The 144,179-nt window shown below is 46.2% G+C and overlaps 1 protein-coding gene across 1 annotated transcript; it reads right to left on the bottom strand.

The window, feature by feature from the left end:
• Positions 1 to 39,630: 39,630 nt before the first annotated feature.
• LOC143794043 (uncharacterized) lies at positions 39,631 to 135,616 on the bottom strand. The gene is made up of 9 exons (XM_077280942.1): positions 135,511 to 135,616; positions 127,287 to 127,484; positions 125,253 to 125,366; positions 118,649 to 118,764; positions 117,718 to 117,798; positions 110,241 to 110,363; positions 81,496 to 81,588; positions 42,844 to 42,889; positions 39,631 to 39,903 (listed from the first exon to the last, which is right to left on the bottom strand). Exons 1-9 carry the CDS (start codon positions 135,512 to 135,514, stop codon positions 39,812 to 39,814), a joined length of 867 nt encoding a protein of 288 aa, XP_077137057.1. The 5' UTR covers positions 135,515 to 135,616; the 3' UTR covers positions 39,631 to 39,811.
• Positions 135,617 to 144,179: the final 8,563 nt, after the last annotated feature.

Below are 144,179 nucleotides of genomic sequence, written 5' to 3'. Positions count from 1 at the left end.
AGGGGCGGCGCCTGAACTCTCTGGTTCTTATAGGAATCAGGTGCATCTGTCCAATCTGTTCCTGACCAATTGCCAGGAGACCTCCAGTATTTAGTTCAGCTCCACCCAGTGGTCTGGGCCAGTGCAATGTGTTAGCTCAGTTAGTCTTGCTTCTGAGTTTGCCTGGCCTTTCTCTGAGTTACTCCCTCTCTGGAGGATTCTCTGTGTTATTTCCTTGGTCTTGTTGTCCGCCCACCAGGAGGCAGTATATCCTGGTCCCAGTGTCTTTGTCCTTGTGTCTTGTTCCATTGCCTTGTCTGTACTTAGTCTTATCTCTGTCTCCTAGTCTTTGGCTTCCTTCCCTGTTGTCTTTCCTTGTATTCTCAGTCTGCTTTCACTCCGCACTCTTGCAGCTCTGCCTGCTCTGAACCTTTGTTACTTTACCTCTGCTCCTCACTTCTGCGTTTCTGCTCCTTTCTACTCAGCTTATCTTCTGCTGTTGCAGTTATCCCTTGCTGCAGCTTCTCTCCACATTCTTTGTGGCTCTGCTCAGCTTTGCTGCAGAGACCCCTCCCGCAGCACCGCTCCGCTCCTTGCGGTTCTACCTGGCTCCGCTCCTTGCGGTTCTACCTGGCTCCGCTCCTTGCGGTTCTACCTGGCTCCGCTCCTTGCGGTTCTACCTGGCTCCGCTCCTTGCGGTTCTACCTGGCTCCGCTCCTTGCGGTTCTACCTGGCTCCGCTCCTTGCGGTTCTACCTGGTTCCGCTCCTTGCGGTTCTACCTGGCTCCGCTCCTTGCGGTTCTACCTGGCTCCGCTCTTTGCAGTTCTACTTCTCCTGCACTTGGCTCCGCCGCCAGCTCTTGGCTCCGCCTCCTGCCTGTCTGCACTTGGCTCCGCCTCCAGCTCTTGGCTCCGCCTCCTGTGGTTTTGCACTTGGCTCCGCCTCCAGCTCTTGGCTCCGCCTCCTGCAGTTTTGCACTTGGCTCCGCCTCCAGCTCTTGGCTCCGCCTCCTGCATTTCTGTTCTTGGCTCTAGCTCCTGTGCTTTCGCTCTGCATCCGCTCTTGCGGTCTTTATCTACTTATTCCTAGGTCCTCGTGTCTGAACAGGTTCTTACCCGTTCTACATACCTGCCTGCAGACCGGTCCCTACCGGTTCTTCCAGTGTACCAGTCTTGTCCACCAGTCCTGCCAGAGAGCCAGCCGTGCCCGCCTGCCTGACAGTGTTCCTGTTGTACCCATCTGCCTGCCTATGTGCCAGCCGTGCCCGCTTGCTTGTCTATGTTCCGTTCCCCGGTGGGATCAGCAGCCACAACCAGACTCCACCCTGGAGTGGTACCTGGTAGCTTCCTATTGCACAAGTCTGACCTCACCATCAGAGGCTCCAGCGAACACCTAGGAAGCTACTTAGTTACGCCCCTTCCAGGGAGGTTTGGTCTGTGGTCCAGTGGGGCCACTCCCCCGCACGCCCGCGCCAACCAGTCTGGGCGCGAGCATGACAGTTCCCAGGGTCTGAAGGAGAGGAAACTCTCCTTCAGGCCCTGGGATCCATATTAATGTGTAAAAGAAAGAATTAAAATAAAAAATATTGCTATACTCACCTCACCGAGGGAACCGGCAGCATTCTTTGCTTAAAATTCGCGCATTTACTTCCTTACGTGAAGTCCCGGCTTGTGATTGGTCGCGTGCCGCCCATGTGGCCGCGACGCGACCAATCACAGCAAGCCGTGACGTAATTTCAGGTCCTTCATGATTTTAAAATTACGTTCTGGCTTGTGATTGGTCGCGTCGCGGTCACATGGGCGACGCGACCAATCACAAGCCGTGACGTCACGGGAGGCTGGACACCCGCGCATTTTAAAATGCGCGGGTGTCCAGCCTCCCGTGACGTCACGGCTTGTGATTGGTCGCGTCGCCCATGTGACCGCGACGCGACCAATCACAAGCCAGAACGTAATTTTAAAAATCCTGAAGGACCTGAAATTACGTCACGGCTTGCTGTGATTGGTCGCGTCGCGGCCACATGGGCGGCACGCGACCAATCACAAGCCGGGACTTCACGGAAGGAAGTAAACGCGCGCATTTTAAGCAAAGAACGCTGCCGGTTCCCTCCGTGAGGTCCAGGCTGCGTCGGAGAGGTGAGTATAGCAATATTTTTTATTTTAATTCTTTCTTTTACACATTATTACATTAATGTTGTTTCGATACCGATACCCGATACCACAAAAGTATCGGATCTCGGTATCGGAATTCCGATACCCGCAAGTATCGGCCGATACCCGATACTTGCGGTATCGGAATGCTCAACACTAGTTATCGGCAGTCTTAAAAAAAATAACCAGACTCAGGACAATCTAACAGTTGGAATGGCAACTTCCGTCATGTTGGTGTTACAGGGAACGGATGCACGCCTTCTGTCTGTGGCCATCACACTGCTTCTTTCTGCCTGTTGGGGTGATATGCCTCCTACCCCATGTGTGCTGCTGTCCTCGCTCTGCATGTCCTCCTGCCAGGTTGGGTCAGTCACTATGTAATCCATCACCTCGTATTCCACATCCGCACCCTGCTTTTCCTCCTGAGTTTCTGGCAATTGTGTCTCATCATCGTCCACCTCTTGTGACACTTTCCCACCACCTTTGTGTGACCGTGGCTGATCAAATTTTTGGCCATCGCTACATGCGATCTCATCTGGCCCCACTTCAAGTTGACTGGCCGAGAGTCCGGAATCTTTAAAGGAAAAACTGAACATCCCTTCGGAGTGTCCAAGTGTGGGATCAGTTGTCTCAGGGCACTCGCCATGGTGGGAGAAAGGAGGATCAGGGTGAGTAATATCCGGTCCACACTCACAGCTACTCAGACTTGACCATTTAGAAGACATGGTGGTGGTGGCTAAGTGACTGGAAGCATTATCCGCTTTCCAACCAACAACCATTTCACACTGCCCTGACTTCAATAGTGGTGTGCTGCGGTCCCCTACAAACTGGGACAGGAAGGTCGAGCGTGAAGATGTGGTTCTTTGTTGTGGCCCAATTAAATGTGATAAGTATGCCTGAAAAGCAAGTATTTGGAGACCACAGATACACCGAGCGTCTGCCGGAGATAACAGACAGTTAAAATATGTTTGTTTGTTTTTTAAAATATTTTTTCAAACAAAAAATAATGAGTAGACCAAGGCTAGCAGACAGAACTATGCAACGTATGCCTGTGAAGCGAAGAATTTTCCACCACAGAAACACCAGGTGTCTGATGGAAATAACAGACTGTTAAAATATGTTTTGGTTTTTTTTTGTTTTTTTTTTTAATTATGAGTAGACCAAGGCTTGCAGACAAAAAAATACAATGTATGCCTGCTAAGTTAATATTTGGGCACCACAGATACACCAGGCATCAGACGGAGGTAAAAGACTGTTTAATCTTTTTATTTTCTTTTTTAATTTTGGAAAACACAAAATACTGAGTAGACCAAGGCTAGCAGACAGAACAATGCAACATATGCCTGCAAAGCAAGGATTTTGACACCACAGATACACCAAGCGTCAGCCAAAGATAACAGACTTATCAAAATGTGGCCTTTATTTTTTGGGGCACACCAAAATTGTGTCAATAAGTCGGCTATGACACTGTAACAACTCTGCTGGCATCATGGCATGGCCTCTCATCTCTCACACTATCTTACCCACTGCTCCAGGTCATGATGTGGTTTCTGTTTCATGCCAGCTCCATGTTCTGTGTCTCTGCTCTCTGCATGCTTCATGGCTGTGTGTATAGGGGGGCGGCGCCTGAACTCTCTGGTTCTTATAGGAATCAGGTGCATCTGTCTAATCTGTTCCTGACCAATTACCAAAAGGCCTCCAGTATATAGTGCAGCTCCACCCAGTGGTCTGGGCCTGTGCAATGTGTTAGCTCAGTTTGTGTTTAGCTGCTGAGTTTGCCAGGTCTTGCTCTGAGTTACTCCCTCTCTGGAGGCTTTTCTCTGTGCTATTGCCTTGGTCTTGTTGTCCGCCCTCCAGGAGGCAGAATATCCTGGTCCCTGTGTCCTTGTCCTTGTTTCTTGTCTTGTTCCATTTCCTTGTCTGAACTTAGTCTTATCTTGGTCTCCTTGTCTGTAGCTTCCTTCCCTGCTGTGTCTTTCCTCGTGTTCTTAGTTTGCTTACACACTGCACTCTTGCGGCTCTGCCTGCTCTGTACCTTTGTGGCTTTACCTCTGCTCCGCACTCCTGCGGTTCTGCTCCTTTCTACTCTGCTTAGCTTCTGTAGCTGCTGTAATCCCTTGCAGCAGCTCCTCTCCACATTCCTTGAGGCTCCGCTCTGCTTAGCTTTAGTTGCTACACTTTCTCTTGCTGCTCAACCATTCCTATCTGCAGCCTTGCGGTTCTCTTCCTGTGTGAACAGGTCCCAACCTGTTCCTTCATTCTCCTTTCCTTCTGGCTTGTTTCCGTACCTACATCTCCTGTGTGAACAGGCCCCAACCTGTTCCTTCATACCTCATTCCTTTCTGCTTGTTTCCTTTCCTGCACTTCTTGTGTGAACAGGTCCCTACCTGTTCCTCCACACTACATATCCGTACCTGCACCTCCAGTGTGAACAGGTCCCTACCTGTTCCTTCATAAACCACATCAACCAGTCCTGTGTTCTCTGCTGTGCCTTCCAATCCAGTGTTCCTGCCATGCCTTCCAGTCCTGTGTTCCTGCCGTCCTAGCCAGTCCTGTGTTTCCTGCCGTTCCTGCCAGTCCTGTGTTCTTGCCAGCCCTGTGTTCTCTGCCGTGTCTCTGCCAGCCCTGTGTTCTCTGCTGTGTCTCTGCCAGCCCTGTGTTCTCTGCCGTGTCTCTGCCAGCCCTGTGTTCTCTGCCGTGTCTCTGCCAGCCCTGTGTTCTCTGCTGTGTCTCTGCCAGCCCTGTGTTCTCTGCCATGTCTCTGCCAGCCCTGTGTCTCAGCCGTGCCAGCCTACTCGTCTGAGTATCAGCCGTGCTCTTTTACCAGTCCAGCCTGATGCCCACACCAATCATGGTGTTCCTATCTCCCAAGTGGGATCAGCAGCCACAGCCAGACACCACCCTGGAGTAGCACCTGGCAGCTGCCTGCTGCACAAGCCTGACCTCACCATCAGAGGCTCCAGTGAAAACCCAGGCAGCTGTCACAGTCACGCCCCTTCCAGGGTAGTCTGGTTTGTGGCACAGTGGGGCCACAAACCCCCCCGAGCTCACGCCCACCAGTCAGGGCGTGAGCGTGACAGTTTGCACAGGCCATGTCCTACCGCTCGCAGAGCATGATGAACTTTTTTGCTGCCCGTATGAGCAACCTGAAAAATTTGTTCCACCAAGGGTGGTTCAGATTGAGGAGACTTCTGAGCCAATCATAGTGTCAAATGCTCTCTTCAAGCAACTTCTGGCCTATGAGGAAAAGCACAACCCAGCAGACCCGCCTAGGTTCTATGGGAATCTAGAAGAATGCCAAAGCTTCCTGGAACAGTGCTTGCGCTACATCCTGCAGAATGCAGATTGTTTCCCCTCTGACCGCTTTAAGGTGGGTTACATTATGTCCTACCTAGCTGGAGATGCTTTATTATGGATTTGTCCCCTCTGGGAAGCAGGGGATTCTATCGTCATGAGTCTTGGGGCCTTCCTGGTGGCCTTCCGTAAAGTCTTTGACAAGCCTCGTCCTGCTGCTTCTGTGAAGACTTCCCCATCTAGATCCGAGAGGCACTCCAGACGGGCGAAACCCGTGAAGAAACCTCCACGTCAAGCCATGACCGTCTGTGACCCTCCAGTTCCTCTACCGTTAAAGCAGCTACTCAAATAGAACCCAAAAAGACTGTCAAGAGTGGGCTGGCAAAGCACCAGTCTAAGACCAGTCGTAAGAAGGGCTTACTATGTCGCTGCTGTTGAGAGGAACACCTGCATAGCCTCTGTCCAGGGGATCTAAAGCTACAAAACCTCGGGCCAGTAGGAGAGACTGCCCTAGGTGAGAATAACTCCCTTCCGCTAAAGTCTGTGTCTGTTCCGGTGCCTTGTGGGAGCTTCGGTCCTGCAGATGTGTTCAAGCTGCAAACCAGACGGAGTCTAAGTGTGGTTTCTGTTCCACTGCTCCAGAATCCTGTGAAGGTGTTTGGTGATTGCCGAGTCCTTCTTATGAACAGTCCAGTTTCAAAGGGACAACTACAGCTCCAAATCGGAGCATTATATGTAAAGAAATTTGTTTTTCACTTGCTGACCAGTTTGCCCATCGGTCGTTCTGAGTCAGCTACTCTACTGTCCAGTCTGCTCTGAAGACCCAGCATGGTGCTGCATTTTGAACTACCCGGTCTCCAGAGGTCTCTATTTCCTATAATGCAAGGTCAGTCTACAGTGTTAACATCCTCTCCATCTGATTTGCTGGCTATTGAGTCATGGTGTGTTGACCTCACTGAAGTAAAGGAAGCAGTGGCGTCCTCTCCGCACACTTCCAGTGACAATACCAGTGACCAGTTCCCAGGAACATCCCTGTCGCTTAAAAGTTTTTCTCTGAACTATAGGCAGAAGATGCTTCCTGTAAAGATGCCTTCAGACTCCATGTGGCAGGTGGATGAAGAAGTTGAAACAGAAGCTCTTGTATCTCTGTTCTTCACCAATCCGGAGGAAGAGATGGTCCAGTTTTGTCAGAGTAACAGGCTGATGGGGCTTCCTGAATGTATGACTTCTGCTTCCAAGTGGCTACTTGATATTAAGACAGAGACTTACTTATCCTCTAATCCAGAAGAGGAGGTCCAGTTTTTTCAGGGTTCCAGGCTGAAAATGTTTCCTGTATGTATGCCTCCAGCTTCCATCTGGCTATTGGGTGAAGATTCCAAGACAAAAGTGTTCTCATCTCTGCTTTCCACCAGTCTAAAGGAGGAGGTTCAATTGTCTTGTTATGATGGGCTTAAGTTGGATCCAGTGAAGGTGTCTTCAGTTTCCAAAGAATCAGATTATGTTGTGGTCAAATCGCAAGCTTCCAAGTCCCAGCTTTCAGTTAACCAGGTGAAAGACGTCCTGTCCCTTGCATCTTCTGTGTGGGAAGCTGATCTTACTGGACTCAAAGAGACTGGGCAACCTGAGATCTCTAATGTCTCTTCTACCTCATTCTACCAGATGAATGTTGTGATGGCTCTGACTATGTGTGCTCCTATCCTTCTTCTACAAGTTATTCTGGCAGGCTTGAAGAAGAGGGGCCATAAAGTGGGGTACTGTAACAACTCTGCTGGCATCATGGCATGGCCTCTCATCTCTCACACTATCTTACCCACTCCTCCAGGTCATGATGTGGTTTCTGTTTCATGCCAGCTCCATGTTCTGTGTCTCTGCTCTCTGCATGCTTCATGGCTGTGTGTCATGGTTCTCAATGGCAAGAGACCGTAGTAAAGCATACAAAAGGACTAGCTCTTGGAAGATGGGAACTCGAGCTGACTGTGAGCTAAACCTACCGCACAACTAACAGTGGCCGGGTAGCGTGCCTACGTTTTATCCCTAGACGCCCAGCGCCAGCCGGAGAACTGACTGACGCTAGCAGAGGAAAATACAGACCTGGCTTACCTCTAGAGAAATTTTCCCCAAAAGGCAGACAGTAGCCCCCACATATAATGTCGGTGATTTTAGAGGAAATTGACATACGAAGTATGAAGATAGGTTAAGCAAATTGAGGTCCGCTTACTAGATAGTAGGAAGACAGAAAAGGGAACTACACAGTCAGCTGAAAACCCTTTCAAAACACCATCCTGAAATTACTTTAAGACTCTAATATCAACTCATGACACCAGAGTGGCAATTTCAGCTCACAAGAGCTTCCAGCCTCAGAAATATTCAAACACAGAGAACTGGAACAAAAATGCAAAACAAACTTAGGACTACAAGTCCAACTTAGCTGATAGTAGTCTAGGAGCAGGAACATGCAACAGAAAGGCTTCTGGTAACATTGTTGGCCGGCATAGAAATGACTGAGGAGCAAGGCTAAATAGACAACTCCCACATCCCGATGGAAACAGGTGAACAGAGGCGATGAAGCACACAAGTTCAGTACCACCAGTGACCACCGGGGGAGCCCATAAACCAAATTCACAACAGCTGTGTGTATAGGGGGGCACCTGAACTCTCTGGTTCTTATAGGAATCAGGTGCATCTGTCTAATCTGTTCCTGACCAATTACCAAAAGGCCTCCAGTATATAGTGCAGCTCCACCCAGTGGTCTGGGCCTGTGCAATGTGTTAGCTCAGTTTGTGTTTAGCTGCTGAGTTTGCCAGGCCTTGCTCTGAGTTACTCCCTCTCTGGAGGCTTTAATCTGTGCTATTGCCTTGGTCTTGTTGTCCGCCCTCCAGGAGGCAGAATATCCTGGTCCCTGTGTCCTTGTCCTTGTTTCTTGTCTTGTTCCATTTCCTTGTCTGAACTTAGTCTTATCTTGGTCTCCTTGTCTGTGGCTTCCTTCCCTGCTGTGTCTTTCCTCGTGTTCTCAGTTTGCTTACACTCCGCACTCTTGGGGCTCTGCCTGCTCTGTACCTTTGTGGCTTTACCTCTGCTCCGCACTCCTGCGGTTCTGCTCCTTTCTACTCTGCTTAGCTTCTGTAGCTGCCGTAATCCCTTGCAACAGCTCCTCTCCACATTCCTTGTGGCTCCGCTCTACTTTGCTGCAGAAACCTCTCGCTGCAGCTCCTCTCCGTATTCCTTGTGGTTCTGCTCTGCTTAGCTTTAGTTGCTACACTTTCTCTTGCTGCTCAACCATTCCTATCCGCAGCCTTGCGGTTCTCTTCAGGTGTGAACAGGTCCCAACCTGTTCCTTCATTCTCCTTTCCTTCTGGCTTGTTTCCGTACCTACATCTCCTGTGTGAACAGGCCCCAACCTGTTCCTTCATACCTCATTCCTTTCTGCTTGTTTCCTTTCCTGCACCTCCAGTGTGAACAGGTCCCTACCTGTTCCTTCATAAACCACATCAACCAGTTCCTGTGTTCTCTGCTGTGCCTTCCAATCCAGTGTTCCTGCCAGTCCTGCCGTTCCTGCCATGCCTTCCAGTCCTGTGTTCCTGCCGTCCTAGCCAGTCCTGTGTTTCCTGCCAGTCCTGTGTTCCTGCCAGCCCTGTGTTCTCTGCCTTTTCTCTGCCAGCCCTATGTTCTCTGCTGTGTCTCTGCCAGCCCTGTGTTCTCTGCTGTGTCTCTGCCAGCCCTGTGTTCTCTGCCATGTCTCTGCCAGCCCTGTGTTCTCTGCCGTGTCTCTGCCAGCCCTGTGTCTCAGCCGTGCCAGCCTACTCGTCTGAGTTTCAGCCGTGCTCTTCTACCAGTCCTGCCTGATGACCGCACCAATCCTGGTGTTCCTGTCTCCCAAGTGGGATCAGCAGCCACAGCCAGACACCACCCTGGAGTAGCACCTGGCAGCTGCCTGCTGCACAAGCCTGACCTCACCATCAGAGGCTCCAGTGAAAACCCAGGCAGCTGTCATAGTCACGCCCCTTCCAGGGTAGTCTGGTTTGTGGCCCAGTGTGGCCACAAACCCCCCAAGCTCACGCCCACCAGTCAGGGCGTGAGCGTGACAGACACTAAAAAAAAAATTGTAATACTAAAATTTTAAGATATTTAGCACAATGATATGCGATGTATGTGGCATACATCTCACAGTGAAAAATATAAGAACTGTAGCTAAATATTTTTTGGCCAGCTACAGATTTTTGGGGCAGCAAAATGGTGTCCAAAAATGTTGTAAGACACTGCAAAATATTAGATAGTACCAAAAAAAGGACAGATTTTTTGGCTCACTCACATCTGATGCCTGGGACCTGGTGCCTGGGACCTGGTGCCTAGGTGTTTTCCAAAAACAAGCAGCATTGGATGTTGCTGAGTTTAAACTGCAAACTGCCATTGTAATGACCAGTATGCTGTAGTGACCAGTACCTTATAATGACCAGTAGATTAGGCCCAGATCATGCTTCTGGAAACATTCACTCGTAAATTAGGTGGGCTCGCATCACTACAGAAATGTCTAACATGTGGATGCTATATATTGTTTCAGCACAATGGGCTCAAATTTCTGAGTGACATAATTCAGATGAAGCCCCCTAGGTATCCATTCACTATAATTAGGCAGCAGAGTTATTCTGGACTCTGTGCGGTAGAAGTGATTAGGTGACTTTATTCTTTGGGTCGGTGCGATTACAGCGATACCAGATTTATATCGGGTTATTATGTTTGGTTGCTGTCACACACTAAAAGACACTTTCATTGGGCATTGCCATATTTGGGCAGCTATAATTTTTCTATATTTCATCCGACAGTGTAATGTGAGGGCTTGTTTTTTGTGGGACGAGTTTATGTGTTTATTGGTACCATATTTCAGCACATGACATTTTTGATTCCTTTCTATTCCAATATTTGGGAGGCAAAATAATCAAAAACAAGTAATTCAGGAATTAATTTTTTTTGTTTTTTTGTCATTCCGTGTGTGGTGAAATTGATAAGGCAGCTTTTTTCTTCAGGTCAGTACGATTACAGCAATACCACATTTAAATAGTTTTTTATGTGTTGGCGCTTTTACACAAAAAAACTATCTTATAGAAAAAAAATAGTTTTGCATTGCTTTATTCTGAGAGCTATAACTTTTTATTTTTCCGCTGATGGTGCTGTTTGATGGCTAGATTTTGCGGGACAAGATGAAGTTTTCACCGGTACTATGCTTACCTATATTCGTCTTTTTTATTGCGTTTTATTCCACTTTTTGTTTGGCAGTATAGAAAAGCATTTTTTGGCCTTGTTTTTTATATATCTATTTTGCAGAGTTTGCTAAAGGTGTTAACTAGTGGGAAAGTTTTATACATAGGGTTATTCCGGAAACGGCGATACCAAATATGTGTACTTTTTTGTTTATATTTTTTTTTAATCAAAATATTTAGTTATCGGTACAATTAGTGTTGAGCATTCCGATACTGCAAGTATCGGGTATCGGCCGATACTTGCGGTATCGGAATTCCGATACCGAGATCCGATACTTTTGTGGTATCGGGAATCGGAATCGGAAGTTCCCAGTGTATGGTTCCCAGGGTCTGAAGGAGAGGAAACTCTCCTTCAGGCCCTGGGATCCATATCCATGTAAAAAATAAAGAATTAAAATAAAAAATAGGGATATACTCACCCTCTGACGCGCCCTGGTAGTAACCGGCAGCCAGCTTTGCTTAAAATGAGCGCGTTCAGCACCTTCCATGACGTCACGGCTTCTGATTGGTCGCGTGCCGCTCATGTGACCGCCACGCGACCAATCACAAGCCGTGACATCATTCTGAGGTCCTAAATTCCTAGAATTCGGAATTTAGGACCTGAGAATGACGTCACGGCTTGTGATTGGTCGCGTGGCGGTCACATGACCGGCACGCAGCCAATCAGAAGCTGTGACGTCATGGAAGGCCCTAAACGCGCTCATTTTAAGCAACGGAAGCTGCCGGTTAACAGCGGTAAGGTGCAGGGGCCTCCGGACAGGTGAGTATATCAATATTTTTTATTTTAATTCTTTATTTTACACATTCATATGGATCCCAGGGCCTGAAGGAGAGTTTCCTCTCCTTCAGACCCTGGGAACCATAAGGGATACCTTCCGATACTTGAGTCCCATTGACTTGTATTGGTATCGGGTATCAGTATCGGCGAGATCCGATACTTTTCGGGTATCGGCCGATACTATCCAATACTGATACTTTCAAGTATCGGACGGTATCGCTCAACACTAGGTACAATATATTTTAAATTTTGTTTCCGTAATTTTGTGATTTAAAAAAAAAAATTTTCTCAACTTTTCAACTTTCTTTCACTTTTTTTAAACTTTCTTTACTTATTTCCACTATGGGACTTTCATTTTCTGCAGTCTGATCGCACTTATAAGGTATACCAATGCAGAAGCAATACCTTGCAGCCTGTCAGCCCTGGAGACACCAGTTAGATCATGCACTGCGCATGATCTAACTGATTTCCTCTTACCTGGTGATCCAAGTGTCGTCTTGACAACATCGGGTCACCATGGCAACAATCCGGACCCCGCGATGATGTTGCGGAATCTTGGATCCAAGGGTTGAAGAGTTTGATCTCAGTATTTAGGGGCTTAAAGTGTCAGAAGCAGTGCGGGACCAGAAAAAAAGCAACAAAGATCAGCTCACCTTCTCTCAGTAACACCGTGCGGATCATGCAGTGCTGCAAGTAGTATGAAGGTGAAGCAGAATTCCAGCGTGGGTGATTTCCATAAAAAATAACTTTTATTCCATTTTCATCAAAAGCACATAAGTCCAAAACCCATCTTTATATCCAGGGACACAAAAATGGGTGATTCTTACTAGTGACAGTCACAGGCTTAAAGTGCATTTAAAATTATACGTGTTTCAACTGTCGTGCCGCCTTAGGCCGGCGTCACACTTAGCGTAGGGAAATATGGTCCATTTTTTACAGACCAAATACGCAGAAATGTTCCCTGAACAGTGATCCATATGTCTTCGGTAGGCAGGGTGTGGCTGCATATTTTGCGCATGTAAACCTCTGTATGTAATGGCATCCGTACAGTGAGATTTTCTCGCCGGCTTGCAAAATGGACATAGAATGGATCCATGGGCTCAAATATTCGTGAAAACATATATACAGTATATATATATTTATATATACATATTTAATACAGCGCTAGATAGCTTAAAAGCGTGTAATTCAATTGCCGGCTTTTCATTTCTCCTTCCCAAACCCGACATGATATGAGACATGGATTACATACAGTAAACCATTTCATATCCTTTATTTTTTACATATTCCTCACTACTAATGTTAGAAGTGTCTGTGTGCAAAATCTGGAGGCTCTAGGTGTTAAAATAAAGGGTTAAATCACGGAAAAAACTGGTGTGGGCTCCCGCGCAATTTTCTCTGCCAGCGTGGGAAAGCCAGTGACTGAGGGCAGATATTAATAGCCAGGAGAGGGTCCATGGTTATTGGCCCCCCTGGCTAAAAACATCTGCCCCCAGCCACCCCAGAAAAGGCACATCTGGAAGATGCGCCTATTCTGGCACTTGGCCTCTCTCTTCCCACTCCCCTGTAGCGGTGGGATATGGGGTAATGAAGGGTTAATGTCACCTTGCTCATACGTCCGTAAAACTCGCTAGTGTGACGCCGGGCTAACCCTTTCAATACTGCGGACCTCAAATGAGCTAACATCTCAATTGTGTTTATGGATGAAATGTTTGGATGCAGCAGAGCTCTTATGGGTGATTTTATTCACTGCATCAGACAGGTGCCTTCTGATTCTCACCTCCAGGGGGCCCCCTGTGCACCCCACATATTGCTGGTCACAAGTGGTGCAATTAATCAAATACACAACATTGGGGATATTGCAATTGATGTAGTGGTTAATTGTGTACATTTTTTTAGTGACAGATGAGTGAAATTCCTTACTGTTCACCATATATTTACAGCAGGTGCATATATTATGCCCACACTTGTATGTACCTTTTGTACTGAGCCAGTTTTCTTTCTCTTTTAACCTTTTGTCCTCACTAACAAAGAGGCTGGGGGATAAGATGTCGTTCAGACTAGGGGCTTTTTTAGCAATATGACTCACTGGTTTGGACAGGATTTGGTTCAGCTTTTTATCCTGGCTCAACAAAGGGATTATTTTTTCTGATGATATTAGTAATTTCTTTAAACTGAGAGCTGTATGTAGTGGTGAAAGTGATATGCTCCTCACTAGACCTATGTTTATTACTTGCCTTATTAAGCATAGTATCCCGATCAATATCATCAACAATGTTCTCAGCCCTCTGTAGCATCCAGCTGGAATACCCCTATGAGGCAGCCTATCCTTCACCTTCCTTTACTCCTGTCATCAGTGGCGTAACTACAAAGTTATGGGCCCCGGTGCGAACTTCCAAATGGGGCCCCCCCCCCTACCTCCGTGACGCCCCCCCACCCCCTTCCCCTAGATACGCCTCGGACTGTTGCAGGAATCTCCTGCACTGCAACATGGTGTTGGGTGCCAGCACAGCCCGCACAGTGGTATATCCAGCACAGCCCGCACAGTGGTATATCCAGCACAGCCCGCACAGTGGTATATCCAGCACAGCCCGCACAGTGGTATATCCAGCACAGCCCGCACAGTGGTATATCCAGCACAGCCCGCACAGTGGTATATACAGCACAGCCCGCACAGTGGTATGTACAGCACAGCCCGCACAGTGGTATGTACAGCACAGCCCGCACAGGGGTAAATACAGCACAGCCCGCACAGGGGTATATACAGCACAGCCCGCACAGGGGTATATACAGCACAGCCCGCACAGGGGTATATACAGCACAGCCCGCACAGGGGTATATACAGCACAGCCCGCACAGGGGTATATACAGCACAGCCCGCACAGGGGTATATCCAGCACAGCCCACACAGGGGTATATACAGCACAGCCCGCACAGGGGTATATACAGCACAGCCCGCACAGGGGTATATACAGCAGAGCCCGCACAGTGGTATATACAGCACAGCCCGCACAGTGGTATATACAGCACAGCCCGCACAGTGGTATATCCAGCACAGCCCGCACAGGGGTATATACAGCACAGCCCGCACAGGGGTATATAGAGCACAGCCCACACAGGGGTATATACAGCACAGCCCGCACAGGGGTATATCCAGCACAGCCCACACAGGGGTATATACAGCACAGCCCGCACAGGGGTATATACAGCACAGCCCGCACAGGGGTATATACAGCAGAGCCCGCACAGTGGTATATACAGCACAGCCCGCACAGGGGTATGTAGAGCACAGCCAGCACAGGGGTATATAGAGCAGAGCCCACACAGGGGTATATACAGCAGAGCCCACACAGGGGTATATACAGCAGAGCCCGCACAGGGGTATATGCAGCACAGCCAGCACAGGGGTATATAGAGAACAGCCAGCACAGGGGTATATAGAGCACAGCCAGCACAGGGGTATATAGAGCACAGCCAGCACAGGGGTATATAGAGCACAGCCCGCACAGGGGTATATAGAGCACAGCCCGCACAGGGGTATATACAGCAGAGCCCACACAGGGGTATATACAGCAGAGCCCGCACAGGGGTATATGCAGCACAGCCAGCACAGGGGTATATAGAGCACAGCCAGCACAGGGGTATATAGAGCACAGCCAGCACAGGGGTATATAGAGCACAGCCCGCATCTCATCTCCCCCCCCCCCCCCGATAATGGCCCCACAGTCCGGTGAAAAAGAAAAAAAAAAACTCTCCTCACCTTTCCTTTTGCCCGCGCTGCTCCTGGTGGCTGCAGTCTGCCCAGGACACTGCAGGTGCGCGATGATATGACATCATCGCGCACCCGCAGTGTACTGTCAGAGGCAGAGCGGGGAATGATGGGAGGGGGAGCGTCAGGTGACGCTCTCCTCCATCATTGCATTGAACTATACCGGTGTCATAGACGCCGGTATAGTTAAATGCGGCGGCGGCGGCGGCGGCGGGGGGGGGCGGGAACAGTGCAGCGGCCCACTACTGGCATCGGCTCTTCTGGCATTTGCCAGAAGTGCCCGATGTCCAGCCCGGCCCTGCCCTGACCTGCCGGCCCGGGGCCCCTGACCTGCGGGGCCCGGTCGCAATGGCGACCGCTGCGACCGCGGTCGTTACGCCCCTGCCTGTCATAGACTTCCTTGGTGGTACAATTCCTCTTAAACCTGTAGAGTTCCCCCACAGGTATGTTTTTATTACATGTCTTGAATGACATGATTTGGTGTGTAGTATGGAGTTAGTGGCGGTACTTTTCCTGAAAGGGGAGATTGTGATGAATGAATCTGAATTTAGGTCTAAAGTAACATCTAAAAAATTAATGTTTCTGCCACCAATTGTATAGGTGAATTTCAAATTCATTTCATCATCATTCATATATTTGATAAATTGAGATATCAAGTCCACGGGTCCCTCCCATGTCAGGAGCAGGTCATCCAGTGCGGGACCACTTCTGGCACTGAGTGCCAGGTGTCAGCTGTTAGAATCAGATGATATCCGGTGGCGATCGCACGAACACAGGGTCTGTGTGTGCAAAATCACCTAGACATATTCATACATCCCAGGTCAGTAAGTTCCAGCCCACATGGACATATTAATAAGTTTCAGGTCCGAATTGGGTTAACCCCTTAATCCCATATGACGTACTATCCCGTCAAGGTGACCTGGGACTTAATTCCCAGTGACGGGATAGTACGTCATAGCCGATCGGCCGCGCTCACAGGGGGAGCGCGGCTGATCGCGGCCGGGTGTCAGCTGCCTATCGCAGCTGACATCCGGCACTATGTGCCAGGAGCAGTCACGGACCGCCCCCGGCACATTAACCCCCGGCACACCGCGATCAAACATGATCGCAGTGTACCGGCGGTACAGGGAAGCATCGCGCAGGGAGAGGGCTCCCTGCGGGCTTCCCTGAGACGATCGGTACAAGGGAATGTACTCACCTTGTACCGAGCGTCTCCTCCCTGCAGGCCCTGGATCCAAAATGGCCGCGGGGCTGCATCCGGGTCCTGCAGGGAGTACTTCCGGGTCCGGAGCACGCTGCAGATGAAAGCTGCAGCCTGCAGCGATGTGAGTGAGAGCGCCGATCTGATAGAGTGCTGTGCACACTATCAGATCGGCGATCTGTGATGTCCCCCCCTGGGACAAAGTAAAAAAAGTTAAAAAAAAAATTTCCACATGTGTAAAAGAAAAAAAAAATTCCTAAATAAAGCAGAAAAAAAAAATATTATTCCCATAAATACATTTCTTTATCTAAAAAAAACAAAAAAAACAATAAAAGTACACATATTTAGTATTGCCGCGTCCGTAACGACATAACCTATAAAACTGTCCCACTAGTTAACCCCTTCAGAGAACACCGGAAGAAAAAAAAAAAAAAACGAGCCAAAAAACAACGCTTTATTATCATACCACCGAACAAAAAGTGAAATAACATGCGATCAAAGAGACGGATATAAATAACCATGGTACCGCTGAAAACATCATCTTGTCCTGCAAAAAACGAGCCACCATATAGCATCATAACCAAAAAATAAAAAAGTTATAGTCCTCAGAATAAAGCGATGCCAAAATAATTATTTTTTCTATAAAATAGTTTTTATCGTATAAAAGCGCCAAAACATAAAAAAATTATATAAATGACATATCGCTGTAATTGTACTGACCCGACGAATAAAACTGCTTTATCAATTTTACCAAACGTGGAACGGTATAAACGCCTCCCCCAAAAGAAATTCATGAATAGCTGGTTTTTGGTCATTCTGCCTCACAAAAATCAGAATAAAAAGTGATCAAAAACTGTCACATGTCCGAAAATGATACCAATAAAAACGTCAACTCGTCCCACAAAAAACAAGACCTCACATGACTCTGTGGACCAAAATATGGAAAAATTATAGGTCTCAAAATATGGAGACACAAAAACTTTTTTGCTATAAAAAGCGTCTTTTAGTGTGTGACAGCTGCCAATCATAAAAATCCGATATAAAAAACGCTATAAAAGTAAATCAAACCCCCCTTCATCACCTCTTTAGTTAGGGAAAAATAATAAAATTCAAAAAATGTATTTATTTCCATTTTCCCATTAGGGCTAGGGTTAGGGTTAGGGTTAGGGCTAGGGTTAGGGCTAGGGTTAGGGTTCGGGCTAGGGTTAGGGCTAGGGTTAGGGCTAGGGTTAGGGCTAAGGTTAGGGATAGGGTTGGGGCTAAAGTTAGGGTTGGGGATAAAGTTAGAGTTGGGGATAAAGTTAGGGTTAGGGTTTGGATTACATTTACGGTTGGGATTAGGGTTGAGATTAGAATTAGGGGTGTGTCAGGGTTAGGTGTGTGGTTAGGGTTACAGTTGGGATTAGGGCTAGGGGTGTGTTTGGATTAGTTTCAGGTAGAATTGGGGAGTTTCCACTGTTCAGACACATCAGGGGCTCTCCAAACGCGACATGGCGTCCGATCTCAATTCCAGCCAATTCTGCGTTGAAAAAGTAAAACAGTGCTCCTTCCCTTCCGAGCTCTCCCGTGCGCCCAAACAGGGGTTTACCCCAACATATGGGGCATCAGCGTACTCGGGACAAATTGGACAACTTTTGGGGTCCAAGTTCTCTTGTTATCTCTGGGAAAATAAAAATTTGGGGGGCTAAAATTCATTTTTGTTGGAAAAAAAGGCTTTTTTATTTTCACGGCACTGCGTTGTAAACTGTAGTGAAACACTTGGGGGTTCAAAGTTCTCACAACACATCTAGATAAGTTCCTTGGGAGGTCTAGTTTCCAATATGGGGTCACTTATGGGGGGTTTATACTGTTTGGGTACATCAGGGGCTCTGCAAATGCAACATGACGCCTGCAGACCATTCCATCTAAGTCTGCATTCCAAATGGCGCTCCTTCCCTTCCGAGCTCTGCCATGCGCCCAAACAGTGGTTCCCCCCCACATATTGGGTATCAGCGTACTCAGGACAAATTGGACAACAACTTTTGCTGTCCAATTTATCCTGTTACCCTTGTGAAAATATAAAACTGGGGGCTAAAAAAATAATTTTTCTGAAAAAAAAAGCATTTTTAGTTTAATGGCTCTGCGTTATAAACTGTAGTGAAACACTTGGGGGTTCAAAGCTCTCAAAACACATCTAGTTAAGTTCCTCAGGAGGCCTAGTTTCCAATATGTGGTCACTTGTGGGGGGGTTCTACTGTTTGGGTACATCAGGGGCTCTGCAAATGCAACGTGACGCCTGCAGACCAATCCATCTAAGTCTGCATTCCAAATGGCGCTCCTTCCCTTCCGAGCTCTGCCATTCGCCCAAACAGTGGTTCCCCCCCACATATGGGGTATCAGCGTACTCAGGACAAATTGGACAACAACTTTTGAGGTCCAATTTATCCTGTTACCCTTGTGAAAATATAAAACTGGGGGCTAAAAATAATTTTTCTGAAAAAAAAAAGAATTTTTAGTTTCACGGCTCTGCGTTATAAACTGTAGTGAAACACTTGGGGGTTCAAAGCTCTCAAAACACATCTAGATAAGTTCCTCAGGAGGTCTAGTTTCCAATATGGGGTCACTTGTGGGGGGTTGTACTGTTTGGGTACATCAGGGGCTCTGCAAATGCAACATGACGCCTGCAGACCAATCCATCTAAGTCTGCATTCCAAATGGCGCTCCTTCCCTTCCGAGCTCTGCCATGCGCCCAAACAGTGGTTCCCCCCCACATATGGGGTATCAGCGTACTCAGGACAAATTGGACAACAACGTTTGTAGTCCAATTTATCCTGTTACCCTTGGGGAAATACAAAACTGGGGCTAAAAATTCATTTTTCTGAAAAAAAATTGTTTTTATTTTCACGGCTCTGCGTTATAAACTGTAGTGAAACACTTGGGGGTTCGAAGCTCTCAAAACACATCAAGATAAGTTCCTTAGGGGGTCTACTTTCCAAAATGGTGTCACTTGTGGGGGGTTTTAATGTTTAGGCACATCAGGGGCTCTCCAAACGCGACATGGTGTCCCATCTCAATTCCAGTCAATTTTGCATTGAAAAGTCAAATGGCGCTCCTTCCCTTCCGAGCTCTGCTATGCGCCCAAACAGTGGTTTACCCCCACATATGGGGTATCGTTGTACTCAGGACAAATTGATCAACAACTTTTGTGGTCTAATTTCTTCTCTTACCCTTGGGAAAATAAAAAATTGGGGGCGAAAAGATCATTTTTGTGAAAAAATATGATTTTTTATTTTTACGGCTCTGCATTATAAACTTCTGTGAAGCACTTGTTGGGTCAAAGTGCTCACCACACATCTAGATAAGTTCCTTAAGGGGTCTACTTTCCAAAATGGTGTCACTTGTGGGGGGTTTCAATTTTTAGGCACTTCAGGGGCTCTCCAAACGCAACATGGCGTCTCATCTCAATTCTAGTCAATTTTGCATTGAAAAGTCAAATGGCGCTCCTTCCCTTCCGAGCTCTGCCATGCACCCAAACAATGGTTTACACCCACATATGGAGTATCAGTGTACTCAGGACAAATTGCACAACAATTTTTGGGGTCCAATTTCTTCTCTTACCCTTGGAAAAATAAAAAATTGGGGGCGAAAAGATCATTTTTGTGAAAAAATATGATTTTTTATTTTTACGGCTCTGCATTATAAACTTCTGTGAAGCACTTGGTGGGTCAAAGTGCTCACCACACATCTAGATAAGTTCCTTAAGGGGTCTACTTTCCAAAATGGTGTCACTTGTGGGGGGTTTCAATGTTTAGGCATATCAGGGGCTCTCCAAACGCAACATGGCGTCCCATCTCAATTCCAGTCAATTTTGCATTGAAAAGTCAAATGGCGCTCCTTCGCTTCCGAGCTCTGTTATGTGCCCAAAAAGTGGTTTACCCCCACATATGGGGTATCGGCGTACTCAGGACAAATTGTACAACATATTTTGGGGTCCATTTTCTCCTGTTACCCTTGGTAAAATAAAACAAATTGGAGCTGAAGTAAATTTTGTGTGAAAAAAAGTTAAATGTTAATTTTTATTTAAACATTCCAAAAATTCCTGTGAAACACCTGAAGGGTTAATAAACTTCTTGAATGTGGTTTTGAGCACCTTGAGGGGTGCAGTTTTTAGAATGGTGTCACACTTGGTTATTTTCTATCATATAGACCCCTCAAAATGACTTCAAATGAGATGTGGTCCCTAAAAAAAAATGGTGTTGTAAAAATGAGAAATTGCTGGTCAATTTTTAACCCTTATAACTCCCTAACAAAAAAAAAATTTGGTTCCAAAATTGTGCTGATGTAAAGTAGACATGTGGCAAATGTTACTTATTAAGTATTTTGCATCACATATCGCTGTGATTTAAGGGCATAAAAATTCAAAGTTGGAAAACTGTGAAATTTTCAAAATTTTTGCCAAATTTCCATTTTTTTCACAAATAAGTTATATCGAATAAATTTTACCACTAACATGAAGTACAATATATCACGAGAAAACAATGTCAGAATCGCCAAGATCCGTTGAAGCGTTCCAGAGTTATAACCTCATAAAGGGACAGTGGTCAGAATTGTAAAAATTGGCCCGGTCATTAACGTGCAAACCACCCTCGGGGCTTAAGGGGTTAAAGGGTGGAGGAGGCTGTTTTTTTCTCTTTTTAATTTCTCTTATATGTCATGCCGCTGTCGCTGCCGCCTTCCGCGCCCTGTCTTACTCACCTGTCTTCGACATTCCGGCACGCCTCCTCTCCTGCGGTGTCCTCCTCTCTGCGCTTGCTCCCAGCCGCTCCTGCCCGTCGGGCGTGCGCGCACACCAGATTCAGCAGTGCGCACCTGTGATCTTCCTGCTGGCGCTCCTTCCCGTCCTCTCAATCGTCATGGAGGACCTTCACCCGGAAGTGCTGCATTGCGCTCTATGTAAGCTGCTCTCCTCCTTCACTCTGTGCCTGTAGATCATTTGTAGTTGCAAGTGCTCTTGGCCCCTCGCTGCTTCCGTGTAGTCCTTGTTTCTCCAGATCTTGGTCCTCTTTATTTCTTCCTGTGCCATACATGTGTCTCTGCTTCCCTTGGTCTCAGCGCTCCAGTGCTCATGCTCTCTCCGTACCGCCAGTCCTGTGTCCCTGTGGGTCTCCTCCATCCAGTCCCGTAACTCAGCTATCTAGGTTGTCCCGCTCCTTTACGGTCCTGTGTCCCTGCAGTCTCTGTCTATACAGTCCTGCAGTTCTGTGTTTCTCCCGGTCCCACGTCATCTTTGGTCCTTATCTGTAGTGTTTTCCCCAGCTTCCGAGGTGATAGTCCCTCGCGGGCCTGCCCCTAACTCTCCCTGTATAGGGGGCAGTCCACCTGGTCAGCTCGTCCGTGAGGGGATCGTCGTCACGGTCCAGTGGGTCCACTTTACGTTTTTTCTTTGTGCATCATCACATTATATACAAGTCATTATACAGGAAAGATTGTTTAGTAACATTTTTCCCTGTACAATCCATTTTATCTTCGGTTTTGTTGCTTTAAGCCGGGGTCACATTTGCGTGTTCAATGTGAGAAGCTCGCATGAGTCTCTCGCATCAAGTCCAAGCACTGCCACCGGCACTCGGGACCAGAGAGTGTGGCTGCATGCATTTCTATGCAGCTGCACGCTCCATTCCTGATTGCCAGGGCTTGATGCGAGAGACTTGCGCGAGTTTCTCACATTGAACTCGCAAGTGTGACCCTGGCCTTATTGTCAGGCAGTAAAAGTTTGTTAATACTCTAACAACATGCTGTTCCCATTCCATTTGAGTGCTGTTTCCATCTATTTCAGCAATTTCCCTACCTTTCCAGCCCTCCTGTTTGGGTCTTCCGGAAAAATAATTGAGTTTCCCATTGACTTCCATTATACTCGAGTCGAGCCCATCCGAGCGTCCGACCTGCTTGATTCGAGTAGTGAACACTACAGCATTTTCATGCTCAATCATCATTAGTGACTACAAAATAATGTTTCACTTATTCCTTAATAAGATGTATGGTGGAAGGGCTGCAAAAACACTGAAGTTCAGGAAAGCTATTTGCCATCGGATAAGAGATTATCTTATTACCATTAACAGGAGTTATGTTTGGAAAAACGAAGGCATGATCTTATTGTCATATAAATAAATAATTTTTATTTATATATAACATATTCCGCAGCGCTTTACAGGTTGCACACATTATTGTCGCTGTCCCCGTTGGGGCTCACAATCTAAATTCCCTATCAGTATGTCTTTGGAATGTGGGAGGAAACCCATGCAAACACGAAGAGAACATACAAACTCTTTGCAGATGTTGTCCTTAGTGGGGCTTGAACCCAGGACTCCAGCACTGCAAGGCTGCTGTTCTAAACACTGCGCCACCATGCTGCCCCTAGACCAAAGTTATAAATTTAGGCTGCAGACAGAGAATTGTGTTCACATGTTGGGGGCAGCCTGAGAAGCTGGTGTGATCCAATCTACATTCGTCCTAGCCCAGGGAGCAGAAAGCTACTACCAGTTAGATAATTTCTGTAAGTTTCTCCTGTTTATTTTGACACTGTTTTGCATAAGTTGTATGTCTTTTTATTATCATATTTTTATACCTTTTTCTTATTGTAAGCATTGAACCTTTTGTTATTAAAGCATAAAACTTTAACAAGTTGAACCTTGAATGTTCTAAAAGAATCCATAGCCTAAGGTGTGTGAGCCTTATGAGTGATAGACATATTTTTATTAGTATTATTTCTGGGACTCATCGCCCGTGTATTCGATAAGTGGTGGCAGCGTGTATGAGCAGGTGTGTGGCCTGGGTCGGTGTGTGATTTATGCTCCCATTACAGTATAGGACAGAGGTTGAATGCTGGACTGAGAGAGGGGAGATAGATTAACCCTTGCAGGCACAACCCAAAGTCACGTGTGAGAGCAGGCATGTGACGAATAAGTGACACCACGGAGAAGGGATCCGTAACAATATATGAATGGATAGGACAGAAATATTGTTATAATCATGGAAGGCTATACTTTACTGTAAATGCAATGAGACTATGGAACTCCCTGCCCCATGAGGTTATAATTGTTGGTTCAGTACAAAAGATTTAGGAGGGCCTGGATGCCTTTCTTGAAAAACATAATATTATAAGTTATTTGTACTAAATTCTGTGATGGGATGCTAGCTTGAGTCAAGAAAATGTTTCTCAACCATCATTAAACAGACTGTCCACCAATTTACAGATGATTGGTAAGCCTAGTTAATATTGGATATTCCTGATGGTTGTGGATGATTTGCAATTTAGGGCAGTAAAGTGCCAGTTTAGTGTACCGTGGACCCATAGCAGAATTCATCAAAATGTGTTTACGCTTGTTTTATGGGATTAGACACCTTGAAAAGTCACACAAATGTTTTTTACAATGCAAATTTACACAAAAATCTTGCGACTATATTCAACCCAGTCCCAGCTAGTTCTGCAAAAGTGGGTGTAGCATGAGCGGGGCAGGTGTGGCTGCATCTGCCCGCCAAATTTATCGGAAGTTTCACCACTTTCTTGGCATAACTTATGCCAGAAATGCTACTCCAGTTTCTACTGAAGTAACATTTTTGTTTAAGTTCACGCCACTAAGAAAATGCAACAAATTTGTCAAGAGGTGTGCGCCCCTTAATGAATTCAGCACATTTTTACTGACCACAGAAATTCTAGTGCAAAATGCCACTCTTAATGAATCAGCCCCATACACTCAGTTTATATTATTGCAGACATACTGTAAGGTCTTATTAGTAATAAGTAATTAATAATGGTATGTATAACTAATGAAGGATATAAATACAATATAATACCTGAGCCCTTTATGATATTTTTTGCTCCTTAAAAAGCAGCAATGAAAATAGCCCTGATCCACTTTATATAGTTGTTTATAATAAGAAATATTATAGGTTCAAGAGAATTGTGGCACTTTGTATTTTCAACTAGTGGAATGTCTCCATCTAGTGTTGTTGGAAGGTATAACATTCTACGGTAAATGCTTTATGAATGTCCTGCTGTACCTTAGGCTTGATTCATTCACATTTTGAAGCCAGATGTGGATAGAGAAAAAAATGTGAGATTTTTTTTCTTCTCCTACGCTTAATTTTTGGTTTGTTTGTGAAAAGAATTACTCAATGATGGGTGGCGCATGCTTTGGGCCTTCTGTTTATTCACAACTTTGGAAAGGTGTCAACAATTTTATCCTGCCCATTTTTGAGGTTGTGTGTGAAATTATGTCCAATTTACCTCTTTCTCTGTTTTTTTGTGTTGTTCCAATATACACAAAGGAAATAAACATGTGTATAGCGAAATATGTGTGATTGTAATAAATTGTATGAGAGAAATACTTCATTTTATGGAACAATTTGAGTGCCAACACTCTTGGCCATGACTTTACATTATATAGGTGACACTGATACTACTACATACTGTATACATCACATAGAGTACACCAAGACTGCTGTATATACCTCCCATGGGAGACACTAAGACTGCTGTATACATCACACAGGAGACATAACAATGCTGTTTATACATCACATATTAGAGTGGTGTACATGCATTACATACACTGAGGCTGATGAACATGCATCACATAGGGGACATGGGCTGATATGTAAGTGCTTCTCACAAAATTAGAATATCATCAGAAGTTGATGTATTTCTGTTATTCAATACAAAGTGAAACTCATGAATTATATAGAGTCATTACAACCAGAGTGATCTATTTCAAGTGTTTATTTCTGTTAATGTTGATGATTATGGCTTACAGCCAATGAAAATCCCAAAGTCATTATCTTAGTAAATTAGAATACTTTATACCACCTGCTTGAAAAATGATTTTAAAATCCAAAATGTTGGCCTACTGAAATGTACGTTCAGTAAATGCATTTAATACTTGGTCGAGGCGCCTTTTGCATCAATTACGGCATCAATGCGACAAGGCATGGAGGCGATCAGCCTGTGACACTGCTGAGGTGTTATGGAAGCCCAGGTTGCTTTGAAAGCAGCCTTCAGCTCGTCTGCATTGTTGGGTCTGGTGTCTCTCATCTTCCTCTTGACAGTACTCCATAGATTCTCAATGGGGTTAAGGTCAGGTCAGTTTGCTGGCAAATCAAGCACAGTGATACTGTTGTTTTTAAACCAGGTATTGGTACTTTTGGCAGTGTGGACAGGTGCCAAGTCCTGCTGGAGAATGAAAAAAAAAAAAAAAACCGCTGCGAAAATGCATACACAACACAACCCAGGTTAAAAATAATAAAAAAAAAACGCCAGCGCTTGGAGCATCGCGAGCATCGGTAAAGCTGCGTGGGACGCAGGAAGGTGAGAATATTGCGATTTTTTTTTTAACATTATATCTTGATGCATAGGCATCATCAATAGTAAAATGAAAGAGAGAGCGAGCGAGAGAGAAGTTCCCTGATTGGAAATTCTTCCACGCATGCTCAGTTTCAAAAGGTGGAACCCGTCGCTGGATTCCTGCTTTTGAGGGTCAGCGACGGATCCTGCATCCATAGGCTTCCATTATAGCTAACGAAGGGCAGCGCAGGATCCATTACTGAGCGATTTTCCTCTGTGCATTGTCCCCGCCCGACGGACAGCAATTTTCCGATGGATCCAGTGCACAACGGATTAAACGGATGGCCATCCGTCACAATTGATCGCTAATACAAGTCTATGAGAAAAAACAGGATCTAGCAGAAAAATTTGCTGGATCCCGTTTTTTCACAAATCGGCGGATTTTGATGGGAGCTCAAAGACATAAGTGTGAAAGAGGCCTAACTCTTCATTGGTTTATGCAGTATATTTAATAAAGCAGTGGAAGATTTAATGAGACAGAGTTCCTGTGTCTATCTCTGTGTGCAGCCGATCTATCACTATATATATATATATATATATATATATATATATATATATATATATACTGTATATAAATATATATATACACTCACCGGCCACTTTATTAGGTACACCTGTCCAACTTCTTGTTAACACTTAATTTCTAATCAGCCAATCACATGGCGGCAACTCAGTGCATTTAGGCATGTAGACATGGTCAAGACAATCTCCTGCAGTTCAAACCGAGCATCAGTATGGGGAAGAAAGGTGATTTGAGTGCCTTTGAACGTGGCATGGTTGTTGGTGCCAGAAGGGCTGGTCTGAGTATTTCAGAAACTGCTGATCTACTGGGATTTTCACGCACAACCATCTCTAGGGTTTACAGAGAATGGTCCGAAAAAGAAAAAAAATCCAGTGAGCGGCAGTTCTGTGGGCGGAAATGCCTTGTTGATGCCAGAGGTCAGAGGAGAATGGGCAGACTGGTTCGAGCTGATAGAAAGGCAACAGTGACTCAAATCGCCACCCGTTACAACCAAGGTAGGCCTAAGAGCATCTCTGAACGCACAGTGCGTCGAACTTTGAGGCAGATGGGCTACAGCAGCAGAAGACCACACCGGGTACCACTCCTTTCAGCTAAGAACAGGAAACTGAGGCTACAATTTGTACAAGCTCATCGAAATTGGACAGTAGAAGATTGGAAAAACGTTGCTTGGTCTGATGAGTCTCGATTTCTGCTGCGACATTCGGATGGTAGGGTCAGAATTTGGCGTAAACAACATGAAAGCATGGATCCATCCTGCCTTGTATGGAGCATCTTTGGGATGTGCAGCCGACAAATCTGCGGCAACTGTGTGATGCCATCATGTCAATATGGACCAAAATCTCTGAGGAATGCTTCCAGCACCTTGTTGAATCTATGCCACGAAGAATTGAGGCAGTTCTGAAGGCAAAAGGGGGTCCAACCCGTTACTAGCATGGTGTACCTAATAAAGTGGCCGGTGAGTGTATATCTATATATATATATATATCTATATATATATATATATATATATATATATATATATATATATATATATATATATATATATATATATATATATATATATATATAAGCAAAGCCAGGTAGAGCAGGGTTAAATCTCAATTCTGCAGGGTTTGATTAGAAGCACCTGCATAGCTATTTATTAGAAACAAGTAGTGGGTGTGCCTGCATGTAGACTCTTTATATCAGTCCACAGCCGTCTACATAGCTTTGCTGGTTATTAATTATAGGGGGACCCTACGTCTTTTTTTTTAGAGTCCCCCATTTTAATAGCCAGTAAAGGTTAAGTATACAGTTGTGAGCTGATATTATTAGCCCGGGAACCTCCGTGGGTATTATCCCCTTCCCACGCTATAAACATCAGCCTTCAGCTGTCGGCTTTCCCTCTGCTGGTTACAAAATGTGCGCAGGAGCCCACGCCATTTTTTTTTTTAAATTAACTGTTATTAATTAAATTCATGTACAGTAAGCCACACACAGACTGTTCTATTCGTATTTGTCACAGGCAGCTGTATATCTACCTATTCTATTTGTATTTACTGTCTTCTATCCTGTCAGCTCCTGCGGTGATTTTACAGTACAGGGAAGATGAATTGACGGCTTTCCATATATATATATATATGTTCTAACTATTCTAACCTGTCAGTTAGTTACAGTAGGCCGCGCATGAATTGCCAGCTTTTCAAAGGACACTGGTGTGTAGTAAAAGTCAGACAGCACTCGCATGGTCCGAGTGCTGTGCGATTTATTTTCTCGCACCTATAGGCTGGCATTGGCTGAGTCTCGGTGACAATCGCAGCATGCTGTGATTTTACACACATTCCGAATGCGGCTGAGAAAATAAATGCTGTTGTGAGCTGTCCCATAGATTAACATAGGGCTGAGTGCTACGCAATGTTTTCTCATGGTGATCTGCTGTGAAGTCACTGAGCTTAAACTGCGGTGACCTCATCACCAGGGCTGCCACTAGGAATTTCAGGGCCCCATACTGGCAAAATTTTCAGGGCCCCCTTAAGACTCCACCCAGGCTCCACCCCTCGAACTGTCCACAGTCCCACCGCTGTCTCTTGGCAAAACTCCACTTCTCACAAATCACACATTAACAGTTCTCATCACCAGATCAAACACATAGCCAGCAGCTTTTGTTTTGGCCAAAAGGTTTTTTTTAATCTGAGACGACAACAAGGTAGACTCTTTTGGCTGGGCCCTACTCTACTCTAACCTATTAAACATTTGTTAAAATATGCAATACAATTTAGGTATATTTTTATTTATATTTCAATTTTTCAAATGACCGATAATACCACATACAAGGGACAAATACCACAACACCATGACCAGACACCATATTATCACCAAATAGTGACCTATAATACTATCTACAAGGAACAAATACCGCCACACCATGTGCAGACCACATATTACCACCACAGTGACTGAACAGTATCACATACAAGGGACAAATACCACCGCAGCATGTCCAGACCACATATTAACATCACATGGTGACCAACTACATACAAGGAACAAATACCAACACAACATGAACAGACCACATATTACCACCACACAGTGACCGAATAAAAGCACATACAAGGAACAAATACCGCTACACCATGGCTGGACAACATATTACCACCACATTGTGACTGAATAGTACAATACTGATCATTAATTTAAAAAAAATACTATCACCATAAGTGCCATTATACACAGGAGATCTGTACTTAGTATGCAGTGTGTATACAGGTAATACAGTGGTCACCGATGCCATTATACACAGGAGCTCTTTATATAGTGTCAGTGTACAGGTAATACAGGGATCACTAGTGACATTATACACAGGAGCTCTGTATATAGTGTATAGTGTACAGATAATATAGTGATCACCAGTAACATTATACACAGGAGCTCTGTATACAGTATACAGTGTATGGTGTCAGTGTACAGGTAACATACTCACCAGTGACGTCTCTAGCTAAAGTCCTTCATCTTTGCGTTTCTTTTTAATCCAGCACAGACCGCCATCACTTCTTTCAGCCAGGACTCGTCTCTGCATAAAATAACACAGTTATCTAGAGCACCGCTTCCAGAGCACATTCCCCGTTTTTTCCCTTTCTTCTACACTACACATCTGACTACAGAAGTTGACCCTCCATTAATATATAATTGGTTATTATGCAACCCACCATTCCAAATATAAATTATAATTCGCCACTGTGCCCCCACTATCTGTATATAGCCACTTTCCCCATGTAATATATAAATTAATTAGCACCTGTATTCTTTCTCCCAATTTATTACCAGTCACTTTATCCTCATCGATCCCACTATTTACCTCCCGCTCTAACCCTTACCCCAATTCATTATAGTTACATGCCCCTTCTGCCTCAATTCATTGTCATGTCTTCTCTCTCTCCCACCCTCTATTCATTATCAACTGCTCTTCCCCCACCCTCAAAATTCATTATTTGCTCTCCCCACCTTCAATACACCATTTGCTCTTCCCACTCCCACCTTCAATTCAATTGCTGTCCACTGTCCCTCACACTCACTTCATGTGCAGTCCCCATCACCCCCACTTCATCATTTAGTCCCCTATCATCATTTAGTCCCCTATCCCCCGTCACTTCATCTGCAGTCCCCCATACTTAATCATTTGCAGCCCCCTATCATTTCATCATGTGCAGAACCCCCTCAAACACACTTCATCATCTGCAGTCCCTATCACTCCCACATCATTTCCTGTCCCCATCACCCCACATCATCATTTGCAGTCCCCATCACCCCCACATCATCATTTGCAGTCCCCATCACCCCCACATCATCATTTGCAGTCCACATCACCCCCACATCATCATTTGCAGTCCACATCATCCCCACATCATCATTTGCAGTCCCCATCACCCCCACATCATCATTTGCAGTCCCCATCACCTCCACATCATTTGCAGTCCACATCACCCCCACATCATCATTTGCAGTCCCCATCACCCCCACATCATCATTTGCAGTCCCCATCACCCCCACATCATCATTTGCAGTCCACATCACCCCCACATCATTTGCAGTCCACATCACCCCCACATTAGTTGCAGTCCCCATCACCCCCACATCATCATTTGCAGTCCCCCCACATCATTTGCAGTCCCCATTACCCCCCACATCATTTGCTGTCCCCATCACCCCCACATCATTTGCAGTCCCCCCACATCATTTGCAGTCCCCATCACCCCCACATCATTTGCAGTCCCCCCATATCATTTGCAGTCCCCATCACCCCCACATCATTTGCAGTCCCCCATATCATTTGCAGTCCCCATCACCCTCACATCATTTGCAGTCCCCCATATCATTTGCAGTCCCCATCACCCTCACATTATTTGCAGTCCCCCCATATCATTTGCAGTCCCCATCACCCCAACATCATTTGCAGTTCCCATCACCCCCACATCATCATTTGCAGTCCCCTATCCCCCCTTCACTTCATCTGCAGTCCCCCTTAATCATTTGCAGCCCCCTATCATTTCATGTGCAGTACCCCCTCAAATACAATTCATCATTTGCAGCCCCCTATTATTTCATCATGTGCAGTACTCCCTAAAACACAATTCATCATCTGCAGTCTCACTCCCCCCCACCTCACCTATTTAAAAAAACAAAAATGTTTTTTATACTTACCTCAGTCGTTCCGGGGTGTCTAGTGTTTCCAGCAGTGAAGCAGCAGCTGGAATGTATGGGCTGCTGAGAGGACCTGACAGGAGCTCATACATTCTAGCACACTCACTACTGAGACTGCTAGAATGGAGGGGCTGTAGTCAGGACCTGCAGGGAGCCCATACACTCTAGCTACAGCCGAGCAGGAGCTGCGCAGCCGACTAGGTGAGACGGCCGTGCACAGCTCCAAGAAGGCTCCCGGGCCCCAGCGCCGACGTGTGCGCCGCAGTGCACAGTATTTTAGTGCACGATGGGGCCCGATCAGTAGAAGCACAACAGTGGGGCCCCGGATCTGCGGGCCCCTCTGTGTACTGCTGCTGACCGGGCCCCATTCAGCAGTAACGGCTGTAATGCCCTGATGGCGGCCCTGCTCATCACTGACTTATTCCCATGGTGCTGAGGTCACGGCAGTTCAGCCCTGGTGGGAACGCAGCCTCATTGATCAGAGGTAACCTCCATGATGCTATCATTAGCTCACTGGACGAAGCTTTCCTGAGCGAAACGTGCGTCGGGTGTTGTTGGTCCCTGGCTGGTGATCTATACTGGGTAAATATGTTCCCTTTACTTGCTTTTTTCTAATGTTGTTATTATATCCTCTGATGCTTCGGCTTACAATGATTCTGAACCCTTAAAAATGTTACCATTTGTTGATACTTATACTTGTATTTAAACTATTATTTTATCATATATATGCACTGGCTTTGGGTTCATTGTCATTGACGGCTGTGGTATCAGGTGTATTATTAATGTTTTATATATAAGTCCTTTGAATATGAGATTACTTTCCTGTCATTATGATGATGCTGATATTGTGAAGATTACTCCATATTGACTGTTACCACTTTTTCCAGCCATACCTTGTGGTTTTTCTGTATTTTTGGGTTCCCCTTGGTTATATATGGTATTTATTTGATTGATTTTATTGGTGTTATAATAAAATGTATATATTTTATTACTTTTTCGCTTAGTGCTTTTTCTTTGGTGTATTTATAGCTCACTGACGCTGCACTCGCAGCAACTCATTTACCAGTGGTTCTCAGCTTGAACGGTCGCATATTGACACCATCCAGGTTCAAAACTATTAATCCCCCAGACACGGATTACAGCATGGGACAGAACAACCGATAGGTGAGAGATATCGTTGTTTTTTTAATTTTAGTTTTATTACAGGAGAATGAGGGCTTTGGTGGAATTAGTTGTTAGGTGAGTATAACTGTGTTTGTTATTTTTAAATAAAGTGGAAAAGTGTGTTTTATTTCTAATAAAGGACTTTATTCTGGCTGTGTCTTTATTTTTCCATGTAACTATATATAGGATTAGTAATGGAGAGGTGTCTTTGTGGTGCCCCAGGGTCCTGGTCGTCACAGTAACATTGCTTTCCTCATGGGGAGAGTGAGGTTACGCTTGGAAGCAAGGAAAGATAACTGTCACCAGGTAAACACAAGCATGCAACATGTTCACACTCCAGGACACTAGGGGGAGCTTTTGATCCTATTTACTAGGTGACTCCCCACATATATGGTAGTTTTGTTGGGAAAGTTAGTTAGTTAGTGCCAGACAGCAGACTGGAACAGTCTGAGGCAGGAAGAACGCATGAGGAGGCGTGCAGCTACAACAGAGTGCTGCAGCTCCTGGATAGAGACAACATCGGAAGCCGAATATATTGCAATGATCGTGTAGGAGAGAGGAGCGCAGGCGAGGACACCAGGGGGAGGACAGCGGTGAGCAGACTGTCTCCCTGGCAAAGCGCAGATACTGGTAGCCGGACCACCGAGGTTGTAAGGGACTTTAAGATTTACATCAGAAACCGGCAGGACACCTGAACTGCAAGTTACCTGTCCGCCACACACACCTGAGACACAGTAACACATAGAGTCCGGGGCGTGCTAGAGTCCCTGTAAAAAGGCTCGAGTTACCTGTCATGCAGGTATTGTCCTATCCTATATCGGGGACAGAGAAGATCTGTGAGGACCTTATCTGAAGCCATAGGCAGTAAGGGACTACAACATCACCGCACTAGAGGGAAGGCTCTTAATCTCCACCTGGAAAAGGGGACTCCCAACTGGCCTCCAAGCCGGCCGGACTCTGCCAATCCTGTGATCTGGTACCCTGGACTGTGGCTGCCTGAAGTCTTCAGTAAACAAGGTAAAAAGACTGCAAACCTGTGTCCTCATTCCTTACTGCACCCTTCACCACCATCTTCCATCTACACACCGGGAGCCCGGGGATACACTTCACCTGTGGGAAGTTATACCACCTAGCTGCCATAACATCACCCCAGAGGACCCCTTAACGCAGCGTCGGTCCCCACTGACCAAATGCCACAGGTGGCGTCACGAACATAAACTCTATTTACTAAACCCCTTTAAAGACATTCCCCTTTTACATGGGTGCCCAGGACAACGGACCGGGTCGCCATTGTGACATCCCCCTGTGAACACCGGACCCGGTACCGGGTACCCCATGGCCCTGGCGGGTGACTCATCTTATAGACACCTCTCCATTACTAAGCCATGGGATTGATGTCACCTGACATTACAAAGGTGACATCAACCGCACAAATATGAACCCCACTTTCCACAGCTACAGGGCAAGTGGGAAGAGCCGGGCAAAGCGCCAGAATTGGCACATCTAATAGATGTTCCTTTTCTGGGTAGCTGCAGGCTGCTCTTTAGGCTGGGGGGGCAATATCCATGGCCCCTTTCCAGCCTGAGAACACCAGCCCCCAGCTGTGAGCTTTGGCAAGGCTGTTTGTCAAAAATGGGGGGGATCTCATGCCATTTTTTTAAAATTATGTATTTAAATAATTAAAAATGCAGCGTGGGGACAACTCTATTCCTGATAACCAGCCTTGCTGAAGATGACAGCTGAGGGTTTTGCCTGGCTGGTTATCAAAAATACAGGGGAACCCACACAGGTTTTCTTTTTTAATTATTTATTTACAGAGCAGGAGCGGCTGATGAATACTCCCATCTGCCACTCCTCTCACTGTTATTAGCAGCAGCAGGTGTCAGTTGATGGGAGCTGTAATCCCATCAGCTGACACCAGTGACCGGAGGTAAACTTTATACCTCTGATCACAGCTGAGTGTTCATGCTGTCTTCTCACAGCGTGGGAACCGTGGCTCTCTGACCAGCGGGGATGATATCACAGCCGATCAGAAGCACTACGCCAGTGTTTTCCAATCTGTCACACAGCGTGGGAAACACCAGTTTTTGTGCTGTGTATGTTCAGCTATATTCGGCAATTAAATCATCAATTTGAAGAATATTGAAAATTCTGCCATCGTGAACCGAACTGAATATTGAAATATTCGCTTTTCTCTACTCATAAGAAGTGTCCCAAGGCCACATCTAAGGGGAGCACAAAAACCCAGGAGGGGTCAGAGTTGGGTTCAAGGGGTACACCTTATCACACTGTCTGTTGGACGTGTCATGCCATGGGTTATATATCAGCTAGTGATGAGTGAATTTAATCGTTACTCGAGATTTCCCGAGCACGCTCGGGTGTCCTCTGAGTATTTTTTAGTGCTCGGAAATTTAGTTTTTATTGCCGCAGCTGAATGATTTACATCTGTTAGCCAGCATGAGTACATGTGGGGGTTGCCTGGTTGCTAGGGAATCCCCACATGTACTTATGCTGGCTAACAGATGTAAATCATTCAGCTGCGGCAATAAAAACTAAATCTCTGAGCACTACAAAATATTCGGAGGACACCCTAGCGTGCTCGGGAAATCTCAAGTAATGAGTATATTCGCTCATCACTAAAAACAGCCCCTTGATCCTTGACCTCAGGACTGCAGCATGGGTTGGTGCTTCTCCTACTCTGCCTACACTGTATGTGAGGGGCTTCCAGTGTGCCAAGTGAATTTAAATGGCTTGCAAGTGACTGGACTTTTGGACTCAGGGAGTTTAGTGACCCTCATAGGGGGCACTTGTGCCAGTCCATGGGAAGATAGACAGGCATCAGCTGTATTTACAGAGATGCCAAAAATGCTTCTGTGGCCCAGGTCGACATTGACACAGGCTGTGGTTCTATGACCCACAAAGTGGAAGTGCTCAAAAACTTGTCACATCCTAAAATTGTCGGTCATGATTTTCCTCTGTTTTAGGATTGGGGGGGAAAGCCAAACTACATGGTAGCTCAGTTGACAGCCAAGTTACAGTGATGAAAACCTTGTCACATATCAAGGTCAGCGAGTTGCCATTGTGCGTATACACTCACCGGCCACTTTATTAGGTACACCATGCTAGTAACGGGTTGGACCCCCTTTTGCCTTCAGAACTGCCTCAATTCTTCGTGGCATAGATTCAACAAGGTGCTGGAAGCATTCCTCAGAGATTTTGGTCCATATTGACATGATGGCATCACACAGTTGCCGCAGATTTGTCGGCTGCACATCCCAAAGATGCTCCATACAAGGCAGGATGGATCCATGCTTTCATGTTGTTTACGCCAAATTCTGACCCTACCATCCGAATGTCGCAGCAGAAATCGAGACTCATCAGACCAAGCAACGTTTTTCCAATCTTCTACTGTCCAATTTCGATGAGCTTGTACAAATTGTAGCCTCAGTTTCCTGTTCTTAGCTGAAAGGAGTGGTACCCGGTGTGGTCTTCTGCTGCTGTAGCCCATCTGCCTCAAAGTTCGACGCACTGTGCATTCAGAGATGCTCTTAGGCCTACCTTGGTTGTAACGGGTGGCGATTTGAGTCACTGTTGCCTTTCTATCAGCTCGAACCAGTCTGCCCATTCTCCTCTGACCTCTGGCATCAACAAGGCATTTCCGCCCACAGAACTGCCGCTCACTGGATTTTTTTTCTTTTTCGGACCATTCTCTGTAAACCCTAGAGATGGTTGTGCGTGAAAATCCCAGTAGATCAGCAGTTTCTGAAATACTCAGACCAGCCCTTCTGGCACCAACAACCATGCCACGTTCAAAGGCACTCAAATCACCTTTCTTCCCCATACTGATGCTCGGTTTGAACTGCAGGAGATTGTCTTGACCATGTCTACATGCCTAAATGCACTGAGTTGCCGCCATGTGATTGGCTGATTAGAAATTAAGTGTTAACAAGAAGTTGGACAGGTGTACCTAATAAAGTGGCCAGTGAGTGTATATATGTGTGTATATATATATATATATATATATATATATATATATATAATAGTAAAAAAGGAACAGCACACTGGTATAACTTATCTCAGGGTGCAGAGCCTCCAGGCAACCCGTCCACTGGTCGTCCACATTCAGTATAGATCAAAAGAAGAGGCAGCACTCCATTTTCAAAAAAAGGTGCAGGATTTATTCAAACCCACATGTCTGTGCGACGTTTCAGCTCTACTGAGCTTTTCTCAAGCAGTGGATAAAGGTTCCTTATTACATATATATAGTGTCCCAACAATCCTAATTACAGCCATTTGTGTTAAATTACATGTTGATACATTCATTAAAGTGCATCTGTGCATTTGTGCATTTAAATAAGTAGATGCTAACAGCCATGTCGTTCTTACCGCTGCTGGAGACAGCTAATCATGGAGGACGCCATTGTCTCTGTCGGCGTGCATAGGTCTCAATTGCGCATGTCTGCTAATTAGCAAAACCTGGTTGAACTGCAGGGCAGGTAAACGGACTCCGCGCATGCGCAATAGCGCTAAATGTCGCCATATTTTTGTAGTTATACTCACTAGAGCTCCAAGTGTGTAACCAACTTAGCGCATGCGCAGTAGCGCTAAAAATCGCCATTTTCTTATGGTCATACTTTTTGGAACTCCTAGCATATAGTGACCAATCGAAGAAACATATAAATCTATTAAGAAGATATAAGTGAGCATATTCATTTATAGTGCCAACACTCATCATAATATTCGATATCTTATTTATTTTATATCGCTATTTACGTCCAATACAGGACTGACTCTATACACCACCCCAATACTGCGAGTGTAGTCTTAACAGGCCACACCTCGCAAATCAGGTAGCCCTCAGCATGGGCAAGTCAAACCTAAGCGGTCTGGCTGCCCATATCCAAGTTGCTACATAGTGGTGGAAATAAAGAAACATAGCAGGTGCCATAGACTTATTCAAGCTCACTTTATTAACCTAGCCCCAGTTCAACAAAATATATATAAATTTGCAGAAAATATATAGAAAAAATATATGTGTCCTCCATATTCATTCTGTCTCCCACAGCAGCAACCCGGCACGGCTGACTCGCCATCTGTACAAAAGATGAAATAAATAAAGTGCATTAGTACCTATATTTAAGAACTATATTAAAAACAACTGGTAATAACTCGGGACCCTATAACCATACAATAGACCTAAGCAATCGTATGCATCTTAAAATCAACATTAAGACCCCCAGGTTTCAAGGTATTGAGCTCGTATATCCACATAAGTTCTCTCTTTTTAAGAATTGATTCCCTGTCACCCCCTCTTCTTTGTAAAGGGACAGTATCAATAATTTTAAATCGTAAATCCTTTTCTGTGTGTTTTTGTTCAGTGAAATGTTTGGGGACCGGAAGATCAGTTCTCTTTTTCCTTATGGTGTATCTATGTTGATTCATTCTGACCTTAAACTCACAGGTCGTTTCCCCAATATACCACAAATTGCAAGGACATATCAGACATATCTACAATAGATTTATTGATCAAAAAATTTCTGGATAGGGGGTACCCTAAGAGGCTATTGGAGCAGACAAAAATTACCATTATGAAAAATGACAGGTTGCAACTTATTAATAAAAACTCAAGTAAGAAAAAAATATCTAAAAGAGTTCCTTTTGTCTCTACATATACGGAGGAAAGTGACAAAATTGCTAGCATTATCAAAAAGCACTGGACAATGTTGGGAAAATGTCTCCCTAATATCCAGGAGTTTAAGATGCCTCCGTTATACTCATATAAAAGAAGTAGGAATATCAAGGATATACTCATTAGGTCGGATATTGGCCCTATGAGGAGGAGTATTCAAATGTCCTTGACTGGATCTGGTAGAAATGGATGCTTCCCATGCTTAAATTGTATAAATTGCAACTTTATGTTAAAAGGTTCTACATTTAAACACCCAGTGATAGATAAAACCTATAAAATCAAGCATTTTTTGACTTGCAGTTCGGAGTTTGTCATCTATGCGCTGATATGTCCTTGCAATTTGTGGTATATTGGGGAAACGACCTGTGAGTTTAAGGTCAGAATGAATCAACATAGATACACCATAAGGAAAAAGAGAACTGATCTTCCGGTCCCCAAACATTTCACTGAACAAAAACACACAGAAAAGGATTTACGATTTAAAATTATTGATACTGTCCCTTTACAGAGAAGAGGGGGTGACAGGGAATCAATTCTTAAAAAGAGAGAACTTATGTGGATATACGAGCTCAATACCTTGAAACCTGGGGGTCTTAATGTTGATTTTAAGATGCATACGATTGCTTAGGTCTATTGTATGGTTATAGGGTCCCGAGTTATTACCAGTTGTTTTTAATATAGTTCTTAAATATAGGTACTAATGCACTTTATTTATTTCATCTTTTGTACAGATGGCGAGTCAGCCGTGCCGGGTTGCTGCTGTGGGAGACAGAATGAATATGGAGGACACATATATTTTTTCTATATATTTTCTGCAAATTTATATATATTTTGTTGAACTGGGGCTAGGTTAATAAAGTGAGCTTGAATAAGTCTATGGCACCTGCTATGTTTCTTTATTTCCACCACTATGTAGCAACTTGGATATGGGCAGCCAGACCGCTTAGGTTTGACTTGCCCATGCTGAGGGCTACCTGATTTGCGAGGTGTGGCCTGTTAAGACTACACTCGCAGTATTGGGGTGGTGTATAGAGTCAGTCCTGTATTGGACGTAAATAGCGATATAAAATAAATAAGATATCGAATATTATGATGAGTGTTGGCACTATAAATGAATATGCTCACTTATATCTTCTTAATAGATTTATATGTTTCTTCGATTGGTCACTATATGCTAGGAGTTCCAAAAAGTATGACCATAAGAAAATGGCGATTTTTAGCGCTACTGCGCATGCGCTAAGTTGGTTACACACTTGGAGCTCTAGTGAGTATAACTACAAAAATATGGCGGCATTTAGCGCTATTGCGCATGCGCGGAGTCCGTTTACCTGCCCTGCAGTTCAACCAGGTTTTGCTAATTAGCAGACATGCGCAATTGAGACCTATGCACGCCGACAGAGACAATGGCGTCCTCCATGATTAGCTGTCTCCAGCAGCGGTAAGAACGACATGGCTGTTAGCATCTACTTATTTAAATGCACAAATGCACAGATGCACTTTAATGAATGTATCAACATGTAATTTAACACAAATGGCTGTAATTAGGATTGTTGGGACACTATATATATGTAATAAGGAACCTTTATCCACTGCTTGAGAAAAGCTCAGTAGAGCTGAAACGTCGCACAGACATGTGGGTTTGAATAAATCCTGCACCTTTTTTTGAAAATGGAGTGCTGCCTCTTCTTTTGATCTATATATATATATATATATATATATATATATATATATATATATATATATATATATATATCTGATGATGCTCATAACATTAAAATATTAAAAATGCCAGCTATCATGGCTGAGATCACTATATCACTATTAAGAAACCTTTCAACTACCAATCCATCTCTTAACTAGGGTCTATCTGTGGCTTGTGTGCATGCAATATCACCTTGCATGTAATGAAGAAAAGCTAAGTGTGCGAGAAAGCTGCAATATTTTTAGCATTTTTAATTTATATATGATACTGCTTCCATTTCATTTGCTTTGTCCATTCTTGCAGCTGAAAAGTGTCTCCAATTGTCCCCTTTGCACAGCGGACCTGTGGAATAAAATAACAAATGTTACATGCCTAGATATATATTTAATATACATCTCACTCATCATACTGGATGGGAAAAGGGATATGGGATAAAAATACCTTAAATAAAATTCTACCTTCTTTAAGCACGTTCAGTTGTTTACTCTTATATAATTGAAGCTTGATTATTGTATAGTGAGAATACAACCAACAATCAAGTATACTTTATGTTAAGGGGGTTTTACAGGCTTAATATATTGATGACCTTAGGATAGATCATGAATATCAGGTCGGTTGAGGTCTAACAGCCGCCACCTCCACCGGTCAGCTGTTTACAGTTTTACTAGCTGCTGAACAACTCAGCTCCATACACCGTGTAGTGGTCATTCCTGGGTACTGCAGCTAAGCTCCTATTCTCCTCAATAAGAGCTCAGCTGTAGTACCTGAAAATGGCCAAGAGCTGTGCTGTTCGGCTCCAGGCACTCTTTACTGCCTGAGCTGAAATAAACTAAATTTGATATTAATAACTTATCATAGGGATAGATCATCAATATTTTAAGCCTGTAGCATCTCTTTAAAGGGGTTGTCCAGTCTAAAGCTACTAGTCTGCAGTCGCTCCATGGGACTGCAGACTTGTGGACCCTCACGTAGCGTGAACTGTGTGTGCTGTGAGGGTTCTCTGATGCATCCTCCTGGCCACATTCTGCTTAGATTTTCACAGCTTTGCCTAATATGTATAAAATGTATTAAACGAAGCCGGAAATACTCTAGTTGGAATGTGGCCTGAGAGTATGCATATTGTATACTTGCAGTTACTTGACCACTGCTCCAGGCTCCTAGGAGTTCTCACAATGCACAGTGGATGTGATGTGGGATTCACAAAGCTGCAGTCACATAGACTGGCTGTAGACTTGTAGCTTTAGGCCAGACAACCCTTTAAGGTCTCTTACAAATTTCAAGATATGCTTACATTCAGTGGCTAACTGGCCCATTTGAGGTTGTATGGCTTACATGGTTGTTAGGCAGGTACACTGTACATTCCTGCAATATACTGATCTAGGCATTGCTTTGCTAAACATAGGATAAAGCATGGGAGCAGCATCAATTTTTGCTTAGGATCCAAGCTTACAGGTTTAGGTTACAGGTGTTATGGATCCTCCTGTTCTCTCTACGTGGCCTTTTACCGTATATACTCAAATATAAGCTGACCCAAGTATAAGCCGAGAGCCCTAATTTTTCCAAAAAAACTGGGAAAACTTAATGACTCGAGTATAAGCCTAGGGTGGGAAATGCAGCAGCTACTGGTAAATTTCAAAAATAAAAATAGATACCAATAAAAGTAAAATTAATTGAGACATCAGTAGGTTAAGTGTTTTTGAATATCCATATTGAATCAGGAGCCCCATATAATGCTCCATATAGTTCATAATGGGCCCCATAAGAGGCTCCATATTAAAATATGCCCCATATAATGCTGCACAAAAGTTAATAATGGCCCCATAAAATGCTCCATAGAAACATTTGCCCCATACAATGCTGTATAAATGTTGATTATGGCCCCATAAGCTGCTCCATCGATTATGCCCCATAAGATGCTCCATAGGTTATGCCCCATAAGATGCTCCATAGGTTATGCCCCATAAGATGCTCCATCGATTATGCCCCATAAGATGCTCTATAGGTTATGCCCCATAAGATGCTCCATAGGTTATGCCCCATAAGATGCTCCATCGATTATGCCCCATAAGATGCTCCATAGATTATGCCCCATAAGATGCTCCATAGGTTATGCCCCATAAGATGCTCCATAGGTTATGCCCCATAAGATGCTCCATAGGTTATGCCCCATAAGATGCTCCATAGGTTATGCCCCATAAGATGCTCCATCGATTATGCCCCATAAGATGCTCCATAGATTATGCCCCATAAGATGCTCCATAGGTTATGCCCCATAAGATGCTCCATAGGTTATGCCCCATAAGATGCTCCATAGGTTATGCCCCATAAGATGCTCCATAGGTTATACCCCATAAAATGCTCCATAGATTATGCCCCATAAGATGCTCCATCGATTATGCCCCATAAGATGCTCCATCGATTATGCCCCATAAGATGCTGCATCGATTATGCCTCATATGTTGTGATTAAAAAAAAAAATCACATACTCACCTCTAGTCGCTCAAGCCCCTGTCACTTGCGATATTCACCTTCCCCGTTCAACAGCTGTGCACCGCTCTGTCTTCTGTCTCTGACTGTTCAGGCAGAGGGCACACACTAAACACGTTATCGCGACCTCTGACCTGAACAGGCAGGACGCAGAAGATGGAGCGGTGCCCGGCGGTGGAATGGGGACAGGTGAATGCACACCCTCCCCCGTTATACTCAACTACTCCCGGTGCGGTCCCTGGCAGCTTCTCACTGTCAGATGGTTTCCGGGAGCCGGCAGCTTCTTCCTATGTTCAGCGGTCACGTACCGCTCATTAAAGTAATGAATATGTGTACATATTCATTACTTTAATGAGCGGTACCACGTGACCGCTGAACACAGGAAGCGCTGCCCAGAGACCATCGGACATGCAGGGACCGCGCCAGGAGCAGGGGAGTATGTGACATCCACCGCTCCCCCTCCCCTACTGATACCCCGCCGACAATGATTTGAATATAAGCCAAGAGGGGCACTTTCAGCCTAAAAAATGGGCTGAAAATCTCAGCTTATACTCGAGTATATATGGTATATTTTATCTGACATTTCTCCTTGAATATACTATAGTTTTTATTCTGCCTCTCAATGTCTAAGAAGCACTTGAGGAGTGCACTTGTAGAGTAGAAACAACTCAACTAAGAAACAAATATACAATACTCATAAATGGTAAATTTTACAGAATATGATAAAAAATAACCTAATAAAATAGATTTTGTAATGCCATGAAAAGTAAATTATTAGTAAGTAATGCTACTTACACTTGACAGGCTCCAATTCCATGTTTTCCTCTTCTGGAGCTCTACACTGTAAAGATTAATGATTAACAGTCATTAGTTACTACTTTTAAATGATACAAATATATTAAAGGGGTTGTCCACTGTAACTTTATGTTAACAGATATGCTGGGGACATGATTTTGTGGCACCTATTAATATATAAGGCTAGGTTCACATTGCGTTAGGGCAATCCGTTTAGCGCTAGCGGATTGCGCTAACACAATGGATTTGTAGGGGCGCGATTAGGGGTCGCGCTAACGTCCCCGCTCTCGCAGATCCCCGATCTGCGAGAGCGGGGAACAAACCTCGGGCGCGCCGCGGACGCTGCAAGCAGCGTCCGAGGCGCACCACAAAAGAACGGCACATCGCTAGCGCGAGCCGAAAAAGGCACGCGCTAGCGATGCGCTTCAGGCAGGAACAACATTGCTGTCAATGGGTGCGCTAACGGACCCGTTGCACGGCGTTAATTGCGACATTTTCGCCGTGCAACGCTGTCCGTTAGCGATCACCCAATAACGCAATGTGAACCTAGCCTAAGAGTTACAGGTTCTCCCACTTCATAGATTGCACGGCTCTCCAGTTAGGCTGTTTTTCAGTTAGAGGAAGTTGAAAGTGAGATCTGGTCACATGGGAATACAAGGACTGCTAAATTAATAAAACTTAATTAAATGTTAAATAGAAACCAATTAATACCATATATGAATACAGTATTTGTATTTCTTCAATTTTCTTACTATTGCACCAACAGTTGTCTCCTTCTCATCCAGTGTCTTATGGTTATGTAGCCCATTCCAGCTTTGTGCAGGTCTATGATCTTGTCCCTGACATCTTTATAAAGCTCTTTGGTCTTGCCTATGTTGTAGAGGTTAGAGTCTGACTGATTAAATGAGTCTATGGACAGGAGTCTTTTATAAAGGTGACTATGTTAAACAGCTGTCTTAAAGGCAGGTAACGAGTTGATTAAGAGCGTTTAACTTTTCTGTAGGAGCCAGAACTTTTAATGGTTGGCAGGGGATCAAATACTTATTTCTCACTGCAAAATGCAAATAAATTTATATAATTTATACAATGTGACTTTCTGGATTTTATATTTGATATTCTTTCTCTCAACGTTAAAATGAACCTACCCTTAAAATTATAGACTGTTCATGTCTTTGTCAGTGGGCAAACGTGCAATTCAGCAAAGGATCAAATACTTATTTCCCCCACTGTAAATACTCAACAACCGGTGGGATAAATTAGGCCACAGTGCTTTATTAGGGATAAAATTCCAACAGTAAAATAAATATAACTTACAAAAAAATAACAGCGTTACCGACTCAGTCCTTACTTGACGCGAGTCAGTCAATAAAGTCCATTATAAATCTATCTATATAAAGCTGAGTGTATGTATGTGTGTGTGTGTGTGTCTGTCTGTCTGTATGAAGCCATGCCTAGCCAATCCCTTCATTAGTACTTCCAGCCCCCAGGCGCACACACTTACCTCACATTTCCTGTACCTCTAGCATGATACAAAACCATTCTCTCCTATACGATATCAGAGCTTGCATCTGCAGCGCCCCAGAGTCCTGGTCATTGCAGTAATGTCGCGCTGCCACTAAGGGGAGTGATGTTACGTCTGACTGCACCAAAGGAGTTCACCTGACCAGGTAACACTCACACCACACTTCACACTCCGGCCACCAGGGGGGGTGGTTCTATCTAATAGGCCACTCCTCACACTCTGGTAAAACTGGGGGGTTGGACAGGAAGACAGGGAGAAGTAACTGGGAAGAGCTAGTGAGAGGACCTGTCAGGGATGGGATCCTGGCAGATTCCTAAGAATAGCACGAACCAGTGAGCAACGGGGATACAGCAAAGAAGTGATAGAACCAGAAGGAGTCGTGCTGTAAGATCGAGGCAACATCCTTCTGAGGGGCAACAGTCGGTGGCCGGAACGCCGAGCAAGTAAGAGACTACAAGCATTACTTCAAACCACGGCCGGACAGCCAATTATAGGTTGGCTGTCTCACTAAAACACCTAAGCAGACAACGGAGGCAGCTGTGGGAGAGGGGCGACTCTAGAGTCCCAGAATAACTCCAGGCCTACCCCGTCATACGGGTGCGTCCCAGCCATATCATCTGGGGGATGGAGAGAACGAGCATCAGACACAGACAGAAGCAGTTGTGAGGACTATCCCGGGGTGCTCAGCAGGGAAGGACTACAACACATAAGCGCTAGAAGGTAGACGCTGATTCCCACCTGTGAAGGGGACTCCTGATGTGCCTTCGGACCGGCCGGTCTCAGACAGCCCGGTTAACAGTGCCCTGGATTGGACACCTGAAGCCTTCAGTAAAGAGGTAAAGAGACTGCAACCTGGTGTCCTCGTTATTAACTGCGACCGGCACTACACCGCACCATCCACATCTATCATTGTGCGCCCCTCAGCAGGGTCACGGACCGGGTCTAGCCACCGTGACAACCCCAGAGCAGAGACTCAGAGGCCCGGTACCGGGTACTCCTCGGCCCTGCGGCAGTGGGGGTGCTGCAAAACTTGGCGTCACGAACAGGATCTACTTAAGCCTGAAGAATCAGGTCATGTGTGCCTGGGAACTGTGATTTACTGTGCTTGGACTGTACTTTATTGCAAAGACTGTGTGTTGCCAATTGCCGCCAAGAGTTCCCGGCACGATTCGCATTGCCGTGCACGGAGGGAGGAGCCTTAGCTTCGTGGGCGGAACCGGCCAAAAGAAGCGCGGAGCGAGAAAGCGCGGTAACGTGCCAATCCCGGAAGAGGAAGTCCGAACTCCAGCAGGTTAGTGGAGGAGGGGCCAGTCATGTCCGAGTCGGGAGGAGCGGAGGAGGAGGCCGCAGCCGGGGACGCAGGGGCACCTCCGGGCCCCGCTGCGGGCGAAGCCGCGGCCCTAATACAACCACCAGTTGCCGCAGAACCCGCTGCCCCCCTCAGCCAGTCGGACGCTGCCGCTAACACAAAAGCCATAATGCCCTTCTCTATGCCGTACCTGCCCGGAGCGGCCTGGCTCCCACGATATTCTGGAGAGTCACATACATTCACTGACTTTAAAGAAGGAATCTGCAGCCTGATCGAGTTCTATCCCCTGACAGAGCCTCAGAAGGTTCATATGATAACCGGCCAACTCTTTGGAGCGGCTCTGAGAGAAATGAAGTCCTGGCCCGCCACGGATAAGGAAACGGCACAACAGGTTTTTGCAAAGTTTAAAGCCACCTTTGATACCCGCACTGCTACAGAGATTAAATTGACTTTCTATGGATGCAAACAGAGACCGCAGGATAGCTTACGGGACTATGCCCTTAATCTCCAGGAGGCGCTGCGGGCCATTAAGCAGAGTGACCCCGACAGCGTGCAAGATGAGGATAAACTCCTGAAAGAACGGTTCATTGAAGGGCTCCTGTGCAGCCATCAAAGGGGTCAACTGCACTTCCTGGCCATGCAAAATCCAGACTTGACTTTTGCGCAATTCAAGGATAAAGCTATCCAGGCATGGCAGGAGCGACAGCCTAGCCGTGCAGCACCTCCCAGGCGTCCCGCTCTCACATACCACCAGGAGGTGGCGTCGGATGCCCCAGTCACCGCCGAGGCCGACGGCCAGAGCCTAGAGGACGACTCCCCTGCAGGACTCCGCCTCCAGATGCAGGAGCTAACCAAGAGCGTTGCTGCCCTGGCCCGGACAGTGCAGTCCCTACAGGAGGCCCCCAAGGAGAGGATCCAGCTGGCCTCCAGACCGGAGGATGTTCCTTGTACGCGACAGAGGAGGACCCCGCCAACCAGAGGCCGGTCCGACGATCGCTTCCATGAGGATGGACGACCCATCTGCTGCCGCTGTCATCAGGTGGGCCACTTTGCAAGGTACTGTCCTTTAAACGAGCAACCCCTGGGGCAAAGGGCCAACCCCCAGGAGTAGGACGGTCAGGCCCACAGCATTGGAGAGCCAAATACATTGGAGGGCGACCAGTTCTTCCTGTGGTGGTTGACGGCATCCCCCTGAATGCTTTGCTGGACACCGGTTCTCAGGTGACGACTATGCCTTATGTACTCTATAAACGGTATTAGGAGGACACCGATATTACTCGTGGCCCCGATGACGATTTCACTATAATAGCCAGTAATGGTCAGCCATTGCCACAAGTGGGGTATAAAGAGGCCACTATCAAAGTGGGGCAGGTGGAATTGAAAGCCCAAGGGATTGTGATTGTTGATATTGATCGCCGAGAATGTAATCCCATGATGACTCTTGGTACTAATGTTATAGAAAATTGTCTTGCAGAAGTTATTGTTTTGTTGCAACAGGTGGCAGAAACTGCTGGCCACAGTGAACAACGTGCCCTGCAAAAAGAAATCAGAGCTCTGATGCAGAGACAGCAGGTAGAGCTGACTGGTGGTGAGATTGGTCGTGTCACTGTGAGAGATTCAAACCCCAACGCGATACCCCCCAGGAGTGAAATGTTAATATGGTGTCGGGCAGCCATATGTTGTGAATTAGACTTTTTGGCTCCCTCTTGTGGTTACTAGTGATATTACTCTGGGAGTTTCTTCCCTCAGTTTGCACCCACCTGGGCCGTTAGTCCAGGGGTGTTGCTATATAAACTTCCTGGATCCTTAGTCCAGTGCCTGGCATCGTTGTAATCAGATCCTTTCTGTTTGCTCCTATCTGCTGGTCCCGGTTCGTGCTAAATTAAGCTAAGTCCTGCTTCTTTGTTTTTTGGGTTATTTGCTTGCTCTCATTTTTGTCCAGCTTGTACTAAATGTGATTCCTGACCTTGCTGGAAGCTCTAGGGGGCTGGTGTTCTCCCCCCGGGCCGTTAGACGGTTCGGGGGTTCTTGTATTTCCAGCGTGGATATTTTTGATAGGGTTTTTGCTGACCATATAAGTTATCTTACTATATTCTGCTATTAGCTAGTGGGCCTCTCTTTGCTAAATACCTCGCTCATTCTTACGTTTGTCTTTTCCTCTTACCTCACCGTTATTATTTGTTGGGGGCTTGTATCCAACTTTTGGGGTCTTTTCTCTGGAGGCAAGAAAGGTCTTTCTTTTCCCTTCTAGGGTTAGTTAGTTCTCCGGCTGGCGCGAGACGTCTAGAATCAACGTAGGCACGCTCCCCGGCTGCTGTTACTTGTGGTGCTAGGATTAGATATATGGTCAGCCCAGTTACCACTGCCCTATGAGCTGTTTTTTGTGTTTGCAGACTTAGTAAATATTTCTGAGACCCTCTGCCATTGGGGTCATTACAGTATGCCAGGCCAACATTGAATGTTTATGCATTGCAGAAGTGGGATAATAAGAAAGGGAATTCTGAGTTGTTGTTTTTTTTGTTTGTTTTTTTTCCTCTCTTTCTCCCCTTTACCTTTGAGTGGCTTGTGCTTGCTGCAGACATGAATGTCCAGACCTTGATTACAAGTGTAGACCAGCTTGCTGCTCGTGTGCAGGGCATACAAGATTTTGTTACCAGAAGACACAAAAGAGCACAGCGAGGTCAAAAATACTCTGTTGTAAAAAAAATCACAGTAATCAGCAAGTGCTAGTCAAAAGATGTAAAGAAAACAGGGTATTTAGTTGATACGTTTTTTTGCAAAAAAATGTATACTAAGCTGCTCCACCAAATCGTCAAGGTATACCCTTATAGAGCAGTCCTAACTAATGTATAAAATCCCTATCTGATATATTTAAAACCTGATCATCTGTATAGTACCTGTATAAGCAGGGTTCAGAGAAGGACTATCCATGTGGACATGCAGGATGGAACAGCTTAAATGCAAATGACCCACAGAGGAGTGGTGGACTCCCCAGTCTTGTAGAAACAAGAGAACAATTAGAGAACCAGAAACACATGGGCCACTTGCACATAGAACAAGTCTGTAGGAACCTGTTCACACCACCAAAAAACTTGAAGACACAAAAGAGCACAGCGAGGTCAAAAATACTCTGTTGTAAAAAAAAATCACAGTAATCAGCAAGTGCTAGTCAAAAGATGTAAAGAAAACAGGGTATTTAGTTGATACGTATCAACTAAATACCCTGTTTTCTTTACATCTTTTGACTAGCACTTGCTGATTACTGTGATTTTTTTTACAACAGAGTATTTTTGACCTCGCTGTGCTCTTTTGTGTCTTCAAGTTTTTTGGTGGTGTGAACAGGTTCCTACAGACTTGTTCTATGTGCAAGTGGCCCATGTGTTTCTGGTTCTCTAAGATTTTGTTACCAGTAGTCCTATGTCTGAACCTAAAATACCTATTCCTGAACTGTTTTCTGGAGACCGATTTAGGTTTAGGAATTTCAAGAATAATTGTAAATTGTTTCTTTCTCTGAGACCCCGTTCATCTGGAGATTCAGCTCAGCAAGTTAAAATTGTTATTTCTTTTTTACGGGGCGACCCTCAGGATTGGGCTTTCTCGCTAGCGCCAGGAGATCCGGCATTGGCAAATATTGATGCGTTTTTTCTGGCGCTCGGATTGCTTTACGAGGAACCCAATCTTGAAGTTCAGGCAGAAAAAGCCTTGCTGGCTATTTCTCAGGGCCAGGATGAAGCTGAAGTGTATTGCCAAAAATTTCGGAAATGGTCCGTGCTTACTCAGTGGAATGAGTGTGCTCTGGCCGCAAATTTCAGAAATAGCCTTTCTGAAGCCATTAAGAATGTGATGGTGGGTTTCCCCATTCCTACAAGTCTGAATGATTCCATGGCGCTGGCTATTCAAATTGACCGGCGTTTGCGGGAGCGCAAAACCGCTAATCCTCTGGTGGTGTTGTCTGAACAAACACCTGATTTAATGCAATGTGATAGAATTCAGACTAGAAATGAGCGGAAAAATCATAGACGTCAGAATGGGTTGTGTTTTTACTGTGGTGATTCTACACATGTTATATCAGCATGCTCTAAACGCCTAACAATGGTTGTTAGTCCTGTCGCCATTGGTAATTTGCAACCTAAATTTATTTTGTCTGTGACTTTAATTTGCTCATTGTCTTCTTACCCTGTTATGGCGTTTGTGGATTCAGGTGCTGCCCTGAGTCTTATGGATCTGTCATTTGCCAAGCGCTGTGGTTTTGTTCTTGAACCGTTGGTAAATCCTATTCCTCTTAGAGGTATTGATGCTACGCCATTGGCGGAAAATAAACCGCAGTTTTGGACGCAGGTAACCATGTGCATGACTCCTGAACATCGGGAGGTGATTCGTTTTCTTGTTCTGCATAAAATGCATGATTTGGTCGTTTTGGGGCTGCCATGGTTACAGACCCACAATCCAGTCTTGGATTGGAAGGCAATGTCTGTGTCAAGTTGGGGCTGTCAGGGAATTCATGCTGATTCCCCGCCGGTGTCTATTGCTTCCTCTACTCCTTTGGAAGTTCCTGAGTATTTGTCTGATTATCAGGATATGTTCAGCGAGTCCAGATCCGGTGCTCTGCCTCCTCATAGGGACTATGACTGCGCCATAGATTTGATTCCAGGTAGTAAATTTCCTAAGGGAAGATTATTTAATCTGTCTGTACCTGAGCATGCCGCAATGCGTTCGTATATCAAGGAGTCTCTGGAGAAGGGGCATATCCGTCCATCCTCTTCCCCTCTTGGTGCGGGATTCTTTTTTGTGGCCAAGAAGGACGGATCTTTGAGACCTTGTATTGACTATCGGCTTCTGAATAAAATCACTGTTAAATTTCAGTATCCTTTGCCTCTGTTGTCGGACTTGTTTGCCCGGATTAAAGGTGCCAAGTGGTTCACCAAGATAGATCTTCGTGGTGCGTACAACCTTGTACGCATTAAGCAAGATGAATGGAAGACTGCATTTAATACGCCCGAAGGTCATTTTGAGTACTTGGTGATGCCTTTTGGGCTCTCTAATGCTCCCTCAGTGTTTCAGTCCTTTATGCATGATATTTTCCGGAAGTATCTGGATAAATTTATGATTGTTTATCTGGATGATATTCTTGTTTTCTCTGAAGATTGGGACTCACATGTGGAGCAGGTCAGGATGGTGTTTCAGGTTTTGCGTGAGAATGCTTTGTTTGTTAAGGGCTCAAAGTGTCTCTTTGGAGTACAGAAGGTTCCCTTTTTGGGGTTTATTTTTTCCCCTTCTGCTGTGGAGATGGACCCAGTCAAGGTCCGAGCTATTCATGAGTGGACTCAACCCACGTCAGTTAAGAGTCTTCAGAAGTTCTTGGGTTTTGCTAACTTCTACCGTCGTTTTATCGCTAATTTTTCTAGCGTTGTTAAACCTTTGACGGATATGACCAAGAAAGGTTCTGATGTTGCTAACTGGGCTCCTGCAGCCGTGGAGGCGTTCCAGGAGTTGAAACGCCGGTTTACTTCAGCGCCTGTTTTGTGCCAGCCTGATGTCTCACTTCCCTTTCAGGTCGAAGTGGATGCTTCTGAGATTGGGGCAGGGGCCGTTTTGTCACAGAGAGGCCCTGGTTGCTCGGTAATGAGACCATGTGCTTTCTTCTCTAGGAAGTTTTCGCCTGCTGAGCGGAATTATGATGTTGGCAATCGGGAGTTGCTGGCCATGAAGTGGGCATTTGAGGAGTGGCGTCATTGGCTCGAGGGTGCTAAGCATCGTGTGGTGGTCTTGACTGATCACAAAAATTTGATGTATCTCGAGTCTGCTAAACGCCTGAATCCTAGACAGGCCCGCTGGTCATTGTTTTTCTCACGTTTTGACTTTGTGGTCTCGTATTTACCAGGTTCAAAGAATGTGAAGGCTGATGCTCTTTCAAGGAGCTTTGTGCCTGACTCTCCTGGAGTCGCAGAACCAGTTGGTATTCTTAAAGAGGGAGTTATTTTGTCAGCCATTTCTCCTGATTTGCGACGCGTGTTGCAGAGATTTCAGGCTGGTAGACCTGACTCTTGTCCACCTGACAGACTGTTTGTTCCTGATAAGTGGACCAGCAGAGTCATTTCCGAGGGTCATTCCTCGGTGTTGGCAGGTCATCCGGGAATTTTTGGCACCAGAGATCTGGTGGCTAGGTCCTTTTGGTGGCCTTCCTTGTCACGGGATATGCGGTCATTTGTGCAGTCCTGTGAGACTTGTGCTCGAGCTAAGCCTTGCTGTTCTCGTGCCAGCGGGTTGATCTTGCCCTTGCCTGTCCCGAAGAGGCCTTGGACACACATTTCCATGGATTTCATTTCTGATCTCCCGGTGTCTCAGGGTATGTCTGTCATCTGGGTGGTATGTGATCGCTTTTCGAAAATGGTCCATTTGGTGCCTTTGCCTAAGCTGCCTTCCTCTTCCGATCTGGTTCCTGTGTTCTTTCAGAATGTGGTTCGCTTACACGGCATTCCTGAGAATATTGTGTCTGACAGAGGATCCCAGTTTGTTTCCAGGTTCTGGCGATCCTTTTGTGCTAGGATGGGCATTGATTTGTCGTTCTCGTCTGCCTTTCATCCTCAGACTAATGGACAAACGGAGCGAACTAATCAGACTCTGGAGGCTTATTTGAGGTGTTTTGTTTCAGCAGATCAGGATGATTGGGTGACCTTCTTGCCGTTGGCTGAGTTTGCCCTTAATAATCGGGCTAGTTCCGCTACTTTGGTTTCGCCATTTTTCTGCAACTCTGGTTTCCATCCTCGTTTTTCCTCGAGACATGTGGAGCCTTCTGACTGTCCTGGGGTAGATTCTGTGGTGGATAGGTTGCAGCAGATCTGGAATCATGTGGTGGACAACTTAAAATTGTCACAGGAGAAGGCTCAGCGTTTTGCCAACCGCTGCCGCGGTGTGGGTCCCCGACTTCGTATTGGGGATTTGGTGTGGCTGTCTTCTCGATTTGTTCCTATGAAGGTCTCCTCTCCTAAATTTAAGCCTCGCTTCATCGGTCCTTACAAGATATTGGAAATCCTTAATCCAGTGTCATTTCGCTTGGATCTTCCGGTGTCGTTTGCCATTCACAACGTGTTCCATAGGTCCTTGTTGCGACGCTACGTTGTGCCTGTGGTTCCTTCTGCTGAGCCTCCTGCTCCGGTGTTGGTTGAGGGCGAGTTGGAGTACGTGGTGGAAAAGATCTTGGATTCTCGTCTCTCCAGACGGAGACTTCAGTATCTGGTCAAGTGGAAGGGCTATGGTCAGGAGGATAATTCCTGGGTGGTTGCCTCTGACGTGCATGCGGCCGATTTAGTTCGTGCCTTTCACGCTGCTCATCCTGATCGCCCTGGTGGTCTTGGTGAGGGTTCGGTGACCCCTCCTTAAGGGGGGGGTACTGTTGTGAATTAGACTTTTTGGCTCCCTCTTGTGGTTACTAGTGATATTACTCTGGGAGTTTCTTCCCTCAGTTTGCACCCACCTGGGCCGTTAGTCCAGGGGTGTTGCTATATAAACTTCCTGGATCCTTAGTCCAGTGCCTGGCATCGTTGTAATCAGATCCTTTCTGTTTGCTCCTATCTGCTGGTCCCGGTTCGTGCTAAATTAAGCTAAGTCCTGCTTCTTTGTTTTTTGGGTTATTTGCTTGCTCTCATTTTTGTCCAGCTTGTACTAAATGTGATTCCTGACCTTGCTGGAAGCTCTAGGGGGCTGGTGTTCTCCCCCCGGGCCGTTAGACGGTTCGGGGGTTCTTGTATTTCCAGCGTGGATATTTTTGATAGGGTTTTTGCTGACCATATAAGTTATCTTACTATATTCTGCTATTAGCTAGTGGGCCTCTCTTTGCTAAATACCTCGCTCATTCTTACGTTTGTCTTTTCCTCTTACCTCACCGTTATTATTTGTTGGGGGCTTGTATCCAACTTTTGGGGTCTTTTCTCTGGAGGCAAGAAAGGTCTTTCTTTTCCCTTCTAGGGTTAGTTAGTTCTCCGGCTGGCGCGAGACGTCTAGAATCAACGTAGGCACGTTCCCCGGCTGCTGTTATTTGTGGTGCTAGGATTAGATATATGGTCAGCCCAGTTACCACTGCCCTATGAGCTGGTTTTTGTGTTTGCAGACTTAGTAAATATTTCTGAGACCCTCTGCCATTGGGGTCATAACAGCCATAGGCCTCAGGGGAAAGGATTACCAGGCCTTGGTAGAACCCATATATTCAGACAATAGGCCTACTATTCTGATGGCCTGGGGGGTGGTCGACGTCCGCCAGGGGAGGGTGCCCGTCCGTGTCCTCAATTGCGGGGAGGAAGAGGTTCATCTCATCAAGTATGCCACGCTCGCCAAACTGTTTACTGTCAATAATAGTGTGATACAGACACCTGAACCCTTGGTCCCGTCAGACGTGGCGGAGGGCAACGGTTCTGCAGGGCACTCGAAAGATTGGTGTCGGGAATTGCATGTGGGCACTGACTCCACCCCATCCCATCAGAAACAGGGGGCCTACAGGGTGGTTCACGAGTACGAGCGGGTATTTAGCAAACACCCCCTAGATTTTGGACAAGTGAAAGGGATCCAACATCACATCCCCACGGGAGATCACCGGCCCATAAAAGAGAGATACCGCCCTGTACCCCCAGCTCATTACCAGTGTGCCAAGGACATGTTGCGAGAAATGAAGGAGGCTGGGGTGGTGAGAGACAGTTGTAGCCCCTGGGCAGCTCCGTTAGTCCTTGTTAAATGAAAGATGGCACCATGAGGATGTGCGTTGATTACAGGCAGTTGAACCGCATTACACATAAAGATGCATACCCACTGCCCAGGATAGAGGAGTCTCTGGCTGCTTTAAAATCCGCTAACTACTTCTCTACCTTAGACCTCACCAGTGGGTACTGGCAGGTTCCCGTGGCGGAGGCGGACAAAGAGAAGACAGCCTTCACGACGCAGATGGGACTCTGCGAATTCAACTACATGCCCTTCGGATTGTGCAATGCCCCGGGGACGTTCCAGAGGATGATGGAGTGCTGTCTGGGGCACAAGAACTTTGAAACCGTACTGCTGTATTTGGATGATGTCATCGTCTTCTCTAAGACCTACGAAGACCATCTGAAGCACCTGGCTGAGGTGTTTGAAGCCCTGTCCAACTTTGGCTTAAAGGTGAAACCGTCCAAATGTCATCTGCTGAAACCCAAAGTGCAGTACCTGGGCCATGTGGTGAGTGCTGAAGGAGTGGCCCCCGACCCCGACAAGGTCATGGTAATCCAAGACTGGCCGAAGCCCAGCAACCTCCACGAAGTCCGGCAGTTCCTCGGGCTGGTAGGCTATTATCGAAGATTCATCAAGGACTTCACCAAGAAGGCCGCACCCTTGCAAGACCTGTTGGTGGGCCAATCAAAGAAGGCCAAGGGGAAGAACGCCCCATTTGACTGGAACGAGGGGCTGAAAGGATCCTTTGCTTGTTTGAAATCAGCACTGACGGGAGACGAGGTACTGGCCTACCCCGAATACGACCAACCGTTTGTGCTGTACACAGATGCCAGCAATGTGGGGTTGGGAGCCGTGCTCTCCCAGGTCCAGAAAGGCAAAGAGAGGGTGATCGCTTACGCCAGCAGGAAACTCCATCCCACGGAAAGAAACCCTGACAACTACAGTTCCTTTAAGCTGGAATTCCTTGCCATCGTATGGGCAGTGACAGAGAGGTTCAAACACTACCTGGCCTCCGCGAAATTCACCGTCTTCACGGATAACAATCCGCTAACGCATCTGGATACTGCCAAACTTGGGGCCTTGGAACAGCGGTGCATGGCCCGGCTGTCCAACTACGATTTCACCATCAAGTACCGGGCAGGACACAAGAATGCCAATGCCGATGCTTTGTCCCGAATGCCTAATTTGCCAGAAACGGGAGAAGACCCAGAGGCACTTGAAGAGGTGGAGCTGCCTGCCTTCCATCGCCCCAAAGCCACTCAGAACTCTCATCATGTGAAGAACAGGCACAAGAACCAACTGGATGCCACGCTGAATCCCCTGCCTCATCATGGATGGGCGGAAACTCAGGATGGTGACCCCGCGGTCCGTCGGGTGAAAGAGCTCTTGACGCAGGCAGGGTTGCACCCCGGCCCAGATGATCCCCAGGAGACCCAACAGCTGTGGAAGGGGAGAAGCAAACTGTTTATCCATGATGGCAAGCTGTGCCGGAGGAGCATCGACCCACGTACTCATGAATTGGTGTGGCAGATAGTGGTGCCAAGGCGAGATGCGCCCATGGTTCTGGGAGCCTACCACGATGGAGCCGGACACTTCGGATGGAGGAAGCTAGAGAGGCCACTCCGAGGGAGGTTCTATTGGATTGGCATGAAGAGAGCCATTGAGAAGTGGTGTCGGGAGTGTGGTCCATGTAGCCTGCGCAGGAAGGACCGTGGTAGTCAACGGGCTCCCCTGCGGCCTATCATCACCAAACGGCCGCTCAAACTGGTCGCACTGGATCATGTGAAGCTGACACCTAGCCGGTCAGGCTATATCTACGCTCTTACCATCGTAGATCACTACTCCAGATTTTTGGTGGTCGTACCTGTCAAGGACCTCACGGCCAGGACTGCCGCCAAAGCCTTCCAGCAGTACTTTTGTAGGCCCCATGGCTACCCGGAGAAGGTACTGACCGATCAGGGACCGGCATTCGAAGCAGAAGTGTTTCAAGAGTTCTGCCAACTGTACGGGTGTAAGAAGATCAGAACCACACCGTACCACCCTCAAACCAATGGGATGTGCGAGAAGATGAACCAAGTGGTAATCGACTTATTGAAGACCTTACCTGTAGAGGAACGGAACATGTGGCCGACCAAGTTGCCTGACTTGGTGGATATGTACAACCACATCCCAGTAAATTCCACCAACTGCAGTCCAGCATACCTGATGCGAGGAAGGCCTAGCCAGTTACCTGTTGATCTGGACATGGGGGTCCTAGTCCCCGAATATACCTCATCAGATGCAGATTGGGATGCAGAAAGGCAGCGAAGGTACCGCGAAGTACAGGAGTGCGTAGAGAGAAGTCTCGCCCAGGCTAGGCAAAAACAAGAAAGGGACTACAACCAGCATGCTCCTGCGATTCCCCTGTTACCTGGTGAGCAAGTACTCAAACGAAAGAGAAGACTACACAAACTCGATGACCAATGGGAAGCAGAACCATATACCATCCTACCATCTGATTTCGACAACAAGAAGGTCTGTCTCGTCAGCAAGGACGGAGGGGAGACCTCAACAGCGATATCCAGGGATCACCTTAAGATCTGCCCTGATAAGTTGAGAGAGAGGGAAGTGGCTCCAGGAATCTCCCCGCCGGTGGAAAAGGAGAAGATGATCCACACTGTCCTTGGTGATTTTCCCCAGTCCTGGACTCAGATAAATCAGGCCATCGTGGTACCTGTTCTAACGTTCTACCAGCCAGACCCACCAGAAACAATGGTGGTACCAGATCATCCGGCCCCGCAACCTCAACAAGCCCTACCTGAAGATGCTGTGCCGATCGTTGAACTGGCAGATCCTCCCTCTGCTATAGGCGAGCCTGCCGTACCCACTGTTGCTAGTAGCAGCCCTGAGAGCTCTAGCCTGCCCGTGCTACCCAGACTCACTAGAAGTGTAGCTAGGAGGCAGTACACTACACCAGCGGTAGCAAGCATAGTGGGCCCGGTTAGGCCAGTAGCAACCCCTGCGCTGTGAAGGTCCACGCGCAGCACTCAGAATCAAACTCCCCTCTGCTACAAAACTTGGAGGTATTAATATGGGCTGCTACGCAGTTGAAAATGTTGGTGTACATATCTTTTGTTACAGGTTGTAAAATGGACAATAGAGTAATGGACGGTGAATTGCTCAAAAACTTTCGAAAGGGGGACCCCTTTGTTTACCCGGGGTCCCCGCTGTTTCAACTACTGAACTGAGAGTCGTAAACTGTGCATGACCTAACTTTCGCAACGTTCAAGAAGTCCTCACCTCCCATAAAGGGAAGCACTGTTATGTTTAATTGTTAATTGTTTATGATACTTCAAATTGTTGTGTGTTTCCTGTTAACATGTATTGTTGTTCTTGTTTTCCCAGTCCGGGAGTACTGGATTTAACCGGGGGGAGTGCAGCGCCCCAGAGTCCTGGTCGTTGCAGTAATGTCGCTCTGCCACTAAGGGGAGTGATGTTACGTCTGACTGCACCAAAGGAGTTCACCTGACCAGGTAACACTCACACCACACTTCACAGTCCGGCCACCAGGGGGGGTGGTTCTATCTAATAGGCCACTCCTCACACTCTGGTAAAGCTGGGGGGTTGGACAGGAAGACAGGGAGAAGTAACTGGGAAGAGCTAGTGAGAGGACCTGTCAGGGATGGGATCCTGGCAGACTCCTAAGAATAGCACGAACCAGTGAGCAACGGGGATACAGCAAAGAAGTGATAGAACCAGAAGGAGTCGTGCTGTAAGATCGAGGCAACATCCTTCTGAGGGGCAACAGTCGGTGGCCGGAACGCCGAGCAAGTAAGAGACTACAAGCATTACTTCAAACCACGGCCGGACAGCCAATTATAGGTTGGCTGTCTCACTAAAACACCTAAGCAGACAACGGAGGCAGCTGTGGGAGAGGGGCGACTCTAGAGTCCCAGAATAACTCCAGTCCTACCCCGTCATACGGGTGCGTCCCAGCCATATCATCTGGGGGACGGAGAGAACGAGCATCAGACACAGACAGAAGCAGTTGTGAGGACTATCCCGGGGTGCTCAGCAGGGAAGGACTACAACACATAAGCGCTAGAAGGTAGACGCTGATTCCCACCTGTGAAGGGGACTCCTGATGTGCCTTCGGACCGGCCGGTCTCAGACAGCCCGGTTAACAGTGCCCTGGATTGGACACCTGAAGCCTTCAGTAAAGAGGTAAAGAGACTGCAACCTGGTGTCCTCGTTATTAACTGCGACCGGCACTACACCGCACCATCCACATCTATCATTGTGCGCCCCTCAGCAGGGTCACGGACCGGGTCTAGCCACCGTGACAACCCCAGAGCAGAGACTCAGAGGCCCGGTATTGGGTACCCCTCGGCCCTGCGGCAGTGGGGGCGCTGCACACCCTTATCGTGACACAGACAGACGTTGGATCCTTACCCTAAGGGCTCATTTCCACATGCGAGGCACACGTCCGTATCTCGCATGTGGAAACCAAGCTCTGGCGCCGGCACTTTGGAGCGGAGCTGTGCAGCTCCATGTGTTCCTATGCGGCCGCTCGCTCCGCTCTGGAGTGCCGGCTCCACAGCTTGGTTTCCACGTGTGAGATACGGACGTGTGCCTCGCATGTGGAAATGAGCCCTAAGGGTATGTGCCCACATTGCGGATTCTGCTGTGGATTTTTCCGCAGCGGATTTGGAAAATCCGCAGTGCAAAACCACTGCAGTTTTCACTGCGGATTTTCTCGCGGTTTCTTCTGCGGATTCCTCTGCGGGTTTTCAACTGCACTTTCCTATTGGTGCTGGTTGAAAACCGCTGCTGAATCCGCACAAAGAATTGACATGCTGCGGAAAATAATCCGCTGCGTTTCCGCGTGGATTTTTCCGCAGCATGTGCACAGCGTTTTTTTTTTCCATAGGTTTACATGGTACTGTAAACTTTGGGAAAACTGCTGCGGATCCGCAGCGTCAAATCCGCTGCGGATCCGCAGCAGAATCCGCAGCGTGTGCACATACCCTAACACTTGACCAGCACTCCCCACCCTCTGTCACGATATATTGCACCGTGCAGCAGGTGAGGCAATTGCCATGGCGCCTGGTGATCACAGCCTGCGCTGCTGCTGCATGGAGGTTGTCAGAGCTGTCCTGTCCTGCCAGTGTCACCTTCTTCTCCTCCACACATAGGCTGAACCGTTACCATGAGCGGATTCCCTGGGAGCCGAGCACCGGGTCCGGCCTGGCTCATCATGACACAGGTGCTCGCCATGTCTGCTGCTCCTGACTACATTAGGGAGATGACAGGCTGCATGTGTTCTCCGCTGGCACTGCGCTCACTGCTCACCTTACAGGCCAGCAGGTGGAGAGCTGGGCCGCTGAGGGAGAGAGCGGGACCGCCAGTGAGGACAGAGGCTGCTGAGAGAGAGGAGTGAGAGCGGGGCTGTGGAGGGAGACAGCAGGGCTGCGGAGCGAAAGCGGCGCTGCTGAGGGAGAGAGCGGGATAGCCAGTGGACACAGGGGCTGCGGAGGGAGACAGTGGGACGGTGGATGTAGAGCAGGGCTGCTGAGGGAGAATGCGGGATGGCAGGTGGAGAGCTGGGCTTCGGAGGGAGAGAGCAGGGCGGCAGTTAGTTACTATGCCCGGGCAACGCCGGGCTCTTCAGCTAGTAATTAATAAAGATAACACCACCGGATGGCTTAGTGTTACCTTCCTTCAATAAAGCAATGCAACAAGATGACTAACAAAAAAACAAAGTGGTGGGTGGGCGAGGAAAAATCTTCTGGATCCTCGTCAGAATGCCAGCACAGGCATCCTGTCAGCCTTAAATGTTGGTCAGAAAATCACTTCTCTCTGGTGTCCCTCATACAATTGGTCCACATTTTTGGCAGGATAAGAAGTATCCAGGTCTTGGAATTCTGCCCAGTAAGGCTACTTTCACACTAGCGTTAACTGCAAACCGTCTCAAAACGTCTTTTTTGCTGAAAAAACGGATGCGTCAAAAAAGTGAAAAACGGTGACAAACGTATGCCACGCATACAGCATTTCGACGGATACGTCGCAAATCCGCTAAACGTTTCCGTCGAAAATACTGGATGCGTTGCATACGTTGTATCCGTTTTTACCATCCGTTGCATCCGTTTTTACGACGGATCCGTTTTTAAAATGGGAGGCTCCCAAATATTCAATATCAGCAATGACATTTAAAAAAAGCAGTGGAATGTCCGCAAAGAAAACCAAAATTACATGCTGCAGAAAATAGTGCGCAGTATGCCAGCGCAGTATTGTCTGCAGCATGTAATATAACATTAAAAATGACCAATGACAGGAAAAAAAAGAGGCTTACCGCAGGGTCACCATCAGCCGCTCCGCCGGTGTGATGGCAAGCCTCATCCTTGTGTCCTGTCTTTGGATGACATCCTCCAGTTTTTGAAGCAAAAAGTCGAAATTTTCCATCCTCATCTGCACGTAGTTGTAGAATTTGTGTGGATTGTGCCGCAACTCCAGGTACAGAGTGGACTGGACACCCCGGGTCATCCGTACTTCATTAATCGGATGTATCCAGAGTCGCCTCCGTCTCCGTTGCTGCAGAAGCATCCTACGTTTTTCCGCTGCCGCCTCCTTCTCCCGCACTATGATATCCAGGCGATTCGTCTCAAAGATAACGTCGGTAACTAAACTCGCAATCCTCCCAAGAACACCTTCCATCGCTGCCACAAAACTAAAGCCCATCTTTGAGGGTTTTAGTTTTGTGGCAGCGATGGAAGGTGTTCTTGGGAGGATTGCGAGTTTGGTTACCGACGTTATCTTTGAGACGAATCGCCTGGATATCATAGTGCGGGAGAAGGAGGCGGCAGCGGAAAAATGTAGGATGCTTCTGCAGCAACGGAGACGGAGGCGACTCTGGATACATCCGATTAATGAAGTACGGATGACTCGGGGTGTCCAGTCCACTCTGTACCTGGAGTTGCGGCACAATCCACACAAATTCTACAACTACGTGCAGATGAGGATGGAAAATTTCGACTTTTTGCTTCAAAAACTGGAGGATGTCATCCGAAGACAGGACACAAGGATGATGCTTGCCATCACACCGGCGGAGCGGCTGATGGTGACCCTGCGGTAAGCCTCTTTTTTTTCCTGTCATTGGTCATTTTTAATGTTATATTACATGCTGCAGACAATACTGCGCTGACATACTGCGCACTATTTTCTGCAGCATGTAATTTTGGTTTTCTTTGCGGACATTCCACTGCTTTTTTTAAATGTCATTGCTGATATTGAATGTTATATAACAGACTGCAGAAAACACTGCGCTGAAAAATTGCGTTGCATTTTCTGCATTTTTTTTTTTTTTTCTGGGTTTGATGACATGCAACTGCTTTTTTTTCTGTCATTGGTCATTTTTAATGTTATATTACATGCTGCAGACAATACTGCGCTGGCATACTGCGCACTATTTTCTGCAGCATGTAATTTTGGTTTTCTTTGCGGACATTCCACTTTTTTTTTACACCGGTTTCATGCTGGTTTGATTGTGTGTCCCGTCCTTAAAAAAAAATTAACAGTGAAATTAACAGTGCCATATTGAAACTTGTTGGTCTGTGCAATTTTTTCTAACATTTTTTTTTTTTTTTTTTTAAAGTTTCCTAGCTACGGGTGAATCTATGACTTCGCTTCATTACCAATTCAGGCTGGGCATTTCCACTATTTCAGGAATAGTGAAGGACACATGTCGGGCTATTTTGACCACTTTGCAACCAGAGTATATCCCCCAACCATCCATGGAAATCTGGTTGCGAAGTGCAGAAGAGTTTCAGCAAATTTGCAATTTCCCTAATTGTGTGGGTGCAGTTGACGGGAAACACATACGGATTGTGAAACCGGCAGGAACAGGATCGGAGTACTATAATTATAAGAAGTATTTCTCCATCGTCTTTATGGCTATTGCAGATGCCAACTGCAGGTTCCTTGCCGTGGACATAGGAGCGTATGGACGGTCCAACGATTCACAAGTTTTTAAAAACTCACCAATGGGTCGTTGCCTTTATGGAGAGAGCTACGATTTCCCGTCAGCCAGACCACTGCCAGGAACAAGTGAACCAGCCATGGAATATGTCTGTGTAGGTGATGAAGCCTTTCAACTGTCGCCGCACCTACTGAAACCGTATAGTAGCCGGAACTTAACCCATACCAAGCGGGTCATTAATTACCGGCTTACTAGAGCACGAAGAGTAGTGGAGTGTTCTTTTGGCATATTGACGGCGAAGTGGCGAGTTCTGCTGATGGCTATCAAACTGAAAAACACAACTATAGACGAGGTAGTTAAAGCCTGTGTGGTGCTCCACAACTTTGTCCTTTCAAAGGAGCCCGTTTCCTTGGATGACGAAGAGTTGGAGACCACCTTGTGGGACTACCGCAGCAGCTCGGTTCGCTCTACAGGTTCTGTTACAAGGATGAGGGACCAGTTTGCCGATTATTTTGTGTCACCTGTCGGGCGGATCCCATGGCAAGACATGATTGTTTAACCTGTTTTCCATGTGTTTGTTTATGTAAAAAATGTGTTTCTTCAGAAAAAAAAGAAAGGAAAAAAAAAAAAAACAAATTACAAAAGAGTGGTTTTCTTGCTAGTAAAACCAATATTTTATACCTGTGACACGTCTGGTGTTTATTTTTATTTTACCTTTGTTATTAGTTACCATATGACCTTAATAAATCCACACACACACAGAGTAGAATTTTAATCAAACTTAATTTTATTGGAACTCTTTTTTCAAAACTTTATTTTATTTCCAAAAACCATATATATATTTTTTTTCTGTTCAAACTTTCATAAAAAATAGTTTTTACATTTTTGGGTAGAAAATAACTTTAACAAACAGCCATTTATAGGTCTTGAAAGTGTGGGGTGGAGATACGAGGGGAGGAGGGGCTGGAAGGTTGGACCACGTCGATAGGTGGGGAAACCCTACTTGTTTGGGGTGCAGTGGAAGGGGGGGTAAAACCAGGAGGCTGACCAGAGGGGGGTGGTGTTGGGGTAGGGGGAATACTTATTGGGGAAGGGAAGCTGGGCAAGGAAGAAAACAGTGGAGAAGGAATTTGGTTTTGGGGCCGGGATGGGTATGGGGACTGGGTTGGGTATTGTGACTGGGTTGGGTAGTGGGACTGGGTTTGGTAATGGGGCTGGCGTGGGGTTTGTGGCTGGGTTTGGTAATGGTGCTGATGTGGGGATTGGGGCTGGGTTTGGTAATGGGGCTGGTGTGGGTATTGGGGCTGGGTTTGGTAATGGGGGGTATGGTGTGTAAATGGGGCCTGGGGTTGGGCATGGTGTGGAAATGGGGCCTGGGGTGGGGCCTGGGGTGGAAATGGGACCTGGGGTGGAATTGTAGTGGATGTGTGGGGAGGTGTGTGGGTTGATTGGGGCTCGTTAATGGCCTGCAGTAGAGCATTATGGCAGGTATTCATTACCCGCATCTGTTGCTCAAAAGAAAGCTTCTCCATGCTCCTGAGCATGGATTGGAAAAAAATATTGGCCGGATCTGGACTTACAGCTGAATGCAGCCTATCCAAGCGACTGCTGGTTTCCTGGCTTGTTTCACTGATGCGTGACTGCACCATGTTGAAACCAGCAGTCACTTGCTCTCCCAAAATTTTGAAAGAGCCTTGGAAGGATGCAATCAGGTGTAAGAACTCAGGAGCATAGCTCCTTTCCTGACCCCTCTGTCGCTGCCACCAAGAACCTAATGGTGGTCTAGAGGTGGCAGGATCAGAGGGGTGGGGTAAAGGGAACGCTAACTGTTCAGCATCAGATGCGAACAATGAAGGCTGCAATAATGCTCCACTGCTTGGGGCGGATTAAGTGGAGGGGTCAGAGGAGGGGACAGAGGGGTCAGAGGAGGGGTCAGTGGTGTGGGGCCTACCGACGTGGCCCTCAGTGGCGGACTCAGGAGGGATCGCTCCAGAGGGCGCAGAGGAAGATGCAGGCGCCCGGTGGCTGGAGAAGGTGCTGTGAAAGAAAATACAAAATAAATTAATACATTGATATGAAAAAGCCCTGACTGAAAGCAAACTAAGTAGACAGGTTAACATGGTTATTAGTGGACTGTAGAATACTTACACTCTGCTCAGCATGGTTCGCCTCAGGAAGGAGAGGGCCGGGCCATGTTTATATTTGCTCTTCCTTCCTGCAGAGCCACTCCGGGCCTGCATCTCCGTGTTGAATTCCCTCTTAAAGCGATCCCTCAGTGACCGCCACCGCTTCCTAACCTTTCCACCTGTGAAGACAAGAATAATAAGAAAAAAAAAATGGTAAATGCAATACATTACAGTCAGCTCAAAACATCACTGGAAAGTGAATACTTACCTAGTTTGCTCAGCTGCTGAGGATGAAGGCTCTCCCACCTTGGAAAGAGGTTGTGACACACTTCGTCCCAGAGCCGACGGGTGACACCGGTATCGGAATGCTTGCGGTCAGCCATGTTCCACAGCGGCTCCCGCTCGCGAACCTCCTCGATAAGACTATCTATGTCGATGTCGTCATCATCGTACTCTACGGCGGGAGCACGCTGTGAAGCCTGTGCCCAAAAAGAAGAAAAAGAAAAACAAACAAATTATTACACTGAAACACTAAAGTACCAATAGAATCACCCTCCCAACGAAAAAAAAAACTCACTGATGGCCGACCGCGGCGACGAGTCCGCCGACTCTGGGAGTGTCTGGGAGAACCTTCAGCGGCAGCAGCAGGAGCAGCAGCAGCAGCAGCAGGAGACTGAAATAAAGGAAACAAATTCTCAGTAATGTAGGCATATATTTTCTGTGTTTAGTTATGTATGAAAATCTGTTTTGTGTATGGTGCAGTGTGATGTGCGAAGCAACTGTTTCACCACTACTTACACTTGGTTCCTCCTCCACTTGCATCTCTCCACCCGTCTCGCCCCCTTCTGACAGCTCCTCATCTGATTCAGCTTCCTGTTGAAACATAATTTATGCATGTAGTTATCCATAAAAATGTAATTTAAAAAAACTAAAAAAAAAAACATTTTTTGTGTTAACTTACCGATACACGCTGTTGCTGTTGAGGAGGGCTGTCAGAAGAGGACATTGTTGCTGTGTCTTGCAGCGGCTGTGGTCCTGGTGGGCAAGGCAGTCAGCGGCTGTGGTCCTGGTGGGCAAGGCAGTCAGCAGCTGTGGTCCTGGTGGGCAAGGCTGGCAGCGGCTGTGGTCCTGGTGGGCAAGGCTGGCAGCGGCTGTGGTCCTGGTGGGCAAGGCTGGCAGCGGCTGTGGTCCTGGTGTTTCTGTAAGTTAAAAAGATACTTGCAATCTGCTCTACACATTGAAGTAGCAGATTGAGGGTCTTCAAAACTTACTTTAAAACAATTGTTGGTCCTGGTCCTGGTGGGCAAGGCAGTCAGCGGCTGTGGTCCTGGTGGGCAAGGCTGGCAGCGGCTGTGGTCCTGGTGTTTCTGTAAGTTAAAAAGATACTTGCAATCTGCTCTACACATTGAAGTAGCAGATTGGGGGTCTTCAAAACTTACTTTAAAACAATTGTTGGTCCTGGTGTGCAAGGCAGGCAGCGGCTGTGGTCCTGGTGGGCAAGGCTGGCAGCGGCTGTGGTCCTGGTGTTTCTGTAAGTTAAAAAGATACTTGCAATCTGCTCTACACATTGAAGTAGCAGATTGGGGGTCTTCAAAACTTACTTTAAAACAATTGTTGGTCCTGGTGTGCAAGGCAGGCAGCGGCTGTGGTCCTGATGGGCAAGGCAGTCAGCGGCTGTGGTCCTGGTGGGCAAGGCTGGCAGCGGCTGTGGTCCTGGTGTTTCTGTAAGTTAAAAAGACACTTGCAATCTGCTCTACACATTGAAGTAGCAGATTGGGGGTCTTCAAAACTTACTTTGAAAGATGTGTGGGTGTGGTCCTGGTGGGCTGGTCAGTGGCTGCGGTCCTGGTGTATCTGTAATATGTATAATGGATTTATAGTTAGACCACCCCCTGAACTAGGTAATGTTTAACGATAAACACCCTGCTAAAATGATGTCAGAAATATTCATTACAGGTGAACACCAAAACCCCCCCAAAAAAAGTTGCACGTTATAGCAGTCATTTCCATGTCCCAAAAAATAAAATTTTGAAATGTGAACCCACCATGCAAAAATATGTTTGTCACATTTTATTTTAAAAAATCACCTCCCCCCAAAAAAAAACCTTTACAGTATAACCTTTATTTAAAAATAAGCACTCAACCAACTCTGTATTGCATGTGTAACCATTGGTACATACACCAGTTTTAAATTTACCTTTATGAAATGATACTACGGACATTTTTTTAATAAACATTTTATTTTTAGGGGGTTTTTTTTACTTTTTTTTTTTTTTTTTAATCACAATTAGGAGCAGAAAAGCTCTTTATTTTAAATACAAGTACATCTACTGCAAATGGTTTCAACAGTAAAATAAAATCAACACTTTTAAATAGAAAAAAAAACCACACTCACACATTCAAACCACAAGCTGCAGACCGCTAGACTTTTAAAAAATACATCAGATTAAAAAAAAAACAAAAAAACAAAACATTTAAACCACATGCTGCACAGACCACTATACAGTAAATACATCAGATAAAGGCAATTAACCAATTAAAGCATGGACAAATGCACATGCAATCAACAAGACGCACACAAACATGCATGGTATGTGTCCACATTCCGGATCGCATCAGGATTTGGTCAGGATTTTTCCATCAGTATTTGTAAGCCAAAACCAGGAGTGTAACAATTATTAGAGGGAAAGTATAATAGGAAAACAGGCACACTTTTGCTTTTATCACCCACTCCTGGTTTTGGCTTACAAATACTGATGGAAAATCCTGACCAAATCCTGATGCAATTCTGAACGTGGACACATACCCTCCCACATGAACAGGCATAAGATTGGAAAAGGCATAATAAGGTGCAGGCACATGAAGACATACTTACAAAAGCACACAGCCGTACAAAAATACACACATACACATGCACGCACATAGCTTTATGCAATAACACATATGTACAACAAAGGCAGAAAGGAGAACCCAATCAGAAGACGCATACACACACACACATTACACACACACATACAAAAGGCTGACAATCCTTTGGCTGGAGCTGCATGTCTTCACAGTGGCTGGCATCAGGGTGGATCTGGACTCTAGCATGGCACTGGCTGTTGCAGGACGATGGCAGGCCTCTGGTTCTCTTCAGGTTTTAAGCTCTTGCTGTAGTCAGTACCTCATACACACACAAATGCACAGGCACACAGATGCACACAAAAATTGCAATACTCACACTGGCTCTATGGTGGCTGGAGTCTTGTGGCTGACTCCTGTGGCTGGCTCCTGTGGCAGGCTGGGGTCTTGTGGCTGGGGTCTTATGGCTGGGGTCCTGTGGCTGGCTGGGGTCTTGGGGCTGGCTGGGGTCTTGCTGGCAGTCTTTTCCTCTCTGGGTCTTGCAGGCATATGTGGGGTTGAAGGCCCAGGCCAGGTTTATATAGATTTGGGGGTGTCTGGCCAATTGGCAACAAAATCCTGCTTCTGAGCATGCTCAGTGTAAAAAAAAACGTATTGCAGCGCTGTATTGCGTCGTACGACGTGTCCCGACGCATCCGTCGCTCATAGGCTTCCATTGCAGCCAACGACGTATGCCGCAGGATACGTCGCAACACGTTTTTTAGGCGGAGACAAAAAAGTTACAATCAACGTTTTTTGCCGACGACGTGTCGCCAAATTTCGACGCATACTTCGTAAAACGTACACGACGTATGCCAATCCGTCGCAATACGTCGCCAATACAAGTCTATGGGGAAAAAACGCATCCAGCCAAAACTTTTGCTGGATGCGTTTTTTCTGAAAAAAGACGTTTTGAGACGGTTTGCAGTTAACGCTAGTGTGAAAGTAGCCTAACCTGCCCAGATAATTCCTGCTGTTTTTATTAACCTTTGCACATCTCAAACAAAAGAAACAGAAGTTAGCATTAATGGTATGGATTGTTTAGACATCTTAAATCCTCTAATCCTATGAGCCCCCTTTATCTTACAAATCATGGGCTGACATGCTCCTCCACCAGCAGCCATTTTGTAAACAGTAGATCTGCTGTCTGTGAGAAAGGAAAGCATGCAGAAGGAGAACCTGTAATATATTAGGAAGTGCCACAAAATTTTGTCACAAACACATCTGTTAAAATAATGATATAGACCCCAATTTATCAAAGCTTTTACACCAGAACATTGGTTTGAAAAGGAGCAAAGTTTTTGCACAAAGAGAGGCTGCACAAAATGTTGCGTTTTTGCTTTCCTATTTTTGCACAGCTCAGACATAGTGGTTGGAGCTAGGTTGGATCATGGGCTTAGTGAGTTCTGCTGGTCAAACTTATGATGAGCGGTGGTGCACTTTAGGCCACAAATCTTACTCCTGTCCCTGGTAGCAAGAATCACAGACTGGCTACATGCTCACAGTCAGGCATTTTTTATTCTGAAATGTTATGGCCAGTTATGTTCTACAATTGCATGATTGTGTGATTGCAGCTGTTTCAGAGAAATCATAGTTTTTATAGCTAGCCAGGGACAACAGGGAGAGATCTAGCATGTCTTAAAAAATTACATACCGTAGTTTGAAAAAAAGCTTATCAAGTTCAACCTTTCTCAAATAAATTATACATTTTCTCACTAAACTATCTAAATGTTATATCAACTGAGGAAGTCATTCAGCCCTTTTTTTTAAAAATTGTTATAGTGTCTGCCATTACTACCTCTTGTGGTAGGGCATTGCACAGTCTGACTGCTCTAACTGTAAAGAACCCTTTCCTATTTAGCTGCCGGAATCGCTTTTCTTCCACCTGTAATGAGTAGTGTTGAGCGATACCTTCCGATATCGGAAAGTATCGGTATCGGATTGGATCGGCCGATATTCAAAAAATATCGGATATCGCCGATACCGATACCCGATACCAATGCAAGTCAATGGGACCAAAATATTGGAATTAAAATAAACCCTTTCTTTCCTTGTAGGTTCATTCTACATGAAGGAAAACAACTAAGAATAATGTTGGATGTATTGGGGGAGGTGGCGGAGACAATAAAGGCATAGAGGTTTAGCCCAATCAAATAGAATATAGAATAGCAGGAATTTTAATTTTTTTTTTAAGACGTTCGGAGTTACAAAGATATTGACTATGTTAAGATTTTTTTTATTTTGTCAGATATTGATGTTTCACTACTTCCATGCCCTTCACCTTCTTTTTTACTTCTCCGACACTTTCTTCTTCATCATCCTCAGCAGCAGCATCTTTGAAATCAACTTCTTCTTCACCTTATTCATCTTCTTCTTCATCTTCTACCTATTATTTTTTTTTGTTACATTCTTCATATTCTTTTTATTAAACTATTCTTCTTCTTCATATTCTACTTCTTCATCATATTCTTATTTGTGACAGGCATTCCTGTAGTTGTTATCTATAACAGTTTGAAGATTACACCTTCTGTTCTGCCTGTCACAAAAGAGTTACAACAGGATTTGCCCGCGTTCAGTTAGGCCTGCAGCAGCAGGCTTTTTCCAGGGGCACCACGAGGAGGAACGGACTCACCCCCATACACTGCTTAGTCTTCTTCTGCTTATAATTTAGGCAACGTTCACATTAGCGTTGTGCGATGCAGCGTCGGGCGCCGCTGCGTCGCCGCATGCGTCATGCACCCCTATATTTAACATGGGGGCGCATGGACATGCGTTGCATTTGCGTTTTGTGACGCATGCGGCGCTGCGGCGCACGCGTCAGGGCACACAGGACGCAGCAAGTTGCATTTTTTGTGCGTCCAAAATCAAGCAAAAAAAGGACGCATGCGTCTCAAAACGCTGCGTTGTGCATGAGTTCACATTTGCGTTGTGCGTTGCGTCGCCGACGCTGCGGCGCACAACGCAAATGTGAACATAGCCTTAGATAATATCTTTTGCTCTGATGGTGAGTCTTATGCTTAATGTTCTTCTGGTCTTTGTTCTGCAGCCTCTTGTTCTTCTGCTTCTCGGTCTTCCGTGTCGTCGTCTTTAGGGTCTTGAACTTGGAAATGTAGCAGAAGGTACAAGAAGGCTGAGAAAATGCCAAGAACCAGCTGATGGAACTGGAACTCGGATGGCTACCTGAAGGTCCAAGAGCCAATGGAACTACCGAGGACCAGCTGACGTTACTGGAACACGGTTACTAAGCAGGAGGTACCCGTGCCAGAAAGCACTACCAAGGACCACCTGACATTGCTGGAACTCGGATACCCAGAAGGAGGCACCTAAGCCAAAGGCTCTGCCCGGAACCAGCTGACGGTACTGGAACCAGGATGGGGAGCAGAAGGTACAAGAGCAAAAGACACTGCCGAGAACCAGCTGACGGTACTGGAACCCGGATGGGTAGCTGAAGGTACAAGAGCCAATCGAACAACCGAGGACCAGCTGACGTTACTGGAACCCGGTTACTAAGCAAGAGGTATTTGTGCCAGAAAGCACTACCAAGGACCACCTGACGTTGGTGGAACTCGGATACCCAGAAGGAGGCACCTAAGCCAAAGGCTCTGCCCGGAACCAGCTGACGGTACTGGAACCAGGATGGGGAGCAGACGGTACAAGAGCAAAAGACACTGCCGAGAACCAGCTGATGGTACTGGAACCCGGATGGGTAGCCAAAGGTACAAGAGCCAATGGAACTACCGAGGACCAGCTGACGTTACTGGAACCCAGTTACTAAGCAGGAGGTACCCATGCCAGAAAGCACTACCAAGGACCACCTGACGTTGGTGGAACTCGGATACCCAGAAGGAGGCACCTAAGCCAAAGGCTCTGCCCGGAACCAGATGACGGTACTGGAACCAGGGGGACCTATTCAAGATTGTCTTCCTAGAGCCCCAACTAGCGGTGTTGGAGCCAAGGGTCAGCAGGGGGAGCAGAGTGTAGGCTGAAGCCTGCACTGGAGGCAGCTTAGTGTCTGTTGTGTCTGCGTTGCGTTTGCAGGACACGTTGCCGGCTACACAGCAGGGGAACAGCTGACATTACTGAACCCCACTGACACAGTGGTGAGTGTTTTTCTCTGTGCAGCCAGCACTTCTGGGCACCAACTGGCGGTGTTAGACCCCAGGAACAGCAGGAGGAGCAGAGTGTAGGCCGAAGCCTGCACTGGAGGCAGCTTAGTGTCTGTTGTGTCTGCGTGGCGTTTGCAGGACATGTTGCCGGCTACACAGCAAGGGAACAGCTGATGTTACTGAACCCCACTGACACAGTGGCGAGTGTTTTTCTCTGTGCAGCCAGCACTTCCGGGCACCAACTGGCGGTGTTAGAGCCCAGGGACAGCAGGAGGAGCAGAGTGTAGGCCGAAGCCTGCACTGGAGGCAGCTTAGTGTCTGTTGTGTCTGCGTGGCGTTTGCAGGACACGTTGCTGGCTACACAGCAGGGGAACAGCTGGCGTTACTGAACCCCACTGATACAGTGGCGAGTGTTTTTCTCTGTGCAGCCAGCACTTCCGGGCACCAACTGGCGGTGTTAGAGCCCAGGGACAGCAGGAGGAGCAGAGTGTAGGCCGAAGCCTGCACTGGAGGCAGCTTATTGTCTGTTGTGTCTGCGTGGCATTTGCAGGACACGTTGCCGGCTATACAGCAGGGGAACAGCTGATGTTACTGAACCCCACTGACACAGTGGCGAGTGTTTTTCTCTGTGCAGCCAGCACTTCCGGGTACCAACTGGCGGTGTTAGAGGCCAGGGAATCAAGGAGGAACAGAGTGTAGGCCGAAGCCTGGTTGGAGGAAGTTGAAAGGGAACCTTTAGCCCCCCCCCCCAAGGCGTTTGTAGCTGAAAGAGCCATTTTGTGCAGCACTAAGAATGCAAAAGGAAAAGGTGGCTCTTTTAATTATGCTCCTTGCAAACGCAGAACTAGACACTTATAAAATGTGTCCCCTGATACTGTGAAACCATCCCGGAGGTGGGACTTTCCTTCAAAATGGGACGCAACACAGCCGTCATTCCTACCCCCTTGGTGCCGTGCGCCGCCTTCTCAGCGTTGCTTGAATCTGTCGCTTAGCCTGCGCTGTTATGTTATCCCTTGGCCATGCTCAGTTAGCGCTGCCCGTCTTCTGACATCATTTGTTGTCAGGCTGGCTGCGCCTGTGCGGACGCGCTGCCCGAGATCGCACCTCACAGTGTCGTCTAATGTAATCACACTGTGGGCCTGGGATCCATTGGCATGTGGAGTGCATATCTTTGCCTCTCACTCCCCTCCTTCTGGCTTCTTCAGACTGTGCGGTGTCACGGTAGTGGCATGCTATTAGGGATCAGCTGACGGCGCACAGTCTGAAGAAGGTGGAGGGAGAAGAGGGAGAGCCTGAGGTGAAGATATGCACTGCGCATGCCCATGGATCCCAGGCCCGCAGTGTGATTAAATCAGAAGAGACTGCGAGGCGGGATCTCGGGCAGCGCGGCCGCACAGGCGCAGGCAGCCTGACAACAAATGATATCAGAAGACGGGCAGCGCTAAGTGCGCATGGCCAAGGGATAACACAACAGCGCAGGCTACGAGACAGATTCAAACAACGCTGAGGAGGCGGCGCACGGCACCAAGGGGGTTGGAATGACGGCTGTGCTGCATCCCATTATGAAGGAAAGTCCCACCTCCGGGACGGTCTCACGGTAAGTGTTAAGTTCTGAGTGTGCAAGGAGCTAAACTAAAAGAGCTACCTTTTCCTTGTGCAGCATTACTGCTGCACAAGGTGGCTCTTTCAGTAACAAACGCCTGGGGTGGGGGGACAGGTTCCCTTAAATTTCAGTAGTTGTGCCAGCGTGGCGGTCGCAGGACACATTGCCGGCTACACAGCTAGGGATCAGCTGACGTTACTGAAACCCAATAACACTGGGTCATGTGTTTTGACTGTGCAGACGGCACTTCTGAGCATCAACTGGTGGTGTTGGAGCCCAGGGATTACAGTTCAGGTGGTAGAAACATGAACGCAACAGGAGACCTGGATACTGTAGCCAACCAATTATTTAATCTGGAAGAGGAGTGGCAAATTCCTGCGAGATCCAGGCCTTGTTCATTTTCAGAAAAGTAAGCTGGTCAACGTTATCGGAGGATAGTCGCATGCGACGGTCTGTTAGTACACCACCTGCGGCACTAAAGACGCGTTCCGATAATACACTAGCAGCAGGGCAAGCCAGCACCTCCAATGCATACTGGCTTAGCTCTGGCCATGTATCCAGCTTAGAGACCCAAAATTTGAAGGGGGAAGAGCCGTCTGGAAGTACACTAAGAGGGCAAGACATGTAGTCTGTCACTATCTGACGGAAACGTTGCCTCCTGCTGACTGGAGCCGTCTGTGATGGTGTAGACATGTGTGGCGGGCACACAAAACTGTGCCACAGTTGGGCCATACCGGTTTGCTGTGCTGAGGCATTGCTTCTGCTCCCTCTTTGTGCAGAGCTTCCTCCACTGCCTCGACGCACTGAGCTGCTTTGTAAAGCACTAGCAGCACTGCTGTTGGTTGGAATGGAGAACATGATGGCATGCACCAGTGTGTCTTGGTACTCCCGCATTTTACTCTCCCGGTTCAACGGTGTTATGAGGCTTTGTAAGTAGTCCCGGTAGCGAGGATCTAGGAGGGTGTACACCCAATAATCAGCCGTGTTGAGAATGTGGGCGATGGGGCGGTCGTTTCTCAGGCACTGCAGCATGTAATCAGCCATGTGCTGCAGACTGCCAAATGGCCAAGAAACACTGTCCCCTGCTTGAGGCGTGATCTTTGCCTGCTCTGCATCACCCCACCTTCGCTCTACACACTGACTACTGGAGAATTGTGTAACTCCCTCTTCTGGACCGATGTCTTCCTCATCCATTGACTCCTCCTCATCCTCCTCACAAAGTGTCCCCTGCCTAGGCCTCTGTGAGGAACCATGTAGCGCTGACTATCCAGAAGCTGATGGAATTGGAGACTCCTCATCCTCCACCTCTTCCACAACATCATCCCTTAGCGCTTGCAGTGTTTGTTGAAGCAGGCAGATAAGGGGGACAGTCATGCTGACTAGTGCATCATCTGCACTCGCCATCCGCGTGGAATCATCGAAGGAATGCAAAACCTGGCAGACGTCCTTCATAGTGGCCCACTCAGTGGTTGTGAAGTCTGAACGGCGCGGAGTGCGATTTCTTTGCGCTTGATGCAGCTGGTACTTCATTACTGCTGGCTGCTGCTCACACAACCGATCCAACAAATGTAACGTGGAATTCCACCTGGTGGGTAGGTCACATATGATGCAATGTTCCGGAAGGAGGAATCGGCGCTGCAGAGCTGCAATGCGCGATCTTGTCATGCTGGAACGCTGCAAGTGAGCACACTCTAGGCGGACCTTGTGCAGCAGTGCATCAAGATCCGGATAGTCCCTCAAAAAACTCTGCACGACCAAGTTGAGCACATGTGCCAGACATGGGATGTGAGTGAGGTTGCCTAGGGCAAGAGCTGCCACCAGATTTTGGCCATTGTCACACACTACCATGCCAGGCTGGAGATTCGATGGCACAAACCACACGTCGCTCTCCTGCTTGATGGCATTCCAGAGCTACTGCGCTGTGTGGCTTCGATTCCCCAAAGAAATTAATTTCAAGATGGCCTGCTGACGTTTGGCCACAGCTGTGCTCATGTCGGTCGTAACAGGTAAACGTTCATGGGTCCATGTGGAGGTGGACTGTGAAGGCTCCTGCAGCAATGATTCTGAGGAACTTGTGTATGAGGAGGAGTCAATGCATACAGACTGAATTCCTGCAATCCTTGGAGTTGGCAGAACACGTCTGGCATGATCTGTACCCGGCTCAACAACATTAACCCAATGGGCAGTGAGGGAAAGGTATTGCTCCTGTCCATGGTGACTGGTCCACGCATCGGTGGTGAGGTGGACCTTGCTACTGATGGCGTTCAGTAGCGCGTGTTTTATGTGTCCCTCCACATGCTTGTGCAGGGCAGGGACGGCTTGCCTGCTGAAATAAAAGCGGCTGGGCACATTGTATTGTGGGACTGCCAATGCCATCAAGTTACGGAAGCTGTCAGTCTCCACCAGCCTGAATGACAGCATCTCAAGGGACAGTAGTTTTGCAATGCCAGCATTCAGAGCCTGTGCTCGGGGGTGGTTTGCCGAGAAAGGCCGCCTTTTCTCCCATGCCTGTGCTACCGATGGCTGTAGACTGGGCTGGGAGTGTGAGAATGACTGGGAATGTGGTGCTGTGGGTGGAATTACAGTGAGTCTCTGGACAACAGTGCCAGAGGTTCTTCCATGGCGATCCTGGGAGGAAGCCAAACCAGCTGTGTGTGAGCTGGAGGAAGAGGCAACACGAGCTGAAGAGGTGGTAGCTGCCGCTGTTGGTTGACCTAGGTCTTCAGTGTGTTTTTGTAACTCCACCGCGTGCTTGGTCCGCACATGTTTCCACATATTTGTGGTATTGAGGTTGCTGACATTTTTCCCTCTTTTGACTTTCTGATGACACACTTTGCATTTGACAAAGCAAATGTCATCTGCAACTGTGTCAAAAAAGGACCAGGCACTGCAAGTCTTGGGAGCGCCCGTTTGGCTTTTGGAAGAGGCATGCTCCTAACGGGTGCCGAAGTGGAGGCTACAGGAACCACAGTCTTCCCCCTCCCTCTCCCTCTTTGGCCCGTTCGGGGAATCTCTTCCTCAGAACTGCTCCCACCCTCTTCCTGTACTTCACGCCACGATGGGTCAAGGACCTCATCATCTACACTACCCTCTGCCACCAACTGCTTCTCCTGGGTAGTTTTGGCAGCACAGTACGCACCAGAAAGTGGCACCTTTGTCTCATCATCAGATGCGTACTGCGGTGTGGTGACCGGAGGCACTGGCCCACCGGTCTCTTCAGAGTCAGAGAGACAAAGCTGTTGGGCATCACTGCATACTGTCTCTTCTTCCATTTCTCTAATGCTGCTTGGCTGGCCCCCTGTTTCCAAGCCAAGAGATTCAGAGAACAGAAGTAGAGATGGCTCCTGTCCTGGGCTCTCTGACTGCCTGGGTAATTTGGCAGGTGGTGAAGAGACAGATGGGTGCTCTCCAGTGCTCTGTGCCTGAGAGGATGTGGCACTAATTGAAGTCGATGCGTTAGCTGCCATCCATCCAACAACGGCTTCAATTTGTTCTTCACGCATAAGTGGTGTATGGCAATCTCCTACAAAGCTGCGCATGAAGGACTGTTCCCTGCTGAAACTGGGTGATGATGAGTCACCGGTGCCCGCAGCAGGCACAGAATCCCCACATCCTCTCCCTGCTCCGCGCCCACGCCGACTCCCACGTGCCTTACTCCCTACCTTCTTCATCTTGGTTGACTGATAAAGATAAGCAGAAAAGTACTAAGGGCTTAGTGTGCTTATTCCTGAAGAGCTGCTAACAGGTATAAGAAACACTAATTTTCTAAAGTGTGGACTAGACTTTAATATGAGCTAATGTGGCCTACACAACTGTAAAGTGGTGTGTTTGGTGAACTTTATTAATTTATTTAATTTTTTTTGCAGAACTGACTACAGAGTGAGCTGCACTCACACACAGACCGTGCAGACAGCCGTGAACAGCACTGCAAGGCCAAAAGAAGCTCCTCTATGTAATCCTATTTAGTGTTTTTCCACAATCTAGCAGGATACGGAGGGAAAGCTACTAATAGGATAAATTTAAAAAAATGTGCAGCAGGCTGCACTAATTGAGAACCAGACAATGGAACAGTATGAGGCAGTCACGCACTCTGAGCTGACTACAACCGGCTGTGGCTGCGGACAGACTACAGAGCGATGTGCACTCACACAGAAACCGTGCAGACAGCCGTAAACGGTGCTGCAAGGCCAAAAAAAAGCTGCTCTATGTAATCCTATGTAGTGTTTTTCCACAATTTAGCTGGATATGGATGGAAAGCCACTAATATGAAATATATCAAAAAATGTGCAGCAGGCTGCACTAATTGCAAAAAAGGACAATGGATTGAACAGTATGAGGCAGTCACGCACGCTGAGCTGAATACAACCGGCTGTGGCTGTGGACAGACTACAGAGCGATGTGCTCTCACACAGAGACCGTGCAGACAGCCGTAAACAGCGCTGCAAGGCCAAAAAAAGCTGCTCTATGTAATCCTATGTAGTGTTTTTCCACAATTTAGCTGGATACAGATGGAAAGCCACTAATAGGAAATATTTGAAAAAATGTGCAGCAGGCTGCACTAATTGCAAAAAAGGACAATGGATTGAACGGTATGAGGCAGTCACGCACCCTGAGCTGACTGCAACCGGCTGTGGCTGCGGACAGACTACAGAGCGATGTGCACTCACACAGAGACCGTGCAGACAGCCGTAAACAGCGCTGCAAGGCCAAAAAAAGCTGCTCTATGTAATCTTATGTAGTGTTTTTCCACAATTTTGCTGGATGCGGATGGAAAGCCACTAATAGGAAATATTTGAAAAAATGTGCAGCAGGCTGCACTAATTGCAAAAAAGGACAATGGATAGAACAGTATGAGGCAGTGACGCACTCTGAGCTGACTACAACCGGCTGTGGCTGCAGACAGACTACAGAGCGATGTGCACTCACACAAACAGAGACCTTGCAGACAGCTGTGAACAAAAGCAAGGATCTCACACAGCGGTTGCTAAATTAGCCTGGGTAAAGCACAATGAAGCAAATCGCTATCTCTAAACTGGCCCTCAGTCAGAACACAGCGTCCTGTCCCTAACTGAATTCACAGCAGAGTGAGCCCTAAATGGCGGCAGCGACTTTTATAGTGCATCATGACATCATTTCAGCAGCCAATCACAGCCATGCCAGTACTTCCATACCCACCATGCAGAACAGGATGTGCCCACACTTCTAATCATTCCTCATTGGCTGAATTCGGGCACTTTGAATTGTGGGAACTTCCGATTCCGGTATATACTGAAAATATCGGAACTCGGTATCGGAATTCTGATACCGCAAATATCGGCCGATACCCGATACTTGCGTTATCGGAATGCTCATCACTAGTAATGAGTGCCCCCTGGTCCTTAGTATGGTCTTTGGAATGAATAAGTAAAGTGCATTTCCTTTGTTCTGACCATACATGTAAATGAGATCTCAGGCGTCTTTTATCTAAACTAAACAAGCCCAACTTTTCTAACCTCTCATCATATGAGAGGCTTTCCAGCCCTTGTAATAATCTAGTTGCCTGCCTTTGAACTGACTCTAATTTCTGAATGTATTTTTTAAAATGTGGAGACCAAAACTGGATCCCATTTTCTAGATGTGGCCTCACCAGTGATTTATAAAGGGGTAACAATATGATGGGATCACAGGATTTTATTTCTCTTTTTATACATCCTAAAATCTTGTATGCTTTTGCAGCTGCTGCTTGACATTGAGTACTACTGCTCAGCTTACTTGTAACTAGACCCAAGTCCTTCTACTGTTCTGTAGTCCCGAGTATACATTTAATGTACAGCTCTGGCAAAAATTAAGAGACCACTGCAAAATGTTCAGTTTGTCTGATTTTTCGCTGTAAGGTATATTTTTGAGTAAAATGTAAATTGATATTTTATTCTATAAACTTCTGACAACATGTCTTTGAATTTCCAAGCAGCAATTTTTGTATTTTTTTCCTGACAAAGAAAAATGATCAAAATTGAACAACAAAAAACAAAACAGGGCTTTCAGCCTTCAAACAATGCAAGAAAACAAGTTCATAATCATTTAGAAACAACAATACTAATGTTTTAACTCAGGAAGAGTTCATAAATCAATATTTTGTGGAATAATCACAGCTTTCATGCATCTTGGCATGCTTTCCACCAGTCTTTCACACTGCGTCTGGCTCCAAAATTTAAGCAGTTCTTCTTTGCTTGATGGCTTGTGACTATCCATCATCCTCTTGATTACATTCCAGAGGTTTTCATTGGGGTTCAGGTCTGGAGATTGGGCTGCCCATGACAGGGTTTTGATGTGGTGGTCTCTTAATTTTTGCCAGAGCTGTATATGCAGTTATAGGATTACTCCGTCCTAGGTGCTTTACTCTACATTTATCCACAAGCCTCATTTGCCAAGCATTTGCCCTTTCAGACTTATTATCCAGATTATTTTACAACATTTTAATGTCAAGGTCCGATTTTAGTATCCTGTTTGGTCTCGTCAGCAAAGACTGACACTTTACTCTCAATCCCATCAACAAGGTTATTAATAAAGAGGTTAAAATGAATTGTTTAATTAGATTATTTTATTACTTCAAAAACTAGCTTGAAATGACATAGAATTAAGGTACCTTCACACTAAATGATATCGCTAGCGATCCGTGACATTGCAGCGTCCTGGCTAGCGATATCGTTGTGTTTGACACGCAGCAGCGATCTGGATCCTGCTGTGATATCGCTGGTCGTTGGTTAAAGTTCAGAACTTTATTTGGTCGTCAGATCGCCGTGTATCGTTGTGTTTGACAGCAAAAGCAACGATGCCAGCGATGTTTTACAATGGTAACCAGGGTAAATATCGGGTTACTAAGCGCAGGGCCGCGCTTAGTAACCCGATGTTTACCCTGGTTTCCAGTGTAAAATGTAAAAAAACAAACAGTACATACTCACCTTCGCGTCCCCCGGCGTCCGCTTCCTGCACTGACTGAGCGCCGGCCGTAAAGTGAAAGCACAGCACAGCGGTGACGTCACCGCTCTGCTGTTAGGGCCGGCACTCACAGTCAGTGCAGGAAGCGGACGCCGGAGGACGCAAAGGTGAGTATGTACTGTTTGTTTTTTTACATTTTACACTGGTAACCAGGGTAAACATCGGGTTACTAAGCGCGGCCCTGCGCTTAGCAACCCGATGTTTACCCTGGTTACCCGGGGACCTCGGCATCGTTGGTCGCTGGAGAGCGGTCTGTGTGACAGCTCTCCAGCGACCAAACAGCAACGCTGCAGCGATCGGCATCGTTGTCTGTATCGCTGCAGCGTCGCTTAGTGTGAAGGTACCTTTACTGTATGTAAAAGATGACTCAGAGGGGATCTCATTTACATGTATAAATATATGTGCGGTCAGAACAAAGTACTGGCATATGATTAATTCCTTCCAAAGACCATACTACGGACCAGGGGGCACTCATTTCAGGTGAAATAAAGGTGATTCCAACAGATAAATAAGAAAAGGTTCTTTACAGTTAGAGCAGTCAGAATGTGGAATGCCCTACCACAAGAGGTAATAGTGGCAGACCCTATAACGGCTTGTAAAAAAGGGCTGGATGATTTCCTCAATACACATAACATTGTGGGTTATAGTTAATTTAGTGACAAAATGCACAATTGGTGGAGAAAGGTTGAAGTTGATGGACGTAGGTCGTTTTTTTAACCTATGTAACTATGCAATATATAGATGTAGATAGATAGAAATATGTCAGTGAGAAATATATTTAGTGTAGTATGTGTAGCTTAGTGTACATGTATTTAGCTATTAAGAAATCAAATAAAAAAATGGCATGGGGTCACCTTTAATTTTTTTTATTCAGCCAAGGGAAAGCCAGTTGAGACCCCACGTCTTCTTTTTTGGGGGGGTCACCCCTTGTTAATAACCAGTAAAGGGTAAATAGACAGCTGTTTGCTGATTTTAATAACCTGGGAACCTCCATGCTTATTGCCCACAGACTATAAACACTAGCCCCTAAATGTTGGCTTTCCCTCAGCTTGTTAAGAATAATATGGAGGACTCCACGCAATTTTTTTTCTTTTTTTATATCCATATATCTCTTCTATTGTATTCTGACAGTTCACACTGTGAATTTACTGTACTTGGCTGATGAAATGTCGGGTTTCCTATGAGATCGATGCTTAAAAATTGCACAGCACACACATGGTCCGTGTGCCCTTCAATTTTTTTCCGCACCCTTCGACTTTCATTGATGAGTCTCGTCTATTTCACACGGCCATATGCAGCATGCTGTGAATTTTTCCTCACCCCAATTTCAGGTGAGGAAAAACTCAATGAATAACATTATAGCGAGTACAATGCATGGTCTTTTCACATTGCACAAGTGAAGTTTAAAAGCAGATGTGAGCCCACCCTAATACTGAACATTTGTTTCATAATAATATATAGCTGAAAAATGAAAAATTACCTTCTTATATTCTAGTCTTTCCTTCAGTTCTTGTATTTCGAGAACAAGAGACATTTTCTCCTGTTTCCACTCTTCTTTTTCTATTTCCAAACTCTAAAATTTAAATAGTAACTATGCTTTTCATATTTTTTTCATACATCAACAATACAATTTTATTATAAGAAACTTTGTAAAATATCTTATTAACCCCTTGATGATCAGCCATAAGCATTTATATGGCGTCCATTAAGGGACCATTATTCCCTCATTTCCTGTCATGATTCTGTTGCCAGGTGTCTCGGGACCAGAAGCTCCTTCCCTGTCCCTAATGCTAGGGGCACCCTAGCTCACCCTGTTCCTGTCAAGACCAGCTCCCCAATGGGCACTCACCAGTGGCTGTGCAGGGGGTTAGCCTGGACGTCTGGTGCTGAGGACAGCCTTGTGACACCGGGGAGCCGTGACAGCAGTACCAGTGGCGCTTGTAGGAGCTGGCCGCTTTCCAGAAAAGGCAAACAGGACCTGTGTTCATGTGACTGTGAGTCAGAGGGGTTGGCGGAGCTTAGCATTGCTGTAGAAGCCTACAGCGTGGGGCTGCAGCGGCTCAGGGGAAAAGTGCAAAAGGTAGAGGAGACCCCAGTGATGTAAAAAGGGTCGACAGGAAAACATGTAGTCACACAAGCCAAAATCAAACACAGAGAGGTCGGCGCAGTACACAGGAGAAGTCAGAAGAATAATCAGGAAGTAGCAAGAGATCAGTAAACCAGACAGGCAATAGCCTCCCAGGACCCAAAAAGAGGCCATCCGAGTTAACCCTGCAACTACCGAACCTGAGAACCCAGTAAACCATGACAGTTCCCTGGATTACTTCTGAAGATAAAGACCCCGGGGCCAAGTACCTTGCCTTAGCTTCTGAATCTGCCATCAGCCTGTACCCTTCCCCATCCAGGGGAGAGGAGAGTAGTAGTGTACTGTAATGCACCAACAGACTAACAAACAGGAATAAAGGAAATTGCCAAGCATACAAATATACTCACACAAACAACAGAGGTAAACACCTGGGAGTGGCCAACAGTGGCCAGGGCCCAGAATATAGAGGAGAGTGGAGTGGCCAACAGTGAACAGCTGAGAGCCTAAATACAGGAAAGCTTCCAAGAGCTCTCAATCGAGCAGATTAACCCCTGCACTGCTAAAAGAAACCTGCACTATTTAATTTGAAGTTGAAATGTTTCTAAACAGTGCAGGAGTAGAAGAAATCAGACGCTGCAATCTTCTTGTTTCTCTGTCGAGGTAAACCTGTGACAGTACCCCCCTTTCAGTGAGGAACCTCTGGAACCTCAGATATGGGTTTATCAGGATGTGCCATGTGAAAAGACTGGATCAACCTGGCTGCATAGAACTCAGATGCTGGTACCCACATTTTCTCTTCAGGACCGTATCCCTTTCAGTGTACCAGATACTGAAGCGACTGACAAACTAAGCGAGAATCAATGATGTTAGCTATTTGAAATTCCAAATTTTCATCCACAATGACTGGAGATTCCAGTAGCGGTGATGGTACAGAAGATGAATCCTATATTTGGGCGGCAAAGCAAGGCGGAATGCTATAGGATTGACAACGGTCACAATCTATTAAGGACCAGTGAACCTGGCACTCATTTTCCAAGAGGGAACCTTTACCTTAATTTTCTTTGAGGATAACCACACCAAGTCACCAACACACAGGTCTAGACCCACCATACATCTTCGATCAGACACACTCTTGTTTTTGGACCCAATCTTTCTCAAGTTATCCTGAACCCGTTGCCACACAGACTTAATCGATGATTAAAACCATTCTTCATCAGGTATTCCTGAGGAATGATTCCTATGAAAGGAGCTGAACTGAGGATGACACCTATATACCCAGAAGAATTGGGACTTACCAGTTGACTCATGACAATGATTATTTAGATAACCCAATCCTCTTGATTCTCAGACACAAAACACCTAAGGAAATTATCAAGATTCTGGTTAACACGTTTAGTTTGCTCATTAGACTGCAAGTGAAATGCTGAAGAGAACGACAAATGGATCCCCAAAGAGTGCAAAGCGCCCTCCAAAATTTGGAAATAAACTGTACCTGCCAATCAGAAACAATATCGGTAGGCATCCCATGTAATTTTACAATCTCTCTGATGAAAATTTGGCTAAGGTCTTAGCGTTAGGTAAAGCAGGTAGCACAATGAAATGTGACATTTTACTGATTCTGTCCACCACCACCAAAATTACACTATTACCTGCCAACACGGGTAGATCAGTGATACAATCGACCGATAAATTAGTCCAAGGTCTACTGTAAATCGTCAATGGTTGGAGAAACCCAGACGGACGAGAATAAGAGGTTTTAGAATATGCACAACCACTGCGGGCGGCTACATACTCCCGAACATCGTGATTTACCCCTGACCACCAAAAATCTCTGGTGGCTTTATTACCAAGCTGTCTGGCCAAGACCGAACCATGATGTTCACTAAGAGCTCAGACAGCAAGGGCATCTCCCTGGGCCTCAACAATTTCTTTCTCAAGATCGTAGCATACAGATGCAATTACCACCTCCTTTTGTAGCATAGGAACCAGTTCACAAAAAACACCACCCCCAGGAAAACAAAGAGATAAGGCATCCACTTTAATGTTCTTTGTTCCATGGCCAATATGTAACAACGAAGTTAATCCTGGTGAAGAACAATGGCCATATTGCTAGTCTAGACATTTCTCAGACTCTAAATATACAAGATTCTTATAATCCATGATTACCATAACCGGATGAACTGCCCATTCCAGAAAATGACGCCACTCTTCAAAGGTCTACTGGATTGCTAAGAGTTCCTTATTACCAATGTCATAATTTTTCTCCGCAGAAATGTTCGAACATTTTTTAGAAAAGTATGCACATGGATGCCATTTACCAGGAAACACCCCCTGCAACAATACAGCCCCCATCCCAACTTCAGAAGCATCAACTTCTACAATAAATGGAGTGATGTCAGGCTGTATGAGAATCAGCGCAGATGCAAAATACTCCTTCAAGGTATTCCCTCGCCTCCCTGGCTGGACTGGACCATTTGGAAAAGTCTGTTCCTTTCCTGGTCATATCCGTCAGAGGTTTGTCCACTAACGAAAAGTTTTTGATGAACTTACATTAGTAGTTGGAAAAAACCTTTGTAACGCCTTCAAATCCTCAGGATGATCCCAATCCAGTATCGCCCGCACTTTCGCCGGATCCATGTGAAAACCGGTGAATGATAAAACAAAGCCTAGACAAAGAATCTCCTCAACTGAGAACATACATTTCTCCGATTTGACAAATAATTTATGGTCTCTGAGTATTTGAAAGACCTGCCTGACATGTACCTGATGTTACTCAAGGTCAGGTGAATAAATTAATATGTCATCAAGATAGATCACAACAAATCTATCAGGTGACTAAAATTGTCATTTACCAAGTGCTGAAAGACAGCGGAAGCATTAGTCAACCCAATGGCATCACAAGGTTCTCATAATGTCCCTCAGGCGTATTGAAAGTTGTTTTCCAATCATCCTCCTCTTTAATACGAACGAGATTATATGCCCCCCTAGGATCCAGTTTAGAAAACCAATTTGCTCCTATGATCTAACTAAAGAGGTCCAGGATGAGGGAGCAGATATGGATCCCAGATCGTGATCTGATTGGGTTTGTGGAAATCTAGGCAGGGGCGTAACCTCCCCATTCCTCTTCTTTACAAAGAAAAGCCTTGCAGCAATGGGGGATTATGATGGTCTGATATGACCCTTTGACAAACTTTCCGCGATCTAGTCCTTCATGGCCTGCCTGTCTACACCAGACATATTATATATTCTGCTCTTGGGCAGCTTAACCACAGTGACAAGATTAACGGCGCGGTCATAAGGATGATGGGGAGGAATTTCTTGGCACCCCTGCTCTGAAAACACATCCCCAAAGTCATAAAGGTATTTAGGCACAGACTGGAAATCCACCCTTGCTAGCTGGGTACCCAAACAGTGTCCTTGACAATAATTGATCAACTTTACCACCTCCTGAGTCTCCCAATCTACCACAGGGTTGTGCCAAATGATCCAAGATAGTCCAAGAACCACAGGAGAGGGCAGATCCTCTTACACATAACAGTCAATACATTATGAGTGCATACCCCCTACCTGTAAATGTAACCCTTGGATGATTTGAGTAAAATGCTCTTGTCTCTAAAGTGCAGAATCAATGGCTATTTTGGGTATAGGTCTTGACAGTGTATGTGTTTTGAGGCCCTGGACCTGGACGAACCTAGCGGCTATCAAATTAAACCTCACCCCACTGTCCAGAAAGGCAGGAATAACTACCTTATTTTTAGCCACATGGATTTCAGCAGGTAGAAAAAAAATGATGTCCTACTAACGGAGGAGATATGTACACCCGGGTTGCTAATCTCCCCACAGCCCTTTCTCAAACAGTAAAAATACATTCCCTCTTTACGCTGAACTACAGTTTGACTTCCAGATCGAGTAGGACCACCAAACTGCATGGGTTTTTCAGATGACTCAGACCAATCCCTGGACCTCCCACACATTAGGGTTTTTTATGTCTATCATGAAGACAACAATCCATTTGGATAGCCAGAGACATGGCTGCTTCAAGGGAAACTGGAGTCTCCTACAAGGCTAAGCCATCCTTCACATTTACCGATAGCCCATGACAGAACTGGCTATGTACTGCGGCGTCATTCCACTTAGTCAGTGGACCACCTCCAAAACTAGGAGCAATACTCCTCTGCCGGCTGGTCTGCCTGCTGAAGCTGACATACCATGGACTCAGCCACCAAGACTTGGTAGGGATTGACGTCTCTATGGCCCAGCGCTAGAAAAAATGTTTCCATCATCTGGGAGTCCAATGTAAGAGAATGCCCATGCTTGGTGGTCACCCTGAAGGAGATAGATTATTATCCCCACCCGTTGCTCCTCGGTTCCTGAGGAAAAAGGATGTAACCTAAAGTATAGCTTACAGGCCTCCCTGAAAACAACAAACTTGTCATGCCCCCAGAGAAACTGTGAGGCAAAACGATCTTGGGCTCCACTAAGGGTTGCCTGGGAGTCACGGTCCCCAAATGTGAAGTGTTTGGGTCCTGCAAAATGACAGTGCATAGATTTGCCAACTCCAGGTTGAATTGCTGCAGTTGCCCTGTTTAAGCAGTGATAGGATCCATAATGGATCAAAAAACGGTTTCGGCCAGAGCTATTGTCATGGTTCTGTTGTTGGTTGTATCGGGACCAGGGGCTCCTTCCCTGTCCCTAACACTAGGGGCGCCCTAGCTCACACTGTTCCCCAAATTACTTCTGATGGTGAAGATGCCAGGGCCACGAACCCTGCCTTAGCTGCTGAATCCACCCCAGGGGAGAGGGGAGTAGTAGCGTACCATAACATACCAACCAGAATAATAAGGTAATACAAACAGGGAAATATGTGGGGGAAATCTATTGTTTGGGCACACAGTAGGGCTTGGAAGGGAAGGAACACCATTTCACTTTTTGAATGTAAAATTTGCTGGCATAATTAGCGGACCCCTTGTCAAGATTGGAGAGTTTCTGATGTGCCTAAACAGTGAAAACCCCCAACAAGTGACACCATTTTGGAAACTAGACCCCTTAAGGAACTTATCTAGATGTGCATTGAGCACTTTGAACTCACAGGTGCTTCACAGAAGTTTATAACATTAAGCCGTGAAAATAGAAAAAAACATTTTTTGCAGATAAATCTTTTTTAGCTACAAATTTTGCATTTTCATAAGGGTAACAAGAGAAATTTCTCCATACAATTTGTTGTGCAATTTCTCCTGAGTGCGTATATACCCAATATGTAGAGAAAAAGCAACTGTTTGGGTGCATGACAGGGCTTGGAAGGAAAGGAGTGCTATTTGACTTTTTGAATGTAAAATATGCTGGAAAATTTAGCGGTTGCCATGTCGCATTTGGAGAGCCCCTGATGTGCCTAAACAGTGGAAACCCCCCACAAGTGACACCATTTTCGAAAATTATACCCCTTATGGAACTTATCTAGATGTGTATTGAGCACCTTGAGCCCACAGGTACTTCACATAAGTTTATAACATAAAGCCGTCAAAAATAAAATCTGATTTTTCCCAAATAAATCTTTTTTAGCTCCATATTTTGCATTTTCCTAATGGTAACAGGAGAAACTGCTCAATTCAATTTGTTAAGAAATTTCTTCTGCGTACACCGATACCTGATATGTGGGAGAAAACTACTTTTTGTGCATACGACAGGGCTTGAAAGGGAAGGAGCGCCGTTTGACTTTCTGAATGCAAAATTTGATGGAATAATTAGCGGACATAAGGTCTGATTTGAAGAGCCACTGATGTGCCTAAACAGTGGAAACTCCAAACTCCCCACACATGACACCAATTTGGAAACAAGACCCCTTTGGGATCTTATCTAGATGTGTACTGAGCATCCTGAACCCCCAGGTGCTTCACAGAAGTTTATAATATTAAACCGTGAAAATAAAAAATAAAAAATCACATTTCTCCCACAAAAATCTTTTTTAGTTACAAATTTTGTATTTTCACAAGGGTAACAGGAAAAAATGGACCCCAAAGTTTGTTGTGCAATTCTTCCTGACTTCACCAAAACCCCATATGTGATCGAAAACTACTCTTGAGGCACAGTGCAAAGTTCAAAATGGAAGTAGCGCCATATTACAGTGCAGATTTTGCTGCACTTGGTTGACATTGGAAGAGCCCCTGAGGTGCCAGAACAGCAGAACCCCCAATAAGGGACCCCATTTTGGAAATTATAACCCTTTGGGAATTTTTCTACAGATATTGTGACAATTTTGACTCCATGGGTGTTTTCCAGAAACAGGCAGCAGTGGTTGTTGCGGAGTGAAAATTGCAAACTGCCATTGTAGTGACCAGTACCCTGCAGTGACCAGTACGTTTCAGTCACCAGTACATTATGCCCAGCTCCTGCTTCTGGAAGCACATATCTGTAAATTAGGTGGGCTGTCATCACTATAGAAATGCCAAACATGTGGGCGCTAATTGTTGTTTAGGCACACTGGGTCTCAAAAGGGAGGAAGGGGGGGAATTTGGATTTGGGAGTGGATAATTTGCTGAATTTCTTTCTGGGAGCGAAGAGCCATCTCGCTTTTCCAGAGCTTTTGTACCACAAGTTACGCAGATACCTATATTTCCATTAACAGATGACAGATCTGAGTGGGGACTTGCTTTTTTGTGGATTGAGTTGAAGCTTTATTGGGAATCTTTTACATAACGTTTGGGATCACATTTATCTGGAGCTGTACGCTGAGCACTTTGGGGTTTTCATCTAAATCTCAGAGTGTCATGGCAGATGAAACCCTTGAGGGATCTATTCACTATAATGAGGTAGCAGAGTTACTCTGGACTCCATCTGGTCTCTGTTCAGTGGCATCCTTTTCCGAGGTGCACAAAACTGTGGCCGAAGGCACTTTTATGCAAACCTAAAAAGGCTGACACCGCCAGATCACAGGTCCTATAGCGTAGACAGTGCCTCCATCTGCCTCATTATAGGTAATTATCCACTGGGGGTTCTGTGTGAATCAGAGATTTACACGGAAACCCCAGTGTAAGGACTCGACGCAGACCGCAGGATAAATGTGCGCCAAGCCTTACTTAGATCTTTGGGAGGCAGAATGAAAAAATCAACAGCATGTAAAAAATTGGTTTTATTTATTTTTTACATCATTCCTCATGCGATATAAGTTATTAGGCGACTTTATTCTTCAGGTCGGTGCGATTACAGCTATACCAGATTTATATCAGGTTTTTATGTTTGGCTGCTGTCACATACTAAAATACACTTTTTATTGCGAAAACTAGTTTTTGCATCACCATATTTTGAAAGCTATAATTTTTTTTATATTTTGGCTGACAGAGTCATGTGATGGCTTGATTTTTGCGGGAAGAGCTGTTGTTTTCATTGATACCATTTTCGGGCACATGACATTTTTTGATTGCTTGCTATTCTGATTTTTGGGAGACAGAATGAACAAAAAACAGCAAATCAGGAATTGATTTTTTGTTTGTTGTTTTATACCGTTCCGCGTGTGGTAAAATTGGTAAGACCGCTTTATTATTAGGGTCAGTGCTATGTAAGATTGCTCTCACTGAGTGTATTGGGGGACACTCGCTTGGCACGGGATTAATGTAGTCAGGCACGATTTTTCACACAAAACAGTCAATACGATTTATTAAAGTGTCATAAACCGGGTTTGCATAGTTCATATTATATATTTCATGAAACACAACAGGCACGGGGTTCACCAACTTGCCTGGCCGGCACACAATAGTCAGTCCAGAGCCACCGAAGGACGATAGCTTCCCCAACACAGACCATCCAGAATCATAGTCTTACTGTGTGCTATTCAGAACGTCCATCCCACATGGGACCGTCCAACACACTGGCATGTGCTCTTCAGGATTCCTACTCCCAGGAAATCCAACACAGGGTGTGCTCTTCAGGAAGCCTATTCCCAGGTCTTCCAACACAGGTTGCCCAGTGTGCTATTCAGGACGTCCATTCCACATTGGACCGTCCAACACACTGGCATCTGCTCCTCAGAACTCCTACTCCCAGGAAATCCAACACAGGTACCACACAAGAACCGCACCTGTGACCTGTCCGGGTGCTATTCAGGACCTCGTCCAACAGCCCAGGCATATGACCTGTCCAGGTGCTATTCAGGACCTTGGTCCAACACCCAGGCATGTGGCCTGTCTGAAGCCCCACCATGTTCTCTTCAGGACTCCTACTCCCAGGAAATCCAACACAGGCTTCCACGCAGACTCCCTCTGTGACACATATCGGCCACTCACAATTCTGCCAATCACTGTTTCACCACCATTATAACAACAAATACTCCTCCATGCATATCCCAAGGAGCACACACAGCGCCCCCTAGCTGCCACAGGGGTCACTGCATCACATTCCCCCCCCTCTGTTCAAACTTGTGGGGTTGAACACCTGTCCTACACCTGGGGTCTCTAGACAGGTCATGCAGGTTACCTTGCCCTACCAGTCGAGAGAACCGTCTCAGTCAGTTTTGAGCATCACACATAATCATACCCTTGTTGGGTTTACCCTGCCCCCAGCGGTCAACATGTAGGCCCTGAGCTTTGGCCCTTAAGTCACAGTCTGTCTGTGTCACTCCCAGGAAATCCAACACAGGCTTCCACGCAGACTCCCTCTGCGACACATATCGGCCACTCACAATTCTGCCAATCACTGTTTCACCACCATTATAACAACAAATACGCCTCCATGCATATCCCAAGGAGCACACACAGCGCCCCCTAGCTGCCACAGGGGTCACTGCATCACATTCCCCCCCTTTGTTCAAACTTGTGGGGTTGAACACCTGTCCTACACCTGGGGTCTCTAGACAGGTCACGCAGGTTACCTTGCCCTACCAGTCGAGAGAACCGTCTCAGTCAGTTTTGAGCATCACACATAATCATACCCTTGTTGGGTTTACCCTGCCCCCAGCGGTCAACATGTAGGCCCTGAGCTTTGGCCCTTAAGTCACAGTCTGTCTGTGTCACCAAACCTTTAGTCACCACACTTTCCAAGTGCGCCCCATTACCCGTTCTTTCTCTCCATGGCTGCCACCCACGGTTGGTGCGGTCATGAGTCCACCATCCAGTCGAGGCTACTGTCGCGTCAGAGTTTGTCACCATTTTTGCTACAAGGTCTCCCACCTATTTCACTCAGTCCTGAGTTAGCTGAGGCGACACTACTTCTTTCATCCGACTGGATACTCCCACCCCTTTGTTTGTCCACATTTCGGGTTGAAAGTGGCCGCCATCTTCCATCAATTGGGCGTAGCAGTCCTGTAAGGCACCGTCCTTCAACCCTTAACTCTAAGGCACCCACACGGCCCTCAGCAGCCTGTCTCTGAAGCTCCTCTTGCTTCAACTGGGTATCCACTTCAGGCCCCACTCCTTTGGTGGCCTCCTCTTTACTGTACTCCCTTACTTCCTCAGAGTCACAGTCACCCTCATAGTCTGTGTCATACCCCACAGTATGTTAAACCCCCAAGTCACACTCTTTGTGGGCGTCAGCTCCACATGTTTTATCTACCACATCACTAACAGTCACATTGTAGCACACATCAGGTGACGTCATGTCCATAAGTTGGGGCCGTACACCATTTTCCTTGGTCACTCCTAACTTAGGACTGCCAACTCTAGGGGACACATTCTCAACACTACTACCTCCCACACACTTTATTTCCACAAACACTTCACCCTTTTTCCACCAGTCCCACAGTGCTTCCAAATCTTGTCCTATTACCATAGGACACGGCAAGTTTGGGACTACAGCCACCTCATGGTACGTGGAAACCTCAGCTGCGACAATGCAGCACCCCAGAGTCCTGGTCATTGCAGTACTGATGCTCCGCCGCTAAGTGGAGTGATGGTACAGCTGATGGCACTGAAGGAGTTCACCTGACCAGGTATCACAGACACCAATACACTTCATAGTCTGGCCTCCAGGGGGAGCTAAGGGTGCTATGTATTAGGCCACTCCTCACAATCTGGTAAAACTGGGGGTTAGATAGAAAGTAAGAAGCTGACTGGGTTGGAACCAGGCAACATCCTGTGGCAGAGGGTGTTGCAGGGGAATATTCAGGGGGGTCCCTGTCAGGGGTGGGATCCTGACAGAGGCCTAGCGAACAGGAAAGAACGTTAAGGAACCGCGCCTGCACTACAGCGCGGGATCTCAAGAAAGGACATGAAGCGAGGTTTATTGTGGAGAGTGAGAAACGAGATCAAAGCAGAAAGGAGATAACACCAATAGGAGTCGTGCTGTAAGATCGAGGCAACATCCTATTGAGGCGCGTAGCCGGTGGCCGGAACGCCGAGGACGTATTGGGCTCCAAGCATTACTTCAAACCAACGGCAGGACAGTTAATTATAGGTTGGCTGTCTCACCTAAATCACCTAAGCAGACATAGGGGGCAACTGTGGGAGAGGGGCGTCACTAGGGTCCCGGAAGAACTCCAGGCCTACCCATCATACGGGTGCGTCCTATCCATATCATCTGGGGGACGGAGAAGAACATCAGAAGAGACATAAGTTGTGGGAAAGAACATCAGAAACAGACACAACCGTTGTGAGGACTATCCTGTGGTGCTCAGCAGGGAAGTACTACAACACGCAGGCGCGCTAGAAGGTAGGCACAGATTTCCACCTACAAAGGGAACTCTGGAGGTGCCATCGGACCGGCTGGTCTCAGCCAGCCCTGTTAACCGTACTCTGGATTGAGGACCTTGAAGCCTTCAGTAAAGAGGTAAAGAGACTGCAACCCTGTGTCCTCGTTATTCATTGCGACCTGCACCTCGCACCACCACCTACACCTTTCATTGGACGCCCCTTAGCAGGGTCACGGACCGGGTCTAGCCACGGTGACAACCCCAGAACTGAGACAGAGCAGCCCGGTACCGAGTACCCTGCGGCCCTGCGTCTGGGGCGCTCCAAACTTGGCGTCACGAACAGGATCTACTTAAGCCTGAAGAAGCAGGTCATGTGTGCCTTGGAACTGTGATTGAACTGTGCTTGAACTGTGACTTATTGCAAAGACTGTGTATTGCCACTTGCCGCCAAAAGTTCCCGCCAAAACCGCCGCCATTGCAGTGCCACGGGGAGCGCAGAAGAAGAAGAAGGGCGTGCCATGGGAGGAGACTACCAAAGCGGCACCAAAAGTGGCGACCGCTGTTATGATCCTAGTGGCTGAGGATCACAAAACGGACTAGCTAAGTTTATGAACATAGACACGAGCTCTAGGGAGGTGGAAACTGGACTGACCGCAAACCTGATCCTAACCAAAACACTAAAGGTAGCCGGTGAACGTGCCTAAAATCTTGGACGTCTCGACGCAGCCTGAGAAACTATCTACTCCTGGAGGGAAAGTAAGACCTCACTTGCCTCAAGAGAAATCACCCCAAAGATATAGGAAGCCCCCAACAACTAATAACGGTGAGGTAAGGGGAAAACACAAACGTAGAAATGAAAACAGATTCAGCAAATGAGGCCTGCTAATACTAGATAGCAGAAGACAGATAGGGAACTGTGCGGTCAGTAAAAAACCCTATGCAAACTACCACGCTGAGAATACAAGACCCCCCACACCAACTAACGGTGTGAGGGGAGAAACTCAGCCCCCTAGAGCTACCAGCAAGCAAGGAAATCACATATTAGCAAGCTGGGCAAGAAACAAAAATAAACCAAGAAACATATGACCACTGATGGTCAAAAAATGAACCAAGCAAAACTTAGCTTCTCTTGAAGAGACTGATAATGAAGGACTGCAGGAGAGCTCCAAAATAGCACTGAAGACATTGACAGCAGGCAACAACTGAGAGTCCAGGTGAACTAAATAGGAAACCAGCTAACAGATAACGAGACAGCTGATCAGCCTCAGACCTGCAGAATGACACAAAGAACCACCAGAGGGAGCCCAAAGACAGCACTCACACAGTACCAGTTGTGACCACAAGAGGGAGCCCAAAAACAGAGTTCACAACAGACCGCCCCCTCCGACTACTGCTGCGAGATGACGACCTGCCCAGAAGCAGAGGAGAACCGCCCCCTGATTTGCAACGGCAGGGACGAGCAACGTGCATGTGCCAGCGAAGATCCCGGAGCAGGGATGGAGACCAGCGAGTCCCAGAGCGACGGCGAAGTGATCCCGGCCTGTCCTCGCCCACTGGAGACGGACCCGAACTCACCGCAGCTGGAGGATTCGGACCTCTCAGAGCCACAGGCGGCGGAGCCGATCCAACCTATCCTGAATATGGAGCCAGCCAATGCGAAGCAATGGGGGTCGGAGCCATGCCCGGAGGCCGCCCTGGAAGAAGCGCGGCCCGGGCTGCAGCCGATTCCAGTGTCCTTGTCAACGGAACAGATCGACATCGGTGGAATCACATCAGATGCAGGTATGGAAAGCGTCCCTGCTACCCCGACCGATCCTGCTCCCGTGACTGCTCCCCAGCCCGACAATAACCGAGTTTTCACCGCTGAGCTAGTAATACTGACCCCAGGCACCATGGAGAAGCTGGTGCCCCCATTACCAACCACGATGGGGAAGCCGCTGGATGTGAGCGTGGAGGGGGTGACCTTCCAGTGGGATACCCCGCGGATCGGGCTGGATGGGGCCAGGCAGGAGGGCCTCAGCATTGCTGCGCTCACCTGGGAACAGTATAAGCAATGCTTAATTCGACAATGGCAAAACCAAAAAGAGACAGAACCAAATGACCCACCGAGAGTACAGAGACCAAAGACTGAACACAATAGGAGGAACTCGGTCAAGCAGGGGAATATACTGGCCTTCCACCCGAAGCGGGGTTGGGGCTCTATACAAGAACCGGGACTGCCGACTGAAATCTTCTTTACTAGCTACAATGTGAAAGCCCTGTCCCGCAATCGATATGACAATCAGCTACCATGTAAAGGGGACCAAGTGACCTACACTCGCCACCGGAGTGCGCAGGGGTGGTGCGCTCAAGACGTCCAACGATGCGAGCCGGCTGTAGCGCCACCTGCTGTCCTGACTACGACTAACCCGGATTTGACCAATGCCACTACTTTTGCCATGGTGTGTATCATCGCCGCTACTGAACTTGCAACCACAGCTGACATTCGAATCCAGATGCCGGGTGACCTGACCGCGTCTGGGAGACCAACCAATCATACTGATTCTGCATCCGCCAAGGACAGAGAACTACAGCCTTCCCGGCCGGCGAGTGTCCGTCACCAATTGATGCAGTGTAACCTTCTGTGAGGATAAACCTCGGAACCACGAGAATGTATATAGTTAACTGTTCGTCTTTTTGTGTTTTTCTGCTGTTATAACCCGAACAGGGTTATCTCTTAAAGGGATCCCTTAGTTGACCCAGGATCCCTACTTTGCCTTTTTGTTTTGGTTACCACTGTTTTAAAGACTACCGAATAGTGTTGAGCATTCCGATACCGTAAGTATCGGGTATCGGCCGATACTTGCGGGTATCGGAATTCCGATACCGAGATCCGATACTTTTGTGGTATCGGGTATCGGTATCGAAACAACATTAATGTATAAAAGAAAGAATTAAAATAAAAAATATTGCTATACTCACCTCTCCGACGCAGCCTGGACCTCACCGAGGGAACCGGCAGCGTTCTTTGCTTAAAATGCGCGCGTTTACTTCCTTTCGTGACGTCACGGCTTGTGATTGGTCGTGTGCCGCCCATGTGGCCGCGACGCGACCAATCACAGCAAGCCGTGACGTAATTTTCAGGTCCTGAATGCCTAATTCTAGGCATTCAGGATTTTAAAATTACGTTCCGGCTTGTGATTGGTCGCGTCGCGGTCACATGGGCGACGCGACCAATCACAAGCCGTGACGTCACGGGAGGCAGAAAACGCGCGCATTTTAAAATTACGTCACGGCTTGTGATTGGTTGCGTGCCGCCCATGTGACCGCGACGCGACCAATCACAGCAAGCCGTGACGTAATTTTCAGGTCCTGAATGCAGAATTAGGCATTCAGGACCTGAAATTACGTCACGGCTTGCTGTGATTGGTCGCGTCGCGGCTACATGGGCGGCACGCAACCACTCACAAGCCGTGACGTAATTTTAAAATGCGTGCGTTTCCTGCCTCCCGTGACGTCACGGCTTGTGATTGGTTGCGTCGCCCATGTGACCGCGACGCGACCAATCACAAGCCGGAACGTAATTTTAAAATCCTGAATGCCTAGAATTAGGCATTCAGGACCTGAAAATTACGTCACGGCTTGCTGTGATTGGTCGCGTCGCGGCCGCATGGGCGGCACGCGACCAGTCACAAGCTGTGACGTCACGCAAGGAAGTAAACGCGTGCATTTTATGCAAAGAAGGCTCCCGGTTCCCTCGGTAAGGTCCAGGCTGCGTCGGAGAGGTGAGTATAGCAATATTTTTTATTTTAATTCTTTCTTTTACACATTAATATGGATCCCAGGGCCTGAAGGAGAGTTTCCTCTCCTTCAGACCCTGGGAACCATCAGGGATACCATCCGATACTTGAGTCCCATTGACTTGCATTGGTATCGGGCATCGGTATCGGATTAGATCCGATACTTTGCCGGTATCGGCCGATACTTTCCGATACCGATACTTTCAAGTATCGGACAGTATCGCTCAACACTACTACCGAATCATGGACGATGAATGGTTCACAAACTGATCTGTAAATAGTTCGCACCCTCTTAACCCCTTAACGACCGCCGATACGCCTTTTAACGGCGGCCGCTAAGGGTACTTAAACCACAGCGCCGTTAATTAACGACGCTGTGGAAAAAGTGAATAGCGCCCCCCAGAGTCGGATTTTCTCTGGGGTCTCGGTTGCCGAGGGTAGCCGAGACCCCAGAGAACATGATTCGGGGGTTTTTTACTGACCCCCGAGTTGCGATCGCCGGTAATTAACCATTTACCGGCGGTCGCAACAACAACAAAAAAATGGGATTTGCCATTTAATTTCTCTGTCCTCCGATGTGATCGCACATCGGAGGACAGAAAAATAGGGTCCCTGATGGCCCCCGATAGCCCCCCAATACTCACCTATCTCCCCCGGTGGTCCTCGTGGCTCCCGATGGGCGCCGCCATCTTTTTCCGGGGAAAAAATGGCGGGCGCATGCGCAGTGCGCCCGCCGCCCGGCCCCCGGAAGATCTTTGGGGTCTCGGCTGCCGGGGGTAGACCCCAAAGAACATGATTGGGGTCGGTTTTTACCGACCCCTGTTTTGCGATCGCCGGTAATTAACTGTTTACCGGCGACCGCAAAAAAAAAAAAAAAAAGCGATCTGTAATTCCCTGTCCTCTGATGTGATCTCACATCAGAGGACAGAGAAATAGAGGGATTCGGGGACCCTATCATACTTACCGGTGTCCCTGGGTCCTCCTGCGTCTCCTCCTGCCGGCCGGCTTCTTCCTCGGGAAAGAAATTGGCGGGCGCATGCGCAGTGCGCCCGCCATCTGCTGCCATCTGCCGGCCGGCAGGAGAGACGAGTTGGGGCTAAAATTAGGGTTAGGGCTAGGGCTAGGGTTAGGGTTAGGGTTGGGGCTAAATTTAGGGTTAGGGCTAGGGTTAGGGCTAGGGTTAGGCTACTTTCACACTAGCATTTTTTGGCTTCTGTCGCAATGCGCCGTTTTGGAGAAAAAACGCATCCTGCAAAAGTGCTTGCAGGATGCGTTTTTTCTCCATTGACTTGCATTAGCGACACATTGCGAAGGATTGCCACACGTCGCATCCGTCGTGCGACGGATGCGTCGTGCTTTGGTGGACCGTCGGCACAAAAAACGCTACATGTAACTTTTTTTGTGTGACGTGTCCGCCATTTCCGACCGCGCATGCGCGGCCAAAACGCCACCCCCGCCTCCCCGCACCTCACAATGGGGCAGCGGATGCATTGAAAAACAGCATCCGCTGCACCCGTTGTGCGGCGCTTACAACGCTAGCGTCGGTACGTCGGCCCGACACACTGCGACGGGCCGAGTACGACGCTAGTGTGAAAGTAGCCTTAGGCTTCTTTCACACTTGCGTCGCTACGGGGCGGTCGCAATGCGTCGGCCCGACGTACCGACGCACGTTGTGAAAATTGTGCACAACGTGGGCAGCGGATGCAGTTTTTCAACGCATCCGCTGCCCAGTCTATGTCCTGGGGAGGAGGGGGCAGAGTTACGGCCACGCATGCGCGGAAATGGCGGACGCGACGTACACAAAAAAGGTTACATTGAACTTCTTTTGTGATGACGGTCCGCCAAAACACAACGGATCCAGTGCACGATGGGCGCGACGTGTGGCCATCCGTCGGCAATACAAGTCTATGGGCAAAAAAGGCATCCTGTGGGCACATTTGCTGGATCCGTTTTTTGTCCAAAACAACGGATTGTGACGGATGCCACATGACGCAAGTGTGAAAGTAGCCTTAGGGCTAGGGTTAGGGTTGGAGCTAAAGTTAGGGCTAGGGTTAAATTTAGGGTTAGGGTTGGGGCTAAATTTAGGGTTAGGGTTGGGGCTAAATTTAGGGTTAGGGTTGGGGCTAAAGTTAGGGTTAGGGTTGGGGCTAAAGTTAGGGTTAGAGTTGGGATTAGGGTTAGGGTTTGGATTAGGGTTGGTATTATGGTTACGTTTGGGATTAGGGTTGGGATTAGGGTTAGGGTTGGGATTAGGGTTAAGGTTAGGGTTGGGATTAGGGTTAGGGGTGTATTGGGATTAGGGTTAGGTTTGAGGTTAGGGTTGAGATTAGGATTAGGGGTGTGTTAGATTTAGGGTTTTGATTAGGGTTATGGTTAGGGTTGAGATTAGGGATGTTTTGGGGTTAGGGTTGTGATTATTGTTAGGGTTGTGATTAGGATTATGGATCGGGTTGAGATTAGGGTTAGGGGTGTGTTGGGGTTAGGGTTGGAGTTAGAATTGGGGGGTTTCCACTGTTTAGGTACATCAGGGGGGTCTCCAAACATGACAGCCAATTTTGCGCTAAAAAAGTCAAATGGTGCTCCCTCTCTTCTGAGCTCTACCGTGCGCCCAAACAGTGGTTTACCCCCACATATGGGGCATCAGCGTACTCGGGATAAATTGGACAACAACTTATGGGGTCCAATTTCTCCTGTTACCCTTGTGAAAATAAAAACTTGGGGGCTAAAAATCTTGTGGAAAAAAAAAATATTTTTTATTTTCACTACTCTGCATTATAAACTTCTGTGAAGCACTTGAGTATTCAAAGTTCTTACCACATATCTAGATAAGTTCCTTAGGGGGTCTAGTTTCCAAAATGTGGTCACTTGTGGGGGGTTTCTACTGTTTAGGTACACCAGGGGCTCTGCAAACGCAACATAACACCCACAGACAATTCTATCAAAGTCTGCATTCCAAAATGGCGCTCCTTCTTTTCCGAGCTCTGCTGTGTGCCCAAACAGTGGTTTACCCCCACATATGGGGTACCAGCATACTCAGGACAGGACGAATTGGAGAACAAATATTGGCATCCAATTTCTCTTGTTACCCTTGTGAAAATAAAAACTTGGGGGCTAAAAAATCTTTTTTGTGGAAAAAAAAATATTTTTTATTTTCACGACTCTGCATTATAAACTTCTGTGAAGCACTTGGGCATTCAAAGTTCTCGCCACACATCTAGATAAGTTCCATGGGGGGTCTAGTTTCCAAAATGGGGTCACTTGTGGGGGGGTTTCTACTGTTTAGGCACATCAGGGGCTCTCCAAACGCGACATGGCGTCCGATCTCAATTCCAGTCAATTTTGCATTGAAAAGTCAAATGGCGCTCCTTTGCTTCTGAGCTCAGCCATGCGCCCAAACAGTGGTTTACCCCCACATATGGGGTGTCAGCGTACTCAGGACAAATTGTACAACAACTTCTGGGGTCCATTTTCTCCTGTTAACCTTGGTAAAATAAAAATTTGGGGGCAAAAAATAATTTTTGTGTAAACAAATGCGATTTTTTATTTTCACGGCTCTACGTTATAAACTTCTGTGAAGCACTTGGGCATTCAAAGTTCTCGCCACACATCTAGATAAGTTCCATGGGGGGTCTAGTTTCCAAAATGGGGTCACTTGTGGGGGGTTTCTACTGTTTAGGCACATCAGGGGCTCTCCAAACGCGACATGGCGTCCGATCTCAATTCCAGTCAATTTTGCATTGAAAAGTCAAATGGCGCTCCTTTGCTTCTGAGCTCAGCCATGCGCCCAAACAGTGGTTTACCCCCACATATGGGGTGTCAGCGTACTCAGGACAAATTGTACAACAACTTCTGGGGTCCATTTTCTCCTGTTAACCTTGGTAAAATAAAAATTTGGGGGCAAAAAATCATTTTTGTGTAAACAAATGCGATTTTTTATTTTCACGGCTCTACGTTATAAACTTCTGTGAAGCACTTGGGGGTTCAAAGTGCTCACCACACATCTAGATAAGTTCCTTAAGGAGTCTAGTTTCCAAAATGGTGTCACTTGTGGGGGGTTTCCACTGTTTAGGCACATCAGGGGCTCTCCAAACGCAACATGGTGTCCGATCTCAATTCCAGCCAATTCTGCATTGAAAAAGTCAAACGGTGCTCCTTCACTTCCAAGCTCTGCGGTGCGCCCAAACAGTGGTTTACCTCCACATATGGGGTATCGGCGTACTCAGGAGAAATTGCACAACAAAATTTGTGGTTAAATTTCTGTTTTTACACTTGTGAAAATTAAAAAAAATGGTTCTGAAGTAAAATGTTTGCAAAAAAAGTTAAATGTTCATTTTTTTTCCCACATTGTTTCAGTTCCTGTGAAGCACGTAAAGGGTTAATAAACTTCTTGAATGTGGTTTTGAGCAGCTTGAGGGGTGCAGTTTTTAGAATGGTGTCACACTTGGTTATTTTATATCATATAGACCCCTCAAAATGACTTCAAATGTGATGTGGTCCCTAAAAAAAAGATGGTGTTGTAAAAATGAGAAATTGCTGGTCAACTTTTAACCCTTATAACTCCCTAACAAAAAAAATTTTGTTTCCAAAATTGTGCTGATGTAAAGTAGACATGTGGGAAATGTTATTTATAAACTTTTTTTCGTGACATATCTCTCTGATTTAAGGGCATAAAAATACAAAGTTTGAAAATTGCAAAATTTTAAAAATTTTCGCCATATTTCAATTTTTTTCATAAATAATCGCAAGTAATATCGAAGAAATGTTACCAATAACTTGAAGTACAATATGTCACGAAAAAACAGTCTCAGAATCAGCGGGATCCGATAAAGCGTTCCAGAGTTATAACCTCTTAAAGTGACAGTGGTCAGAATTGTAAAAATTGGCCTGGTCATTAAGTACCAAATTGGCTCTGTCACTAAGGGGTTAAGGGTGCCCTCTACTGGTTTTACAAGAAAGAGAACTCTTTGCGAAGAAACTGGTCCTGGAAACAGCATCGGAGTTCCTGCCTTACACGGACTTGCAACACGAGTAGTTGCACTACCTTAAAGAGACTTGATTCCCTCTTAAAGGGAATGTTAACAGTTGCATTTAATATGTAATGTTGCCTTAAGAAGAGTAAATAGAAATAATGTTTTACATAGAAAAAAGTTATATGTAGTCAGTTAGTTAATTATAGGAAATGTCTAATAATGTGCTAGAATATGAGGACAGGAAAGTGAACCCGTAGGGGTTAGTGGTTGAGTCCTCTTAGGAGCCATAGAGAGATGGCTCGGTGATCCTGTACTAAGAAAAAGGCAGTAGGCCTGGGCAGATAGACAGGCGGTCCTGCATAAGACAAATTATAGAATAAACCAACGGCAGGACAGTTAATTATAGGTTGGCTGTCTCACCTAAATCACCTAAGCAGACATAGGGGGCAACTGTGGGAGAGGGGCGTCACTAGGGTCCCAGAAGAACTCCAGGCCTACCCGTCATACGGGTGCATCCTATCCATATCATCTGGGGGACGGAGAAGAACATCAGAACAGACATAAGTTGTGGGAAAGAACATCAGAAACAGACACAACAGTTGTGAGGACTATCCCGTGATGCTCAGCAGGGAAGTACTACAACACACAGGCGCTAGAAGGTAGGCACAGATTTCCACCTGCAAAGGGAACTCTGGAGGTGCCATCGGACCGACCGGTCTCAGCCAGCCCTGTTAACCGTACTCTGGATTGAGAACCTTGAAGCCTTCAGTAAAGAGACTGCAACCCTGTGTCCTCGTTATTCATCGCGACCTGCACCTCGCACCACCACCTACACCTTTCATTGGACACCCCTTAGCAGGGTCACGGACCGGGTCTAGCCACCGTGACAACCCCAGAACTGAGACAGAGCAGCCCGGTACCGAATACCCCGTGGCCCTGCCTCTGGGGGCGCTCCAACAATATAGAGAGTGGCTACCTGAAGACCTTTAGTGTCTCCACCTATGCCACTTACTTTCACCTTTGTCCCAGGTGACACAGAACTTTCAGGAAAGGTCCTCAGAAAAGACACTTCCCTCTCCGGGTCTAACAACCCCTGCACACACTCTCCATCCAGCCAAAAAGGACACAGTCATGCCTCCTCACTGATTGCTGCCCCTTTTTTAGGCTCTGCCCCCTTTTGGGCCTCCATCCCCGTTTGGGTCACCGCCCCTTTTGGGGAGACCACCCCTTCCCTGGAGTACACCCCATGGACTCCCCCACGGCACTCAGGCCCTAGTTCGCACAGTACACCACTATGTCTCTGGGCTTGTACTGGCCCTTTAAGAGTCTGCACGATCTGAGGAAAAGAAAATATTTTTTTTTCTTTTTATATCTCACTTCACCACCTCCTGCTGGTACCGCCACAGCTCCCGCTGCAGTCACACACAACCGGCACCTCCGGCTGCTGACCACAAGCCGCTGCTGCTGCCACTGCAGCTCTGGCTGCTGCAGAACCTCTTGCTGCAACTGCAGCTACGGTCCACAAGGCTCTACCGCAGACTTCGTGGACCCGCCGATCCACAGCAAGATGCTTGTCACCTTCGTGGACCCGCCGATCCACAGCAAGACGCTTGTCACCTTAGTGGACTCGCCGATCCACAGCAAGACATTTGTCACCTTCGTAACTCCGCCAAGTTACAGGCATTAACTCCACACGTGCGTCCTGGATCGTTGCCCGCTTCGAGCACCATATGTAAGATTGCTCTCACTGAGTGTATTGGGGGACACTCGCTTGGCACGGGATTAACGTAGTCTGGCACGATTTTTCACACAAAACAGTCAATATGGTTTATTAAAGTGTCATAAACCGGGTTTGCATAGTTCATATTATACATTTGATGAAACACAACAGGCACCAATTGGTGATATTAACTTGCAGCTTTATCTTAAACACTTCATATACGGCTTTGACTCACGGACACTAAACATGCTGGACCTCTCACTTCGCCCAGTTACCATGGGTGTCCGTACGCCGTACAGTTCACCAAGGTCCCCAGTCACATACAGCGCATATGACACTGGGTCGTGGTCTCTAAACATGCCGAACCTCACTCCGTTCAGTTGCCGTGGGAGACCACACAGTTCATAGACTCTCACAAGAACCAACAGTCAATGGTACCTTAAGGGAGCTCCTGCTCCACCTGCTGACTCCTTGTCAGTCCTCTCTCCTGGTGAAACTGCCTTTACGGGGTTCACCAACTTGCCTGGCCGGCACACAACAGTCAGTCCAGAGCCACCGAAGGACGACAGCTTCCCCAACACAGACCATCCAGAATCATAGTCTTAGGCCTGTCCCACACGTCGAGATAATTCCGGTACCGGAAAAATCGGTACCGGAGTTATCCGTGTCCGTGTGTCTGTCAGCTCACGTGGCACATCAGTGTGGCACACGTGCAGCAGCCGTGTGCCGCCCGTGTGCCGACTGGGTACCACACGGACCGTGCAGGAGACAGCGCTACAGTAAGCGCTGTCCCCTGCTTTGGGTGCTGAAGCCGCCATTCATTTCTTCTCTCCAGCAGCGTTCGCTGGAGAGAAGAAATGAAAAATCATTGTTTTTTTTTTTTTTGCGGTTGAAATAAAGATCTTTGTCACCACCCCCCTCCCACCCCCTGTGCGCCCTCCCGCTGGAAATAATATACTCACCCAGCTCCCTCGATGCGTCCTCTCAGCGCCGCAGCTTCTCCTGTATGAGCGGTCACGTGGTGCCGCTCATTACAGTGATGAATATGCTGCTCCACCTCCCATAGGTTTTACACGGACCCATTGACTTTAATGGGTCCATGTGTTCCGTGCGCTCCCATGAACACTGACATGTCTCCATGTTTTTCAAATGGACACACGGTCCATGAAAACACACTGACATGTGCAGAGACACATTGATTTTAATGTGTCTACGTGAGTCAGTGTCTCCGGTATGTGAGAAAACTCTCACCACATGTACCGGAGCCACTGACGTGTGAAACCGGCCTCACTATGTGCTATTCAGGACGTCCATCCCACATGGGACCATCCAACACAGGCATGTGCTCTTCAGGATTCCTACTCCCAGGAAATCCAACACAGGTTGTGCTCTTCAGGAAGCCTACTCCCAGGTCTTCCAACACAGGTTGCCCAGTGTGCTATTCAGGACGTCCATCCCACATGGGACCATCCAACACACTGGCATCTGCTCCTCAGGACTCCTACTCCCAGGAAATCCAACACAGGTACCACACAAGAACTGCACCTGTGACCTGTCCGGGTGCTATTCAGGACCTCGTCCAACACCCCAGGCATATAAACTGTCCAGGTGCTATTCAGGACCTCGTCCAACACCCCAGGCATATGACCTGTCCAGGTGCTATTCAGGACCTCTTCCAACACCCCAGGCATATGACCTGTCCAGGTGCTATTCAGGACCTCGGTCCAGCACCCCAGGCATGTAACCTGTTTGAAGCCCCACCATGTGCTCTTCAGGACTCCTACTCCCAGGAAATCCAACACAGACTTCCAGGACCTTCACCACTCAGGTCCAAACACTGGAACCACACAGGAACATGTGACCCAAACCCTGGTCACATTATACACCCTTAACCACTCCCCTGGGTGGGAGTGTGGATGTGTGGCTAGTTTGTCCCGCCCAACTCACATAACTAGCCTAGTAAGTCTCCCTTACAACTACACCATACATATACACACTCTTGAGGGACTACAGGTCCCAGAACAACAACATTGCATCAGACTTACCACGCAGACTCCCTCTGCGACACATATCGGCCACTCACAATTCTGCCAATCACTGTTTCACCACCATTATAACAACAAATACGCCTCCATGCATATCCCAAGGAGCACACACAGCGCCCCCTAGCTGCCACAGGGGTCACTGCATCACTGCTATTACAGTGGCACCTGATTTATATCTTTTTTATGTTTCAGCGTTTTTACACAATAAAAACTATTTTATAGAAAAATAATTATTTTTGCATTGCTTTATTCTGAGCACTCTAACTTTTTTTTATTTTTCTGATGGAGCTGTGTGGCAGCTTGTTTTTGCGGGAGAAGATGATGTTTCCATTGGTACCATTTTAATTTACATCCGTCTTTTTTCTCGCTTTTTCATGCACTTTTTGTTAGGCAGTACGATGACTAAGCTTTGTTTTTGCCTTGTTTTTTATTTTTTTACTTTTTATATGTATTTATTGGAAAAATATGTGTTTATTTTTCATTATTTAGGGATTTAAAAAAAATATATTTTTACATTTTGTAAAAATTTTTTTATAACTTTTTCACATTGTCCCAGGATGGGACATTACTATATTAGATCAGATCACATTTCTGACACTCTGTACTGCAGAGTATCAGATCGGCGATCTGACAGGCAGGGAAGGAGGCATGGTGGCGCCTGCTCCATGCAACCTTCCCTGCAGGACCTGGAAGGACTCTGCGGCCATCTTGAGGCCAGGGGTCTCCATGGAGACCGTAAGGACAATGCCGCACTACTGACAGCGGCATCAGAGGAGTTAAATGTCCTTGGTCGGTGCTAGCACTGATCGTGCATGTTTCTGCAGGGTGTCAGCTGTCACATACAGCTGACACCCACATGCGATAGGTGCGGCGTTCAGCGTGAAGCCACACGATCATGCCACCGTACTAGTACTGCGGATTGCGGGAACGCAGAGCAGTACTAGTAAGGTGCATGTCAGGAAGGGGTTAAAAAATAACTAAATTTTGGTTTGTGTTTATTCTGCATCTGAACAATCTGAATAAACAGTGATCAAAAACATTATGTACCCCAAAGTGATACCAAATAAACTTGTCACGCAAAAAAAATAAGCCCTCATACAGCTTTGTTCGACAAAAAATAAAAAAGTTACAGTTCTCAGAATATGGCAACAAAATGACAATTTTTTATAAAAAAAAGTATATCTAGTGTGTGATAGAAGAAAAACAAAACAAAAAACTATATAAACCTGTAATCGCGCCGACCTGAAGAATAAAGCTGTCTAATCACTTATACTGGACTATGAACTGTGGAAAATTAAAAATTAGAGCTATTCTTGTACTGTTTTTATTAAAATTATGCCTCCCAAAAATCATAACAAGGCTTGGCTCACATTTATCCTGGACACTCCGCTGAGTGCTTAGATGGGGGTTTCCATGTAAATCCCCAAAACTGCGATTCAGACAAAACCCCCAACGGAGCCACTCACGAAGACGATGGAGTCACTTTGTGACTCTGGTGTCTGTTCCGACGGTGTCCCATAATCTAAATCGTCTTTTTAGTGCACAGGTGTGGTCAACCACCATTCTGTGACCACCTAAAAAGATAGATTTCACCGTAAAAGAAGCCAAACTGAGTCCAAGGTGTCTCCTTATGCCACATTGTAATGAGTGGTTCCATCCGGGTTTTCAACTAAATTTCAGTTTTGTGGAATTTACACGGAAACCTCAACTTAAGTGCTCAGTGTAGAACACAAGAATGTGATCCCAACTTATACTGAAAGGAATCAAAAAATGTTACATACCCCAAAATGTTACCAATAAAAAGCCTAACTACCCAGACAAATCCAGCCCCCACTCAGGTCTGTCATTTGTTACTGGAAACATAGGGGATCCCATGTTACTAGTAATACAAAGGCTCAAGAAAAGTGACACACCCCCTCAAATAGAATTCAGTGTAATCTGCACTCCCAAATCCAAATGTCCCCCTCTTTCTGAGCCCCACTGTGGCTAAACCCCAGTAAGCCGCCACATGTTAGGCATTCTTGTAGTTTGGAGAGCCCAATTAACAATTTACAGGGTGCATTTTTCCAGTGGCACAAGCTGGGCACAATGTATTGAGGTGTTACAATATTTGGGAGCTCTACACTGTATGAGGACACAATGTATGGGCACTAAATTGGCATATTTGCAATACTCCAGAAAAACAGCCTTGCGTGGATGTTTCAAAATAGACACTGTGCAGCCATAGATTAATTAATTGAGAGGTACAATTTCTACAGTGGGGTCACTTTTGATCTTTTTCTGCTGTTCTGGCACCTTAGAGGCTCTGCAAATGTTGTTCGCAAACTATTCTAGGGCTTCAAAAGCCAAATAGAGCTCCTTCCATCTCAGCCCTAACATGTGGCCAAACAGTAGTTTCTGACGACATTGCATCGTTTGAGAGGAATTGCACAATAAATTATGGAGTTTATTTTCACCTATTAACCTTGTGCAAGTGAATGTAATAAAATTCTCTGAGGCACCTGTGCATTCAAAATACTCAACCACAAAACAAATTCCTAGGTTTATTGCGAACAGCTGCTACTGAGCAGGTGATGGCGGCGCCATCTTGGAGGAGGACATTTTTTTCTTCTCCAGCAAGATGGTGCTGCCGGCACCAGCACAACAGTAGCTATCAGAACTCTATACAAACCGATAGCTGCTACTGCACAGGCACCCAGGGCTCCATTTTCAAAATTACTTTTTTTTTTCCTTGCTCAAGTAAATCTGCAAAAGAGATTATTAAGAGCACAGTAACCATGAGATTACGCTGCAGCGCTGGTGCCACGGCTGGCACCTGCCTGCAGAAGCATTTTTTTCTTTATTCAGTATGTACAGATATTCATTCTGCAAACTAGGGGGGCAGCTCAGTGTGGGATCAGTGACCTGTCAGAAGTCTCCATTAGCACAAAACTGAAAATAAAGATTAAGAAACAGCCACAAGACGAATTTCGTCAAACAAGGTATCATTTTATTCAGTATAACGGCGCCAACCTGACACTGTGTGTAGGTTACTATGCAAAATCCTTTAAACTACAACACGCAGCCTAATAAGGGACACATCCCCAGAATCATGGTCTTTCCCCCTACATTGTGCTGTTCTCAGGTTAAATAGCAAAAACCTGCTAACAGATTTTTCTTTAAACCTTTTAAAAACTACTCAAATCTATTTTCAGCTATGTCTTCACTAAAGTATCAGATTAAGGCCAGTCTATGGAAAGTGTTGGAAGAAATGCTGGAGGGAGCAGAATTCACAAGAAGAAGTTGCTGCAACTTTTAGTGGCTAAAGCCTGTAGAAGGGAACACGCTAAGTAATGTACTTAATATGGACAAAACAGAATTCATCATCTTTCCCCCATCTCACTTGACCCCCCCACCATTGGACCTATCCATTAAAGTAAATGGCTGCTCACTCTCCCCAGTCCCACAAGCTCTGCTACCTCGGGGTAATCCTTGACACTGATATCTCCTTCAAACTTCATATCCAAGCCCTTTCCACATTCTGCTGACTTCAACTCAAAAATTTTCTCGGATCCGTACATTCCTCAACCAAGAATCTGCAAAAAGCCTAGTCCATGCCCTCATCATCTCCCGCCTTGACTACTGCAACCTCCTGCTCTGTGGCCTCCCTTCTAACACTCTCGCACCCCTCCAATCTATTCTAAACTCTACTTCTCGAGTAATCCACGTGTTCCCCCGCTATTCCCTTGCCTCTCCCCTCTGTCAATCCCTACACTGACTCCTCATTACCCAAAGACTCCAGTTCAAAACCCTAACCATGGCATACAAAGCCATCCACAACCTGTTTCCTCCATACATCTGTGACCTCGTCTTCCAGTACTTACCTGCATACAACCTCCTGATCCTCACAAGATCTTCTTCTCTACTCTCCTCTTATCTCCTCTTCCCAAAATCACATCCTGCTCATCACCCCTACTCTGGAACTCTCTACCACAACATATCAGACTCTCGCCTACTGTGGAAAACTTCAAAAAGAACCTGAAGACCTTCATCTTCTGACAAGCCTAAAACCTGCAGTAACCACCGATCCACCAAACCACTGAACGACCAGCTCTGCCCTCGCCTATGGTATCTTCACCCATCCCTTGTAGATTGTGAGCCCTCGCGGGCAGGGTCCTCTCTCCTCCTGTTCCAGTAGTGACTTGTAATGTTTAAGAATACTGTACTTGTTTTTATTATGCATACCCCTCCTCACATGTAAAGCGCCATGGAATAAATGACATGCAGGTCATATAAAGTTGAATAAAATGATACATTGATATTGGAGATCCGTTGACTTATTCCTGAGAAATAGTTAACACTATTTTTAAAAAAAAATAGAAGAATGTTTCCAGGGTAGGTGGTCCATCACAATATACTATGACCAATACTTGAGTGATAATCAAGTTTAAAAGCTACTTCCCATATTTCATATCGTTCCTAGTATGAGAAATTGCTGATAATAATAACTGGCCACTATAAATGGACCTTGACAAGTTTGCACAGATGCCTTATCAGGGTATGTGCACACGCTGAGGATTTTGCTGTGGAACAGCAGCGTTTCCGCAGCTGCGGGTCCGCAGCGGTTTCCCATGAGTTTACAGTACAATGTATTGTATGTAACCTATGGGAAATGAAATCCGCAGTGCACATGCTGCGGAAAAAAACGCGTGGAAACGCAGCGGTTTATATTCCGCAGCATGTCAATTCTTTGTGTGGATTCCGCTGCGGGTTTACACCTGCTCCAATAGAAAACTGCAGGTGTAAACCCGCAGCGGAAACTGCAATAAAAACCGCGATAAATCCGCAGTAACTAAAAACCGCAGCGGTTTTGCACTGCGGATTTATCAAATCCGCTGCGGAAAATTCCGCAATGGAATCCGCAGCATGTGCACATGTTCTCAGCAGTCAAAATAGTGTGTGACATACAAAATAAAAAAATATTACAAGAAACTCCAGACCATAGAATAAGGATGGCATATAGCAGCTCACCTTAATTTTATCTTGAAAGTGTTGTGATTTTTTGTCCATTACATCATGATAAGCTTCTATTCTTGTTTTCACGATTTTCATTTTGTCATGGTAATGATTTCTAAGGCTGTGGGAGACCTGTTCCTAAAATTAAATTTCATGTTGTTTTAACTGCTTGTACGCAGTGCATGTTGCAGATATCTTCATGTGGAAAAATTAAATAATGAAAATTGAAAATGAATAATTTAGTCAATGAACACAATATACAACTCTGGGAAAAATTAAGAGACCATTGCAAAATGTTCAGTTTGTCTGATTTTTCTTTTTATAGATATATTTTTTAGTTAAATGTAAATTTTTCATTTATTCGATAAACTATTGACAATATGTCTCCGAATTTCCAAGCAATAAATTTTGTATTTTTTTCTGAAAAGGAGAAATGGTGAAAATTACAAAAAAACAAAACAAAACAGTGCTTTCAGACCTCAAATAATGCAAAGAAAACAAGTCCATAATCATTTAGAAACAACAATACTAATGTTTTAACTCAGGAAGAGTTCAGAAATCAATATTCTGTGGAATAACCATGATTTTTAATCACAGCTTTCATGCGTCTTGGCATGTTTCCACCAGTCTTTCACACTGCTTCTGGCGCAAAAATGTAAGCAGTTATTTGTTTGATTTCTTGTGACTATCCATCATCCTCTTGATTACATTCCAGAGGTTTTCAATGGGGTTCAGGTCTGGAGATTGGGCTGGCCATGACAGGGTTTTGACGTGGTGATCTCTTAATTTTTACAAGAGCTGTAGTTTGCTATTTGAAAAGAATCACTGTGATTGCCATCTGATCCTTGCAAGTTTGATTTTAGAGACCCCCAGCCAATACTATATACCTGCTGTTCAGATGAATGGATGTCGCTTTACAGTTCTTTTTCATTGCTGATATTTGGGGGAGTGACCACTTCAGTGTGGAGGCAAGGAGCTGTTAGTGACTGAAAGGGTCACTAACAAGGACACAGGGTGGGAGCCACATGCCAGCTGCAGCCTTCCCTATGAACAGTGAATAAGTCTCATTGTGGTCTAGATACCTCTTACAATACCTTATGTACATTCCATTACTTTTGAAAGATACAAAGGCCAAGTCTACCTCAATACATCTGTTTTCCTAGCAATTGATAACAAAGGATAGTCCACTATGGGTGTGAAGAGTTTAATTTAGGCCTCTTTCACACGTCAGTGTCTCCGGTACGTGTAGTGACAGTTTTCTCACATACCAGAGACACTGACACACGTAGACCCATTCAAATGAATGGGTCTATGCATATGTCTCCGTGTTTTCACGGACCGTGTGTCTGTGTGCAAAACACGGAGACATGTCCGTGTTTCTCCGGCAGCACGTACAGCAATACGTCCTGCACACGTGCACACGGAGAACAGTGTGCACTCCTCCGTGTGCACGTACCGCCCACCAGAGAGACAGCGCTACAGTAAGCGCTGTCCCCCCGCGTGTGGTGCTGAAGGCGGCATTCATCTCTTCTCCCCCGCAGGAGAGAAGAGATGAAAGATCAAGTTTTTGTTATTTTTTGTGAAAAATAAAGTTTGCATGTGACCCCTGCCTCCCATCCCCAGTGCACCGCTCGGCCCCTTGCAGAAGAAATACTCACCCAGCTCCCGCGATGTCTCCTCTCAGCGCTGGCAGCCTGTCCTGTGTGAGCGGTCACGTGGGACCGCTCATTACAGTGAGGAATATGCGCATATTCCTCACTGTAATGAGCGGTCCCACGTGACCGCTCACACAGGACAGGCTGCCAGCGCTGAGAGGAGAGAGGAGACATCGCGGGAGCTGGGTGAGTATTTCTTCTGCAAGGGGCCGGGCGGCGCACTGGGGATGGGAGGCGGGAGGTCCCGGCAACTTTATTTTTAACAAAAAAGAAAAAAAACTTGATCTTTCATCTCTTCTCTCCTGCGGGGAGAAGAGATGAATGCCGCCTTCAGCACCACAGTGGGGGGACAGCACTTACTGTAGCGCTGTCTCTCCTGCACGGTCCATGTGGTCCTCAGGCGGCACACGGGCGGCACACAGATGCCGCGCGTGTGCCACACTGATGTGCCACGTGAGCACACGGACACACGGATAACTCCGGTACCGATTTCTCCGGTACCGGAATTATCTGGACGTGTGAAATTCCATTCTGCTGGCCAATCAAGACCACTTTTAACAGATTTCCATAGGGCAATCTGAGAGCCCAGGACCTACATACGATAAAACTACCATAAGATTGTCTTTCTGACGAAGACTCGTGCCTGAGTTGTAACAATGGAAACCATTCTCTTTTGCACAAGATATTAAAAAAAAATGTGAAGCTAGAAAAATTTACACCATCACCATAAATTTACTCTTTATATTCAGTACAATCTAATTTAAGCTTGCTGATAGATAAGACAAAAGTACATACTAAAGGGTGTCTCAATGTTTCATATATACATATAAATACATAGGGAAATCATTATACTACTATTGAAATAATATAATTTACACTAAATACATTCCTCCCAACTTTTGAAAAATAGAAAGGCCACATGCACACAAGTATTTGGTGAGTTTTTTAGATCCGTGTTTGTAAGCATGTTTTGTAGGCGTGTTTTTGCTGTGTCATAAATGTAGTGTCTTACAGTTCTAGCAAAGTAGTTGGGATTTATAGAAATCTCATGCCCACTGTGCTTCTTTTTAACACTGTGTAAACTGACAGACGATGTGTTTTATAAATCTGCAGCGTATGTATGCTAAGTTTTTTCTATGCGGAATTTCCCCATAGACTTATGTTAAATGCGGAAAACCTGCAGCAAAAAGACGTAAAATCGCACATGCGTTTTTAGTACACCGTTGAAAAAGAAAAACGTAATTCGCACCTAAGTATAGCAAGAAAGCTTTGTCAAATCAAAAAAACAAGCAGTGTCAAAAACAAGGTAGCTTTATTTAAAGCATTACCCACCAAACAGACAGACAAAAAAATGCAGTGTCCAAAACGTGATAGAATTGCATGTTAAAAAAAAGAATAGAAAACACAATTAAAAAAGGCAAGTAAACTCATTTAAATAATATGTGATGTAAGGTTTCTCTTACTGAGAGTGTTGGGGGACACTCACTTGGCCGCGATATTCAAGCACACGGGCACGGGTTTATAAAACAAAGCAGTCCATGCGGTTTATTAAGCCTCATAAACCGGGGTACGCACAGTTCATAACATGAAACACAACAGGCACCAACTGGTGATATTTACTTGCAGCTTCTAACACTTCAGTGTACGGCTTTGCCTTACGGCCACTAACACGCTGGTCCTCCCTTAACCAGTTCCCAAGGGAGACCACACAGTTCATAGAACTTCACAAGCACTACCGGCCTGTACGATACCTGACGGGAGCTCCGGCTCCACCTGCTGACTCCTTGCCAGTCCGCACCTCCGGGTAAGCTGCCTTACAGGGATCACCAACTTGCCTGGCCGGCACGCACTAGTCAGTCCAGACCTCACCGAAGGACTCCAGCTTCCCCAGACTCCATTAACACTCTTCTGGGTAAGCTGCCTAACAGGGATCCCCAACTTGCCTGTCCGGCATACAGTAGTCAGTCCAGACCTCACCGAAGGACTCCAGCTTCCCCAGTTCCACTGTGCACTGCTCCGGGATCCGGTCCTCCTACTAGGACCTCCCACACCAGCAGGTGCTTTCCAGGAAGCCTCCTCTCAGGCTTCCAACACAGGAACACACCGAGCCCTCAGGAACTCCCTCAGGAATTTTGCACTTGGACCCTCCAGGTCCAACACTGGAACCACACAGGAACATGTGACCCACACCCTGGTCACGTTATGTACCTGTAACCACACCCACAGTAATGGATCACATGGGCTGGTCACGTGATCCTGACATCACTGCAGGTCAACTCCGTGCACATCCCGGGGAGACCATGCAGCACCCCCTACCTGTTACAGGGGTCACTGCATCACATATATCACATATCCCCCCCCTCTGTTCACACCTGCAGGGTTGAACACCTGTCATACACGTGGGAACACGGGATATGTCATGCACGTTGCCTTGCCCTACCTGTCGAGAGAACCGTCTCAGTCTGTTTTGAGCATCACACAGACCCATCCAGTTGTTGAGTTTACCCCGCCCCCAGCGGTCAACACGTAGGCCTTGAGCTTTGGCCCTTAAGTTACAGTCTGTCCGTGACACCAAACCTTTAGTCAAGTTTGTCTCTTTACTCGACCTTTCTCTCCAGGGTCGCCACCCACGGTTGTTACGGACATTAGTCCCACTTACAGTCGAGACTAGCAACTGATCAGAGTCTGACCCTCCATCACTACGTCTACTACTGTACATGTCCTTTTTGTTTCCTTTTCCTTGGGAAGAAGGCGGCCGCCACCTTATGTTCTGCAGCTGTTTATTGACCTGCCGTCTGTACAGTCTTAGCTGCTCTATTTCTCTCAAGTAGGCCACGCGATACCTCAGGAGCATCCGGATATTCGCTAGACTCTCCTTGGACCCGACAACCAGGAATGACACCATTCCATCTTCACCCACCTGGGCCTCATCTTCAGCCGGAATCCTCAGTCTCTTCACACCTGACACATCCACCATCTCCTGCATCGCTTTTCCAAATCGGCCAATGAGCTTCGCTACCAGAGCTCTGGGCACTCGGACTGTGTCCTCTACCAAGCCTAGACGACTTTGAGCTTTCCTGGCTTGCTCCAAACAACGAGTGGCCTCACCATTCTCCCACAGGACCCTCTGCTTCGTGCGGAGGCACCGTAGGTGCATGTCCTTCAGGACAGCCACCCTCTTCACTGTGACTTCCTTAGTAGACAGTACCACCAACTGTTTAGTCTCCAGTGCCCAGTGCACACTAGACGCTTCCACTGCCTTTTTAAAGGCCTCATGCATACCCTCGCGGGTACATGCATCTTGCGCCTCTACGGGTACATCTATCACGCACTTGAAGAGCGGAGTCTCACTTCCTTCAAGAACAGATGGCCCCTGCCTTGCCATGGACCTTTCCATCAAGACCTCTGTCACAACCGGGTGACCATCTTGTTCTGCTTTTAGCGCCAACTCCTCTTCAGCTTTACTCTCATTACCACTCTGGTACTGGCACGAGAAGTCTGCGACCACCACCTCTTTTCCTTGTAGAGGGACTTTTAGTGCTTCTCTAAGCACTACAATGTCTTCCTTTAGGGTCTGATACACACTTTGCCATCTGAATAGGTGGCCTCTGAGCTCAGAGACTTCCTTCTCTAGCTCATCCACTCTGCGCTCAGCCGCTTGTCTCAGGACCCTTTCTCGTTCGACATGGTCGTTCACCGTCTCTACAACAAATTCCATCTCGCTTCTCCCATCCTCCGGATTTGTTACCACAGGTCCTGGACCCCGTCCTCCACCTGTCAGCATAGGTCCTGGACCCCGTCCTCCACCCATCAGCACAGGTCCTGGACCCCGTCCTCCACCTATCACCATAGGTCCTGGACCCCGTCCTCCACCCGTCACCACAGGTCCTGGACCCCGTCCTCCACCTATCACCATAGGTCCTGGACCCCGTCCTCCACCAATTGTAAGGTTTCTCTTACTGAGAGTGTTGGGGGACACTCACTTGGCCGCGATATTCAAGCATACGGGCACGGGTTTATAAAACAAAGCAGTCCATGCGGTTTATTAAGCCTCATAAACCGGGGTACGCACAGTTCATAACATGAAACACAACAGGCACCAACTGGTGATATTTACTTGCAGCTTCTAACACTTCAGTGTACGGCTTTGCCTTACGGCCACTAACACGCTGGTCCTCCCTTAACCAGTTCCCAAGGGAGACCACACAGTTCATAGAACTTCACAAGCACTACCGGCCTGTACGATACCTGACGGGAGCTCCGGCTCCACCTGCTGACTCCTTGCCAGTCCGCACCTCCGGGTAAGCTGCCTTACAGGGATCACCAACTTGCCTGGCCGGCACGCACTAGTCAGTCCAGACCTCACCGAAGGACTCCAGCTTCCCCAGACTCCATTAACACTCTTCTGGGTAAGCTGCCTAACAGGGATCCCCAACTTGCCTGTCCGGCATACAGTAGTCAGTCCAGACCTCACCGAAGGACTCCAGCTTCCCCAGTTCCACTGTGCACTGCTCCGGGATCCGGTCCTCCTACTAGGACCTCCCACGCCAGCAGGTGCTTTCCAGGAAGCCTCCTCTCAGGCTTCCAACACAGGAACACACCGAGCCCTCAGGAACTCCCTCAGGGATTTTGCACTTGGACCCTCCAGGTCCAACACTGGAACCACACAGGAACATGTGACCCACACCCTGGTCACGTTATGTACCTGTAACCACACCCACAGTAATGGATCACATGGGCTGGTCACGTGATCCTGACATCACTGCAGGTCAACTCCGTGCACATCCCGGGGAGACCATGCAGCGCCCCCTACCTGTTACAGGGGTCACTGCATCACATATATCACAGTGAAGAAATTCTGCAACATCGAAAATGCACCAAAAGGTCATCATGCAAAAGTAGCCTCTTTGCTTATTTGGGATCTTATTTTTTTTTTAAAGTGCATTAAAAATAACATTATTCTAATAGTTTTTCATTATTATTTATCAATTTTATACAAAGAAAAAAAATATCTTTTATTCTCCCTCTAGAACACAGGTACATAGAAGTACACTATTATATACAGATTTATCTCTATGTATTAGTAGACTCGGCCAGTAGATTCAGAGCCTGCAATGTAGCTTCAAGTATACAAAATCCTCCCCTACCTGTCAGTGAAGCCTGTTAGCTGGTCCATCCCTGCCCCATAAATTGTAGGCTTTTTTGCCCAGCAGAAGAGACATATCAGGATAGGGACCCAATTCTCGAAGGACACCTTGACATGACAGTTGGGGTCACATATATTGGCCAATCTATGCGCTAAGTGCCTTCTTTCTTACTGTGTTTTTCATAGCAATTTTTGCCAATGAATATTTCATATATACATTATATAGCACTGTTTTTTCCTTTTTTTCCATTTTCTATGGCAGTAATGCAGCTTCAATGTTCTAGAGTAATCAGTCTTGGTAAATCATGGTGCAACCTTTACTGCTTTTCATCTTATACGCTTTTTTTGGTTGGCGCTTGTTCACTAGCTTGAATGTGCTGGTGTTTTCTCTATTTGTATCTTAGCTTTAGCTATTGCCTGCAAAGGTAAAGATTGTGGGTTCAATCACTAGAGAAGAAGAGAATTGTTATTTAATCTATTGTAAGTGTGAGATGCCAGCCCTGCCCTTGAAGGGGAGGAACAGAGAAAAGAGAGTGAGAGGAAGTCAGGACAAAGCCCTGACCTGCTGAGACAGGGGGACTGACCCCTCAAATCATGACAGTCCCGCTGAATCAGGGACGGTTGGGAGCTATGTTTATATGTACAGTACTGTGTATATAAATATTATACTCTAAGGGTGATTAAATTTTACCTGTTGCTTCTTTCCATTGTAATCCATTTTTTTTAGAATATCCATGTATTTTAATTTCATTTTCTGCATATCATCTGCTATCTGAAATAAAAGTGAACTTACTACATACTGATATGCAGCTTAAGGAAACACTTTAAATATACAAGACAATCATAGCCAAGATTCTGACCAAGTGTCTTATGTGTAACATCAGAATTAATCCAGAAATGAGCAAGCAAGGAAAGGACATAGCTACTGGATGCAGTCGCAGCAGTTTAACAAGGCAAGCTAACGAGATGAACTTCAAGAAATTGTACTTCAGACATCTTCACTGACATCTTCTGACATATCACTGATACTTATGGGTGTAAGAGATCAAAGAGATCCATTGCTCTCTAGCAATCAGATGTATCTCCAGTCCACCAGTAACCTTTTTCCATATACAACACTATGTCTGTCAATCACTTTCCATGGCTGCCATTATCAAGTATATTTTGGTCTTGCACAAGTTAATAATTGGGGGCAGAGCAGACTTTTGTTTTAACAATACCCATGGCAAGAAACACTTTCTGCTCCACTAATTTTTATTGACACCAAGCAGTAGGTCTGTACAGCTGATAATCTCAGACAAACAATGTCATTGTGTTGATCAAATAATTTTGAGTCAGTTCCACTAATAAATCTGTGCTTGGAAACACAACACCTGACCAATATGTCAACTCAAAATCTAAAAATGCATGTATGGCTAAAGTTAAACCCAAATGTCCTACTTCCCATCATATAGCTTTCCATATCTTTGCCATTTCGCAGGCCACAGTGAGGGGTAGATGAAATAATGTGGAGATAGCTGATCAGTAGTGTAAACTAATGGCACCTAAGCTGTCAAATTTTGGGTGGTGTTAGGTATTAAATACTTAGGCTTCATTTTAGTTTTTCATTCTTTAATATTTACCTTGGTGATATACATTTTTGCAAATTCATATGGAATATATGCTTGCCCTTCATTATTCTGACACTTAGACAGTTCATGGCCTTCATTCAAACAAGAATTTGTAAAATTGTGAATATCTGCAAAAAGAGCAAAAATATATAAACATTAAGATATTGTTATGGCAAATTGGAATAATGAAGCAGAATTGTTTTACTGTTGTAATTTTAACTTCTTGCAGACTGTCCAATGTCTTAACACATTGGAGTGTTCAGCATTAGTGTTGAGCGATACCGTCCGATACTTGAAAGTATCGGTATCGGTTAGTATCGGCCGATACCCGAAAAGTATCGGATATCGCCGATACCGATACCCGATACCAATACAAGTCAATGGGACACCAAGTATCGGAAGGTATCCTGATGGTTCCCAGGGTCTGAAGGAGAGGAAACTCCCCTTCAGGCCCTGGGATCCATATTAATGTGTAAAATAAAGAATAAAAATAAAAAATATTGATATACTCACCCTCTGACGCGCCCTGGTTGTAACCGCCAGCCTCCGTTCATAAGAATGAGCGCTTGAAAGTCCTTAGATGACGTCGCGGCCTGTGATTGGTCGCGGAGCGGTCACGTGACCGCAACGCGACCAATCACAAGCCGCGACGTCATCTAAGGTCTTTCAAGCGCTTGAAAGACCTTAGATGACGTCACGGCTTGTGATTGGTCGCGTTGCGGTCACGTGACCGCTCCGCGACCAATCACAGGCCGCGACGTCATCTAAGGACTTTCAAGCGCTCATTCTTATGAACGGAGGCTGGCGGTTACATCGGTAAGGGCCAGGCTGCGTCGGAGAGGTGAGTATATCAATATTTTTTATTTTTATTCTTTATTTTACACATTAATATCGATCCCGATACTGATTCCCGATACCACAAAAGTATCGGATCTCGGTATTGGAATTCCGATACAGCAAATATCGGCCGATACCCGATACTTGCGGTATAGGAATGCTCAACGCTAATCAGCATATGAAAATGCAATGACATTTTGGAAAGTCAGAGAATGCAGAGATGGTTTATTAGAGCATGGCAGCTCAGTGGTTATTACTGTAGCCTTGCAGCACTTGGGCCCTGGGTTCATAATCTCACCAATGACAACATCTGCAAGAAGTTTGTATGTTCTCCCTGTGCATGTGTGAGTTTCCTCCCACACTTCAAAAACATGCTGATAGGTAATCTAGATGGTCAGCCCCATTCGGGATAGTGATGATGATGTCTGTAAAGTGCAGTGGAATTAATGACGCTATAAAGCGAATAAACTAAATAAATTACAGTTTTGCCTTCCTATTGTCTGTATATACAATGCTGGAAGAGCGCTATATAGAGAGTTTATGTGAAGAATATTGGAGATATAATTTCATGCCAATCATTTGTGTCCTATTTGGCCTGGGATTATAAAACCCCTTTTCCTTTGTCCCTCAGGGAGACTCAGCAGGAAGTCCAACATCCTCAAAGCCTCAAGGAGAAAGCTGGTATCTAGCTCAGCAGGAGGGACAAGTATCCAAAGGCTGTGAGTGAAAGCAAAGAGCAGGAGAATGGTTTGCTTGCATTCAAACAGGCAACACTCGCTTTTAAATCTGCTCTCACCCCTGCTAAACAAGCCTACTTCACAACCCTTGTATCTTCCCTATCCTACAACCCCAAACAGCTATTCAAAACCTTTAACTCCCTCCTCCGCCCCCCACTGCCCCCTCCAATCTCCCTCATCTCTGCTGAGGACTTAGCCACACACTTTAAAAATAAGATCGACCAATCAAGGCAAGTCTTCATTGTTCAACCACCACAACCCCTTTGTATACCTGACCAATGCCCAAACCCCATAATCTCCCTCTCCAAGATCACTGAAGTGGGGCTTAATTGTCTTCTCTCCAAATCGAACCTCATCACCTGTGCACTTGACCCCATCCCATCCCACCTCCTCCCCAACCTCACCACCACTCTTATCCCATCCCTAACCCACCTCTTCAACCTATCACTAACTTCTAGCACCATCCCTTCTGCTTTCAAAAATGCCACAATCACGCCTATCCTTAAAAAGAAAACCCTCGACCCAACAATTATGTCCAGCTATCGCCTAATATCGCTGCTCCCATTCGTTTCCAAACTCCTGGAGCATCACGTCCACGCTGAACTTTCCTCTCACCTCTCATCTAACTTACTCTACTACAATCTGGTTTCCGCCCCATCACTCAACTGAGACAGCCCTGACCAAGATCACTAATGACCTACTTACAGCCAAAGCTAATGGACAATACTCTGTAATCCTCCTTCTAGACCTGTCCTCTGCTTTTGACACAGTTGACCACTGCCTCCTACTACAGATCCTCTCCTCCTTTGGCATCAAAGACCTTGCCCTAACATGGATCTCCTCATACCTTTCCAACCACACATTCAGCGTCTCCCACTCCCACACTACCTCCTCATCCCACCCTCTCTCTGTTGGTCCCCCAAGGCTCTGTTCTAGGACCACTACTCTTCTCAAACCACACACTTGGCCTGGGACAACTCATAAAGTCCCATGAATTCCAGTATCACCTTTATGCTGATGACACTCAGATCTACCTTTCTGGCCCTGACGTCACCTCTCTGCTGTCCAGAATCCCGGAGTGTCAATCAGCCATATCCTCCCTTTTCTCCTCTCGCTTCCTCAAACTCAATGTGGACAAATTTGAACTCATCATCTTTCCTCCATCTCATAAATCTTCCATACTTGACCTATCTATCACAATTAGCGACATCACGCTTTCCCCAATACTGGAAGTCTGCTGCCTCGGAGTAACCCTTGACTCTGCCCTGTCCTTCAAACCGCATATCCAAGCTCTTTCCACCTCCTGACGCCTCCAGCTCAAAAATATCTCCAGAATCCGTCCTTTCCTCAACGTCAATCTACTAAAATGCTTGTGCATGCCCTCATCACCTCCCGCCTTGACTACTGCAACATCCTTTTCTGTGGCCTCCCTGCTAACACCCTTGCACCTCTCCAGTCCATCCTTAACTCTGCTGCCCGACTAATTCATCTCTCTCACTACTCCTCCGCTTACCCTCTGCAAATCTCTTCACTGGCTCCCATTCGCTCAGCGGATCCAGTTCAAATTACTAATACTGACCTACAAAGCCATCCATAATCTGTCTCCTCCATATATCTCTGAACTAATATCCTGATATCTTCCCTCACGTAATCTCCGGTCCTCCCAAGACCTCCTTCTCTCCTCCAAACTTATCCGCTCCTCACCCGCCTCCAAGACTTCTCCAGAATATCCCCATCCTCTGGAATTCTTTGCCCCAAAACTATCATCCACATTCTGATCCTTTAGACAGAACCTGAAAACCAACCTCTTCACGAAAGCATACAGCCTGCACTGACCCCGCTGCCTCCTCACCACTACTGTAGCTACCGCCTCACCAAAAGCGGAGGTCCTACAACCCTCAACCTATTGTCTCCATCCCCACCATCCTGTAGAATGTAAGCCCACAAGGGCAGGGTCGTCACCCCTCTGTATCAGTCTGTAATTGTTAGTTTGCATACTGTAAGTGATATCTGTAATTTGTATGTAACCCATTCTCATGTACACCACCAAGGAATCAATGGTGCTATATAAATAATAATAATAATAATAATAATAATATAGAGTCATGCTGAAGATGCCAAAGAACATGCTAGAAACATAATTCCAGAATGAGATATGGACATATTAGCGTATATATATATAGCGTATATATATGTCCTAGCAGTACATCGTGTATATTTCTAAGATCTCCAGAACATGGCGATCGACTTCCAGGGCCTCAATCCATTCTAGCACCCAAGGGGAGATACGTAGAATGGCTAGTAGAAACCAGATAGCAAAGATGTGTTTAGTCTCAACACGTAGTAGGGGCTGGATCTAATGGTGCCAAATCCGCATCCCTAAGACCATCCATTTAAGAGTTATGACTCATCTTAATTTTTGAGTTTTTAGCTGCTAGAAACAAGGGTTTAGGTTCAGCCAAGAGGGCAGGAGGGGACTGAACCATAGGGGATAAATGCTAGTGTAAGGCCATGTGGTCTCTCTCTCTGCTATGCTTGCGGTTTACTTCGAAAGCGGGGGCCAAGTTGAGTAATGTCTTGTGAAGGACCTAGGACCCAGCTGGCAGGCCATGCCTCCTGTGGCCCAGCATACACATGGTCGAACATCAACCCGGTAGTTGATATGATCCATCTGTTTATATCTTTTGTCCTACCACTATTGTATTTGCATATCTGCCCATTGTGTATGTATTACCATCGTGTATATAGTGTATTGGTAGTGTGCCCTTACGGCAACTAAATATTTACACTGCTCCAAAAAATAAAGCGAACACTAAAATGTGACATCCTAGATATCACTGAATGAAATATTCCACTTGCAAATATTAATTTATTACATAGTGGAATATGTTGGGAACAATAAAACATAAAAATGATCGATGTAAATCAAAATTAATACCTATAGAAGTCTGGATTTGGAATGATACTCAAAATCAAAGTGGAAAATCAATTTCCAGGCTGATCCAACTTCAGTGGAATTGCCTCAAGACAAGGAAATGATGCTCAGTAGTGCATGTGACCTCCACCTGGCTGTATGACCTCCCTACATCACCTTGGAATGCTTCTCATGAGGCTGTTCTCCTGTTCTGTTGTTCTCCTGAGGGATCTCATTCCAGACCTGAATTAAAGCATCAGCCAACAGCGGACAGTCTGTGGTGCAACGTGGCATTAGTTAATGAAATTAGATATGATGTCCCAGATGTGCTCCATTTGATTCAGGTCTGAGGAACGGGCAGGCCAGTCCATAGCATCAGTGCCTTCATCATGCAGGAACTGCTGACACACTTCAGCCACAAAAGGCCTACCACTATCATGCCTCAGAAGTAGTGTTGAGCGATACCGTCCGATACTTGAAAGTATCGGTATCGGATAGTATCGGCCGATACCCGAAAAGTATCGGATATCGCCGATAACATACCCGATACCAATACAAGTCAATGGGACACCAAGTATCGGAAGGTATCCTGATGGTTCCCAGGGTCTGAAGGAGAGGAAACTCCCCTTCAGGCCCTGGGATCCATATTAATGTGTAAAATAAAGAATAAAAATAAAAAATATTGATATACTCACCCTCTGACGCGCCCTGGTTGTAACCGCCAGCCTCCGTTCATAAGAATGAGCGCTTGAAAGTCCTTAGATGACGTCACGGCCTGTGATTGGTCGCGGAGCGGTCACGTGACCGCAACGCGACCAATCACAAGCCGTGACATCATCTAAGGTCTTTCAAGCGCTTGAAAGTCCTTAGATGACGTCGCGGCCTATTATGATTATGTCATAATAGATTGCAAAGGTGACAGTTATATCATAATGGTTGCCATAGTGGCGATGATGTCATAATAAGTTGCAATGGTGACGGTTATGTCATAATGGTTGCCATGGTGACGATGATGTCATGATAGGTTGCCATGGCAAAAATGATGTCAGAATGGGTATAAGGGCACAGAACTATGGGATGGCGGATGTGTGATGGGTATATGGGCACGGGACTATGGGATGGAGGATATGTATGATGGGAATATGGGCATGGAACTATGGGATGGAGGACATGTATGATGGGAAAATGAGAAAAAGACTATGGGATGGAGGATGTGTGATGGGTATATGGGCACAGGACTATGGGATGGAGGATATGTATGATGGGTATATGGGCACAGGACTATGGTATGAAGGATGTGTATGATGGGTATATGGGCACGGGACTATGGGATTTAGGATGTGTATGATGGGTAAATGGGCACGACTATGGGATGGAGGATAATTATTATAATTTGTTATAATAACTAACCACAGTTAGTTACTATGCCCGGGCAATGCCAGGCTCTTTAGCTAGTGTCTATATAATAATAAACTGGGTAGTTTGGTTAATGAATGATGGGATGCTGTTTATTTCTGTACAGAGTGAATCAAGTGAATTATGCCAAGTAGTGCCCATACAGTGGGATTGGGAGCCCAGATCTACACAGGGGCCCACTGGTGGATTTTCTTGTCACCCTATGGGCCAGCCCAAGCCTTCTTGTGGACCTCAGACCACCTTCATGGAGTCTGTTTCTGTTGCTGATCGTGTGCAGATACCCAGATTCTGCCATCCTTTACAGGACCATTTACAGTGTTCTATGCTAGAGAATGGTAATGTATCCGTAAAAATCAGACAGCATATGGGTGGTCACTGTGCTGTTCATTTTTTTTTCTTGCACTCATTGACTTTCATTGGTGAGTCTCATCCAATATACGGGGACACTCGCAGAATGCTGCAATTTTTCCTCATCCAGATTCTAGCTGAGAAAAAAAATTGTGGATGAGCACTAAATCAGTGAATAACATTAGTCAGAGTGCAATCCGATTTTTTTAATCAGATTTCACTTGTCTTATGTATACGCAGATGGATATGAGCCCTAATTTTGAGAGTTATCGAGCTATGACCGTGCAATCATTACAAAAATGTGAATATCATTTGACATATATTGTGTTTCTAATCTCAATCTTTTGTTTTCAGGAAATATAACCTTTGTCAAGTTGCCTTGTTTCTTCTTTCATGCCTTTCCAGCAATTCAAAGAGGTTAGCTTACTTGTGTAAATTCCAATCTTGTTGAACAAAGATTCATCTTGTTTCCCTGGACCTATAATTACATTCACAGTTAGCTCATAGAAGCAAATAAAACTGGAAAGATACCCTTTATGTGAAGTCTACTTTAAAGTCAGAGATCATGAGTAGAATGTAGCATTTAGCAAAAATATATAAGTAAAAGTGTCTCTAGGATACGTCATCATCACTTTATAATCCATAGGATTCTGATCACTGTGAACCTCATCTATCCAGAAAAGGAAGGCGCAGCAGTATTAGCTAAAGAAATTATCCGTGACTTTGGCTATTTTTTCATATTGGGCTAAGAATTTACAGGCAGGTAATTGTTAGCTACACCTCTCAGTGTCATTGGGGGCAGCATGATTTGGTGACTCTGATGAGCCATGAAGTTACTGACATCACCACTGTTCAGAGGCACCTGATTTTGCGGGAGCCGGCAGCTTGAATTCTGTACTGCAACCTGTGGAGTGATTCATATGTCACTCTCGGTCATGTCTCATGAGCGATGACGTTACTGAATTACTGACATCATTGCTTGTGCGACATGACCGGGAGAGGTCTATGAAGTGTCGTTTTCAGAGTGTCGCTCCATGGGTTGCTGTACAGAATCGGTGGAAGTCGTGGGAACGTCATGGATTACGTTGGAGCTGTGTGGATTATTTTTTAATAATACATTGGTGAATGAGGGACTGTTTCTTGTTTTTATTTGTTTACTTCTCTCTTTTTATGTCTTTCATGTCTTGTTTTCAATAAACTGGACTAGAGTCGGGGGGGTGGGGCTCTATAAACTTACTGGGTTAGTAATGGAGGGGTATCTGATAGACGCCTCTTCATTACTAGCACCAAAGCTTGATGCCAGCTGACATTACACAGCGGACTTCAACCCACGAACCATTTCTCCGATTGCCACCGCACCAGGGCAATCGGGAAGAGTCAGGGGAAGTGCCAGAATTGGCGTATCTAATGTGATGTGCCAATTCTAGGGTGGCTGCGGGCTTGTATTTTCAGTCTGGGAAGGGTCCAATAATCAGGACCTTTCCCAGCCTTTTAATATAAGCCCACAGCTGTCTGCTTTATCTTTGCTGGTTATCCAAAATAGGGGGGACCCCCACATTATGTTTTATATTTATTTATCAGGTTAAATAAGGCTAAACACCCTTTAGTGCCACAAGAAAGGCACTAAAGGGTGCTAGTCTTTTATGTGTAGAGGGCTTGTGAAATTAAATATCAATAGAACATCTATCCTATCTATTCTATTTATCTGTTCTATTCTGACAGGTCATGCTGTGAATTTACTGTACTTGGCTGATGAAATGGTTTCCTTTGAGATGTGTGTGTAAAAATCCGGCGTCACATCCATGGTCCGTATGCCATCTGATTTTTTTGACTTGCATTGTTGAGTGTAATCCGATTCTCACATCAAATCACAGCAAGCTGCTATTTATTCCTCAGTTTGATTAGAGCTGAGAAATAACTCCCAGATGAGCACTGACTGATTTTCTAACATTGGTCAGAGGGCAATGATGTTTTCCTACATTGCACTTCTCCGTATTATATGCTAATGTGAGCGAGCCCTTATACTTTTCCTCTGACTGTTCCACTCCTGGTTTTAGCTTACAATACAATGAGGTGAAGAAATCCCCAAATAGTCTATGTGTCTGTTCACCACTCTGAGCATTGTACACTTCAGAGAAGTGGTGTAACTGATTTGTGGATGTCTTGGAACCCCACCCAGACTGCTACATATCATAAAATATTACATGCAAAAAACATTAAGTGACTTCTTAGCAGTCATCTCATTATCTGTTGTCCATGTGGCTTCTGTAAACTTATCTAAACTTCGCAAAATAAAAGCTCAGGCCAGACAGCTGCCCAAATTATGTACAGAAAAGAGAATACAAAAATATTCTATCATAAAACAGAAATAGAGAAAAGTTTTATACAAGACACTTACTTTCAACTGAATCGTTATCTATAGTAATACTCTTGATTATATACGGTGGGTGAGTTTTCAGATCATTGAATAGATTGGTAGCACTCCCAGGCAGATCAGAATGTGACATTACTGTGGATAAACAGGGTTCACTGTCACTTCTGTATGAGATTCCAGATGTCTGTGAAGTAGATGGTATTGCATCCTTTCCCCAGGTTTCTGTTAAAGACATTAAAATTCTAATACACACAGTGCCTTGCGAAAGTATTTGGCTCCCTGGAACTTTTCAACCTTTTCCCACATATCATGCTTCAAACATGAAAGATACCAAATGTAAATTTTTGGTGAAGAATCAACAACAAGCGGAACACAATTGTGAAGATGAATGAGATTTATTGCTTATTTTAAATTTTTGTGGAAATTCAGTGCATTCAGCGCATAGCTCCCAACTGTCCCTCATTGTGCGGGACTGTCCCGGTTTTGATGCTTTGCCCCGCTTTCCAGCATTGGACGCTCTGATCCCGCAGACAGCAGGAGAAGCAACCGACACGCCCCCTTGTGTTAAGCCATGCCCCCTGCAGTCTGTTTATCTTCCAGTGTGCATGGTACAGCTCAGAGGGAGAGAGAGGAGACATGTTTGAAGTATGTGTCACGCCCCCTTGTGTTAGGCCACGCCCCCTGCAGTCTGTTTATCTTTCAGTGTGCGTGGTACAGCTCAGAGGGAGAGAGAGGAGACATGTTTGAGGTACGTGTCACGCCCCCTTGTGTTAGGCCACACCCCTTCCCCTTCGTGTATGTTCCTGAGTGAGTCTCCAGTGTGCGTGCGGTACAGAACTTCAGAGAGCGAGACACTGAGAGGGGACACTTCTGTTCTTTGAGGTACATAACTTACAACACAGTCAGTCACCACCTCCAGGGCTTATCTGCCGAACACAGCCCTGGGCGCCGCAATAAGCAGCAGACCAGTGGACTGCTGAGCTAATCATGCCTGGCTAGTAAAGTAATCGTGCGTAGAATGAGTGGGGCTGAGCAGGGTGGGATGGACACTGACAGCCTCCTCTGTTACTGGCCTCTGCTGCTGTGATTGTAGATCGACGTATCAGGTATGGAGAAGTCTGCAGTTAGCCATGTGTGTATGAGGTGTACGGAGCGGAGCCGTGTGTGTATGAGGTGTATGGAGCGGAGCCATGTGTGTATGAGGTGTACGGAGCAGAGCCGTGTGTGTATGAGGTGTATGGAGTGGAGCCGTGTGTGTATGAGGTGTATGGAGTGGAGCCGTGTGTGTACGAGGTGTATGGAGCGGAGCTGAATGTGTACGAGGTGTACGGAGCGGAGCCGTGTGTGTATGAGGTGTATGGAGCGGAGCCATGTGTGTATGAAGTGTATGGAGTGGAGCAAAATGTGTACGAGGTGTATGGAGCGGAGCTGAATGTGTACAAGGTGTATGGAGCGGAGCCGTGTGTGTATAAGGTGTATGGAGCAGAGCCGTGTGTGTATGAGGTGTACGGAGCGGAGCCGTGTGTGTACGAGGTGTACGGAGCGGAGCCATGTGTGTATGAGGTGTATGGAGCGGAGCCATGTGTATGAGGTGTACGGAGCGGAGCCGTGTGTGTATGAGGTGTATGGAGTGGAGCCGTGTGTGTATGAGGTGTATGGAGTGGAGCCGTGTGTGTACGAGGTGTATGGAGCGGAGCTGAATGTGTATGAGGTGTATGGAGCGGAGCCGTGTGTGTATGAAGTGTATGGAGTGGAGCTGAATGTGTACAAGGTGTATGGAGCGGAGCCGTGTGTGTATAAGGTGTACGGAGCAGAGCCGTGTGTGTACGAGGTGTACGGAGCGGAGCCGTGTGTGTATGAGGTGTATGGAGTGGAGCTGGAGGTGTACGGAGCGGAGCCATGTGTGTACGAGGTGTACGGAGCGGAGCCGTGTGTGTACGAGGTGTACGGAGCAGAGCCGTGTGTGTACGAGGTTTACGGAGCGGAGCCGTGTGTGTACGAGGTTTACGGAGCGGAGCCGTGTGTGTACGAGGTGTACGGAGCGGAGCCGCGTGTGTACGAGGTGTACGGAGTGGAGCCGTGTGTGTATGAGGTGTATGGAGTGGAGCCATGTGTGTATGAGGTGTATGGAGCGGAGCTGGAGGTGTACGGAGTGGAGCCATGTGTGTACGAGGTGCACAGAGCAGAGCCATGTGTGTACGAAGTGTACGCAGCGGAGCCGTGTGTGTATGAGGTGTACGGAGCAGAGCTGTGTGTGTACGAGGTTTACGGAGCGGAGCCGTGTGTGTACGAGGTGTATGGAGCGGAGCCGTGTGTGTACGAGGTGTACGGAGTGGAGCCGTGTGTGTATGAGGTGTATGGAGCGGAGCCGTGTGTGTATGAGGTGTATGGAGCGGAGCTGGAGGTGTACGGAGCGGAGCCGTGTGTGTACAAGGTGTACGGAGCAGAGCTGAATGTGTACGAGGTGGACAGAGCGGAGCCGTGTCTGTACGAGGTGTACGGAGCGGAGCCGTGTGTGTACGAGGTGTATGGAGCGGAGCCGTACGTGTATGAGGTGTACAGAGCGGAGCCGTGTGTGTATAAGGTGTACGGAGCGGAGCCATGTGTGTATGAGGTGTATGGAGCGGAGCCTTGTGTGTATGAGGTGTACGGAGCGGAGCTAAATGTGTACAAGGTGTACGGAGCGGAGCCGCATGTGTATGAGGTGTATGGAGCGGAGCGCGTGTGTACAGAGCGCAGCCACTTGTGTAGGAGTAGCTATATGTGGCCATTATATGGTACGAAGTATCATGTGCGGCCAATATACAGTATGGAGCATCATGTGTGGTCATTATACGATATGGAGCATCATGTGCGGCCAATATACAGTATGGAGCATCATGTGTGGTCATTATACGATATGGAGCATCATGTGCGGCCAATATACAGTATGGAGCATCATGTGCGGCCAATATACAGTATGGAGCATCATGTGTGGTCATTATACGATATGGAGCATCATGTGCGGTCATTATACAGTATGGAGCATCATGCGCGGTCATTATACAGTATGGAGCATCATGTGTGGCCATTATACAGTATGGAGCATCATGTGCGGTCATTATACAATATGGAGCATCATGTGCGGTCGTTATACAGTGTGGAGCACTGTGTGGCCATATTTTTTTGTTTATAATTATTGTATATAAAACAGTGTGATCAGCAGTGCAAAATGGGTGTGGTTGGGACGTGGATATGGGTGTGACTAATTTTGAATGGGTGTGGTCAGAGGCGTGGCCTAATATTTGCTGCGGCGCGCATTGCGCACCACAAACTTTGTCCCTCTTTCCCATCTTCAAAAGTTGGGAGGTATGTGGGGTGTGCAATATTATTCAGCCCCTTTAACTTAAAGAAGTCGTCCACTACTACAACTTTTGCCACTGAAAACATCCACTGTGTTTATTTTAGCAATATTACCTTTTATCTAGCTGTAGCAGCACGTCTTCAGTGCTGGATCCAGCTCTCATGGGGTTAATCGACAACTTCCTTTGATGCATTGCACTGGCCTCTATGCCCGAACCTAGCACACCCACTCCAAAACACACCCAAACCCCTCCCTCTAGCTTCCACAAGATTTGTGATGTCATTTCTGTCCAACCTCCTCTTTTACATTTGTCCAACCCACACTCCATGACAGACAGACAGACAGACAGACAGACAGACAGACAGATAGATAGATAGATAGATAGATAGATAGATAGATAGATAGATAGATAGATAGAGATATGGGATAGATAGATAGATTGATATGATATGGGCTGGAGAGAAAGATAGATATTGGATAGATAGATATGGGATAGATAGATAGATAGATAGATAGATAGATAGATAGATAGATAGATAGATAGATAGATAGATAGATTGGTTTTACCATGTCGTGTGACAGAAAATGTAAAAAAATTCAAAGTGCGAAATGAAATTGTAAAAAAGTGCAATCCCACACTTGTTTTTTGCTTGGCTTTTTTGCTAGGTTCCCTAAATGCTAAGGCTGTGTGCACACGTTGCGGATTTGATTGCAGATCCACAGCGTTTTTTGCCACACGGAATTGCATCAAATCCGCAGTGCAGTGCACAACCATTGTAAGTCTATGTGAGCCGCAGACTTGTTGTGCACATGCTGCGGAAAAGGCCACACCAAAACGCAGCTTTTTTTTCCTGCAGCATGTCACTTCATTTGTGCGCAACTGGAGCGTTTCTGCACCCATAGACTTGCATTGAGTCGGGCACATCCGCAGCAAAACCGCAGATGTAAAAAAGATCTGCAGTTTTGCTGCAGATGTGGGTCCAAGAAACGCTGCAGTTCGGGAGGAGTGAAGATTGTGGTTGGAGTATGGGCAGTGACTGTGTGCGGACGGGGTCTGCGGACTATTTAGATGTGTGCGGCGCTGTGTGGGACTGTTCGGGTGTGTGCGGGGCTGTGCGGGTGTGTGCAGGGCTGTGCGGGGGGTCTTTTGAGTTTGTGTGTGTGCAGGCATCATCCGATGGGACTACAAGCACGCAGCATCCAATCTGCAGCTAATCCGGACAGTGGGCATACAGCCTACACTATCCATACATCTATTAATAGATATATCTATCCATAGATATATCTGTCCATATAAATTTATAGATAGATATATGAATAAATAGATGTATGCATCTATAGATCTATCTTTATGTAGATCTATCTATCCATCTCATCTATCATCTATCTGTTTATCTGTGTGTGTGTGTAATGGAGTGTGGGTTGGACAAATGTAAAAGAGGAGGCTGGACAATAATGAGATCACAAATCTTTTTTTTTTTTTGTTCAATAATACATCTTTATTTAGCTTTCAAAAACAACGCATACAAAACCGCACCAAAAACTGCATCAAAACTAGTTTGCATCAAAAACGCATCAAAACTGCACCAAAAACTGCATCAAAACCGCCAAAAAAACGCACCAAAAACTGCATCAAAAACGCATCAGAACGGCACCAAAAACTGCATCAAAACCAGTTTGCATCAAAAACCAGTTTGAATCAAAACTGCACCAAAAACTGTATTAAAACCTCGCAAAAACCGCACCAAAAACTGCATCAAAACCGTGTAAAGACGCACAAAAACTGCATCAAAACCGCACAAAAAACGGACAAAAACTGCACAAAAATGCATCAAAACTGCACCAAAAACTGAATCAAAACCGCGCAAAAAAAGCACCAAAAATGTTTCAAAGCTGGGCAAAAAAGCGGACAAAAAACTGCATCAAAACCAGTTTGCCTCAAAAACCAGTTTGCATCAAAAACTGAATCAAAACCGCGCAAAAAAAAATCAAAACCATGCAAAAAAATGCATTAAAAACTGCATAAAAACGCATCAAAACCGCACAAAAATGCAGCTGCATTTTCTGCCAAGAGATGCAGATTTTGTGCAGAAAATTCTACACCCAAATCTGCAATATGTGCACACAGCCTAAAACTGACCTGCCATTATGATTCTCCAGGTCATTACGAGTTCATAGACACCAAACATGTCTAGGTTATTTTTTATCTATGTGGTGAAATAAAATTCCAAACTTTGCTAAAACAAAATAATAATTGCGCCATTTTCCGATACCCGTAGCAGCTATATTTTCTGAGATATCGGGTTGGGTGAGGGCTAATTTTTTGAGTGGTGAGCTGACGTTTTTATTGATACCACATTTGTGCAGATACGTTCTTTTGATCCCCCGTTATTGCATTTTAATGCAATGTTGCGGCGACCAAAAAAACCATAATTTTTGCTTTTGATTTTTTTTCTCGCTACACCGTTTAGCAATCATGTAAATTTTTTTTATTTTTTTTAATGAAAACTGCTGACATGTTGTGACGTTGAAGTGGGCTCACCGCCAAAGCCCACCTCAAGGAGGGGGATACTGCCAGCTGACGTACTATTCCGTCAGCTGGCAGAAAGGTGTTAATGAACAATGTTTCAGTTAAAAAAAGTGAAAAAAAAAAGGCGTGGGCTCCGGCACAATTTTCTGCACCAGAAGGGGAAAGCCGACGGCCGGGAGACAATATTTGTAGCCTGGGAAGGGGTTAATACCCATGGCCCTTCCCAGGCTATGAATATCAGCCCGCAGCTGTCTGCGTAGCCTTTACTGGCTATTAAAATAGGGGGAACCACCAAAAAAAGTCCCCCTATATTTTATAGCCAGAAATGCTGCACAGATAGTGCGGGCTGATATTCCTAGCCTAGAGAGGGGACATGAAAATAGCCCCCCCGGCTACAAATACAAGCCCACAGCCGCCCCAGAAATGGCTCATCTGTAACATGCACCAATTCCGGCACTTAGTCCCTTTCTTCCCACTCCCGTGTAGCGGTGGGATATGGGGTAATAAGGGGTTAATGTCACCTTGCTATCGTAAGGTGACATTAAGCCCGGTTAATAATGGAGAGGCGTCAATAAGACACCTATCCATTATTAATCCTATAGTAGTGAAAGGGTTAAAAAAAATTAAAGACACAGCCAGAAAAAGTACCGTATTTTTCCGACTAAAAGACGCACTTTTCCCCCCCAAAAAAAGGGGGGAAAATGGGGGATGCGTCTTATAGTTGGAATACAGGCTAACCGGCAGTGGTGTGGCGGCGGCAGAGGTGCGGGGATGGAGGCAGCGCAGTGAGCGGTAAGGTGTGAACGGGGTCCCTTTCACAGGTGAGGTGATGAAGCAGCCCGGTAAGCAGCAGAGTCGGGTGAATCATGTTATCGGTGGTGGTGGCCATCTTCCTGAGGCCGTGCGTGTGCAGATGGAGTGCTCTGCTTCCCGGGGCTTCAGGAAAATGGCCGCAGGAGGCCGCGCTTGCGCAGATGGAGATCGCGGTGGCCATTTTCCTGAAGCCGAGTTCGCAGATTCTCGATTGGATTGAGGTCTGGACTTTGACTTGGCCATTCTAAAGGCCCCGTCTCACATAGCGAGATCACTAGCGAGATCGCTGCTGAGTCACAAGTTTTGTGACGCAACAGCGACCTCCATAGCGATCTCGCTATGTGTGACACGTACCAGCGATCAGGCCCCTGCTGCGAGATCGCTGGTCGTGTCGGAATGGCCTGGACCTTTTTTTGGTCGTTGAGGCCCTGCTGACATCGCTGAATCGGTGTGTGTGACACCGATCCAGCGATGTCTTCACTGGTAACCAGGGTAAACATCGGGTTACTAAGCGCAGGGCCGCGCTTAGTAACCCGATGTTTACCCTGGTTACCAAAAAAAACAAACAGTACATACTCGCCTTTCGGTGTCCAGGTCCCTTGCCGTCTGCTTCCTGCTCTCACTGACTGCCGGCCGTACAGTGAGAAGTGAGAGCACAGCAGTGACGTCACCGCTGCGCTCTGCTCTCGCTGTACGGCCGGATCTCAGTCAGAGCAGGAAGCAGACGGCAAGGGACCTGGACACCGAAAGGCGAGTATGTAGTGTTTGTTTTTTTTGGTAACCAGGGTAAACATCGGGTTACTAAGCGCGGCCCTGCGCTTAGTAACCCGATGTTTACCCTGGTTACCCGGGTGCTGCAGGGGGACTTCGGCATCGTTGAAGACAGTTTCAACGATGCCGAAGTCGTTCCCCTGATCGTTGGTCGCTGGAGAGAGCGGTCTGTGTGACAGCTCCCCAGCGACCACACAGCGACTTACCAACGATCACGGCCAGGTCATATCGCTGGTCGTGATCGTTGGTAAATCGCTTAGTGAGACGGGGCCTTAACACCTGGATACGTTTATTTGTGAACCATTCCATTGTAGATTTTGCTTTATGTTTGGGATCATTGTCTTGTTGGAAGACAAATCTCCGTCCCAGTCTGAGGTCTTTTGCAGACTCCAGCAGGTTTTCTTCAAGAATGGTCCTGTATTTGGCTCCATCCATCTTCCCATCTTCCCTGTCCCTGCTGAAGAAAAGCACCCCTCACCCCCTGGTGAGTATAATAAGTTATTTTTCTTCACTTACAAGTCTGGTTGGGGGCAGATATACAGCATTATAGAATGCTGTATATCAGCCCTGAAAGGTAATGGCCGTATCTTATATTGGCCAAACCTGGTGACAGGTTCACTTTAACACTTTTAGTTCTGAAAGCATTCTTACTTTGCAGTATTTTTTGCACAACTGGCAAACCTTTGCACAGCACTGTATATATTTATGCACACTGTATAAATGTATGTATCCTCACAGGGGTGTGCCCAAGCGATATTTGCCTTATTATTTACATATATAGATTGTCTCACCCATTGCAATTAGACTATTTGATGCAGGAAACACTTCATTCTTCTTTTTCTTCCACAAAGATGATTTAGATGAAGTCTGGTTAGTTTCATATGATGGTAATAAATAAGGAGCCAAATGAAATATAAATGTACTGTAAATAGAAATAAGTCTACAGCTTTATATATATACTAGCTGTACTACCCGGCTTCGCCCGGGTTAATGACTGCTGTTAGCAAAATAGAATGTGTTAACAAAAATTTATTCTGCACACAAAAACCACAAAACAAATAGATAGAAATGTAATTATTAAAAGGCAAAAACTAAGCAAATAGAAGCATTTCACAACATATATTAGCTTTGTTATACTGAGAATGTCTTTGTTGCCTATATTAACCAATCAGAGCTCAGGTTAATTAACTGTAGCAAAATAGAAGCTGAGCTGTGATTGGTTGCTATTGGCAGCCTGATAAATCCCCAGCCAACAGGAAGCCCTCCCCCCTGGCAGTATATATTAGCTCACACATACACATAATAGACAGGTCATGTGACTGACAGCTGCCGTATTTCCTATATGGTACATTTGTTGCTCTTGTAGTTTGCTTATTAATCAGATTTTTATTTTTGAAGGACAATACCAGACTTGTGTGTGTTTTAGGGCGAGTTTTATGTGTCAAGTTGTGTGTGTTGAGTTGCGTGTGGCGACATGCATGTAGCGACTTTTGTGAGATGAGTTTTGTGTGGCGACATGCGTGTAGCAACATTTTGTGTGTTGAGTTGCATGTGACAGGTTAGTGTAGCAAGTTGTGTGCAGCAAGATTTGTGCATGGCGAGTTTTGCGCGTGGCGAGTTTTATGTGTGGTGCATTTTGAGTATGTGCAAGTTTTGTGTGAGGCAACTTTTGCATGTGGTGCAACTTTTGTACATGTGGCAATTTTTCTGTGTGTGCAAGTTTTGCATGAGGTGAGTTTTCCATGAGGTGAGTTTTGCACGTGTGGCGAGTTTTGCGTGAGCCTAGTTTTGCATATGGCGAGTTTTGCATGTAGCGAGTTTTGAGTGGTGACTTTTGTGTTTCGACTTTTATGTGGCGAGGTTGGTGTGTGTGTGTGGTGAAATGTGTGCTGAGGGTGGTATATGTGTTCAAGCACGTGGTAGTGTGTGGCGCATTTTGTGTTTGTGTTCATATCCCCGTGTGTGGTGAGTATCCCATGTCGGGGCCCCACCTTAGCAACTGTACGGTATATACTCTTTGTCGCCATCGCTCTCATTCTTTAAGTCCTCATTGTTCACATCTGGCAGCTGTCAATTTTCCTCCAACACTTTTCCCTTCACTTTTTCCCCATTATGTAGATAGGAGCAAAATTGTTTGGTGAATTGGAACGCGCGGGGTTAAAATTTCACCTCACAACATAGCCTATGACGCTCTCGGGGTCCAGACGTGTGACTGTGCAAAATTTTGTGGCTGTAGCTGCGACGGTACAGATGCCAATCCCGGACATACACACATACATACATACACACATTCAGCTTTATATATTAGATATACCTGTATGTAATCTCCTGTATATAGTATATACCTGTGTGTCATCTCACCTATATATAGTATATATCTGTGTGTCATCTCCTGTATATAGTATATACCTGTATGTCATCTCCTCCTATACATAGCATATACCTGTGTCATCTCCTCCTGTATATACTATATACCTGTAGGTAATCTGCTCCTGTATATAGTATATACCTGTGTGTCATCTCCTCCTGTATATAGTATATACCTGTATGTCATCTCCTCCTGTATGTAGTATGTACCTGTATGTCATCTCCTCCTCTATATAGTATATACCTGTGTGTCATCTCTCCTGTATATAGTATATATCTGTGTGTCATCTCCTCCTGTATATAGTATATACCTGTGTGTCATCTCCCCTGTAAATAGTATATACCTGTGTGTCATCTCCTGTATATAGTATATAGCTGTATGCCATCTCCTCCTGTATTAGCCCTCGTTCACACGTTATTTGGTCAGTATTTTTACCTCAGTATTTGTAAGCTAAAATGGCAGCCTGATAAATCCCCAGCCAACAGTAAGCCCACCCCCTGGCAGTATATATTAGCTCACACATACACATAATAGACTGGTCATGTGACTGACAGCTGCCGGATTCCTATATGGTACATTTGTTGCTCTTGTAGTTTGTCTGCTTATTAATCAGATTTTTATTTTTGAAGGATACCAGACTTGTGTGTGTTTTAGGGCGAGTTTCGTGTGTCAAGTTGTGTGTGTTGAGTTGCGTGTGGCGACATGCATGTAGGGACTTTTGTGAGATGAGTTTTGTGTGGCGACATGCGTGTAGCAACTTTTTGTGTGTCGAGTTGCATGTGACAGGTTAGTGTAGCAAGTTGTGTGCAGCAAGTTTTGCGCATGGCGAGTTTTGCGCGTGGCGAGTTTTATGTGTGGTGCCTTTTGAGTATGTGCAAGTTTTGTGTGAGGCAACTTTTGCATGTGTTGCAACTTTTGTGCATGTGGCAATTTTTCTGCATGTGGCAATTTTTCTGCGTGTGCAAGTTTTGCGTGTGGCGAGTTTTGCACGTGTGGCGAGTTTTGCATGTGGAGAGTTTTGCGCGTGGCGAGTTTTGAGCGGCGACTTTTGTGTTTCTACTTTTATGTGGCGAGGTTGGTGTATGTGTGGTGAAATGTGCACTGAGGGTGGTATATGTGTTCGAGCACGTGGTAGTGTGTGGCGCATTTTGTGTGTGTGTTCATATCCCCGTGGTGGTGTGATTATCCCATGTTGGGGCCCCACCTTAGCAACTGTACAGTATATACTCTTTGGTGCCATCGCTGTCATTCTTTAAGTCCCCCTTGTTCACATCTGGCAGCTGTTAATTTGCCTCCAACACTTTTCCTTTCATTTTTTCCCCATTATGTAGATAGGGGCAAAATTGTTTGGTGACTTGGAAAGCGCGGGGTTAAAATTTCACCTCACAATATAGCTTTGACGCTCTCAGGGTCCAGACGTGTGACTGTGCAAAATTTTGTGCCTGTAGCTGCGACGCCTCCAACACTTTTCCTTTCACTTTTTCCCCATTATGTAGATAGGGGCAAAATTGTTTGGTGAATTGGAAAGCGCGGGGTTAAAATTTCACCTCACAACATAGCCTATGACGCTCTCGGGGTCCAGACGTGTGACTGTGCAAAATTTTGTGGCTGTAGCTGCTACGGTTCAGATGCCAATCCCGGACATACATACATACATACATACATACACACACACACACATTCAGCTTTATATATTAGACTAGATGGTGGCCCGATTCTAACGCATCGGGTATTCTAGAATATGTATGTAGTTTATTTATGAAGTTTTCAGAATAATGGAATTTATACACAGGATTCGGCCGGCCGCGACCAATTAGCGAAGCGTGGTTCAAATTCCACGCCAATTTGCAGGCGGACTGCGCCTGTCGCTGATTGGTCATGCCCGGCCGCGAACAATCAGTGAAGCCAGGGCCGGCTCCAGGTTTTTGAGGGCACCGGGCGAAAGAGTCTCAGTGGGCCCCCCTCTTTAACACATACCCTGATTCATGATGCACAGATACAGCAGAGAAATATAGCACAGCCAAGTAGCATATAACACAATATATCAATAGAAAAATACAGGGGCCAAAGGCCCAGTCAGCTCACCAACAGACCACAGGAGCACGTGAACCCGTCCTGACCCAGACGTAGCAGCAGCTTGAAGACGTAAGAAATGTGAAGATTGTTCCAGCTCCTTTTCAATTAAAAGTCCTTTATTGATCCATATCCTTAAAAATCATCCCTGCACAAAAGGGAATGTGAACAGCGACAAAAACCTGCTAATAGCTACGCGTTTCGATCTAAGAGATCTTCATCATGGCTAAGGATATGGATCAATAAAGGACTTTTAATTGAAAAGGAGCTGGAACAATCTTCACATTTCTTACGTCTTCAAGCATATAACACAGCCCACGTAGCATATAGCACAGCCCACGTAGCATATAGCACAGCCCACGTAGTATATAGCACAGCCACGTAGTATATTGCCCAGCCACGCAGTATATTGCCCAGCCAACGTAGTATATTGCCCAGCCACATAGTATATTGCCCAGCCACGTAGTATATAGCACAGACACATAGCATATAGCACAGACACGTATTGTATAGCACAGACACGTAGTATATTGCCCAGCCACGTAATATATTGCCCAGCCATGTAATATATTGCCCAGCCGTGTAATATATTGCACAGCCACGTAGTATATAGCACAGCCACATAGTATATAGCACAGCTACATAGTATATAACACTGCCCATGCAGTATATAACACAGGCCACGTAGTATAGAGCACAGCGATGTAGTATATTGCCCAGACACGTAATATATACCACAGCCACATAGTATACAGCACAGGCCATATAGTATATAGCACAAAGATGTAGTATATAACACAGCCCACGCAGTATATACCAATGTGGGCACCATATCCCTGTTAAAAAAATAATTAAAATAAAAAATAGTTATATACTCACCATCCGTCGGCCCCCCGGATCCAGCCCAGGCATTTACCGATGCTCCTCGCGACGCTCCGGTCCCAAGATTGCATTGTGGTCTCACGAGATGATGACGTAGCGGTCTCGTGGGACCGCTAGGTCATCATCTCGCAAGATCGCAATGCATGAACCGGTCACCGGAGCATCGCGAGGAGTGGGAAAGGCTTGGGCTGCATCCGGGGGGCAGACGGAGGGTGAGTATATAATGATTTTTTATTTTTTTTAACATTAGATATTTTTCCTATTGATGCTGCATAGGCAGCATCAATAGTAAAAAGTTGGTAACACAGGGTTAATAGCAGAATTAACAGAGTACGTTACACCGTGGCATAACGCGGTGTAACGCAGCCATTAACCCTGTGTGAGCACTGACTGGAGGGGAGTATGGCAGGGGAGTAGGGAGCGGCCATTTTGCTGTCGTACTGTGCCCGTCGCTGATTGGTCGTGGCCATTTTGCCGCAACCAATCAGCGACTTGGGATTTCCATGACAGACAGACAGACAGAAAGACAGACAAACAGACGGAAGTACCCCTTAGACAATTATATATATAGATGCTAATAATATAAGGCTCTGCTCACATCCGCATTGGTGGCCCTATTGAGAAAAGGGCTAAAAATGCTAAACAAAATAGCCCAGTATGCTACCGTATCTTGTCCTAGGAAAGGATGGACACCATGGTTGAAATCAGACCAATCCTATTAAAGTTAACGAAATGCACTTGTGTCTAGATAAGTCTTCAAACAGAGGCTGGACAGACATCTGTCTGAGATGGTTTAAATAATCCAGCATTGAACAGGGGGTTGGACACAATGGAGGTCACTTCCAACTCTAACATTCTATGATTCTATTATGTGAGAAATTCAGCATTTTTATTAAAGGGGATATACAGGACTTAAAAAAAGGCATGTAGTCGCTAACAGAGGCAACTATCTGTCTGTTGCACCAGGCGCTGGTCATTGATCGCTCCTTCCAGAGATTCAGCTACTCCCTGTCAACATAGCAGCAGTTTCTCTTCCTGTTGAAGGGGTGGACTACTGGTGCCCTGATGATTGACAGCTGGCTTCCCCAATTAGACAGCGGAAATCCTGTTGTAAATAAGCATGACAAGAAGACAAACAGCCGCTAAGACAAACAGCCGCTCTCTTGACGTTATGTCAGAGGAAGTCTGTGATGGCAGGTAGGTATCAACTATCTGCCTCTTAGTGCTTAGGCACATTTTTTTTTCTTTAATGTCCCGGATATCCCATTTAATTTCATTTTCTCCTTTTATGACATACAGCATAAAATTCCATAGCAATGGAGACATGTGAACATAATGTAAGTGCAGCGCCCCAGAGTCCTGGTCATTGCAGTAATGTCGCTCGTCCACCAGGGGGAGTGATATTATGTCTGATGGTACTAAAGGAGTTCACCTTGCCAGGTATCACAGTCACACTACACTTCACACTCCAGTCCACCAGGGGGAGCCTTGCTTCTATCTATTAGGGCACTCCTCACACACGGGTAAAACTCGTGGGTTGGATAGCAAGTCACAGAGAAGCAGACTGGGCTTCGACCCGATAACATTGAGTCAGAAGCTGCCTGGGTTAGACCCAGAGAGGACCTGTCAGGCAGACAGGGGGAAAAGGAGGAACATCTGAGCTGCAGACAGAGGGTCCCTGTCGGGAGTAGGATCCTGACAGAGGTAAGGTGACGAGATAGAGCGTTACGGAGCTGCCCCTGCACCATATTGCAGCAGCATCCTAAGAAAGGCCACAAAGCGAAGTATATTGTGGAGAGTGAGAAACAAAGTCAAAGCACAAGGAGATAATACCGGGAGGAGTCCTGCCCCGAGATCGGCACCCTCCTTCCGAGGCGCGTAGCCAGTGGCCGGAACACCGAGGGAGTAATTGACTCTACGTATTACTTCAGAGACCGGCAGGACAGTCGATTCCAAGTTGGCTGCCCGACCTTAATACCTAAGATGACACAGAGGCAAATTGTGGGAGAGGGACGTCTCTAGGGTCCCTATAAATAAGCTCCAGGGCTACCCCGTCATACGGGTTGTCCTATCCATACCATCTAGGGGACAGAGAGAGAGAACATCAGAAACATCCACGAAAGTTGTGAGGACTATCCCGTGGTGCTCAGCAGGGAGGTACTACAACACACAGGCGCTAGTAGGAAGGCTACTGATTTCCACCTGGTTAAGGGAACTCTGGATGTGCCTTCGGACCGGCCGGACTCTGCCTGCCCTGTGAACGGTACTCTGGACTGTGGATGCTGAAGTCTTCAGTAAAAAGTAAAGAGACTGCAACCTTTGTGTCCTCGTTATTCATTGCGCCTTACCACATCCGCCATCATCACCTACACATCAGGGAAGCCCTGGGGATATACTTCACCTGTGGGAAGGTATACCATCTAGCTGCCATTCCATCACCCCCAGCGGACCCCTAAGCAGCGTTGGTCATCCTGACCGAACACCACAGGTGACGTCACGAACACCGTACAAACTTCACCTTTAATTGGATGCCCCTCAGAAGGGCCACGGACCGGGCCGGGCCACCGTGACATCCCCGGAACCGAGAAGAGATAGACCCGGTGCCGAGTACCCCATTGCCCTGAATGTGGGGGCGCTCCATAAGCAACCTATGTCACGATAAGTTTGTAGCATATCATATAAGACAAACCGTACTTCTTTTTTTTTACTTTTCAGCCAATTCTTTCCCTTCCCCAATTTTCTGTATTGTTCACTATCTCTGAATTGCAGAGATCAAGTTACATGCTGCACACAGAAGTCTACAGGAGGGATGTCAAACTCAAATCCACAAAACAGACAGCTGAGGGCTGGAAATTTTCAAGTCGGTAACGGGCCATGGATATTGCCCTCCCCAGCCTAAAAATAGTGGCACACAGCCACCCCTGGAAAGGCGCACATATTAGAAGGGTCAATTCTGGCGCTTTGCACAGCTATTTCTCCTATGGCGATGGAAAGTGGGGTTCATATTTGTGGGGTTGATGTCACCTTTGAATTCTCCGGTAACATCAAGCCCATGGCTTAGTAACGAAGAGGTGTCTATAAGACACCTACCATTACTAATCCTTTACTCATATTGTAAATAAACACACAGCAAGAATAAAGTATTTTATTTGAAATAAAAACTAAACACACTTTTCCATTTTTATTTAAAAATAATAAACACAGTTATACTCACCTAACGCCTAATTCCATTGAATCCCTCGTCTCCTGTAATAAAACAGAAATAAAAAAACAACCATATCCCTCACCTGTCTGTCGTTCTGTCTCACAACGTAATACATGTCTGGCATAAATAGTTTTCAACCTCAATGGTGCCAATATGAGACTGTCCAGGCTGAGATCCCCTGGGGAATGAGCTACTGCGAGAGCAACATCAGTGACCAGCGGTAACCTCATCGAGGTTGCCACGTGTCACTGAGGCTGTGTTCCCAGCCGGGCCCCTGAACTGCGCTGACTACAGCACAGTGAGATCATGTCAGTGAGTTCACAACAGTTCATGTTAAATGAGTTCACCACAGTTCAGCTCAGTGAGTTCACCGCAGTTCACCATGAGAAATTTCTCACAGTGAACTGTGGCGAACTCACCAAGCTTGAACTGTGGTGAAGTCACTCAGCTTCAACTGCGGTGAAATCACTAACTTCTTCTCATGGTGCTGAGGTCACCGCAGTGAGGTCAACCTCGATGGTCACTGATGCTACGCTTGCAGCAGCTCATTCATCTGTGGTTCTCAGCCTAGACATCTTAGCACCATCCAAGTTGAAAACTATTTATCACAGACATGGATTACGGCATAGGACAGAAAGACAAATCAATTTTTCACACAGGGCCCTGTAGGTGTGGCAAATGTCTAGCTGTGTTAGTGGTAGAAATAGAGCAGTCACTTTCAGCCATATTAATAAGTGCTCTGGCAGTGGCATTCAGAGTTAAGGCCAATCAAGTGGTGGGAATCAAGAGGATGCAAGGAGCTCAGAAAATTCCCACCCTGAGTCAACTGGCAGTTGAGTCATTGATATTAATAATTGTGTAGAGGACATGAGGTGACAATGAGTTGATGTTGTCAGAGGATAAGGTTGACGTCAGGAACAAGTGATGCTACA

This window comes from Ranitomeya variabilis, chromosome 1 (assembly GCF_051348905.1).
Source record: "Ranitomeya variabilis isolate aRanVar5 chromosome 1, aRanVar5.hap1, whole genome shotgun sequence".
NCBI classification, from domain to species: Eukaryota; Metazoa; Chordata; class Amphibia; order Anura; family Dendrobatidae; genus Ranitomeya; species Ranitomeya variabilis.
This window is presented reverse-complemented; position numbering and strand designations above follow the sequence as displayed.

Excerpts from the sequence above, each read along its gene's own strand:
- LOC143794043 (XM_077280942.1), bottom strand. Across the intron at positions 118,765-125,252 it reads AACAAGGCAACTTGACAAAG|ATATTCACAATTTTACAAAT; the intron begins GTTATATTTCCT and ends CTCTTTTTGCAG. Across the intron at positions 39,904-42,843 it reads GGAATTGGAGCCTGTCAAGT|GTCCGCTGTGCAAAGGGGAC; the intron begins GTAAGTAGCATT and ends TTTATTCCACAG.